Here is a 144,179-nt window from a genome sequence, read left to right on the forward strand (position 1 = left end):
CCTTGGAGGCAGGCGATACAGGGTGTGTCAAAAAGGGCCACTAGAAGCAAACAAGAGACCTGTGATTCACAAATCCGAAGGCTCGCTCCATGGCTGCTTACTCATCTGTTAAAAACAGAGTGATCTGGAAAGTTTGTATGGAAGGCCTTTTGACAGAGCCCTGCTGCTCTGTCAGTGCAGCACATGCTCTAGGCACTGGCATCCCCTATTGCCTTCCAGGTCATTGGGTAGCCGCAGAGGGGAGTCTGCCCCAAGCCCCATGACAAGCAACTGATTCGCAGCTGGATCCGTAACAAGGTATCATAGCAAATGAGTCGGTAAAACATCACTGAACTGAGGAGCGTGACAAATTGCCATGATATCATTTGTAATTCCTAATGTGAGTTGTGGAGGAAGGCAGTTCAGTAACGATGGACTCCTCATCATCTGCTGTCGCCATTAAACTGAGATTACTATTAATGCGAGAAGGCAAGGAATAAATAGTCGCGGCATCATGATTTTACAGGTTGTAGGTGTTGAGAGCGTGACATGGGTTGTTTGTGACATGTTGCCTGCTTTAAATTTGGGTTGGGCTCTTCATTATAAATGAACAGTGATAATGTCACAAATTGCTGCTACCTTGAGTTAGGTCTTCACCGCAGTGTAGCGCAGCACTGTTTTGGCACTTTTCAGAACCTCCAAACCTCAAAAACAAAAAAGGGAAACCCCAGATTTTGTAACTTTTTAAAAAAGTTTTTCTTTTTTCTTTTGATCGGGAAACCATTTTAGTGTCACTCTCACTTTCAGAGAATATATTAATGCCACTCTATACTTTCAGCATTATCAAATTTTACTAGTCACTGATTGTTTATGTGTCATTGGTTTAATTACATTTATTTATTTATTTATTTATTTTTTATAAAAAAAAAATGAATCCTTAAATGACATCAGGATTTTTTTTTAAAGATTAAATTTTATGTCATCACATACTGATTCAAGAGAACATGCAAACCAATTTAAGGTAATTTATGATGATTCATTTATACTTTATGTACAATATTATAGTACAATTAGAAAGCAAATTTGGGTTAATTTTATATTGACTTCTAACTACTTTATCATTTGAAATTAAATAAACTTTGAAAAACAGCACATGCTTTTGCACTTCAAATATGGTACATGCTAAATTCTCACTGATTCTTTTCATTTTTCGAGTGGTTAAAATGTTTGTCTGCACATTAACATGTCCTAAATACTTGTGCTTATGACTGATAAATTATTTTATTTGTGAAACCCTTTGCATTTGCATTTATATTTTAATATCACCCATGAAATATCCCAACATATATATTTATTCTCATATATTTTGCTTATATAGTTTCTGTTTGTGTCAAAGAAACTTAGAATTTAGAAAAAAAGCTTCTTGAAAATCACAATGCATATCCTAGGTCTAAATGTCACGGTTTCATACCAAATCCGGTGACATTTCTGTGATGGGATATACCCCTGGGTGAACAATGCCAACACTGGCAGAGCATTGATGGCACTCACATGAAAGCTTTGTGATTTGCATTTGGGGTCATAAAAGACATACTTAAAAACATACTTTAAAATTTGTAGTACTTTTTTGTTATATCACTAGCCTGTTCTGCATGGAACTGTTATACGTGTTACACATTTGCAGGTACATTTAATAAAAATAAATAGCTAGAATTCGCTGTATAATGTTGAATCTAAAATGGACACAAATGACTTGCTTACTTGAAATGACTGCATCAGATTGTGACTTTCCATCCATGCATTTTGTCATCCATGTTTCGTTCTGTAATCTTCAGCTTCAGAGTTGGCACAATATCAAAATTTTCAATGAACAGACATCCAAGACACCAAACCCTGCTGATTCATTGTCCATTCGTGAAGAGAACAAAGACGGTCAAACGCTGCTGTATGCATTCATGTCTATCCTTACATCAAATCATAACGTTCAGATGCTTTCAATAGCCATCAAGCATGTTCCCATGATATACAACATATAGCATCAAGCAATGCTGGTGCTTTATCAGTTTTAGTATGTATAATGATTGGTCCAATTATGATTTGTCATGAGCGACTTTCATCAGACCGCACAGGCCCCCTTTTTGGGACAGCCGAACTCTGGCTTCTTTCGGAGGCTCTGTGGTTCCTACGGGAGACCAGAATAGAAGTCGTGGATCTCGCTGTGATCCAAAGAAAGTGTGCCAAATGCTATCAAAACTGGATTAACAGACGACAATTGAGTTTGATGAAAGGCATTGAGGAAGAAAAAGGGAGTTTCTAAGTAACCCGTGAAAGGAATTCCAATCTATATGCAATATGTTGGAAGTGAGTTTCCATTCTACACCTGTTATGTTGGGATAATATTGTTGCAGACTATTATTTATGATAATATACATCTTCTGTTTATGTCTATGTGGTGTATTGCATAACTTGGGTTAGGAATGAGTATAATTGATTCAATTGAGCATTAAAATGTATCATTGATACCATAAGAACAGTTATCAGTTCTTAAATGAGATTTTTTTTTTTAAGTGAAGAGCATTTTAATTATCAAAAGGAAAAGAAAAATTATGAAGAATGTTTTATGAACTGGAAAGTTTCCCCTTTAAACATGGAACATTCTGTGATAATGGTAAAAAACTGAGGTACAGTACTTTTCAAAACACTTTAACCCTTTGACTGCCCCTCTACCAAACGGATGACCATGTTTTTTCTGTTTTAAATAATGAATTCATTTAAAGAATGACTGTTTTAAATAATGTTTACACACACAGCATTGTTGGATTACAAAAAAAAAAAAAAAAAAAAAGAAAAAAACAAACGTCCTGTTGCACTATTACACTTGATTTTGGTTTTATGGAAAAAAAAACAACAACAACAAAACATGCTAAATGAGAATCTGAAATATTTTATGGCATACTTCAAAAAATAAAGATTATTTAGTACTCAAAAATGTTTTATTTTGAAAATTTGTAAAAAATAAATTGGTCTTACACTTCATATTTTCTGATCTTTCATAGTATATGTATTAATTCTATTACTTTTACTATAAACGGACATATCAACCATTTGTTAGAGGCTGATATTCTGGAAAAAATGCAAAGTGTTGGAAAAAATTGCATTGAGTGTGTTAACTAGTGAGTTAAGAAATGCAATCCATTTTTTTTTCTTGGTGGGGTAGTAAAAGAGTTAAGAACTAATCCTATTAACTTTTAATATGCAAACATGCAAACATAACTTTAAAAAGATACTCCCCAGTGAAAACTTTCATACCTTTGTTTCGGAGAGTGAACCATAAAAGCAAGTCAAAATGTAAAACTTTACACATTCTTAAAAATAAAGGTTTCAAAAGACGTTTTATATGCTTTTTATGCTATGCTTTAGATAGAAGAAAGATTTTTGGTTCCCAGAACAACCTTACAGTCATTGATTCTTATAAGAACCATTTATTTATTAGAACCGTCTACTATTAGCCAGTTATTTGAAGATTTTAGTGATCCAATAACATTTTAAAGATTTATGTAAAAGGTTTATGGAACCATTTAAGAGTTCATTGGATTTATGTAATACAAAGAGACAATTTATGTTATTAAGCCAAATTTTTTAAGACCCTTTTGTATATTTTCAAGGATTTACATGGAACAATGGATTTTGATACAGATCTTTTTTAAATGGTGTATATCACCCTTAATAAAAGTTTTAAAATGCATTTTCATAGTTTACAGGGACCAGTCCTTGAACAATATTCTTAGTGTAAAGAATTGTGTATTGTCTAAAAACATTTTTCCAGTAAAAGGAACCTTTTGTACAGGGTAGCAAAAAAAAAACTTAATTGTTAATGTATCTACCAGTACACAAAGGAGTAGGAAGTAACACAGCCTGACATGGGTTCCCTACTTGATTTATATTCTATTGCTGATGAATGTGCCATAGTTGTTTTTTTTCCTTTGTTTTTTTGGCTCTTACAGAGTTCCTCTCCTTCAAGCAATGCTGTGCACCAGCACCGCGTAGCCAGAGAAAGGGTTTTTGAAACCTGACATTTCCTCAGAGTCCCCTGCTGACTTAATCATGGCAAATATTGCGTGTCATTTGTTTGCCACGCATGGACCTGGCTGATGGTAGTAGTAGTAATTCACCACCGCTGTGCGCCGGTTCCTGGAGTGCACTCCAGTGATGGTGTCGTGCACGTCAGCGCATAGACATGACAACCAGGATCATCACCAAACTGAGACCATGCTTGGAACAGTGTACTGCTTCACTAACTCACTATACACTGTATGCTGTGTTTAAATAAAACACTGAAATAGTATGTGTGCAGTCATTTTAAATGTTTTATACACATTATTTGTGCATTTAATTCAGTGTATGGCATATTTAAAATATTTTATATAATATAAATATGTGGAATCCCCAAAAAGAAAGGTTCTTTAACAGCATTCATGGTTTAGTGAAGACCATTTAAAACCAAAAAAGCTTTTAATCTACAAAATGTACTTTGTAGCAGAAAAAGTTCTATAGATTATAAAAAAATTTTCACTTTATAAAATTGGGTCTTTTCTTGGGGTCTTTTTAGCACCTTTACTTGTTGGTATCTTTGTGTTATAGCCTACAGTATTTGGTTACATGATCGTCTCCTTATCATATCAAGGTTGTGCCACAGTGTAATGAAAGGTCTTACCACATTGCATTGTTGTTGTGAGTCAGTCATCCTACAAAGTTTATTATTTTTTTTTTGTTTATTTTTACCAAAGTTTATTTCTGAAGATTTTGATGTAAATTGCTCCTATGACCACCAAACTGAAGATCTGTCTCACCTTTTTTGGGATTGTAAGTATACCAAATTATTCTTTGAAAAATATATTAGGGATATTTAGTGGTATATTTCCTGATGTTATGTTAAAAATATTATTTTATTATATTTTCTTACTATATTTTTGGCCAAATATTTTATACACAAGTGTAAATTTTGTAAGCGTAAACCTTTCTTTCAGATTTTTCTTGAAGATCTAAATCTTTATATGTCTTTGATTTCTGAATCTACGAACAAGAAAGCTGTAAAAACTGAATCTGTTTAAAAGATACATTTCTTTTTTGCTCCCTGGCATGTAATGTGATATAATGTAATGTAAATGTTTCATTTTGTTATAATAATAATTATTAAAAAAAGAAATTGTGAGTCAGTCCAGAGGGGAAAGGGCAAGAATTCCACTAATTTGTTTAATTGCGTTAGACAAACAATAGACAGGCACTTTTTTTCAGTGAAGCTAGAATATGACAGTTTCTCTGTAACACCTTGCCTTTCTCCAAACACAACGCTCAGTTTTTATAGACTATAATCATCATTATTACAGTATCAAGAGCAGTAATCGACAATGATTATAATATTCTTCATAATACTGTAGCCCTTGCTGATAATGTGTGTTTTATATGTTTAATGTTTGTGCCAGTTGTTAACGTTATTCTGGCTGCTTGAAGTAATTCGTTTGATGAAACAATTATGTAAAAAAAAAAAAACAGTTAGGTAATTAATAAGGTATATAATGGTCCTTACAAATGTAAATGCATTCGATTTCAGTGGGACAATTATTGCTGTTTTGTATAACAGTTAATTTCACACATTGTGTGGTATGCATGATAATTGACAGTTTAAATGTGACAAATAAAATATAAATTATTTATTAGACATTAAAATATGTCTATTTTGAGTATTTCCCTGCCTCTAATGCATTTGTCTGCGACTTTAAACCAGAGAGAGGCGGTTCTTTTTAAGGCTCTTTGGCCAATCAAATGTCTATATTTTTAGACATAGCGACGCCTGCAGCCAATAGAAAGAGCTCATGTGAGGAAGCCGAAGACATGGCGCTGCGCATAGGACGTGCTGCTTACAGAAGACAATCTGTGCTGTAAGTTTAAACCTGCTTGAGGCTTTCACTCCTCTTATATTCTTATATAGTTAATGACACTGATCGCTTTAAAAGTGCATTAGTAATGGGACTCGTATAAAGAGACGATGAGAATTAAGCGTGACAATGACAAAGAAACTGTTGACATTGTCATACATGTTTGGTTGACTTTTATTTACAATAACAATCAACCATATGCACGTCTGTTTGTTTATGCTGAGTTGCTTCTGTTTTACATAACGTCTGTTAAGCCTATTGTGGATGTTAACTATGCCCAATGGGTCGTTTGCTGATGTTTTATCAGATATGTCAAGGTTGATGATAAAGTTCAAGTTGGACTTTCAAAATATCTGTTTCCTAATCAGGAACGTAATGAAAGGTGTCATCCCGAATAAAACACATTTTGAGTATTATCCCGTTATCCCAAATCCTGTGTATTGTATTGAGTTTAAGTGTTTATGCGAGAAGAAAAAGACTGTACGGTTTTGAATTGCTTGGTGTGTTGATGCACCTGTTGTTTGCTGCACATTACCACGTTTAATTTATGACAGCTTAACTAACCAGCAAATGAATAAAGGCATGAGCTAGTAATGTAATTGATTTCAGTAAAAATGACATTAAGTTTGTTGTAATTTTCATTCAAACAGTTTGAAGTTTCTTTAGTCTGAAGAGAATATAAAAATTTGAGTATTGAAAGTGGAATAAGAAAGTGTGTTATTACTACATTGCTTTAAAGCATTGTTAATATTTATATTTAGTAAGGTTCGATTAAATTGATCAAAAGTGACAGTAAAGGTGTTGATTGTGTTTAATGTTTCAGTTTGCATACTGTTTTACTAAATCAAAGTTTTTACTGTTACAAATATAAAAAAAATTATAGTAACCTTAAATTTTAATAAGTATCTATTTCTATATGTATAGAGAATATTTATATTTAGGTCAGAATATTTAATTTTTAGATAAATGTGGCGCAGTGGGTAGCATGATCGCCTCACAGCAAGAAGATCGCTGGTTCGAGCCCTGGCTGGGTCTGTTGGCATTTCTGTGTGAAGTTTCCATGTTCTCCCTGTGTTCGCATGGGTTTCCTCCAGGTGCTCCCCCACATTCCAAAGACATGCGCTATAGGTGAATTGAATAAGCTAAGTTGGTCGTAGTGTATGTGTGTGAATGCAAGAGTGTATGGGTTTCCCAGTCTTGGGTTGCGGCTGGAAGGGCATTCGCTGTGTAAAGCGTGCGGGTCATTTCACTGTGGTGATTAATAAAAAGACTAAACCGAATAGAAAATGAATGAATGAATGTAAACGTTACACTGAATGGAAAATTATTGAAATCATATATTGACATAACACAAATATTAAGTATAATTTTCTTGCATTTTTTGTTCAGACGCCTAAATGAGACATCTAATTTTTGACAAATAGGTGACACATTTATTAGTTCTAAATTATTAAAAACTATAAATGTAAATCTATAAATGTAAAATATATTTTTTACATTCTTTTATATCTACAACAGTATATACATCAAACCTTTTTAAATTGTCCCGTTAAATCTGAGTATAATAGCATTTTTTATGGTATTTTATAAAAGATTTTATTTTTTATTGTAAATTATTTTCAATATACAGTGCTCAGCGTAATTGAGTACACCCCATTTTGAAAATGAATATTTTGATCCATTTCTCAGTGAATATAGGCAATGTATTTTGGTGCATTTAAACAAAACCAATTTATTAAACATATATATTTATTAAAATAATATTTTAGTCACCAAACATATTTAGGGCATCATGGTGGTGCAGTAGGTAGCACAATCACCTCACAACAAGGAAGTTCGAGCCTCGGCTGGGTCAGTTGGCATTTCTGTGTGGAGTTTGCATGTTTTCACCGTGTTCGTGTGGGTTTCTTCCGGGTGCTCTGGTTTCCCCCACAAGTCCAAAGACATGCGGTACAGGTGAATTTTGTAAGCTAAACCGTCCGTAGTTTATGAGTGTGAATGAGTGTGTATGGATGTTTCCCAGTGGTGGGTTGCAGCTAGAAGGGCATCCGCTGTGTATAATATATGCTGGATAAATTGGCGGTTCATTCCGCTGTGGCGACCCCTGGGATAATAAGGGAACTAAGACAAAAAGAAAATGAATGAATGAACATCAACAAAAATCAGTCCAAGGCACTCCAAAAATGTGGAAAATTTAAATAGCCTTTATTCACATGGCTAATCTTTAAAAAAAAACTATGCGTTTTGGCAAGGAACTGCCTTCATCGGGGTGACCGTAATCAGGTAGTTTCTTTTGAGTACTACGGTCACATGACCCATTTGACTTTCTCAACACTCAAATAATATAACAAACAAGGTCAACTATCATCATTAATTCAGCATTGATAGAGGGGGGCATATGCGCATATATGCATACATGGACGTACACATGCAAAAAAAAAAAAATAGAACAAATAAGCAAATATGTTCCGATAAATGCGCTAAAACATGACATGTACATATATATATACACCAATATGAACACCAATATATACATGTGCACATACAGTGCATATACATACATATTCAGCAATATGAAATGAAAATCTGTAAAACATCTATAGAGAAACTGTTTTGCAAAAAATAAGAAAAATCCAATTCGCCATTTAAACCTGGAAATCTAGTTGGGATACAGGCAAAACTTTCCTGAGATGGGGGTCATTCATCAAGATATTCCAATTATTTTTTACAATTCTCTTGATTATATTTGCCTCTATACTGTCTTGTGTGACAAAATAAACAGAACTTTCTGACTGATTCGATTTAGGTCTTTCTATTAACAGGTCATCTCTGCTGCTATTTTTTGCTTTATTATAATATTCATAAATTACTCTGTTTTTATAGCCATGTTGTTTAAATCTGTGAATCATATCTTGTGATTTAATTTAAACAACTTTATTCTATATATTTTTTTTTTATACATGCATGTTGCATGTATACGTCTGTGTATGTATATATGCGTATATATGTCCCCCTCTATCAATGCTGAATCAATGATGATAGTTGACCTTGTTTGTTATATTATTTGAGTGTTGTTGAGATATTTAAATGAGTCATGTGACCGTAGTACTCAAAAGAAACTTTAGACGCACCTGATTACTGTTACTCTAATGAAGGCAGTTCTTTGCCGAAACGTGTGTTTTTTTTTTTTAAAAGATTAGGATTAAAGGCTTTTTAAATTTTCCACATTTTTCGAGTGCCTTGAACTGATTTTTGTTGTGTTTTGATGAATCCCTTACCCAAAGAGCACCGACAATTATTTGAGCTACCCCTGAGTGCTTTTTGTTTGTTTTTGAATTAATGAATGAACATATTTAGAAATTGAAAGATAATACAATTAAATTCAAGCAAAATATTGCCAAAAAAATACAAAAATTACAAGCTATAATATTTCAACTAAATTTTTTACATTTTTTTGCCTCTTGATTTTTCCTCTTTTTTTTTTTATTTTTTTTTTATTTTTTTTTTTTTTTTTATTTGTATTTAATATTTTTCTATAACCTAAATTTGGGTCTACTAGTTTTTGGACTGTTATTTTGTTAGATAAGCTCCAGATTTGGCTTCAAGTACTGACTAAACTTGTATAAGAGCAACTCCAAGCAAATGTCAGCCTTGCCATTAAAAAAAAAACCCGAAACCCTTACTAAGTTTCTTGTGTAGGCTTGTATTTTATAGGACTGTAAAAATACTCAAAAATGTCTCTGGTAAATCAAATATAATTGTTTGAGAACATTGACAAAGTCACACAAGTGGTAATTTCACAGCCGTCACATCCATAACAGCCTTACAAAAATGTTAAATAAATTGAAATCAATAATTTTTGTTCTATAGAGAGCAACTCTTCTCATTTTGATTATCATTTTTTTAGGGCAGGGGGGTGCAGTTTAATTGACAGAATTTCTACAAAGTATGTTGTATACTGTAAACTTGCAGGCTTTTTTGGTCGCATCCATAATGCATGCTTTTTGTCCTCATTTAAAGTATAAAAATGTTTACAGATTGATATTTTTCTCATCCCATAACTCTGTGGTTGGTAGTTTTTGAAATATAAACAGCAATAGTGCAATACGCTGAAGTTGTGAGGGGTGAACTTACATATGCTGAGCACTGTGTGAATAACGTCCGTTTTAACTAAAACATTTGAAAATGTGTTTTTGTTACATTTTTAACAGCATCCTTTTGGTTTTGATGGAGTGTGTGAACATGATTTCTACGTGAATGCATGTTCATTAGACATGAATAAATGACTATAAAACAACGTAAAATTTAGCATGCTTAATGATATAAAAATGTATGATAAGCGTGTCTTTTGCAAAGGTACTTTCAAATGACCTATCAAAATCACTAAAGCAAATTAGTACAGTACATGTACATGGTACATCTGTGTCTAATTCCTCTCGAGAGACTTTAATGAGGGACTTCAAACAGTTTAAATGTCAATTACAAAGAAGGCATGGTTTTAAGGTCTCGGTAATCTGTCCATATTGGGCATTGGTCATCAGGACATGGTGCCAGGTGGCTGTAACTCATAGCAGATGAATTTCCAGAGGCGCTCTACTGATGGCCTAGCTAATGTACAGTGTGAACTGTGACTGTCACGCCAGGGTTTGTCATATTTGCAGTTGCTATGTGAACATGCGGTACATCCTATGACAGCTTCGGTGCCTGAGGTCATCCAGGAGGATGTGTTTAACTCTGTTAATTAAACAAGCAGTTCATGTTTGTTTTTCCTTCAAGACAAATCCATTTGTTCTGCTTCTCTAAAGGAATGCATTTTTCACACATTAGCTGTTACATTAGTTTGCCAAGGCACATGTGTAGAGTAACTGCTTTATCATCAGCTTTCTATTTGTTTAATAAGCTGATGCAAGTATTTTTTTTTGTACACACGTTTTCACAAAAGCCACAAAGCAAACTGAGTTGGCTTGGAAGGGAATTTGAACACATGGCTAACGACACAGGCTGGACTCTATTCGGAAGGCCGCAAGCAGAATGTCTGTGTGTGTGAGCATGTTTTATAGAGAGCTGAGAGCCACTGGCTTGGAAGCAGACTGGGATATGTCACAAACACCCTCATGTCAAAGATTCAACAGCATCCCAGAGGAAACATGGATTGACGCTATGAACTCGACAAGTGATGAAAGTAGCCTAGAGCTTGTCAATTATACTTCCCTGGCCTGGACCCTATAAGTTAATGGGCACCTTCCCCTGTCGAGGCCTGCCAAGGCTTTATAGTGCTGGTTATAAAACCATGAAGTGTAATGTGCTACTATAACTTTTTCAATTAAGAGCAACTGTGCAAATGCTCTTGGAAGTAATGAAAAGTGATTTGAGTAGGGGGGTTTGTTGGGCATAACTATAAGGTGGCTTACTAGATGCTTACATTTATGAGATGCTTAGAGATTAACTTCTTACCAGGGTCCATTCCTGATTGTCCTTTGCTTATATTTATCTGTCCAATTAGAAAGATGCTAAATACTGTTCTGCACAATCCTATTCCATAAATTTAATTGTTTATATCATTTGCTTTTAAAAAGACTAAATAAAATATATATCTACAGTTGAAGTCAGAATTATTAGCCCCCCCTTTGAATTTTGTTTTTTTTTTATATATTTCCCAAATTATGTTTAAAAATATCTAGTTTTGAAAAATATCTAGTAAAATATTATTTACTGTCATCATGGCAAAGATAAAATAAATCAGTTATTAGAAATGAGTTATTAAAACTATTATGTTTAGAAATGTTTTTAAAAAAACTGGCAACACTTTAAAAAAACTTCACACTATGAATCTTTTATTAAGCATTAGCATCTAGTGAATTCATTATTTGTTAAGCATTACCTCTAGATTAATAAACGCTAATAAGCAGTTTATAACTGAAGCTACAAATGCTGTATTCCTAACCTATGACCACATTTATAATGTGCTTAATAACTGTACTTTCATAATTTGTGATTGGCTGATTTTTCATTACTAAATAAAGTCTTACATTGTTTACAAACCATTAGTATTTGAGAGTAATTCGAGGTTTTTAAGATCATTTAGAATGAGTTAGTAAATTATTAATAAACTATCGAAATTAAAGTTTATATATCACATTATTCAGGCATATAGAAATGGTTGCTGTATGTTAATAAATGCTTTATAAATTCAGCTTAATGCAGTTTTGTGACCTAATCTAAAGTGAGGACTATTTATGCTTTATAAATCTCTTATAAAAGACAATTAAAGGCTTGGTATAAAATGAACAATAATCTTTGCAATCTTATCTAAAAAGTAAAATTACTGTAAGGTTTAAACATTGCTGAATAACAGGAGTGTCAAAATACAACATAAAATAGGATAAAACAACAATGTAATAATTTAAAAATATAATAGGATGCAATTTTTAAGGTGTACAGTAATTTTATTTTAAATAAGGTTACAAATATTTATTTTTATTTAATACAGTTTGCATGTGTGTATTTTCAGATTAAAAGAAATGAATAATGTTGTGTATGTTATTTTTTTCCTGTTTAGAATTTAACCAAGCCTTTAATTGTCATTTATAAGGGATTTATAAAGCATAACTAGTCCTCACTTTAGATTAGGTCACAAAACTGGATGAAGTTAACTTATTAAAGCATTTATTAACATACAGATTAACTATTATTATATGCCTGAATAATAAGATTTACTAAGTCACTCTGAATGATCTTTAAAAACCACTAACTATGCTTAAATAACTGTTTTGTAAGTAATGCAATACTTAATTTAGTAATGAAAAGTAAATCATTAACAAAGTATGAAAGTACAATTATTAAGCACATTATAAATGTGGTTATAAGTCAAGAATACAGCATTTGTAGCTGCAGTTATAAACTGCTTACTAACATTTATTAATGTAGAGTTAATGCTTAACAGATAATGAATTCACTATTCACTATTTGCTAATGCTTAATAGTTTATAGTGTGTAATTATAATAAAGTGCTACCAAAAAAATCTTCTCTCCGTTAAACAGAAATTGGGGGGAATAAACAGGTTATAAACAGGATATAAACAGGGGGATAATAATTCAGAGGGGCTAATAATTCTGACTTCAACTGTATGTTCTGGGTTTGAATTTTATATCTACTGCATTTACAGTTCATGAAAGGGATAAATTAGGTTTGTTGTTTCCTGTTCTAATATTCTTTGTGTATGTGTGTGTGTGGAAGGACTGTGACATTTCCGAACAAAGTCAACAGGACAGGACGGATCATTTTAAATGTTCAAAGCCGCTGGTTCCCCTCATCTGGTGCCTTTTAGTGTAGGTGCAGCCTTTGGCATCCCATAGAAAAATAAATGAGTGCTGAGTAAATAGTGATGTGTTGACAACTCATTTCCACATTTATTGGTGCCAGTAACAGAAGCAGAGGTGTGTGGCCTTAATCCAATTATGAAAGAGAACCTGAGCCTCACTGTAACCAAATTCTTGCAGAATATGGATGAAAACCAAGGAACCGAAAAATTGGCAAACTTGCTGGCCAAGTGGGATCAAAGAATGTCATTTTAGTGTGTTGTTGTTTTAGTGTGAAATAAGTAAGCTGTATTCATTGTCGCTCCCTTGTGATAAGTGTGAGATTGTGAATTAAGCTTGCTGTTCGTCTATGCTCTTCGTTTTATCAAAAGAACTATCAGAAATATCAGTTTGCGTCCATCTTATTCACGAATTTCAGATCAATATGTCAGTATGTTGGTCTGTTACCTGTTGTTGATCCCCCTCCCCTAAATTGGGCCTTTTGAAATTTGTTACAGAGCATTAACTTAACACATGTTCTGGGGGGAAAACAAAGGGGAGGTAACAGGATTGAGAGCCAGCTGAGTAAACTGAATGTTAGAGGGATGGCAGTTCGGAGCGTTCTTGTCCCGGAGGTAACTGAGAAGGTCCATACGGCCAACAGATGGAGATTTGTGCTCCAAGTCCCCACCGACCCAAACAAGTGCCTCTGCTCTTGCATTAAAAGCTTTGATCAACGGAGGGTCTCGGCCAGAGAGCGGCTCCTCAGATAGTCTGTGGACTCGCATCTGTATAAACATGGCCTTTCAGGAATGTGTGAACAATGCAACAATAGAATCTTGTTCTTGAGCCAGACCCCTGGACTCGTGCGGTTCACCGATCGAGCTCGTGCTCAGATTGAATGAACAGTTTTGGGAATATTCACTGTTTTTAGACATAACAGTGATGGGATGTTGAAACTTTGCCTTTGATTCACACGAGTTTGAATGTGAGAGTGGCAAGAATATTATGAGAAACCGTAGAGACAGATAGCTAAAATTGAAATTGGTTTTTGTTTTGTTATGCTTTGAATAATTGTTTTACAATGGATTGTTCTGGTTCTTGTTTCTGGTTGAGTTTTGTTTAAACCCTTTAAATTAAGCTGACAAATATACACCCGAGACCTGTTATATACTGTATTCCTGTTATTTTACTGTATACGTATTAAGCCCAGTAGTGTGCAATATGACAATATGTATCGTATGGACAAAAAGTTTATTGTTTGGTTTTATGCTTTGTCATTTATGTCATGGTGAAGCAAAATACACTCTTTATGGTAATATGTTTTTCATAATGTATATGAGTAAAATATTACACATCATTACAGGGATGCAGGCAGAAACATAAATAACCATATTATGAGAAAGTTGCAATCTTGAAAGTACATTTTTTGCATTTTGTTCAGTATGCCGAGCTTGTTAACATTCATTTTTTTAAGGTATTTTATATTTCATTAAAATGTATTATATACTTCTACATTCTTAATCAAACATTTACTTCAAAGTTCATATTGATTGACTTTATGAATAATTTTTTTAGTAAATACTTTAAAATGTAAAAGGAAATGACAATTTCCATGTGATCAATGTATATAAACTACAGAAAATTGTACTGCATCGTGATATGTATTTTTATCAACATATAAGGCGACTTGTATCGTGATATGAGATTTTTGTATTAAAACCAAGTACAGTTTTATACGTATGCAGAGGTCCATGTACAGTGAACCTCATGCAGATGTTTTTACCATAACAGTATTTGCTTACTGTACTAAGATTTTTTTCTGGTTCAAAATGAGGCAGAAGTGGCATTATCTAGATCATTATACTAAAGCAGAAACATATAAATGAATAATTTGGTGATTGAGGAAAATGACAATATTTACAGTATAATTTATAATATTTACATTTACAGTAATCTTATATTCTATGATCAAAAAAAAGATGCAACATTTACGCAACTAATTCAATAAACTTAAAGTACTCTGATACAAGTACATCTGATCTTCCGAAGACAGCAAGGGTCCTGAAATGTTCAAAGCACAATAAAGTATCAAGAGCATTGTCAAAACGTGTCATCTGTGCTTCAACCATAAATTTAAGCCATGAAAATACGTTTGTGCACAAATTAAAACAAAAATATTGACTTCATTCAACAGTTTTTCCTCTCTTCAGCATCAGTTAAAGATTTGAGAAAACTGTTATGCTATGAATGCAAATCTTGGGTAAACATCAGCACCATGGATGGACGTGTATATAGTGCACAGTGCTCTCATGAACATGCACCCTGATGCTGTGTAGTATAACATTTAATGATTTAACTTCAAGAAGCATCTTATTCAAACACTTTTTTTATACATTAAATGGATACTTGACCCAAGAATAAACTTCAAATCAAACCAAATGTATGCTATACTGAGTGAAAAGCACAAAATACGACATACTTACCAAAGAAAGAATACATTTATTACATTCTGCACATGAATAGACAATAAATATGTAAGATATATATATATATATATATATATATATATATATATATATATATATATATATATATATATATACATACATACATACACACACACACACACACACACACACACACACACACACACACACACACACACACACACACACACACACACACACACACACACAAGGAGACAAATAGTGTGCAAGATAAGGATTTTACATGAAACACATTTAATATATGTACACACACACACACACGCACACATAATTAGACTGTTGATACATGATTGATTTAAGCAGCATTGATTCGTTAAGTGAAATTTCAGTTAAGGTGCAGTGCAAGCTACATTGTGGTGGTATAAATGTAGTGAAGGGTATGGGAAGAGTTAACTTTGTGAAGTGTCAACTGTTCATCATTCTGACAGTCTTGTTCAAAACCTTTTTAGTTTCTTCTTCAATAGACACGTTTTGAACAATGCTGCTTTTTAGGACACATTGGTACTCAATTTTTTTCCCTACTATGGAAGTCTATAGGTCCCTGCAACCAACATTCTTCAAAATATCTTCTTTTAAGTTCAACAGAAGAAATAAAATCGTAAAGGTTTAAAACCACACGAGGGAGAGTAAATGATGAGGCAATTTTCATTTCGGGTGAACTACACCTTTAATGTGTTTGTTCTCTTTTAGATCTGTTATGACGAATGATGAACTTAGAATAGTTTTAGTGAAAGGCTGTTTTGAGACTTGCGAGGTGTGTGACTAAAGGAGACTGATTTTGAGAAGGCGTTTATTGAGAAAGCACTGAGTCACTGCTTGCATCAGATGAACTGGCTGCAGTGTGAGGTGTGTGTGTGTGTGTGTGTGTGTGTGTGTGTGTGTGTGTGTGTGCGTGGGTTGGCTGGTATGATCTCCTGCCACAGCATCTGCCACGCTCAGTTCATCATACTGCAGGCAGAGCTCGAGAGAGACACCTGGACTGGCCAGACTCTACTGAGAAAGACACACTGCGCCAAGATCAGCCATAATCAACATGCATTTTCTGTCTTATGCATCATAATTATTCACTTTAGTGCTGAGTTTACAGCAGGCAGCTGAAGGAATGTTTGTAGTGGATTTGGATGCTTTGGTTTGTGGCAGCAGTTCTCTGTCTGTCCCCATGGTGTCAGTGTTTGCAGTGTTTGATTATTGCCCTTTAGTTACACACCAGGTAGGCAGCGCAGGCCCTGCAAGTCAATGCAAATTTCAGGTTGGCATGTTATTGACAAGTGTACGCTTGTGGTACTCTGTATCTTATTTGTGGTTAGAAAATACAGTGTTATATCATATACAAAGTTTGATGTTGTTGTTGTGTATGAATTAATATATTGTTTTATATTCTAAATTATTTTAAGCAATAGTTTTTATAAATTCTGTAGCAAGAAAAATTTTTGCAATACTAATAGTTATAGTTTTTATAATACATGGCAATAAAATTATAATAAGTTAAAGTAGAATTATTGTTGATTTGAATAAAATGCTATTTAAAGTTAAATCAACATTACATGGACGTTTATTATGAATTTATATGCAAGACATTATTGGCAACAATTAGAGCCTAATTTTATAATATGTAGCAGTGGTGCTATCTTAGAAATCTTATACAGCAGTTGTGTTAGGAGTTCTTATAATATTTCTTGTTTGAAAGAAATACTGTACATTTGGAAATTTTATATTATTGCTTTAATAAAGAATTAATATTTAAAGAATTAATAATTAAAAAAAAATTATATATATACACACACACACGTACAGTTGAAGTCAGAATTATTAGCCCCCCTGTTTATTTTTTCCACAATTTCTGTTTAACGGGGAGAAGATTCTTTTTTTCTCTTGAAACACATTTCTAAACATAATAATTTTAACAACTCATTTCTAATAACTGATTTATTTGATCTTTGCCATCATGACAGTAAATAATATTTGACTAGATATTTTTTGACACTTCTATACAGCTTAAAGTGACATTTAGGCAGGTTAGAATAATTGGGCAAGTTATTGTATATTGATGGTTTGTTCTGTAGGGCTAATAATTTTGACCTTAAAATGATTTGTAAAAAAATAAAAGCTGCTTTTATTCTATACGAAATGAAGCAAATAAGACTTTCTCCAGAAGAAAAAAATATTATCAGACATACTGTGAAAATTTCCTTGATCTGTTAACCATTATTTGAGAAATATTTAAAAAAAGAAAAAAAAAAAAACTCAAAGGGGGCTAATAATTCTGACTTCAACTGTATATAGTAATAACATTTGCATTGTACTATGTGCATAATCAAATGAATAGCATTTATATTTAATAAATTGTGTAATAGTAATATGTCTTTATTATTATGTATAAAACGTTTAAAAAATAGTAATCGTAATGATTTCCATGTGTTGGGTTGCAGCTAAGAGCATCCACTGCGTAAAACATATGCTGGATAAGTTGACGGTTCATTCCGCTGTGGCATCCCCTGATTAATAAAGGGACTAAGCCCAAAGAGAAAATGAATGAATAATCATAATAGATCAATGAAAATCGGTGAAAAAAATCTGTTTTGTTGTTCTGAATCTGTTTATGGCTCTATTTGAAATATATTATAAGGTCTAGTTTAAGTCTAACACATATAAATTCCAGTATGTACAACCATAAGCCTATACTTTTCCTTCAAATATATATTCCAAATATTTGGGTAAGTGCATGTGCCTGCCTACTATCTACCACCTCCCCACCTCCTAAATCACTAGAGGCTGCTAATTTTATGTAGAAACACGAATCCTAAGTTCTAATTTAAAGGCCAGAGCAAACAGCACTTACAGTGAAATTAGTCTCCGGCGATGAAACATGCAATGAAATCATATCCATCCCTTTTTAATGACCGAATGAAATATTAAAAGAACATAAGCAATAAGAGGAGAAATAATAATAGGAGCAGATTTCCCATGGTGCAGCACATGGAAATGGGGAGATCGGAGCCCTGAGGTTCATCCAGGCTCCTTCTCTCTGTCTGTGAGGCTCCAGCAAGCCAGAAAACCTTCCACCGTTTCTCATTAGCTTTGGAAATGAGCACGTCGTGGTTCAGGCTACGCAGCAGGAGGTTCGAGCCGTGCCTTTGCCAGTGTGTGGAAGATAGGTGGCGCTACGAATCCTGGATTTTTCTGCTCCTATAATATGGCTTGGATATTAGAATAGTGTCTGTAGCTTATTTACAACCTGGGCAAGCTGTATACTCTCACAGCGCTTCAAAGTGCTTTGGACTTTTAAAACACCAATTGTAGTTTCTATAAATGCTTTAGTAATTCTCATATTGGTTTAAGGCTTTTTTCCCACTGTGCTAGAATAAACTTTTGCAATCCCAAATTGAACGTTTGGCTCGTGTTGGTATGGGAGTATATTTATGGATTTAAATGAGTGATTTAACGTTAATTTTATAGTAACTGTTAAATGTCAAATAATAGGCTTTTAATGCTCTGGATTTGTGAACAAAGCTGCTTTTTGGGATTTGCTATTTTTTTCCTTGGGTAATCATGTCTATTTAACACTGTTTTATCATACGAAAGTAACACAGCTGTTGTCAGACTCACTAAAATGCTGTTCTGCCAAAATGTAAATTAAAACATGCGCAGTGTTGTTTAATGAGAAACTAATATTCATTAAAATGTCTGTTTATTAAAGAAAAACATAGTGTATAAAAAAAGAGCAATGCCATTCATATATATTAAACAATCATATAAAAGCACTCTTATTAAAGTTTTCCTGCCAGTTTCAATTTACAGATTAGTACTTTTTTGCTGAATGGAATACTGTCTCTCCGATTAGATTTTCGAGGTTTGGCTGAACTTGATTTTTTTTTTTCAGGTATTCACACGTCTGTGGGATTTGGAGAGAGTTAATCATTTTTTTTCTGCTTTCGGCAGACATGTGTTAGGAGCACAACGAACCTGAAAAACCGACTAATTATGGATATCACCCCTGCAATGATAACGCCTTGCTTCCTCTTTCCTATTGCTAGTCGTTCACTCATGCTTTTTGAGTCTTTTGGCTTCACCTTTAGGCTAACATGGAATTTGTTCCAGTGTCAGCAACTGTGCATGTATTTAGTACAGAAAATGTGTAACAGCTTGAAATGTGCAAAATTATGTATTTTGTAAAAGTGGATAGTCAGCAGATTTCTTAAATAGCTAGTTCATCACACATAAAAATAGGAGTGTGTTGGATATTCTTTGTTTAATTTGTCACACATGAATCCATTAGGTTAAAACTATTAGTTATTACTTGGTTATTATTAGGTATTACTTCAACATCATGAAAAGAAGTTATTTTAAAGTAACTTAATTAAGTAGCCTCAAAATAATTTATACAATTTCTTAACATGATTAATTTGATTAATTCAATATTTCTGTATCATTTTTTTGTATCACAAAAATATTATATATATATATGTGTATATGTATATATATGTGTGTATGTATATATATATATATATATATATATATATATATATATATATATATATATATGTATATATGTATATATATATGTATATGTATATATATGTATATATATATATATATATATGTATATATATATATATATGTATATATATATATATATATATATATATATATATATATATATATATATATATATATATATATATATATATATATATATATATATATATATATATATATATATATATTAGGGATGGGGCACTTTGGTCATCTAACAACCAGCCAAACCAATTATTTCTGTTCACTAGCTTACTGGACTTTCTCATATAAACCATTGGACCTATTATAAAGATAATGGCTACTACTTAGCCCAATGGACAGTAAGCCAAGCATCAAAACCCATCTCTAGAGCCCTGCAAAAGATCCTTGGACTCTGAAAGCTTTTTTTGAATTGATATTATAGCTACAGTTTACTTCACCCTGACCCCCGCTGCCCTTCCGGATGCTCTCTAGATAGAACGCTCGCTCCCAAAAATTTCAATTCATGTATCCTGACCCCTTCCCAGAGGGGTGAACTTGTCCTACCTTTGGAGGTGGGAGCACGCAGGCAAGCAAGACTGTTTACTTACGCCTCTTATTGGGGAGCGTGATGGGCGCCTGTTCACATCACTGGGAATAAGGGCCTGCGCTGCGCTACTAGTGCTGCAGCTCATTAGAACAAGGCCAAGATCCTGCCACAAACAGGAACTGGACCGATCCAAAAAGCATCCTCCCCCTCAGCCCTCATCACACTCAAGAGAAAAATCTGTCCTTGTAGGATGCTTCTGTCCGCATCACTGACCCCCTTAAGATGCTAGTTTCCAGGCTCAGCTGCCTTTGCTTCGGTTACAGTTAGTGCCTCCTGAGTACACGCAATATTTGTTTGGTTAGTTTTTGTTTGTTTATTGTTTCCAGATGGCAGCCCTCAACTTTGCCTGCGTGGCTTTCAAGTTCCCAGCGAGCATTTTATAGTCTTGGCTGGAGTGCTTATCCTGTTTCCTAGACCCCGCTTTATGATGGCACTTTTTTTTTTTACCTTGAAGCTGGGAACAACTGTCAAAAGCTGTCTGCACTTCTCTACTGTGAAAAGGTGCAGTGTAGCTTTGTTGTGACGCCACAAGGTTTGCCCTAAGTTTAAGGGTCACTTGTGAAGGTAGTGTCCCATTCTCCGCAATTTAGTTCCGTATTGGGAATCGGCCAGATCCCTTTGTTTGTGGAGATGCAATGAAATGTGGTCCTTTTGTTGTGAGAAGGACTGATGAGGCTGGAAACCTTTTCCCATGGCTGGATCTGGGCATGGTTAAAGCCACGTCACTCATTTACAGGAATACAGGAGGTCAGACTCTGCTGTAAACTGGGGGATGACTCGCTCATCAGATGTGGTTAAAATCAGGGGGCCTTACTCAGATTCTCCTTAAATCTGGGTTTAAAACAAGTTAAATTTAGTCAACATCATTTATGGCATAAGGATAATTGGCATACAATGTCATTTAAAAAATCTAATCATGGATTATTTCCTTCAGATGTGTCTGGACAAGTTTTGTGATTTCCACATTATATCATGTTGTACACACTTTAGAAGAGTTTTTACAGTGTGGGAGTTTTTCACCACACTGTAAAAATGCTGGGTTCTACACAATTGATTTGGCATAACAAGAAGGAATTAAGCTAACTTGTTAGTTTTTACTAATTTAAGTGGATTGAACATAAAACAATTACATTGTCCCAAAAAAACAGCGTTTCGGCTCATTTTAAGTCAGTAGTTTGAACAAACAGCAAGTGTAATTTTTTGAGAGCAAGAAAGGACATCAGAATTTCATATATTCAAAGGCTTATCGGTTATCTGTCTTAAAACCGCCTTAATTTTCTGCTATACCATTGCTATGATCTATGTAAGATTTTTTTTTTACTTAGGTTTTTATTTTTAGGACAACAGTATCTCCAGCAGACAAGATATCCAAAATGCCATTTTAAATTGTGATGAAATCTGGGTTTTTTTAAACTAGAGAAGACCGCAACAGTCAGTGATTCATTTGAATTTTTTCGCCTGACATGTTTACTGCTCCAAAATATTTTAAAAGTTTCTCAAAATAAAATATATTGTGTTCAAACGGGAAAAAAGTTTTTGTTTTTTACCCAGACATTTAAAAACATATTATAGAGCAGTAAACAATAATATAAAACCACGAACCGTAATGTTTTTATCCAAGGTTATCATACCGTCAGAATCTTATACCGCCCGTGCCTAATTGGTACATCCCTAATAAAAATAATTACAACATGAAAGCAAACGTCAAGGTCACATTGTAGAACTTGTAGAACTCAACTTAAAAATTAAATATAAAGCTTTTTTAAAATACTTACATTATTCTGTAAAAGTTTTAAGTCTATAAAGCTGTTTAAAAAAAAACTTGGTAACACTTTATTTTGATGGTCCATTTGAGTATTAGTAGACTGTCTGCTTAATGTCTGTTAATACTGCTGATAAACAGACAATTAACTGACTATAAAAAACTTTGCAAGAACATTTCAACTTACACTAACCCTAACCCCAACCTAACAGTCTACATATAATCTAATGAGAATTAGTTGGCATGTAGATGCAATGTAACTTATATTTAACAAACGTCAAAACATCAATTTATTTAAACATCAAAATAGAGTGTGACCAAGAACTTTCACAATTGTTCTAAGGTTTTAGTTAGTTCATCTTTTTTTCACACTCATATTATACTTTTAGCGATTGTGCAATTAAATCATTTTCAAAAAGGTACCATTCGTTCCACTTGAAGTGTCTCACTCTATCCCAGATTTTTGCTTTAAAAAGAGAAGAAATATAAGTAGAATGGACAAATTGGGTGTATTTATTTTTGTGGTATGAGCTTAATGCCACGAATGCTGCTAATTGAGCTTAACCATCAAGATTTCTTTTAGTCTTCATTGGCACTGAGTGACTGGTTACTCTTGCATGCCAGTCTGGGTTAATCAAATCTCCATAGTAAGCAGCCTGCTTTCTCGCAACCGCATGTTTACGTCGCTAAAACGACTGGAGACCTGTTTCCCGTTGCACACAGCTGGTGTCAGCACGGAGGTGTCATGGTAACGGTGCAATGACTGTGTCAGGCAGGGCTTAGCTCATGTCAGTCTTAATCACGGGATCATCGTGTTGTTAAGGTGCTGAGAAAGCTGCGATACAGTATCGCGTGTGGCACTGTAACACAGTCTGGCCTGAGGCTGACCCCTGGGATGAGGTGTGACCATGACGTATAAGCTTTGTTTTTTCTTCAGACCTTGTTCTCAGTTTAATCTTTTCCCTAACCATTTGGTGGCGTAGGTCGAGAAGAGGACAGGAACTGTTGGCTGCACTTTTTTTGAACCGTGTTATCATGTCATACGTTGCTTTAAATAGCAGGGAAGCCTGATGCATTTAAGGTGTTTAGGAAAGGACATTAAAGCACAAACAGGTTGTCAATGGGAACGCAACGGTGTTGTTCACTAATAGCTTTTTAAGTAGCGCTCACAGTACACTGTAGTTAATGTACACTAACTCTTTGATTAGTGCCTGTTGATGAAATGCTGTTCATTATGCTAACCAGTTTCTGGCACACAAGGGTGTGATGCAGGAAGTCCTTGACAAGTGGACTGTTTTTTTTAACAAAGGTTGAACTCTAAATATGAGTGTTTACATCATTCAAGGGCAAAACACCTTATATTTAGAAGGTTAGTATGAAGCTACATTTGTCCCAAAATGTTTTTGCTCATAATTTTTGTGCTTGCAATGAGTACTGTAAGTAAGTAATGTGTATTTATATAGTGTATAGCATATTTATCATGTATGGCCATATACCCAAAGCGCTTCACAATCATGAGGGGGGGGGGGGGGGTATGCTCTCTCCACACCACCACCAGTGTGCAGCATCCACTTGGATGATGCAACAGCAGCCACAGGACAACTGAGCCAGTGAGCTCACCACACACCAGCTATAGGGGGAGTGGAGAGACCGTGATAAAGCCAATTCAGTGGATGGGGATGATTAGGAGGCCATGATCTGTAAGGACAGATGGAGGGTATTTGGTGAGAATACCGGAGTTACACCCGTATTCTTTACGAGAAGTGCCATGGGATTTTTAACTTCCACAGAGAGTCAGGACCTCGGTTTAGCATCTCAATCGAAAGATGGCACCCACTCACAGTATAGTGTCCCCTTCATTTTATTGGGGCATTAGAACCAACACATCCGCAGGTTGAGCACCCCCTGCTGGCCTCACTAACACCACTTTCAACAGCAACCTAGTTTTCCCATGTGGTCTCCCATCCAGTCCTACTTAGCTTCAGTGAGTAACTTAGGGCACACTCACACTATGCTATCTGAACTGTGCCCAGGCCCGTTTCCCGGATAGTTTGTAGAAGTGTGAGTGCGCTGATTCGGGCTCAGGCACGTTTCAGTTGGCCAGCCCTGGCCGGTTGGAAGAGGTGTGCCAGAGCGCGGTACACTTGTAGTGTGAGTGCAAAGTGCGCCTGAGCCCGAAACTGAAAACGAGACGTGACATTCATGGGGCTGTTTCATATGTATTAATTAATCATTCTTACTGTTCAATGAACGCAAACTGCCGTAGATTATTAAAGATGCAAACCCCTCACTCCATGTCAGCTGCATCTTTAGCAAACCTCCTAATTCCAGCAGCACGAGAACTTTAGGATCGTTTATAAGCCTCAAAAGTGGCTGATCTCTTCGGCAAAATATTTGACTGCGTGTCACTGCATATCAAATGGCTAAAATTATATAACAATATACCGAAATCTCCACTGTACTGAGCGAGAGTGCTTTAAACTGACCAGAGCATCATCAATGACGTAAGTGTGCCCAGGCCCGAATGCAATGTGAGTGCCGGCCGTCGGGGAGACGGGAGGGGGACAAGCGTACATAGGGTGAGTAGTATTAACAAGTCTTAGGCTGCAGTGTAATATGGCTATGACCATATGGCTTGACATCAGTTGGAAAAGAAATCCAAAGTTTGTTAAAAAACTATATATATTTCGTTAGATAATGTTTTGCAGTACATATGGAACATACATTTTGAAGTCTTCATGGGTGAAGATGAAGATAGCTGTCATATTTGTAGGGGGCAATTGTGAATATCACATAATATATCCGTCAATCAACACCTGTATGTGATTTTTGTCACACTTTTTTTTTATCTGTAGTACCCCTTATGGGATCCATATGTGGTATACCCGATTGTCATCGTTACAGATCAGGACTTTAGATGTCAAATTTCATTTTTATTTTTGCGTGGGGGAAGAAATACATAAATCCATTATGTTATAAATGTTTCAAATTCTCAGATTTTTCACCTCTTGAACAGTGTGCTTGGGGCTCAGACATATTTAACTCTGTGACTTGAGCGATGTGTCTTGGTGAAGGTTTAATTGTTACACGGAACATAGGGGTTCGTTTGGGAACTAGAAGTAGATCAAACAGCCCTTTCAAACGCTTTGCTTCTGAACTAATTATCACCTAATAGCTGATGTGCCAACAAACAACTAGGCTAATTATTCTCTGATTTTTGCTTCCGTGAGAGCACAAAGTGAATTATTTTAACACCTTTGTAAATGTCCCCAGTAGAGCATTCTTTATCAGAATTTGCCCCAGCTGCTAAATGCGCTAACAGGTGAAGGTGTTTTTGTATATTTTTGACAGTTTTGTTTAATTTAAAACCTTTTTTTTCCAAATCTGTAACTTGTTTTATTTGTAGCTAAGAGATTCTGACACAATATCTTTGTTTGTGGTTACTTCCAAACAAAGAAAATTGCCTTGTGAATTTGCCCATGGCATTTTTTTATGCTCATGTTTGAAAGGGTTGAAGGGGAATGGTTTGTTTTGCTGAAAAGGTCTTCTAAACGGTTTAACCTTCCCGAATGGCCCAACAAACAGATAGGCTGAAATTGGTGGTGGCACGGCCGGCCTTTTAAAAAAAGCAAAGCCCTTTTATTTGTCTGATCCGAGTGGATTTGTATTCAGTCGACACGAAGGGCCATGATTATGAAGACGTGTGAATTACAGACCAGGTCATTTGAAAGTGACGACCTGGGAATGGCACCAAAGCCTTTAGAGGAACAGCCTTTTGAGGCATTTTCCCTTTAATTCCGGTGCTGGCTTGTCCCCACAAACCCCCCTTTGTCCAGTTGGCACGGCTTTGATCTGTCCGTTTGACAATGAGCCCATCATAAGATTGCAAATTAAGGCAACTGGACACTAAATATGAAATGGAGCAAAACATTTGGGGGTCTTTCTTGTGTTTGGAATGGACTGTTTGTGCTCACAATTACTGGAAAAAACCTGTTGCGGCATCTCTTTTTGATTCTGCTGAATTTCTGGTTCTCCTTTTGTTTCGGTTTTTGCAACTGGCATTAGATATACATCTCATCCTGCTGTAACTTAGGCCATCTCTCATACACATTGCCATGCCTTTTAGACCCGACTGCAGCCATGCGCTACTTCCTACAGGCCTTTGTTTACCCTCCTGGGCCCCAGCTGTTGGGATAGGTGATAGCCGTGCTCCGCGCCCCGAGGCCGCCCAAAAACCTGAGTCTGTGCACTGTTGCACCCCAAAACCTAAATAGGCGCATTAGACACAGCACATTAAGGGGCTGCTGGTGTGGCGGTGGGTGCTTGTCCCAGAGGCCCTTGTCTCTCTCCTCCTTCACACCTCGCCCCCATTTCTCTGTCTGGACAGATCAGGGGCCACGACACTGCAAAAGCTCAACCCAGGCCTTTGTATTTCGTCCCCCCATTCTCCCACCTCCATTCACACAGTAGCTTCCTGATTTAGATATATCTCCACCAGTGTGAACGGGTGCCCATTGTTCGCTTCTTTTTCTTGTTACACCATGTTTGATCTACAATAATGTCAACCTAGTGTGGTAGTGATGCCGTTTTCATGTCCCATTTAACTCTTCCTTCCCTGTTAGACACAGCACTTGGAGTATAGGCTTTGAAAATACCCAGAATTCCAGAAAAGTCAAATGTAGCCCAGCACCTTTATTTGGTGCAAAGTGAACATGGGCTCATCTTAACTTGAAAATGTGTTTTATATTAATAATTGATGCTACATTTGTGGAAGAACATTGAAGCGTACCCAAAATAAAAGGTCCACTGCAAAACTATAATAAAATGGTATAAAAGGACAAATTTGTGTACAAAATACAAATATAATCACTAATAAAGAGCGGACAGGCTTTTATTGAGATAATAAAAAAATAAAGGGCAGAGGAAAACTAACATGGAGATAAAAACACACTGCCCAGTTTATACTTACTGACAATTTTCTCCTCTGTAATGAAGTGTATTTCCCTGTGGCTTGTGTTGAGTGCTCTGATTTTGTGCAGATTCTGATTGGTGTCATAGCTGAGAGAGCGCGAAAGATTGGATCAATAACGTGGGCCTGGGATCAGAAAATGAGGAAACCTGTTCCCAAAATAATGAAAGCAATGATGGTGTCTCTCCACTCGTAATGAACTTTACTACGAGCGTACTTGAGCATGACTTTGTCTCAGAGCAATGCAAATGGAATTGCCCCCTGATGGTTGGAATGCACCCAGCTGGCCTTTAAAAGGTGATAATTGGAAAATACAGGATACAGCCGTGGTCAGAAAAGGGACTTCTTGTTCGACTGCTTTAACCACTGCATCTTTGATAAACGCTACGACGAGCTTGCTTTGAGCAAGGTTTTTACATAATCCTCTTTTTTTCGTTGGCAGGTCACATTTTAGGTAATGTTAACTGAAATAAAACTTTCAATTTTTGCTTCATTTTGTTCTGTTCCTAATATAGAAATACAACAAAACCAAACAAATGCCGTTCATTTGTATTTTTCCATGCGGGTAAAGTTTGAGAACTGAAAACTTTTTAGTTTTGATGTGTCACATAATTAACAATTATAAATAGAACAAAAAAACTCAATGCATGCGTTTTCTTTCATCGTAGGTGATTTTTATATTGTTGTCTGTGGGAGAAAAAAATAAAATCACAATCACAATTGGATTAATTTATATAGGTTCAACTCTAAGTATCCAGTAATATTTTTTCCCAGGCTTATGTAGCTCACACAGATGAAGGTAAAGTGGGGCATAGAAAGGGTAAAAACATGCCCTTGACTCGCCTCCCCTCCTTTCCTCTAGCTTTATTGTAGTCCTACAGCAGTGCATAAAGCTAGACAGCATTCCTCTACATCCACGGAAGGAAGTCATGAGGCCTGGGATTTTGGAAAGCTTCTGTCCCTTACAAGTCTAAATTAAAACCAGTTTGCTGCTCCTCCTTCAACCCTGGTTAAGGAGGCGCAGACGGACTTCATTAGAGTCACTCAGTTGTAAGGGCTCAGTTATAATCGTGCACTGACTCGAGCGGCGAATACTGTTTAAGTTTGATTTGCGTATTTAACGTCAGTCGTGCTTATTTTTGGAGTCTGTTCAAAGCACAAACAAGAAGATAAATGTTATCAATTGACACCATGCTTAAGTGAGCTGTTTTGAAAATGCCAGCATTATCCAAGCAAAATAGCATGTGTTTGGTGCCATCCTGCCTGACCCGGGTGTCAGTCTGCTGAAGTTTCCATCATTAGCACACCGGTATGCCGCCTGAACAGGAAAGTGTCCGAAATATCACATGGAACGCTTTCAAATAGTTTCCTCTGAGTCACGAGCCATGCTGTTGGCAGCTATGTTAGCTTGAGGTGAAAAAGCTGGACTCCAGTTCAAGAAAAAGATGCTCTGGCAAAATCACCCCTGCCAATGTTCATTTATTAACTCCATTCTATTCCCAGGACACTGTTCTTTCTCAGCTTGTGTACCTGCTCTGAAAGTGTGATTTGTTTTTTCCATGTTGATGTGTATCAGGTGGTGAAAATGTTGTCCAGGTGGAGCAGGAAAGGAAGGGTGGTGGTTGGATGCGGCCCACAGCCAAACACAACAGCTTCCATTCGTCCCTTTCCACCACCACCTCCCTCCCCTCCCTCTATCGCACAGATTATCCAGACTTTACTCGGGGAGATGTGAAAATTAATTTTGCTGAGCTTATCAGCAAATGAACTGACTGCCAGGGATGAGGGGTAATAAACAATTTTATTAAAAAGCAACTGTTTAAATTAACTATTAATTTTTTCCAAACGAGTAGCTGGTCAGCTTGAATGAGAAACCCTAGGCATTTAATTTGTTATTAAGGTATAATATAAGCTACTATCAACCCATTCTTTAGAAAGGATAGTCAGGAAAATAACTACTAACAAAATATATCAACTGCAGTAAAGACCAATTATTATTATTTCATTTTTTTTTTTTTTTACATGTTGTCACAGAGTAGCTTTCAGCTATTTATAAAGTCGAAACCATCAATTATTATTTATTTTCAGTGAAAGTTGTGATGATTAGGTAGGGCTGAGTTGATAAAACGGTATCGATGTTTATCGACTGAACAGCGTTGTGGTATGAAGTGCTGTGGCTGGTGATCGTGCACCTTGGAAGGAATGACAATAAGCCTAGGGTTATTTCCAATCGAGGCGCATGGCTTAGCGCGATGCACTCATTTTCCAGGTGCTCCTAGTTGAAAACATTTCTGAATACCGCGTGCACACCGCTATTCATGTAAGTAGAACTAACCAATCTGCTCACACTTTGCATGCAGTATACACATTACGGTAATAATGGCAGACTCAGACAAACACAGAGCACCCAAACACTGCAGTGCTTTTTCATTCTTTTTATAAATACAAATTAGTATTGGAACCGCAGCAATGGTTTGTCCGTTTGTCATCCTCTGAGAAAACGGTTGATGGTCGCCTAGTTATAAGAGATGCCAGAGGAGCATGAACACAAAGCACATTGAAAATGGTAAAGGAAACAGAATCCACACACTCGTGCTTTTTACATGCTTTTAGCACATGTGAACGGGCTCCGGTTGGGTTTCGCCACCTCAGGTCAGAATAACAACACACATGAAAATGAGTGCCGTGAAAAGCAGCAGTGAGGAGATTGTAAATGAAAAAGGATGTCGCCAGAGTGGCTTTTTGGTTTCTTTTCTTGTTCATCCCAGCCACTAGCACCCTTTCTGAAATAGTTTTTTTTAGCATGTGGTAATTATTGGATTATCACAGTGTCAAAGAAAAGATCCGTTGTTGCTTTTTTAATTTATAACTTAACCAAAACAACCTCATAAATACTGCTACTTGGACTGACTTTTGGTATTTTGGTATGTTGGACTTTTGCCGTTCTTTTAGTAATTTATTAGTATTTTGTCACAAAAATACTATTTAATAATGATTAGCTTGTTTGTAGCATACTGTGTGTAAGCTTAAGGACATGTTTATTGTAGCCTAACCATTACCACATGTATATTGTTAATAGGGCTGCATGACATTGGAAAAATCTAACATTGCAATATTTTTTATTCCGCAATATATATTACAATATGAATACAATCTCGCTAGATGAGTTGAAAAACTATCACAGGCCTCAAAAAACACTTAAATGATAAATTATTATCCAGACTCAAGATTGCGTATTCTCACAATGTGACTACTGCGAATAATCACATTGAGATAAGAATGCTGAAACGATATATCGTGCAACCCTAATTGTTAATGTTAAATTTTGGACTAAAATGCAAATAATGAGTGCCGTGACAAGCAGTAGTAAAGAGATTGTAAGTAAAAAAGGATGTCGCCAGAGTGGCTTTTTGATTTCTTTTCTTGTGCATCCTAGCCACTAGCAGCCTATCTGAAAGATTTTTTTAGCATGGGGTAATGTAGGCATTTACTTCACAATTTGTAGTGTTGCAGTATGTATATAAATGCAATCTCACAATATAAAATCTTTAAAGAATGTATAATTTTAGATTGATTGAGATGATTCTGGAGTGCATAAAAATAATAAACAATCTACAAGTAAAGAGAAATTTAATCCAGAAAAATATTTAAATTAAATAAACAGCTTTTTGTTGTTTTTGAGGAGTCAAATTGTATTCAGGTATACAGTAATTGAATTATCAATTGTAAAATAATATTGCATAGTCTTCGTTTTATAAACAATTAAATTAATTTAATGCATTTTATTAAGTTACAATTTCTTATGCCTGAGTGCTTTTAAAACACCCATACATTCACAGGCCTCAAAAAACACTTCAATCAAAATGATGAATTATTATCCAGACTCAACATTGCGCATACTCGTGATGTAACTATTGCGAATAATCACATTGACATAACAATGCTGAAACGATATATTGTGCAGCCCTAATTGTTCATGTTATGTTTTGGAATACAAACGCGAAAATGTGTGCCGTGACAAGCAATTGTAAATAAAAAAGGATGTCGCCATAGAGTGGCTTTTTGGTTTCTCTTCTTGTGCGTCCCAGCCACTAGCACCCAATCTGAAAGATGTTTTAGCATAGGGTAATGTAGGCATTTAACTTCACAATTTATAATGTTGCAGTATGTATATGAATACAATCGCACAAGATGAGTTGAAAAACTATTTGGAAAGAATTTATCATTTTAGATTGATTGGAATGACTCTGGAGTGCATAAAATATAATAAACAATCTACAAGTATAGAGAAATTCAATTAAGAATAATATCTAAATTAAACAGCTTTTTATTGTTTTTTTGAGAAGTCAAAGTGTATTCAGGTATGCGGTAATTGAATTATCAATCGTAAAATAATACTGCATAGTTTTCGTTTTATAAAAAAATCAATAGAATTAATAATTTTTTGTTTATTTATTTATTTATTTTTTATTACAATTTCTTATGCCTGAGTGTTTTTAAAAGTCTCATACAGTCACAGGCCTCAAAAAAAAAACACTTGAATAATAATAAATTATTATCCAGACTCAACATTGCGTATACTCGTGATGTGACTATTGCGAATAATCACATTGAGATAACAATGCTGAAACGATATATTGTGCAGGCCTAATTGTTCATGTTAAGTTTTGGACTTGTTAATGTTGCATAATAATGGACCATAATTGAGTGAAACAAACTCAGTGGATGGCACTCCACTTAGCTGTTTGGTGTTAGCACTAATCTGTTGACCATCTCTTTAAAAAGAGTTGTTTGACTGTATGCCTTTCTCCTTAGGATGAAGGCTGGTTTATCCCCTCTACCCCCTTTGCTTAAACACTGATGTAGGCCTTCTGGATTTACTGCCGCGTTTCCACAGATGCTGTGAAGTTTGCCGTCTGCAAAGTCGAGGCGCCTGCTCTGCCATTTGCATCCACCTGGCAGTTTAGTAAATTCATTAGCCAGAGGCAAGAAAACAAACATGCTGCCCTTTCCACCCTCCCACCTCCACTCTGCCTTTCCAAGTTCGCTCTTTTTATTCCCCGCTGTCCTCCGCTCTGCATTTGTATTCCAAATTCCATTGGATTCTGTATGTTAATACTGTATTCAGTGCTTTGGAATGTTGGATTATAGCCGTAGCCTTCAGTCATGTTTCCACTGTCCCGGCTAATTAAACGAAACCCGGTATTTACTTTCGACAAACGCACAGCAGCATGTCTGTTTAGCATTTTGAGCAGAAATTTCATATAGGGAATGCATTTAAATGAGCTCTCAGCTTTGACAAGTTACGATATTTGAAAGGAACGTTCCCAGAGCTGTCTGACGTCATATGTTTAGCATACCGTTCAGGCTGCAAGTCTGAGCGATTCCACAGAGGGAAACGCTCAATTCCTGACCCCACATTTGCCACCATATATCACAGTCCTGAGTAGTACATGCTTCGCTTCCCCTCCTGTGCGGTGCTGGGTGAAAGTGTGGCTGCGATAAACATTGGTTATCTGAATTTGCTTTCCATAGTGCTAGTGGTTAGCCTGGGTGAATATGTTTATGTGGTTTACTAGATCCCAGAGCCTTAAATCATTATGTAAATTAGTTTTCAGCTGTGTATTATGACTACAGACCACAATTCAGGCTCAGTAAACTCGTTTAGAATGAGAGAGCCTAAAGTCAAGACCTCGTTATTTCACCCACTTGAGATGGACCATAAGGACTAAAGCCTGTTATTTGAGCAAATTCTTAACTAGAATATGGTTGGATTTTAATTACTGTCCTCACAAGGTCTTGTGTGTGAGTGAAGGTGGGCGTCCTCGGTGGATTTGGTCACTGTGTTGTGGAGCAGGAGTGGGCTGGGCTTCAGGAAACTCCCTGTAGTGTCAGAAGCAATCGGGTCTAAGCCAGAATTAATTAAAGGATCTGGACTGGGCCGAAGGGAGGGGGTGGCTAGGGGGGTGTTCAGTCTCATTGGCTTCTGGGACACACACACACACACACACACACACACACACACACACACGCACAGAGATAGACCAATAAAGCTTCAAAAATGAATATTTCTTATATAATTTAACATTTTATATTAAAACTTAGTTTGTTAAATGTAGCTTATCAAATTTCATTCCACCACTTCATCCGTAGATCTTCCTTTTTATTTTATCAAAATGCTATTAGACACATTTGCGCTGGTACCTTGCCTGATACAGAGCTCTAGCTAAACGTCAGTCATGCGTGCGGCATTTGAATGGCTGTCCTGTTGATATTAGCTGTTTAGATGCTATTAGTGCAGGTCTGGTGGAAACATTCATGCCTGAGAGAGTCTGAATCCTGCTTAAATGTCTAATAGTGCTGTAAATGCACACGGTTCATGACAGGTTTCACTGACCCAGGGTCAGCGAGAGTGTCACAGTTTCTTTGTTAACTAATGGCAGTGCCCGTTTCTGTGTCTTTTCTGAGTTCAGGGTGTTTTAGAGGAGAGGGGGACACCCGCGAAAGAGGCACCTCTTATTTGTTCAATGTCTAACCACCATCCAAGCATGCGTGAGTTTATGAGGGCAATTTGTGCGCTGAGACGTGTGTGAACATTTTATCTCCTTTTACATTCTGTAAATGAATCGATAATTGTATATTTGTTTTCTTTATTTGTCAGTCAGCCTTGGTAAGTGAGCTTTTCCAAAATCATCATGATTTGCAGAGTTTAACAGCACATACAGGTGATGCCACAGAAACTCAGTGCCAGAAGCTGCAGTGCCAGCTTCTACCACTTGAGGGCGAGGTAAACTAATCAGGCTTGTGTTCTGTAGTTTTAGTGGAATTGTTTGGGATTAGATGGAATTGCAAGTGTAAACACAGTACTAGGGATTGCTAATTGCCTAATGTTGAACCAGTAAGCACAGAAAGCAACACTGATGTCAGTTTTTTCTCTCTTCTGTGGAAAATGTGGGTAATTATTTCCATTTAACAGTTATCAAACTTGTTTTATAAACCTGAAATTTAATTTTTATTTAACACTTTCACATATTTTTTTTATTAAACACAATGTTAAATTGAAGTAATTGCTTATATGCTGCATATGGAGCAGAACATGTATCAAATATTATTAGTAGCTATTGTGGATTATCCCTGAATTTTCATTTTCTAGATTATTACATGATCTCTGTTTGCTGGACTTTCCCAATTATACAATGAGGTAGTTAATAGATTTCACCAAAATGAGCAAAATGTCAAATTTAAATGAACAAAAAATAAATAAAAAATCAAGATACTATGAAAATAAAGCATGCAGCATTATGTTTACATATGTTTGTTGCGTTAGATTTTTTTTTTTAACACTTAATGGATGCTATGCTTATTGACTAAATTCTGCAGTCTTACAAATGTTCACTTTTAAGGGCTGAAACGATGCCAATAAGAGATTCAAGTTACAGTCTGTGGCAAATAATGTGAGTTTTTGCAGAACTTGCAATTAGGTAACATCATGGAACGATGTGTTTGGTCAGTAAAGCCAGCATTATTTATTATTATTTAATTTTTTCTCATTTGCTTTGGTACATTTCTCAGATCAGAATTGAAATTTGCAAAACAGTAAGTGAATTTGTCAGAACAACACATACAAATAGCAAAAACAAAAGGGTTTCCTGCAAAAGCCAGTCTCTTGCTCAAAATCCTTAGTTTATCTCTCAAAACTAAATTTCTGTACCAACGAACAAGTCAGTGCCAACAGAATGACAAGTCCTTGTGTCATTGTGTGTGGGTAAGAGAGTCAAATTACTTAGTCATGTTGTCAATATAACAGTGTACTCTGGAGGAGTGTGCTGGTGTAAACTATGGCAATATTATTTTGACTGTTTGTTCTGTAGTTTGTTGACAGATCATGTCATTGTGATATGAAAAGGAAAAGACAGCACTACATAGCACAAAGACAAAACAAATGTAGAAATGGGAACATGGGACAACCTCATTTTAGACCTTCATTAGAAAAAGTCAAGATTTACCTGGGAGAAATGTACTAATTGTAGACAGATTTGGAAATAAAAGTCTAACCGAAATGTATATGTATGAAATGAAAAATGCTTTGGCAAAATATATAACAACTTGTTCAACCATTTTGCATGTTAATACTTATGCCATGAACAAACGATTAAATGTTGTGGGGGGTGAGAACATTTGCAACTTATTCAAAGTAATGAGAAACTGCTTTTTTGATGTGCACAACTGACACCATGATCTGAAAACTGAACGGGTAGTTTTGGGAATTAGTTTTGAGAAATGTAGCAAAGTGACTGAGAAAAAGCTGTAATAAGCATTAATTATAATTATTACAGTGTTGAGAAATAATTGATTTTATTTTGTGTCATCATTGCAGTAAAGTAATTTTCATCAAAGTTTCATTTGAAATCCTAATTTAAAAATGACTATTAATGGTTATAGTTTATTGTTTAGATTAAATGCAGTAATTGGCAGAATTAAGTTATTTGATATGAAAGATAGCAAATATGGTAATAAGGAAATTATTATTTTTTTTTAAATACTTCTAAATTTATAAGCATTTCTGACCCTGGTGTGAACAAAAGCCAGATGTCTATCATTTTGACAAGCTGGAGGCTTTTGGACAGATGGGTAGGTCTTACCTGTGCCTTTCTGTGTCTATGTGCTCTCTCTATTTCTTCTCTGTTCAGTTGTTCTGTTCAAAGAGACACATGGGCTGCCTTCATATCCACAAAGCTGGAGACAGAGTCTCTCTGACCCGTATCCTCCCTGTGCTGGGCCTCAGCCACCTGTGGTGCAGCTACACCATCCATCTTTCCTCTACACATACACACACTCACACACACATGCTGCTATGGGCCATGCCCTGCGATTGTTGTGTAAGCATCTTGACGTCTTAATGTTAAATGAAAAGTTAAAGAAATAGTGACTCTAAAATAAAACATTCTGTCATTATTTACTCATCTTCGTGTTATTTTAAACCTGTTTGACGTTCTGTTTTTAAAACAAATAAAGAGGTATCTTCACACTGCTTTTGTCCTTTCAGTGAACTTGCACATTGTGTGAGATATTCAGAAAGTACAAGACAGATCCAGTAAAGTAGATCATGCAACTTGTGCGCTATATTTTAAATATTGGTAGGCCATACAATATGTTTGTGTGGCAGTTACACTACATTTTATCTCTTAAAAAGGATGACGCTCCAAAACCCTTTTGCACATGTTGTAGCGTCAAGGTTATGGATATTTTTCTAGATAGAATAGAAAGATTTTTTTTATAGATAGAAAAAAACGACAATAATCAGAAGATTTGCAATATGGATTACATTTATGGTGTTTATATGATGCTTTATGTCTTTTTAGAAGCTTGACACTCTACTTTCCTGATTTTTATTTATTTTTTATTTGAAGAGAACACTGAACATTCCATTGACAATAATATTTCTTCTAACAGGTTTTTAGTTCAATGTTTTTTGTCACCATTAAGGGCTTTCATTGCACAATTGTTTAACATACACTTGATAATTAATTTTTTATTTGAAATATAAGGAGTGGTTAAAATTTGGAACAACGTAAAACTAATTATTTTAGAGTATTCTACTGCAGTCACATTATGTTCGTCTGGTGTCGATGTGTGTACAAAGGGTGTAGATTGTTTAGGCAGTCAGATGGCAAGTGTTACGCCGTGTTTAAGAGCCAATCTCTGGCGCCGGCGTGCTCATCCCTGCAGGTTGCAGTCCGCTGGGCTTTAGTCAGGTAGGCCCTCCATAGAGAGATGACTACAAAGGGCTCAGATCTGTCCATATGGCGGAGGGACAGAGCGAGCCGTGCTTTTGAGGTGCTTTGGAGTGCAGCCAGAAGAGTTGAGCGTGGTGTGGAGACGGCAGGGCCTGTCGAGAGTAGAGGTATGACAAAGCAACGCCTGTCTGGGGCTGAGTGAATGTGTGTGTGTGTGTGTGTGTGTGTGTGTGTGTGTGTGTGTGTGTGTGTGTGTGTGTGTGTGAGTGTGTGCTTCCTTTGACATGACATATAGGTTAGATTGGTTGAGCCACCTGTGTGTGGGTGCAGGCTAGACTGCGTGGGTGCATGGTTGTATGCTTAATTGCACACCTACATTTTCAAAATGTGTGCTAGATTAGTAAACCGACATATTAATTAAGACTTATACATGTAGTGTAACTCATCTTGGACATTTTGAACTACAGACATGATTGATACTTAGCCATTTAAACCAACTTAAATGTCTTTGTATTCTTTCATGTTCAAGTTGTACAAAGGAAGGTACTTCTAATCTCTTTACAGAATCTCTTGTCTACACAAGCTTCCATTGCCACAGTAGCTTGTAAACATTCACATCTGTTCCATTTATGCAGCTTTTCTTTGATTAACTTCTGAATTGATGCCTCTAGGAAATGGTTGCCATTTTATGGACTTCATTTTTAGTTCATCTTCATATACAAAGTATGTGCAGTTACAAAAACTAAAATTGCCAGTGCACATACGGTATATGCACTCTCAAAAAATTAAATGCATGTATGTGCATTTAACCTGCACAAACCTGTACAAATTATGCATGGTTACAAAACCCAGCAGTCCACATGCACATACTCCTCTGATTATATTGTGGACATTGAACCTCAACATGCATACTAATTAAAGTTTACAGTACTTTTGGCTTTAGCCTAGTTTGTGGTCATGGTGAAGTGCATTCACATTATGTTTTATGTAAAAATGTTGCTTAATTTTGAAAATAATACTGTAGATATCCATTGAAGGAGGGGTTTAGAGTGAACAAAGTCTAAAACGTTTTGAGTTTGTCCACTTTTAATGAAACATTTTATCGTATTACTTTGTTTTGGTGAGCTTTCATACAACTCATCCCACTGTATTCATACTATGCTGCATTGAAACAAAGTGTTTAAATGTTACTATGCCCTAGCTCACCACTCGGGGTTGGTCACTGAAGATGCGTATTAATACCAGGTGTACAAATGGCCTGTCAGGGTGAGATGAGGTTTTTGAAGTAATCAAAAACAATCCTGGAAATCCTACACGGCATTTATAACCCGTAGCAAATATGTAGATATATCCCAGCAACTACTGACAGCATCTTTGAATTATGGTGGTAAGGCTGATTCTCACATTTTCTAAGAAAATCTTTTAGAAATGTCCCTTTTCAAAGTATTTTTTTTCCTTTCAAAGTCATTTCTGTCATCTAATGTCTTTTGTAGTTCATTTGAGTGTGTGGGAGTGAGTGAAAATGTCAGGGATGCAGAGCTACTGGCAGCGACTCGTCAATCTTAGCACTGCTGTTTAAAACAAACACTAATCAGTCAGCCTGCTCAACCTGTGACAGTCTCTCTCTCTCTGTCCCTCCCTGTGTTTTAAAGAGACAGTCACACTGATCTCTTGTTCCTCCTCTCTCTTTCTCCATCCTCACTCACTGCTGTGTCTCGAACAATCCCAACCACACTGCTCAAATCACACTGTTTACCAAACAATTACTGCATTTGATTGTCTCAGGCAAACGTAGACTCTTTAGAAGTACTCATATTTGGCTCGCCCCCTCCAATTATTTTCTCATTTTATCTGCATTCATTTTGCTAATCATTTTGTTGTCATTGTATTATATATTAATGTTATGTATTACTGCTAATGAATGAAGCTACGAAGCGAGAAAATGACAGAAGGAAGGAAAAATGAATGAAAGGCTCAGGAAGCCAAGAACGAATTAATCAAATAAGGAAAGAACAATTCAGTCAATTATTTAATCAATCAAAGCTGTTGTAATAATAAAAAACAGACCTACACACTTAGCAAAATTACAATTTCATTTCTACCCTAGATTGGTTTATTTGGGCCAAATTTCACAAAAGATGTTTAGTAGTGTTCAGCTTAGAAATACTTTAAACAAAGGTGTCAGAAAAATTAAGAGATATGTTCTTACATGTTATTGTAAACCTCCACATAGAAGTGTCACATAGATTCAGCAAAAGAGCTCATTTTGCAGGAAAATTAACAGTAAGCTTTTTTTGTTGTTGTTTTTGTTCTCCCAAAAAGTATTAGGGGTTAGATCATCACAAAATGAGCAACTTATTCTCATTTCTGTAACAGCACATATTGATGCTCAGTCAGGACCCCTTCACATTGCTTTGTGACGCTCTGGGTTCCCCTTCCGCATCAATTTTTGAAATTTTAAACATACTTCCATAAATATTTTGGAGCACCTAACCCCTAAACCTACCCACTTCTTAACACCATAAGTAAGCAGCAGGCCAATAGAAGTCACATGTAATTATGGAGTATTTATTGCAACAACAACAAAAAAAAAACAACCATATAAAAGCAGTGTAAACAATTCTTGTTGCATTCCAAGTCCTCTGAAGCCATACAATTTCGTATGTGAAGAACAGAATAATTCATGAGGTTTTAATTGTTGTAAACAATCCAGCTCCCAGTCGCTGATATACTCAGATTCAAAAAGAGACTCCAGAATTTAAGCATGATGTGAAAGCCAATAGCATTTGACATTCAAAGTTGACAAAAGACGCTTTTCTCTGCAGCAATATTTCAATTTGTGATGTGCAACTTCTGAGCTACAGTACTTGGGAAATGAAGACATCAGCATATCGACCCCAAAAGTTTCTAAACCTTAAGGTTAAAGCTACAGAGGACTCTGCGTGCTGTAAAATAACACCAGAGGGTTACCCTGAGCATCAGAGTGACATGTATGAGTCCTGATCGAGCATAGATATATGATGAATCAGGAGTTAGATTGTGTTGAAATAAGAGGTCAAAAATGAAACCCATCATATCGTTAAAACCTGAAAGAATTTCATACATTTTTAGGAATACAAATAAAGCTTTTTTTTTTGGTAGATTTTTGTCCTTCGATTTAAAGTCATATTTGATAGATTTCTGTCACTTTATTTAATGTCTAATCATCCAAAACTCAAAAAAATATTGAGATAAACGTCAAAAAAGTAAATCTGTGTGAATCAAGTGTAAGATCAAAGAAAACCAATCACTTTATAAGATAAGTGGTGTTAATTTAGGTTAATTGATCAATGAGAATAAACAAAAGCTTAACCACATGCTTGACAAGCCAGAAAAAGCTTTATTGGTTCTGGAAGACAATCTAAGGTACTGCATAATATATAGATTGACCTCATTAGTTGAACCTCATCAAGCAAGTATGCTAATATTGTATTAACTCATCTTATAAAGAAATATGTTTTATGTGGCAATAATACATTTTGCTACAATAATTCTTTCCCCCGGCACACCTCACCAAGCACCAATCAGAAATGCTCAGGCCAACACCTCGCAGCCCCTGCTGTCAGGTTAGTGAAAGGCTTAGGTCTATTTGCATGAAATAAATAAAACCGATTGCTCATCAAGTGTGCTGCAGTGGCAAAAGGTTTCTACTCCCAGATGCAGTCTCCATCTGTGCCTCGACTACACAGTTCTGTCACATTACCTGAATAATTTCATTTAGGCAGTACTTTTATTAACCTCGCGGTTTTCTTTTTGTCCCTCAATCTCTCTATCACTCTTTTCCTCTGTGGTTGTCCCACTGTGAGTACATTTTTATCTTAACATTGGGTGCCCCTGATCACTTCGGTTCAGAACTATGCGAGGGGATGTAGACTAATTAATAACGTGTTGGATAATGACTGGTGAACATGCAAGGGGTTTCTCTTGCCGTTGTGGCTGATGAAAAGGATGAGGTTTATTACCGCTTACAGAAGAGGCTGACCCTCTCAACTTCTCCCTCTCCCTCTTTTTAGTCTTTTAAAACGCCCTGTCTGCCCTCTCTGTTGAGGGTTGAACTGAAGGGATGGTACATGCACCCAGACACACACACCCGCGCACACACGAGAACCCAGCGCCTCCACTGTGATTTAGAGTGCCTCAGATAATGAAGCCATATAAGCCTGTTATTTGCTGTTTTACAGCTTGTTTTATGAAGGTGAGCTGACAAGCACCGTCCATAATGGTTCCTGTCAGTTAAACTGACAGCATTACCAAGAGAAAAGAGCCCAAAGAAATTCAGCGCTCCAGAGAATAGCTGGCCTCTTTATGTGGGCTGCTCTCCTTTGATGGCCATCAGGCTGCAGGCTATCATTTTACATTTTACGTCGGCTGCTATTGTTGAGAGACCATTATTGCCACTGAACTCTGGTTAAATTCACACCTTGCCACTAATCAATTACAGCGTTGATCCATTAATCAGCTAAAGTGAAAGGGAAAGGAGAAGTCATGGGTTAAAAAAGGGCTCCCTTTGGTTGTGTGGGGCAGAGCACTCCTTGATCAACAGCAACTTTGCCTGGGAATGCAAGTTAGATGCTTTCTGTCATTAGCAAGGATAAAATGGTAGATCTTATTTTAATTTATCCCAAGCATAAGTGATGGGATGATTAATTTTGTAGTTACTGGTGCATGATATGAGCTAGTTAAGGATATGAATATGAATATACCTCTAATCATGACTAAATATAAATGTAACCATGCATCCGGTCAAGCCAGGCAACAATACATTCCTTCGATTTTTGGTTCTCTTTGGTTTATTTTAATATTGATTCGTTTCTCTCTCTATTTTTTGAAGTCTTTGAAGTGTGATTCCTTCCTCAGATTTACAATGGTTACTTTTATGTTGTTTATAAAAGGCATACGTTACTGTCTAACTTAAAATGGGTAGTTCACACATATTTTGTCATTTACTGACTTTCATGTCATTACAAATCTTTCATGACTTTTCTTTGAAAACAAACAAACATTTTTTTGTTTGTCAACGCGATAAAAATCACTGGGTTCCAGGATTATATTTAAACAGACATTTTTTCAGCATAATTTTGTGTGCGTTTCACAGAAGAAAGCATACAGGTTTGGAGTGACTTGAGTGTAGGTAAATTGTGACAGTATATTAAAATTTAGGTAAACTACCCTTTTAGAATGGATGTTTTTTTTTAATAAGTTTCCGATAGTGCAGTTATATTTGCATATCTTAAGTTCTAAGGACAGGCACGCGCAGAACATTTCAAACCCTGCTATGCATATCTCAAAATCCATTCTTTCTGTATGCATATCAGCATTAATCTTTCAGGCTTGGGCTGTGCGTTGGAGCATGCAAATGATCTGGTGCGAAGGGGAGGCGGCCATCGTTTGGAGAGATTTTATAAAAACATGTCAAACAAATCACTCCCCCCACTCCTCCTCGCCGGCTTGTGCTCAGATGCTCTCAGTCTTGGAGGTGACACGATATAACTGTAAATGAATCCCTGCCACCCATTAAAATGGACAACGCACGCTGGTTCTGGTAAAAGAATCTTTTCTGTTCCAACAAAGTGTCGGGAATAAGCAGGGGAAATGTTAGTGGAGGGCATGATAATTATAGATGGGACTTATTTATTTATGTCTTGAGTCACTAGGGCCTTTTTATCAGGACAAGATGAAGGCAATCTGCTCTTTAAGAGTCATCCACATGTTGAATGGGTGAGTGGGTGGGGATGAATGTTTCTCCGGGGGTTAAAAGCTAATTGTGTTGATGCATAAAGAGGTACTTCAAAAGTCCTGGAAAAGAACAGAGAGGAGCATCAGAAATAGTGGCGCTGTGACAGAGCTCTCACTCTGGGAATGCATCATGGATTCACCTTTTAAAGTGCCGAAAGAGACAGGAGCAACTTTCTCCCTGTTTTTCTATCATTTCTTCCTGTATATTCCCATCTTTCTCTAAACAAACAAGATCCCCTGACTATTGTTGTTGTGTGCTTTTTTCTGGCTACACTTTGCTGTCAGTCTGGTATTTTTTTTTTTACTTGGTCATGCTTCTCCCCTTCTGGGCACTCTGGCCTCTCAGCCATCCAGCAGTTCCTTGTGGGTTTTTTGTAAAGTCGGGAGGGAAGCACCTCTTGTGTAAATTTTTCGGTTCTTCAATGTGTCACTTGGCCATGAGTGCCATTGTCTGAGGCTTCTTTTCTCCATGCTCCTCTGCCGCAACGAGTTGTGTCTTTCCCTCATGATCAGCACTTTTGTTGCCTTTGTTTCTGGCTGTACCTCAGAAGTCCATCTTCCCTTTTATGTCCCTCCCATTCAAGCCGAAGGGAACAGTTGTGCTCTGTTGTGGAGATGTTCCACTGGATTTTCACCAGTGGGGTTTCCTTTCAAACCCTTCAAAGTGCTACAATGGAGCTCCAAAGGCCTGAATGGCTATTGCCGAGTGCACACTCTTAGTAGGATCCCTTATTTTGTTTTCCTGGAGTCAATAAAAATGCTAAGTTAAAAGCTAACCCCGTTGCCCTCCCCACACCCATTGCTTGCTCCCTCCTTTTGAAGGAGCCTTCTCAATTATTTGTAAAGAAAAATTAATGGGAACATTTTCAGTGTTGATCCTGCTGCGGAAGAGAATTGAATTAAGCGGCTGGTTTCACACATTGGCGTGAGTTGAAACTTTAGTCTTTATGCTGTTATTAGTGCACACACCTGCAGAAGTTCTTTTGGTACAGATAACTTTCAACAACAGGTCAGCGTTTATTTTACACTTGTGTGTGAATTGGATATAGATGTTCCTCATGCTAAAGTCGGACAGTCAAGAGTCTTTGGTCCAGGAAACAAAAACACTCTGATGCTTGACAGATGAGCTGTCTGTAGTCTGAGCCTTTGTGTTAAGAAGAATTAGAGCTTAGAGTTTGCGCTTTGTCAGCCATTGTGTGTGTGCAGCTTTGCGAAAGAGAGAGAACCCTTTTCCACAAGGATTACAGGTAGACGCGTAGGCCAGTGCATATAACTGCTATGACTTCACCCTCATTGTGAAGATTAGGGCGTAAAATCCACTCTAATGACACAGCGGCAAGGGGAACGATGGAGGAGCCGAGAACATGCAACTTCTGGGATACTGTTGCCAGGGTCACCAACCAACAGCTGATCCTGTTATGAGAGGATCAGATGTGTCAGTTCGCTTGGAATGGGAGGGAGGAATGTAAGAGGTAGAAAGAAGCAAGAAAGTCTCACTTTGTTCTTCTCTGACTTTCGTCAGTGCCCCATGGTTAATTTGGCCACATATTTTAACACTGGCACCTTGTGTCTTCCAACTGGAAAACAAGGCTGATCCCATGCTGAGAAGCAGCTTTTATTGGGATTGTTTTAGCCTGGTGCCAGGAGGCGGGAGGGCAAAACAAGGCCCGGAAATGGGATAAATATTGATGACTGCTTGACCATTTAGTTCTCCACCATCTTTCTGAAATTTCATGTTTATGCATCACAGCATTGATTTATTTTTTTTCAAAACCTTCTGTTACATCCACTCCCTCCCAACCCATTCCTAAATTTAATTTAAAAACCCAAACACGACAGCTCCTGGAAATAGTTTGCATATTAAAAAGATGCTGATTATCGCAGGGTAGAAACACAAATCTTTAATTTTGTGCATTTTAGACACAGCTACTGCTGTTGCTGCCAGACGCTGGAAATAATTGTGAAATCTGCATATTGAAAGAGCTGCAGTTGACAGTGCTTATATGAGATGGGGAAGGGGGGGTTAAATTGGACAACATATTTATCCATGGTGCCGTGTCCAGGGCTGTTTATAAATACATGAAACACAGGAGCTCAAAGGCTGAAATTCGATACTTTTGAAGACAGACAAAACAGAAAAGAAATCCTTGTTTATTTTGTCTGGACTGGCTGTGTTTTTTACAGTGTTGTCTAAAAGACCATTTTATTTTTGTTGCCACCTTTTGATTTCACAGCCCATTTAAAGTGAGGTTTTGCTGAAGAATTGGCCTATTGGTTGTTCTGTCAGCACAAGTTAAGATGAAATGTTGCTCTTTTTGTTTTATCATAAAATGCAGATACGAGTTGCATCATAGGACTGGCACACTTATTATTTAAAATGTCACCATTATGTTTTAGCCAAAGTGAACACAGTGGGCGGTTAAACGAGAGCATTCTTAGTTTGTGTGTCTAGCTTACAGTATCATTAGGAGAAATATAATAGCTACTTATGTCGATGTTAAAGTTGTACAGTAAATCTTCACGTCACGTCTCCTGGAAAGTTGGCATTTTGAAAGTGATGGTATACGACCCCATGTATTCTCAGACCTCCTATTTAGGTTCTAATCTCATGTTTATAAGAGGAAAAAAGAACATAAGTGATTAAGAAAGAACATACAGCAAATGTTAATGATCAACATTTCTTTTTCAGACACAACAGTACAGTTTGGTAGGACAGTAATGGAGCTACAGCTAATCAAAATCAGTGTCCAGAGGTTTCTGTATTCACTCTTGGTCCTCTTATATAGGGAAGCCAGACTTACATTTAATGAGGACCAGGCCTGTCTAGAAGCATATAAAAGGAGAAAACCTCAGAACTCTCACCAGTAAATCCACTAACTGTTAAGCTAACCACCCTGTTATCATAGTCTTTCAAGTTCAGAAAAATGAGCAGTGCAGAAATTGTTGTCCACATCAGGGCTTGGCAAACTTATAAAACATATATCATAGTTTAATGACAGAGAAAAATGCTGGACAGATGTAACAATAAAATGGTCCAGATTGCGTATCTCGGAAGCGCTGTATGGATCTGGTTGAGAAGGTTGGCCCTCTCCAAATGGTTCCAGAGCTGCCATATAGTGCCATAATAACATTTATTGCTCGTTTTTATTGCCCATGGTCTGTGTTTCTTTTTATGTGAATTATTGTATGCTTAATATTGGCCACTTGAGTTACTATTATGCTTATTAATTTCAGGGTTTTCTTAGCTAAGTGCGGATCCAAATGAGAAGTGGGCAAATCATGTAATCAAATAAATCACTGGGAGATAAGCTCATTTTCCTGCAGTGACTTTTGTGAACCAATGACTGTATTGAAAGTTGGTATAAAAATCTCATTAGCCATTGTTAAACAGGATTCTGGTTGGTTTATAATGTGAGAGTGGTGTGCCACAAAGTTTTATGACTTTCATGGCTAAGTAAGCCAACATTGCAAGCTACTGCATAAGCTAATACTAATTACTTTTGCAGTGTTTCAGTATTGCGGTGTCAGTGTGATCTGTTATAACCTATGTGAAAACCTTGCGTTAACAGCCATTTAATTAAAAAAGTTAATAAGGATCAGATGTGATTTAGTTGAGTCGATTGTGCTTCTGAGTGTCTCTGGATTATTTTTTTTTATTTTATTTTTTTTTGGGCTGGTCTCTTTAAATCACATCCTCCACCTGAAAATTAAAGTCCCAAGTCAGATTGAATTGTAATAGTCTAGAACAGCTCACTGGGGTGTTCACAGACATTTTCAACCTGTCACTTAACCTAGCAACTGTGCCAACATGCTTTAAAACCACCTCTATTGTGCCGGTGCCCAAACACTCCAGCCCAACATGCCTGAATGACTACCGCCCTGTAGCACTCACACCCATCATCATGAAGTGCTTCGAGCGGTTGGTCCTGGCACATCTGAAAGACTCTCTGCCATCCACACTGGACCCACATCAGTTTGCCTACCGTGGCAACAGGAGCACAGAAGATGCCGTCTCCATAGCACTGCACTCTGTCCTCACACACCTGGACAATAAAAACACTTATGCACGAATGCTGTTTGTTGACTTCAGCTCAGCATTCAACACTGTCATACCCTCTAAGCTACTGATCAAACTCAGAGACCTGGATATCGACACGTCTCTCTGCAACTGGGTTATGGACTTTCTGACTAACAGACCTCAGAATGTTAGATCAGGCCACATCTGCTCCACCACCGTCACACTCAACACTGGTGTACCACAGGGCTGCGTGCTGAGCCCCTTCCTCTACTCCCTTTTTACCATCGACTGTAGGCCTGTGAACAGATCCAACACCATCATCAAATTTGCAGATGACACCACAGTGATTGGTCTAATCAGCAATAATGATGAGACTGCCTACAGGGAGGAGATACAGCATCTGGCCACTTGGTGCACCGACAATAATCTGCTCCTTAACACCAATAAGACCAAGGAGCTCATTGTGGACTTCAGGAAGGGACGAACAGGCTCGCATGATCCCATCCACATTAATGGGATGGCCGTTGAGCCTGTCTCATCCTTCAAGTTCCTGGGGACCCACATCTCAAAGGACCTTTCCTGGACCACCAACACCTCCAGCCTGGTCAAGAAGGCTCATCAGCGCCTATTCTTCTTGAGGCAACTTAAGAAGAACCAGCTTTCATCAGCCGTCCTGGTGAACTTCTACCGCTGCACAATAGAAAGCATCCTGACCAACTGCGTCACAGTCTGGTATGGAAGCTGCTCTGTTGCTGAGCGCAAGGAACTGCAGCGGGTGGTGAAAACTGCCCAACGCATCACAGGGACTACACTGCCAGCCATTGAGGACATCCAGAAGAAACACTGTCTGCGCCGAGCACGCAGTATTCTTAAGGACACCTCTCACCCTGCTCACAGACTGTTCTCTCTCCTGCCTTCCGGCAGGCGCTTCAGGCTCCCCCGGACAAAAACCAGCAGACTGAGGAACAGCTTTTTCCCCAGAGCTGTCTCCCTTTTGAACTCTGCCCCTCACTGACTCTTTTGCCCCCCCAATACACCCCCCACACTCCTCTAACTTATACTCCTCACAATCACTGCACTATTTAACATTTGCACATTTAAAGTTTGCACATATTCATTGCACTGATTCATTTACTTGAACTGTACATACCCACAGCACATGGACATTTGTAATTTGTAATTATGTTTATCTATCTGCCACTCCTGATCATTAATAGTATCCTGTACATATATTCATTTATGCAAATCTCTGTTTATAGCTAATACAACCTGTATATAATGTTGATAGTACATCCATCTGTAAATATCACCATAGTTTTTCTATAACTGCACTTTATAACTTATACCTGTATCCCGCACTTGCTGCTATTGCACTGCTGGTTAGACCTAAACTGCATTTCGTTGCCTTGTACTTGTACATGTGTAATGACAATAAAGTTGAATCTAATCTAATCTAGTCTGTGCTGAATAAAGACTCCTAAAAATGGAATGGATTTGAAACGTGCTAAGTGGACTTTGAACCACTGAATCTAATTTAATAGTGTTTTCGATTACACCCAGTTTGTATTGTATTTGTGCATGAGAATTTGTTTTTGTTTGTCTTTTTTGCAACTGTAATTTGCATAATTTTAATACATATTGCAGAGCAATATAATAAAAAAAACTTAAAGCAAAAATTACTAAGTGTAAAAAGATTCCTAAAGATTACCCAAAAATTTTTTTGTAATGACTCTCTAATCTCGCAATTCGATTAAATATTTTTTATTTTTTTTTTCAAAAATTGAGAGCAAAATTAGATTAATTAGCTGTTGTCGCTGGTTCGAGCCTTGGCTGGGTCAGTTGGCGTTTCTGTGTGGAGTTTGCGTGTTCACGTGGGTTTCCTACAGGTGCTCCAGTTTCCCCCACAGTCCAAAGACATGCGGTATAGGTGAATTAAATAAACTAAATCGGCTGTAGTGTATGTGTGTGAATGTGAGAGTGTGTGGGTGTTTCTCAGTACTGGGTTGCAGCTGGAAGAGCATCCGCTGTGTAAAACATATGCTAGATAAGTTGGCGATTCATCCCACAGTGGCAACCCCTGATGAATAAAGAGACTAAACCGAAGGAGTTTTGAAGAATTAAAGCTAAACGGAATGATCTGACTTTAGTTTTGTGAAACTATTGACCTACAATGAACAGCAATAATGTAATGTATACCAGTTTACTGCTGTAAACAAAGCAGAACTCCACTTATGAACTTCTGAAGCTGCAACCGTTTTTTTTTTCGGGATGCAGTTACTAAAGAAACAGAATGCTAATTGAGAAAACAGTAGGCGTGGCTTGTTTTTCTGCTGCAAGCTGATTGGATGTAGTGAAGTAGGCGTTTCATTCAGAAAGATCGGGAAATGGGTTTTAGAAGAGTTATTACGACCTAACAGACTCCTCCTGTCTCCTCCATTTCTGTTCACCACAAAACTGGCAATGTGATCTAACAAAATCATATGGTTAGTTTTGATTTCATTTGTTCTTTAAGTGGCAGATTAGCAGAAAATACAAAATTAAATGGTTTAGAAAAACTTATCTTAAAACACCCTGTTCCGATCAGATTTATTCATTTAAGCTAAATGGATTTTCAGTTGGTTCATTGTTACATCCTTTTTTCTTGAGTATGCCAAAATTGTTTAAAGTAAATTGACACTTTATCATTTATGCTTAACAAAAGTCAGACAAGTTTAGAAACTCATTAGGTTGACTAAACAATCAAAGGTTTTATTTTTGTTTGAACATTCTTATATTTACTGATGCCCATGGAAAATTGTGATAAATCTGAGGTCTTGTAAAGTGAAACAAATAATCTGTGTAACAAACGGGACAATATTTACATAAATGTTAACTTGTATTTACAACCTTCTTTCTGATCACATTTCTGATGAAGTATGAGAATGGCATGGGAATCTGTCAGTCTTCTGGGATTGTGGATACAAATGTAATCTTTAGAATGGGAGCCAGGGAGCGATGCGCTTTGTCCACCACCAGGGGCTTGGGAAACCGCTCCTTCCTGAATACTTTAAACAGAGTTCTTCAATAAATGCGGTTGGACGCGTGCCCTCAGAAAAATCGCTCAAGAAGGAACAACGTGAGAATAATTGGCATTCCTGAGCACTCAAAGTCATTGAGTTTCATTTTGATTTGTTCGTTGTCTTTGGTCAAAGCTGCGCATGCAGATTCCAAAGAAGTGACGCAGGCATCTACATCAGTTAATGATTCCTTGACATCTTTCAGTTTTTTCCTCCTGGGTTTCCAGCGACGCTTTCACAGCTGAAATTGACGTTTTTAGCTTGGAAAGAATCTCCACTCTGAGCGCTGTGACCTCTGATCTAACGCCTCCCGAGAAGCTTGCGAATGTCATCTCCCTGTGTCAAAGCCGCCATTACACGTTATTCTCCTTAGTTATTTCAGTGTTCTTTTTTGTATTACCTCTTGGCATATTAGGTTATAAGCACTTTCACAATGGCTTATTAGTCTTGTACAAAATTTCAGATGCGCTTAATGCGTATAGAGAGCTCCGATTAATCAAAATGATTGAAAGTAATATTCAGAGCAGAAACTTGCGACTTCTTACTCCGCCATCTTACCAGAAGTCCGATACAAATGTAATCTGACTTTATGTAGGTTGCAGCATTCAGCATAAGAAACAGTACAGCACGTGCACCATCCAACTCATGGGAACTGACTTGTTTGCTTGTATTTATTAAATCGGTATCATTCGTTGTGGTCTTAAAAAGGTCTTAGTCTTAAATTTGACTTGATGAATCCTGTAGAAACCCTGTTAATTAGAAAGCTCACTCTACACAGCCTGATTTTTGTTTCCTTTTCCCATGGATTAAGAGTATTATTTTATTAAATAATTTTTAGTTTCTTGCATAGACTTATGATTTGCTTCATAAGACATTTATTTTCAGGAGCAACACATATTAATTGTATTAAATGATAGCCATTGACTTGCGTGAATGAATTACATGAAGTATGAAATACAAAGGACCACAGTCTCAGCAAAAAATTTTGTTTAATGTTCTACAGAAGCAAAAAAAAGGTCACCTACTTCTTGGATGGCCTAAGGGTGGATAAATTAACTGCAGACTTTCATCTTATGTTAACTATTAAATTATACATACTGTTAAATGAATAAGAGTGTGAGGTACACAATAATGTTTAAATATTGTTTTTTCCGTCACCATGATAAATGGTTTATTTTGTCAGTATGAAATCTTTTATTAGAAGCTTGATTATTGTTTATGTATTAATTTGACCATGACATGGACGTGTGCGTGTCTACAGCACACGAACGCGCAGCCAGCATCCTCCCCTGCTGCACACACATCATCACGCTCTCTCGCGTGAGAGGCCAGACGCCTGCTTTTTAAAACGCCACCCTCGGAGAACAGCAAAAAACCCTTCCTGAATTTACCGACTTGTCTTTCGTTCCTCTATCTCCTTCAAACATAAAAGAGAGAGTAACAACTAAACAAAGCAAACTCCTCTTTTTCCCCCGTGGCAGCTAGGTTGCAGCAAAGTGAAACCCCTACTGTGTTTAAAAAGGCATAAAGGGAGAGTAGCGCTGAATGGCGTTTCTCTATTAGACCTCTTGTACCTCCGTCAAGCGATCTGCTCGGGCTCCCTTTCTCTCTCTGATAAAGATCCATCAAGGAAAGCCCTCGCTTCCCCCATGGAGTTTTTCTTAATTTTTTTCCTTGCTCCTTTATGAAATCTATTCTTTAATTACGAGTGCCATCATTTTGTAAGCCTCCTACTTACACGATAATTTATTTCTTTTTCAAGTGCCCACTTAAAATGGCTTTTTAACATTTTCACCCTGCAGCAGTATGCATTGAATGTAGAAGATTTAATTTGGATCCTCCCTCCCCCTTTCGCTCTACCCGTTTACTTCGCCAGCCCCCTGCAAACGTACATGCATAATGCCCTCTACCTCCCTTGCGATTGTTCTATCCAATTTCGCTGTTTGTATTCTTTATCGCCAATCCGGGCACTGTAAGGTTTGAGGGTCTTGAGTAATAGCAAGTTCCTCCCCTCGCTCTCTGTCCACATTGAGAGTGGTTTTGCATATCTCCGCCTCCACCTTCCCCTTGTTGAGCTACTGCCACTGAACAAATCCGAACACTATAGTGTTGGGAATCCCTGCCGAGACTCTATGTACTTAGGCCCACAAAGTGCTTGCAGCCATAACTACCTGAATTGCTTTTAATTGCCTGGTATAGCTGCATCATCTCAGTCGAGAATATGCTTGCTAGGTTCTTGAGGGCAATTGTAAGCGTGAAGGATTGGATTAAGTGGCTATTGAAGTGACTTTAGCTTCTTTTGACAACAAAGACTAAGAGAATACTTCACCCTTTTACTCCCCCTTAAAACACACTGCTACCCCCCTTCTTTTTGTCAGGCCGGAAAGGAATACAGTCAACTAATACCGTCCCTTCATGTGCAATCGCAAGGAACCGACAGGCGAAGACTGTTCCCTGCTGTAATTAGTTGTATGTGATACCAATTATTTGGCGCATTTATTAACGCTAATTGTTTGAACACCCCGACATAGCGAAAAAACAATTAAAACGTGTCTGAGCCATAACAGTGGTTATTAGTGTGTGATAAAATGTGTTTGAAGGAAATTAAGCCATAAACGCGCACCTCTATTAGCCTTGACGCTGGGGAACAGAAAGCTGACAGATTCTAGAAGTCATTTACCAGACAGATTTGTGGACTTGTTTTAGTGCTGGGGTATGTAATCTCTCCCAAGTCTCTTTCACATCATACTGGCTTGGCCCTAAATAGATTTATTCAGCTGTGCTTGCTAAGCCATTGTGAATTAGCATTAGAGAAGAAGCGTTTGCTCTGATGTTGTCAGAGATAACAGCCTCAGGTCAGCAGTGCTTATCCATTAGAGGACTGAAAGGAAAACAAACCTTGTTTCATTAGTTTGTAAAGATTTGGAAGGGAAATTGAAGTTCAGGCTAAGTACTTGAGATTAGCTAGAGATTTGGTACATGTGTGAAGGCATAAAGAGAGATCAGCAAACAAGTGGATAACTACAAAAGGAACATTTTACACAAGTTGCAATTTTTAAATGTAGTGTAACACATTCTTAGATATGTTGAATTGGTTTTGTATTGTTTTAAAGTATTAGTTTTAACATTTTTCTAATACTGAAGACATTTCTGAAATCATAAAATGAAAATTGGTCATAAAAATGTCATGTTTTCAGATGCCTTTTCTTTAAGACAGGTTTTCTGCCCTAAATCAGTATTTTTGGTTGACTTTTTGAAGACGTATTATCAAACATTTATGGAATAAAACTAATACTTAATATAATTTATTCATGAATATTATTATTTTAATTAGACCTTTGTTCTTTTAATTATAATGAATTGTTTTATTGAATGTCATTGACCCTTAATGAAAAATCTATAGTAAAAAGCTTGTATTTTCTCAGGGGGATAAGTCGTGTGCTTTTGTCTGCGGTTCCTGGGTGTCAGTCTAGCCAGCGTTCCCACCATGCTTCTGGCACCACTCTGAAATACATACCACGCCGTGCCGTGTTGTACGTTCCAGGCAACGATGAGAGAAAACTCCAAAAACTGGCTTCATTGGATGTGGACTGCGCCGTTCTCGACTGCGAGGATGGAGTCGCCCTCAACAAGAAGGTACCAACCTTTATTCTTCATCCAACACCTGACTCTGTGAGACATAATCACAAAATCCCCATCAATTAAAGCTCTCTTTTAGCCAGGTGCTGATCTTTAATCACTCCAAAGAAAGCTACCTAAATGCAATGCTTAAAACAAGCACATTTCCGTCCCATTATGTGCCAATAAAGGCAAAAATGCCCCCCTATCACATTCACTTGAAACAAGGTGCCCACTTCACACTGAGCAAACAGCAGGACTTCAGCAGATGCTGCAGGTTAAAAGCATTCTCGACCCGCCCACACAGCCAGCCAATTGGCCCTGTTTACCTCTCCATGAAATCGTGATTGGAGCAGGAGCTAAAAGGAGAACTGGTGGAAAGGAATCAGCTAACAAAGGTTTTTAAGTCATGTTAATAAAGATGATTGATATAGCCAGAGGCTATTCCTGCTTGAGTGGGAAAAAGTTTGACAGACAGCCCAAACAGTGACCCCTGAAATAAAGGTGATGGATCCCAATGTTTTCCAACACCCACTAATTTCTTTATCACAGCTAAGTGGGGGAAAAGATTTAAAGAAAGTATCTACTAATGCTGGACATGTTTTGTGCTGTTTCAAAGACTTGGTCACACTTGGGACATCTTTGACAGTATTTTAAGCTTGTTCACTTTTGTAATTTGCTTGTTTTTATCCAAAGTGAAAAAATAACATATTCCTGGTTCACATAGCATTCACTGTGTTATGTTTAGAGCAACGAGGAGAAATATCAGTTATGCTTGAGCATTTTTTTTTGTTTGTTTGTGGACAACTCTTGTTTTGTGATTTTAAGCAGACAGTCTACTAATACTCAAATGGACCATCAAAATAAAGCTTTACCATTACTTTGATTTTGTTTTTGTTTTGAGACCTTGTTCATATTTAGAACACAAACACATTTCTTCCGGTTTGAGGAAAATTTTTGAATCTGCGTCACGCTGATTAGTTAAATTCAATTCACCTTTATTTGTATAGCGCTTATACAATGTAGATTGTGTCAAAGCAGCTTTACATAAAAGATCATAGTAAATTGGAACAGTGTAGTTCAGTTTGTAGTGTTTAAGTTCAGTTCAGTTTAGCTCAGTTCAGTGTGGTTTAAAAATCACTACTGAGAGTCCAAACACTGAAGAGCAAATCCAACGATGCGCAGCTCTACAGATTCCGAACCATGCAAGCCAGTGGCAACAGCGGAGAGGGAAAAAAAACTTCACTAATTGGCGAAAGTGAAGAAAAAAAACCTTGAGAGAAACCAGACTCAGTTAGGCACGGCAATTTTAATTTCTCCGCTGGACAAACGTCTTGTGCAGAGCTGCAGTCTCAGCGGCGGAGGCTGGAAGCTGGCCTCAGCGAAGACTCGTCTGTCCCTGAGCGTCACAGAAATCAGTCTCATATTCCTCTCCTCCATGACCACCACAGTAGCTGCTCGGGATACGGCCCGGTCCAGGATATGGAAACCTTGGGATCAGGATTAGATCCTTGTGTGATATTCCAGCTTGGATGTCTGTAATGACCAGTAGATTGTGACGTCTTTCAGCATTCAGCATTAATTCATAAGAAAGACTTGGTTAAAACCAATTAGCGCGCTGTACTGTGAATGAGGAGCAACTTCATTAATATGCATGATAGTTTCGAAGACCGTTTTTACCTGTTACAGTGTTCAGATGGCAGAGAGACGCCACGTTGTGTTGCCAAAACAAGTGAAAGAACAAGAGTTGCTTGGAGACACAGGTCGTCATTGTTTTGTTTATAGATGTGCTGCAACGAAGGTTTTGTTTTCATTTCCCACTATGAGAGTGCAGCTGGACTAAGATGTGGACTACAGTGCACACGGCAGAAATGCGTTTGTAAGGAACTTTTTGAGAGCTTTTCACATCTGGAAATGGTAAAATCTGGATTCTCCTTTTAAAAAAGACGCTGCTCCAGTTGGTGTTGATTGTCCTGTCCTGTTACCTACCGAGTGCATCCAAGTTGCTGAGAATTGCTGAGGTTTTTTTTTTTTTCTTTCATTCACCGGGCGGTATCAAACATTCCATTAAAACTACACTCTTCCAGCAGTTCCTTGCATCCAATATCTCGTTTGTCACAGGGAGCATGCTAGAAATGTTCCTGAATGAAAGTGAAAGTGCCAAATGTAAAGTTGACAAAATAATAATTTGGCAAATAATTCGATTACTGATGTCCATGTAAACACAGTCACTGTCTTTCTTCCCTGCGTCTGTGTGTTTGTTTTCCTTCTGTGAAAATCAGCGCGTGCCCAAACAGAAACTTTTATGCAAAACCTTCCCTCTTTCCTTTCCCCGACACTCCCACTTAAACAGAGCTAGACACACCCACTTTCCTGACTTTTTCCAAACTAGTTCAAATTCCAGAAAAGGAGCTTAAACATTGTAATAACATTCCATGTAACTAGAGTGGTTTAGCATATGAAGGTCCAAGATCCAAAAATTCTGTTCCAATGACTTCTCTTTCTTCCAGCTTCATCAGGGTGTGGATTTACTATGGGCAATACAATGTATTAGAGTAGTACTAGAGTTAGCGCTTTGTTTACATGCGTGAATGTGTGTCTCAAAAGCAATGTAAGAAAAAAAAATTTGTGATTTCCTGAAATAAACTTCGTATTTTGGGATAATCCAGCACAGCTCTTTGATAATGAGCTGAACTCTCCTTCCTCAATACAGTATTGGATGAACACAATATGAAGCCTATTCCTCTTTCTTTTTCTTCTATAGAGAAAAGAGAAGAACAAAGCATCACTGCTTGAACTGACTCAGAAATGTTATGCATTTTTTTGTAATAGATTCATTAATAGGCATCAGACTCAGAGTGCAAGATTTGTGTACGTGACGACGTATATGTCGAATATGAATATGAAAAAAAGCAAACGAAAATTTCGGACTTCAGTGTGCAAAGACCTTAAAGGTGCAGTAGGTCAGTGGTTCTCAAACTGGGGGTCGCGACTCCTGCGGGGGCCGCAGAGTAATTTCAAGGGGTCGCGAGAGTGATTTTAAACATTGTGTAATTTTCAGTGATTTATAATAAATATTTTTCAGTATTACAAGTGAAAGCTAATATTTTCAGATTTTTTTAAAGATATTACTGATAAATTCATAAAGTATTTAGGACACATTCAGGCAGAATGCATCTTTGTACTTGAAACGCAGCGCTCAGGAACAGTTTAAAACTTGTCATGTCAACTTGCCGCAGTAAACAAAGCCAAGTGGTGCTCAAAGCCCGCAACGCTTGCCCCGCCTTCGCGCTCTTCTTATTGGCTCACTGCTCCAAGAACTGAACACGAATGAATTGGCTAAAATCAGCTGTCAATCACTCAGTCAACGCCTCTTGTCTTCCGATGACAGGAGCTACAACCGCGAAAATGTGAAGCACTGAAGATGAGAGAATGAAAACAACACTGACTGATTTTGTCTTAGAAACACCTAAAGCTACAAATAATGGCACATCTGATTACTGATCATGTGGTGAATGTTAATCCACCATCTACACTTTTTGAAAAGTGGATAAGACTTCCATTGGCTTCAAGTCTGCATTGAAAATAACAAAAGCATTCATTGTAACGTCTGTGCGCCTACATTTTTAAAGATAGGAGCACCAGTACTACCAAGCAAAAATGTTAATTCCGAGCCCTGTAGTGTATAGTAAATATAGTTACAATATTGTGAACAGCTTAAAAAAGGTTTTTTTATCGTTTGTATATGCTTTGGTAGTGGGGGGTCGCGAGTTCTTGACGATCTTACATTGGGGGTCGCTGGTATAAAAGTTTGAGAACCACTGCAGTAGGTGATCGTCTTCAGAAACATTTTTTTTGTTGTTTTGGTTGAAAGTCTCTTCACATTCCAGTAGTACTGATTAAAGTACATGATCTAAATTTATTTTTGTGTATTTTTATATTCTAGGTAAGGCATAAGACTAAAAAATGTTCATCCAATTAAAATAGTGTCTTGCCGACATCTCCCATAATTCTGATACGTAGCTCAAACTGTCTGTCAGCAAATGCAGATTTGAGCTACTGCGCACCTGTTTGTACGCAGCTCAGCTGTTTGTGCGTATTCATGAGAGAGAGAGAGAGAGAGAGAGAGAGAGAGAGAGAGTGTGTGGCAAAAACATGCTGAATCAAAACTTCTTAAAATCCTAAATCAATATTGGAGTAACTTTTGCATGCTGGAGGAAGGACGACACCGTGGCTGAAGTATTTCTCTTAGACAGGTAATTTTATGTTTTAAAACTGTTTCTTGTCACGCAGAGCTGATGTAGATTGGGTTGTTATGAATGGGTTATTTGTGTCAAAGCAGCTTCACATAGAAAATCATAGTAAATTGAAACAGTGTCAGTTCAGTTTTCAGTGTTTAAGTTCAGTTTAGCTCAGTTCAGTGTGGTCTGAAGAATAATTACTACTGAGAGTCCAAACACTGAAGAGCAAATGCATCGATGCGCAGCTCTACAGATCCCGAACTATGCAAGCCAGTGGTGACAGTGGCGAGGAGCAAACTTCACCAATTGGCAAAAGTGAAGGATTAAAAAACCTTGAGAGAAACCAGGCTCAAATGGCTACGACCATTTCTCCTCTGGCCAAACGTCTTGTGCAGAGCTGCAGTCTAGGCACTGGACCTCAGCGAAGACTTGTCTGTCCCTGGAGCATCACAGGAATCTCATGCTCTCCACTCCTCCATGACCACCACAGCAGCTGCTAAGGATACGGCCTGGTCTAGGATTATGGAAACCTTGGGATCGTGTTGTCGCTGGTCTTGGATCAAATCAGTGGCGCTGCATAGTCTGAGGGCCTCGGGATGAGTATCCCCAGGTGTAAATAGAGAATAAAGAGTATAATTATCATAGCTGCAGTTCCAAGTGTTTATAAACGTGATGCAAAAACATGCGTGGGGCGCATTCATGTATCATACCGCTAAGTGATGCACTGAGTGTATGCTTTACTAAAAAGATAGGTCTTTGATCTAGTTTTGAATCGGGAGAGTGTGTTTGAGCCTCAGACATTATCAGTAAGGCTATTTCAGAGTTTAGGAGCCATAAATTAGAAGGCTCGACCTCCTTTACTCGACTTTGCTATTCTAGGTACTACCAGAAGCCCTACGTTTTGAGATCTTAAAGAGTGGGTTGGATTGTAGCGAGACAGAAGGTTGGTTAGATAAACAGGAGCTAGATTATTTTAAGCTTTTATAGGTAAGAAGCAATATTTTAAAATCAATACGAAACTTAAAAGGCAGCCAGTGTAAGGAGGATAAAATTGGAGTGATATGATAATATTTTCTAGATCTGGTAAGAACTCTGGCAGCTGCATTTTGTACTAGCTGAAGTTTGTTAATAGAGGATGCTGGGCAGCCAGCAAACAGAGCATTACAGTAATCCAGCGTAGAAGTCATAAAAACATGGACTAGCTTTTTTGCATCTGAGATGGATAGCATACTTCGCAACTTAGCGATATTTCTCAGATGAAAGAAAGCAGTTTTTGTGACATGGGATATATGATTTTCAAAAGTTAAATTGCCGTCTAATATGACACCCAGATCTTTTATAGTAGAGCTAACGCTAACTTTGAATCCCTCTAATTGCAGGTCGAGTTGTGATCTGCTGTGTACAAGATTTAGGCCCAATAAGTAATAATTCTGTTTTGTCTGAGTTTAAGAGAAGAAAATTGTTGGTCATCCAGTCTTTAACATCTTTAATACATTCAGTTAGCTTAGACAGTTCAGACATCTCATCAGGTTTAGTTGAAATATATAATTGAGTATCATCTACATAGCAGTGAAAGCTGATCCCATGTCTTCTAATAATGTCTCCCAGGGGTAGCATGTATATTGTAAACAGCAAAGGGCCTAAAACTGATCCTTGAGGCACCCCGTATTTTACTGGGCTGACTTGTGAAAGCTGCCTATTAATATTCACAAACTGGTAACGGTCAGCTAAGTATGACTTAAACCATTGTAGAGCCTGTCCCTGGACACCTGTAGAATTGAAGCGGTCTATGAGGATATTGTGGTGGATGGTGTCAAATGCGGCATTAAGATAGAGTAAAACTAATAGCGAGATGCACCCTTGGTCAGCAGCTAAGAGTAAATCGTTGGTTATTTTCACTAATGCGGTTTCTGTACTGTGATGAGCCCTGAAAACTCACTGAAACACTTCAAAAACATTGTTTGTCTGCAGATAGGACCATAATTGGGCAGAAACAACTTTTTCTAGTGTTTTAAACATAAATGAAAGATTTGAAATAGGCCTATAATTAGCTAGGTTGCTGGGGTCCAGTTGTGGTTTCTTGATAATAGGCTTAATAACAGCTAGCTTGTAAGGATTTGGAACATGGCCTAAAGACAAAGAAGTGTTGATAACATTAAGAAGAGGTTCTCCTTTAACAGGTAGCAATTCTTTCAGTAATTTTGTTGGAATTGGATCCAACATACACGTAGCCAGTTTAGAACTATTTATAATTTTATCAAGCTCTTCTTTTTCTATGATTTTGAAGCACTGTAGGTTATTTTGAATTGGTGGAATGTTTGCTGGATCTGAAGTATAAGGCGGTACAGAAAATTTTAACATCTTCTGTTTTCTGTCTAAAGCCTTCTAATTTATCACTGAGAAAAGTCATGAAGTCATCACTACTATTTTGTGGTGGGACATTTTGTTCCAAAGATTTTTGTTAATTTAGCAATGGTGCTAAATAAAAATCTAGGATTGTTATGATTATTTTCTATCAGTTTGTGGAGGTGCTCAGCCCTGGCAGATTTTAGAGCCTATAGCTGGACTGTCTTTTTACACAATTCTAAAGAACTCTAAATTAGTTTTTTCCATTTACGTTCCAGGGCATGGGTTGCTATTTTGAGAGCGCGAGTATGACTATCGTACCATGTTGTAGTTTTTTTCTTTCTAGCCTTTTTTTTAATTTGATGGGTGCCACAGTATTTAGTGTGCTAGTAAAGATGGCATCCATACTGCTGGTTACTTCATCAAGGTCATTTGCGTTTGTGGGTGCATTTCGAAATAGAGAAAGTTCAGGTAAGTTATTTGTGAATTCATCTTTGGTGGAGGGAACGATAGTTCTACCAGGGCGGTATATCGGTACAGATCTGCTTATTTTAGGTAAACACAGCTTATATTTCCAGATTCAAAAAGCTGTCTGGTAAAAAATGTTTTCTAACAAACATATTTTTGTCATGTGTTAGCATGCCACTGTAATCCAACTGCTTGGGTCCCCATGTGTGCTGTGCCCTCGTCACTGGGAAATTGAAACAAAACTTTTGTTTCGGCACGTTTAAAGACCGAACACAGATGACCCATGTCTCCAAACAATTCTTCTCCTACTTGTTTGAAATACTTTTGGCAACACAACGTGGCGTCTCTCTGAACACTGTGAAAGGTAAAAAGTCTTCGAAGCTATATCATGTTTATTAATGAAGTTGCATCTCATTCACAATAGAGCATGCTGATTGGTTCGAACCTAGTTTTTCTCATGAATTAATGATCAGATGTGCTGAAAACTCAATGACGTCACTTAGTACTGGCCAGTACAGACAATCTCCACAGGGAAATTTACACAATGATCCCATCGCCGTGGCGTTGCTTCAAATTTTAGTTTTAAACCGGAAGAGCGAATTTGCTCAAAACAATGCAAAAACAACCAATTTTCACTTTTTAGTGAAATATATGTGTCCTTATAGTGTTTTTAACAACGTGGGACATATATAGATGTCTGTCATCATCTCAAAAAAATTTTTGCTGTTTTGTGACCCTTTAAGGCTGGCTTATGCTTCATTTACACTAGCAACGACTTTGCAGCTGCCTTTTGCTGCAAACACAGGTCTGTGGAGGTCTACAGCACGGAGAATACAACCAGCCTCTGAGCGAACTGAGAAGATCACGTGAGCTCTACTGGTGCTCCTATTGGCTGTTGCTCAAGAAAGTCGCTCTTCGTTTGCATAAAGTTTAAGGATTTTCACCTTTGTCACATCGCTCAACATGCCCGCCTGGTTGCCAATGGTAGCTGTTGTACGCATAGACGGAGGTCACCGGAAATTGCTCACTCTACATTTAAATGAATGGTTGCTTGTCACTTTGCTGCTTTGCCGCTGCTTTGTCACTCATAGTGTGAATGAGGCTGTAGAGTGAGCAGCATGCAAGTGGTGTATTGCCCGTAGAAAACAAACAAAAAAAACATTGATAAACAGTATTTTTTACCAGGTCATTTTGGCACACAATGGAGTTCTTGGAGCTTTGTATGATTGCAGATGATCGATGGAAGTCATATGACATTATTTGACAATGTTTTTGGTTACTTTTCTAAAATTTTCCATAGATTGTGACCATTGCTGTCTTTGAAGATAAGGACGCTCTCAGATTTCATATAAAGTGTCTTAATTTGTGTTCTGTAGATGAGGAAAGCTCTCAAGGCACTGAAACTACATAAAGATGATTAGCTATTTACATAATTAGCATTTTTGGGTGAACTAACCCTTTAAGGTTCTGATGGCAGCCTTTACATTCATTTATATGAACTGCACAAACATAGCAATCAGTACAGAGTTGGTTTTATTCAAATCAGACCTCACTAGTGTGAACGCAGTCTAAGTGTCATAACTGTGATCATAACATGTCATTGTGTTTGCACAAGACCATGTCCGTTATCAAAGGTAACTTTGTTTTAAAATGAGGAGTACAAAAAATTAAATTGTTGAACCAAAATTCATTCTTTCTGGGGGGCTCTGGCCTGATAGGATTATTTTTTCCAGGAATATTAATGCTAGATGATCTGAGAGAGGAGAAAATGGCATTAAAGAAGGGTCTCAGGTCTTCTCTCTGAGCTAAGCAGGTTCCTTTTTGCTAGCTCATGTTCCTGTCAGGGCTGATAGAATTAACACTCTCTGTAGTCTTCTAGATAAAAATGCTAATAACTCACACTGGAAAATAACAATGTACTTCTCGAAGAGCCTGAAATATAATCCCATTGCTTCTCGGCTTTTTGATGGTATAAATCTGTCAAGGCTACAAGCACTTACAATCCTTCGTACAAGATGCAGTCAATTTTAAAGACCATATGTTAGCTTTAAAGAGCCTGGCATGGTACAGGGAAAGCTGTGATCCATTATTTATTTGCTAGCACACAACTGCGTAATGTAAAAATGAGTTATTAACTCAATAATAAAACACACTTCTCTCCTCGGCACCCGCTCTTTCACTTCCCACACTCTCAGCTGTTTTCCCCATCCTGGCAATTGGAAATCCATGGGGGTTTGTGTATACCTATAGGTAGATGTTTTATTTCCCTGCACCACTAAATAATACTCCTGCAGATCGGTTACTCTTGTATGGGTCAGTGCATAGAACGCTAAAGGAAAGTGTCACATGATATACATTCACAGATCTTTTTCAAACAATATTATACTGTGGCATTATTCAAAATTATCAGTTTACTATGATTAATTAAAATCATGTTGGCTGGAAAATATTAATATTAAATATATGAGTGTATGAATGTAGCATATGGGTAGCCACTTGGTCACAGCACTAAGCAAAATATTTTCAGTGAAAGTTTTGGTGGTGGAATAATTGCTTATTTTTTTATGAACTAGTTACATATATGGTATTCTTTCATCCAATGGCAGCTGAGTTCCTTTATGATTACGCTGGGAGGAGAGTTTAGTTCCAAGCCATATTGACCTAGGAAATAGCAACTTTGAATTTTCCATCACTCTTCGTACAGAATGTAACTACACAAATTTAAGCTTTAAATAGGACAATTATTGCAAGTCTTGGGTCGTTTTTGAGTGAGATGTTAATGGTCTGATTTGATTTAATGATCTATACTAAGCCAAGCTAAAAGTGTTCCAGCCAGACCAGAGATCAGCTGAATGGACTCAAAAATGGTAAAACTGCAAGCAAAACTTGCACCACATGTGTATTCTCATTGAATGAGAGAGCCATGCGTGTACTGTATTTGTTTGACATTTTCCATATTTATTCGTAAGTTTCAGTTTCACTTTAAAAAAATATTAGGCTCGACATTTCTAAATACAGTGCTCAGCATATATAAGTACATCCTTCACAAATCTCTCTTTTAAATTCATATTTTTAATAGGAAGCTATACAATATTATATTTGTGCATATACATTAGATTAGTCAGGACTGAAGCCAAATCTGGAGCTTATCCAACAAAATAACTTACAATAACAGTCCAAAAACTAGTAGACCCAAATTTCTATGTTATACAAAAATATTAAATACAAATTTAAAAAGGGGAAAATCAAGAAAAGCAAAAAAAAGAGAAAAATTTTGTTGAAATTTTGTAGGTTGCAGTTTATTGCAAAACAATATTTTGCTTGAATCTTTTAATTTCTGAATATGTTTTGTGACTAAAATATTATCTGAATAGATATATATTTAATAAATCTGTTTTGTTTAAATGCACCAAAATACATTGCCTATATTCACTGAGAAATGGATAAAAATATTCATTTTCAAAATTTGGTGTAAATCATGCCGAGCACTGCAGATACGATATATACACATTTAAGCCCAAAATTGTTCATACCACTGGCAAATACTCAATTATGCTGAGCACGGTATGGCTAGTGAATATAGCGCTGTAATTTCTGTTTATAAATAGGATTTAGTTTCAATCCAAGTGATGTGATGCAACAGAAGTGTGCTCTCTATGTCTTACCTTACCTTGCTGGCAAGAAACACTGGTAATATGTGCATCATTTTACTTTCTTTGCTGTTGACATTTAACTGAACTACATAATTTCCATTGACGTCTGTAACAATCTCTGCGCCACTGCTTGCTCAATCCACTCCACTCGCTTCACTCGTTCACGGCAGCTATACAGGCATAAATATTGAATTTTTGTCTGATATCTTATTTAAATTAGATAGATTTACAGACATGCTATGTCTCTGATATCTCCATTTTTATTCTTCCCTTATTCAGTTTTCCTTGTTACTTTGTGTGTATACACGCTGTAGGATATCAGTTCTTGGTATTTGAACATTTTAATGACTAAGAGAACATGACCACAGTATTGGACCTGATTCTTCCACTAGTAGCCATATCGATGCATGAAGCAAAGTTTCTCTTGATTAAAGACAAAGACAACTAGTTCTGGGTCTGTAAATGAGCAAAGACATTCCAAATTATGTACAAAATTGATTTATGATGGAAATGGTGATTTATGTGGCTTTACCAAAGTTTGTGAATCTAATAGTCACATGCTCTTTTAAATACTTTTGATTGGTTAAGCATTTGTAAAGTTCACAGGCAAACATTAAAGGATGACTAATGGGAATGATAGACTTTTATAGTGTGATCATTACACACCTAGGTCACTACACTTTATTGTTGTGCTTCTCCCTTATGGCGAGACCAGTACTGATTTTTAGCCAATCCTGGCGCCGTGTGACAGACGGTTCGGGCTGCCCAGTGACTGCTAACTGCCACTCAGGACTTGGGCACACTCACACACTTAGTATGTAAAAATATCTTTGCTTACTGATAGGGAGGGGTTGGAAGTTGCCCTTTTCTCCTTCCAGCAGGGGCTGATGGCTACACCTGTCTTTTTTTCGCTCCGGGGGCGAGTTTGTTTATTTGTGTGTTTTGTGGCAGAGATGCCCTATAGACTGCCGCTCAGTTTGGGGCATTCCACTCAACGGCTCCTCTCCCCCCTCTCCTTCCCTGCCCGCCTCCCCTTTCTCTCTGTGGCAGCCTCGCTCCGCACTGCCCCCCTCCCAGCTCCAATCCCTGGAAGTTTGGAACTAATGAACTGACTGCTGAGCTGCCGCCACGGAGCTTGGTCCCAAACTATACTGTACTTCACACTCGATTTATTCTCCAGATGGCAAGACTACGCAGCCCTGCCGGGAGGGGCCACCTCTTCCACTGAAGTGTGAAAGTGGACGGATGTTGTTTTCGGATCCTCTGTGATCAGCTCCGAGCTCCCTCAAACCACCCGGCACCGTATGTAGAGAATAAATCCCCCTGCTAACGGGCACACTCGAGCTGTGATGGTTGTCTGTATGTTTGTGTATGTGTGTGTGTGTGTCCTTGTTGCTTTTTTTGAGGTGCAGTGTCACTGGCATCGGCACCTTGTGTTATCTGATGCGCTCACCTGCGGGTGGCGGTGGCTGATGCTTGGAATCATGACAGTTATCCCTGCTCTCTTTTTTTTTTTTAGCTTTCTCTCCCTCTGATTTGTATCCCTGTTGTTCTTACTCTCTCACTATTTCTTTACATTCCTTCCCCTTTTCTCCTTTAGTTAGCAGGACAAGTGCAAAATGTCTTGCAACAGGTTTGCTGGTTCGGCCCAGTCTAATGGAGATGTTTTTGCTTTTGAGCAAAGATTTTTACATTTTTGAAAGTCCAGGACAGTACAGGAAATATATATATATATATATATATATATATATATATATATATATATATATATATATATATATATATATATATATATATATATATATATATATATATATATATATATATATATATATATATATATATATATATATATATATATATATATATATATATATATATATTTATTCATATATTTATTCATATATTTATTTATATATTTATTAAATAAATACATAAATAAATAAATATATATATATATATATAAGTTCAAAATAACCAGATGTTTTATTGCTGAATGAATGATTAAGCTTAATATCACACTTACTAAATTTGATATATTAAAATTGAAAATACTTATTTTAAATTGTTATAATATGCTATTGATATCTTCTGAAATATTTCAAATATTCAATTTTTCTTTATATTTGATTAAATAAATAGAGACTTGATGAGCATAAGGGACTTTTGTGTTATATTGTGAGCCCCAAGGCTTGTGTGTTGTGCTGTTTGGTCTGTTCTTTGTCAGCCCTGGTGGTGGCAGTAGAAAAAATGGTTTGAGGAAAAGAAAATTATTACATGGCCTATATTTTTTTATATATGCCATCTGTATTTTATAAGCAGGGCCACACAGAATCTGTGAACTTTGCAGAAATAGCAAAAACAGAAAACAAACAAAAAAAAACAGCAAAGCAGCAGTGGAGATAAAATAAAAAAAAAACTTTCTTTACATTCAAAATTCAGTTAAAAAAACTTGTTAGGTAAAAAATGCTAACTATTACTTTACAGATTGTATTGTATGTATATTATCTAAACATCTGCACTTTATTCAGTAGTAATACTGAAATTAATATAAAAACTAAATACACACACACATATATATATATTTATTTATTTATTTATTTATTTATTTATTTATTTATTTATATTTACACAAGTAAATATTTAATTCAATGAGGGGACTACAGTGATGACGTGGGTAGCACAATCTTCTCACAGCAAGAAGGTTGCTGGTTCGAGCCCCAGCTGGGTCAGTTGGCGTTTCTGTGTGGAGTTTGCATGTTCTCCCCGTGTTCGCGTGAGTTTCCTCCAGGTGTTCCGGTTTCCCCCACAAGTCCAAAAACATGTGATATAGGTGTATAATGTCAGCTAAAATTGTCTGTAGTGTATGAGTGTGTATGGATGTTTCCCAGTGATTGGTTGCAGCTGGAAGGGCATCCTCTGGTAAAAAAGCAGTTCATTCTGCTGTGGCGACCCCAGATTAATAAAGGGACTAAGCCGCAAAGAAAAGGAAGGAATGAATTCAATGATGGCTTCGAAAATCACAGATTTGCTGGCACAGACTCTGTGTGGACCTATTATAAGTCCTCTATAACTGTAATTTCCTGCTGTATAACTCCATTCATGTTGCTTTGTGAGAACATTTCTGTTATCTTTTAATCTCATGTACATTCACTAGTACAGTACACATCATCTGTTTGTCAGGTCTGACTCAATACACTATTGTAGTCTTGGATTTCAGTTTGAGCTTATTTAAAAGTGTAATACTTTGGCTTCCTGTCAACATTTCCAATTTAACATAATCTATGCAGCCGACTGTTATCTGATATAGAAGCTTAAAATGCGATTCTGCTATTTTGAAGTCATCTCCGATTTCTTCTGCCACACTCTCACTGGGTCGGTTCAAAGAAGAAACGCCACAATGCATTTCAGCAGCATAGTGATGTGTAGTGTCAGTGAAGTCCACATTACAAATACAGCAAAATAATAAGATTTAGCCCTCCTCATTTCTGCTAGGAGGTTGTAGTAGAAATCTGTCTTGGTGGTTATGAGTGACTTTTGATGTTAGAGAATTGGACAAAGGCTGGGTGTCAAAGAAATGGTCCAATAATTACAATTTTTTTTTCAGGTCATACTAAACCTGACTGTTGAGTTCTGTTCTACTTTTGGATGCAAAAAGAGATGTACAACAAAATGGCTACAAATTTGCTTTGCAAATTGCAACATTTCTTTTAACGAAATCCTTCTCCTGTTAACCCAAACAGTGCAGTGTGAACAATTGCACTTTTACAATGTTACAGCTAGAAGATGAGCAACCAACAACTGATACTGTGCTTTATATTCACATACCCACTGCATATAAACAGTGTTTGAGGGGATAAGTAAATAATTTTATAGTCATAAATATAAATATACAGTTAAAGTCAGAATTATTAGCCCCCCCTGTTTATTTTTGCCCCAATTTCTGTTTAACGGAGAGAAGATTTTTTCAACACATTTCTAAACATAATAGTTTTAATAACTCATTTCTAATAACTGATTTATTTTATCTTTGTTATGATGACAGTAATTAATATTTGACTAGATATTTTTCAAGACACTTCTATACAGCTTAAAGTGACATTTAAAGGCTTAACTAGGTTAATTAGGTTAACTAGGTAGGTTAGGGTAATTAGGCAAGTTATTCTATAACGATGATTTGTTCTCTAGACTATCGGAAAAAAATAGCTTAAAGGGGCTAATAATTTTGACCTTAAAATGGTTAATAAAAAATGTAAAACTGCTTTTATTCTAGCCAAAATAAAACAAATAAGACTTTCTCCAGAAGAAAAAATATTATCAGACATACTGTGAAATTGTTCTGTTCAATATCATTTGGGAAATATTTAAAAAAATAAAAAATTCAAAGTGGGGCTAATAATTCTTTCTTCAACTACATGTGTCTATTCAAACTGTGACAAGAAACCTGTCAGTTAAAGTGAATAATAGAAGGTTTGATTCTTACCTTGATAGCAGTCAGTAATATATAATATAATAACATACAAAACTGAAGCTTTTATGTAAAAAAAAAAGTAATATACTCTGTTCTGAAAATTTGCACTACATTTTCTCACAACGCAAACATTTTACAAAAACATGCTGCTTTTTCTCACAACACAACGAAAATGGTTCAAGGACACCCTAAAACCCAGCTATGTAGGTTATGGTTACTAAGGCAAATAAATACTAAAGAGACACGAATCAGGATATTAAAATAAACAAACAAAAAACTCACCTTCAAATATCACCGACAACTTCACTGAGCAATAGACATGGCACAGCGGCATTCGTCATGTTTTTGGGTCCCCTTGAAGCATTTCCGTTGTGTTCCGATGTTTTTTGTGTTTGTTTGAAAACAAATTTCGTAAAATGTTTGTATTGTGTGAAAACGCAGTTTTTTTTTTAATGTGAGAGGATTTGCAGCATGTGTGCTGTCAAACTGATGAAGATCTTTTCTCAATTTGCTGACATTTTTTTGTATATTGCAGCACATTAAGCTCTCTCAGCCATCGTAGAAAGTACATGGCATTTAGGACCCGTCTAGCTCAGAATGATAAAAAATAACCCTAAAGTTGAATACACATGACTCAGGAATGTAATAATCAATGAGCATGTTTATATATACACCAGTACATTGATAACTCGAAAAAAATCAGCTTATTAAAATAACGTGTTGTCCCAGTTGACATGCAGTCCAATAACCAGCAAAAGCGTAATAACAAATCGGTTTATTTTTCCATAGTGATGTCAAAACACAATCATTTAAAAAAACTCCAAAGCCAAAGTGTATTGCAACATATCAGTGATAAATGCACGCCTCATGTTTACATGCCCATGTTCATCGTCGACTTATTAAACATAATTACGTTAAGGAAGTGTATGTAAACACACACATTGTGCCACATTTATATATGTACATTTTAGCATGAGATTTTAAAGCCAGAGGAAGATTTTCACTAACAAAATGTTATTACATTTTTATTCAATTTTTATTTTAGATTTCAACAGGTTGAGACCCCATGCACTTTTTCATTTGGCAATTAGATTCTGCTATTTAAAAAAAGACTATGTGCAGGCATGAAATGGAATGAGGTAGGATGATGAATGATACAAAATGCTCAACTCTGGATCAACTATTCCTTTAAGAACAGAGGGTTCCCATCATACAGTGCAGCAGAGGAACGCACCAGAGGAAAAGAGGGCGTTCTTCAGCCAAGAGAAACAAACTGTGATCTGAGGCGTTTTCCCTGAAAATGGATCCCCCAGCATTACTGAACTCCAATAGCATGGGCCAGAAACTGCCTGCCAGTCAACCCTGTGGCATGTGTTCATCATAGAAGCTGTGTCTGCTATGTAGTCATACTAGGGTAAAGTTGATTGAGCAGTCAGTGAAGTAGGGTGGTCTGTTCACTTGGAACTGAACAATTGAGAGAGATGACGATGATTGAGGGAAGACACTGAAAGATTTCTTCAACCATCACAGTTCTGACATCATCTTTGCTTTTTTATGCTAATTAAATATTATGACTCTATAGATTGGACATCTGTAGTTGTTTTTGTAAGATTTGGTGTGTGAAATATGAGGTCTAAAAAGCTTTTTCTAGCATATTTTTTTTCTAGTACATGTGCGAGCTGCACATTTAGAAAAGCTGTTCTGATGGTGAAATTTAATTTAAAGTGCACTGTATGTACACTCACCAGCCACTTTATTAGGTACACCTTACTAGTACCGGGTTGGACCCACTTTTGTGTTCAAAACTGCCGTAATCCTTCATGGCATAGAGTCAACAAGTACTGGAAATATTCCTCAGAGATTTTGGTCCATATTAACATGATAGCATCTCACAGTTGCTGCAGATTTGTCAGCTGCACATCCATGATACAAATGTCCTGCTGGATTGAGTTCTGGTGACTGTATACGCCATTTGAGTACAGTGAACTCATTGTCATGTTCAAGAAACCAGTCTGAGATGATTCCTGGTTTATGACGTGGTGCATTATCATGCTGGAAGTAGCCATCTGAAGATGGGTACACTGTGGTCATAAAGGGATGGGCATGGTCATCAACAATACTCCGGTAGGCTGTGGCATTGACATGATGCTTAATTGATACTAATGGGCAGAAAGTGTGCCAAGAAAATATCCCCCACACCATAACACCACCACCACCACCAGCCTGAACCGTTGATACCAGGCAGGATGGATCCATGCCTTCATGTCGTTGATGCCAAATTCTGACCCTACCATCCGAATGATGCAGCAGAAATAGAGATTCATCAGACCAGGCAACGTTTTTCCAATTTTTTTATTGTCCAATTTTGGTGAGCCTGTGTTTATTGTAGCCTCAGTTTCCTGTTCTTAGCTGACAGCAGTGGCACCCGGTGTGAACTTCTGCTGCTGTAGCCCATCCGCCTCAAGGTTAGACATGTTGTGTGTTCAGAGATGCTCTTCTGCATACCTTAGTTAAAGCGAGTGGTTATTTGAGTTACTGTTGCCTTTCTATCAGCTTGAACCAGTCTGGCCATTCTCCTCTGACCTCTGGCATCAACAAGGCATTTGCGCCCACAGAACTGCCACTCACTGAAAATAATTTCTTTTTCAGACCATTCTCTGTAAACCCTAGAGATGGTTGTGCGTGAATATCCCAGTAGATCAGCAGTTTCTGAAATACTCAGACCAGCCCATCTGTTACCATGCCACGTTCAAAATCACTTAAATCACCTTTCGTCCCCATTCTGATGCTCGGTTTGAACTGCAGCAGATCGTCTTGATCATGTCTACATATCTAAATGCATTGACTTGCTGCCAGGTGATTGGCTGATTAGACATTTGAGTTAACAAGCAGTTGGAGAGGTGTACCTAATAAAGTGGCTGGTGAGAGTAAATCGCACCGAGATTTCATTTTTTATTTTTATAATGTTCTTGCTTTACCCAGTGATGGGTTGCAGCTGGAAGGGCATCCGCTGCGTAAAACATATGCTGGATGAGTTGCTGGTTCATTCCGCTGTGGCGACCCCAGATTAATAAAGAGACTAAGCCGAAAAGAAAACGAATGAATGAATAAATGTTCTTGCTGTTCTTTGGCATATAGTGAAAGAAAACCGTGATCGAGGACCTTCAAATTAAAAAAAGTTAAATAAGAAACAAAAACGCATTTAGTTTTTTTTCTGTGTAAGAAAGAGACTATAATTCATTTTCACAAGATCCAATTTTCAAAACAGTAACATAGGAGTGAATATGCACAAGTGCAAATGAGAAGTGAGGGCTGCAGAGGGTAAATCCTGACTGGTTTCAATGTTCATGATGTGTAAATACAGATGACAGGCATCTGTCTTCTGTGAATCCTGAGGAAGGAACCAGAGAGTAGTCCATAATAAGCCACTGTATCTTTATATATCCAGCTACAGTATGATGATCTGTCTTCGCTCTGTCACCAGGGGAAAGGATGCATGCCAGACATATCTGCTGCATTAAATGCAACCAGACGCTGGTCTCAGTTACACACATCAGACGTAGTGCATAAGTCAAGAGATACGTGTGAAGAGTTTGCTGTGCATTAGTGATATCTATTTTGATCTGGGGAGGATTTCTCTGTCACCCAGTAATATGAATGTTTATGAGAGGTGTTTAGGTCTGGCTGATGATGTGGTATGGGCTTTTGCAGGATGAATGAATAAATGTGCTCTGATCCGAATAACAACACATGACTGGACATGAGCTCCTTTATGAACTTGATTGAACAAGATTACAGACTATAAATCAATTAGTAATTTTATGTAGAATATTTTGTATATCCATGTAATACATTTATATTTTGATATATATTATGATGTAATAATATTCTGATGATATATTTTTTCTGTAATAAACATTCTCCTTTGCTTTAGATGGCACAGTTGAAAGATGACTTTGTTATAAAGCTCCAGCTCTGGCAGCAGGTGTGAACAACTTTAATGGACAGAAAATTGGAAGTCAGTTACTGCTAACACCCCTTGACCCCATGTACTCGAAGTAATGCCACTTTTTAAAAATACAGCCTTTGCTGTTAGAAGTGTCTAGCAGGATAATCTGCTCTCTGGTTCTTCCAGCTGGCCATTGCAAAAAAGTGAGTGGAAAGCACCTTCATGTAAGGGCTTATACATTACATGGCCAGGCAGATCAAGATGGGTTAATGTTTTTAAAATGAACCCAAGTTAAGCCACATTGTTCATGAGTAGCAAACAGTCATTTACAGGTGCTTAGTATAAGAATAAGATAAGCATGGCACGCATAAGATTAGATAAACATGGCATCCTTTACATGATTCATTTAATTACTAGGTGAATGTGATGAGTTAAAAAAAATCTGATATAATAGGCATGTAAATTAATGTCAATGTGTGCAGATTTTGCAATATCATTTGAAAATAACTCAGAATAACACTGTTAAAAAAATCTGTTAATTTTCCATATTTTGTCCTTCACATGTGTTTTCTGTTTATTTACGGATTGCTTTATGAGAACTTGATCGCTGTTCTGTCGACTTTTTCAACTCTACAGTTTAACAAAGTGACATTTATTCACATTTTAGTAGTTTGAAATAATATAATGTTCAGGCCCATAGCCAGCCTGGTGAAAGGGGTGGTTCTTTTTTCTTAAAAAGTGGACGTTTTTGCAGTTATTCACCTGATTTTTCTATTTAATTGAGTTTTAAATATTTTACATTTTAGTGACATTTTAAGCTCTATTTTTGCTGGCTTAGCTTGTCGGATGGTCATCATAACCACGTTTTGATGTACCAAAAATATTTCCTAAAAATTTAGAATGAATAAATATGAGAACAATAAATATTTTGTTAAAAACAAATGCATCACGTTATGTATCATTAGAAAAAACGATAGGAATCTGTTAAAGTTTTTAAATAAAAACAAGCCTATTGTCATTTAAATGTCATTAATTTAAATAACAAATTTGCCAGCACATTCAAATTTCCTCAGTCACGCTGAAGCGACAGTTTATTCCAATTGGTCTTAAAACCTTCTTTGAAGGGTTATTTTCACAATTTATTATGGCGTAACCATAGACTAAAAGATATGGACATAGTATCAGTGACGTCACCCATAGTTTTCTAAACAGCGCAAAAAAAGCTACAAGTGGGTGTGACCAACCGGCGCCATTTTGTTCGCACGTCATCGCTCCAACCAGGGGTAGCTAAATAAGGACAAAGAGGTGGAGCATGAGCAGAGCTAAAGATGCCTGCTAGCATTTTGCTTACACTGGCTTTTCTTTTCTTTAAAATTTTCTTCAATCGTTGTCCAAGTTTTTGTTCAAGTGTTTGACTCCAAGAAACCTTAAATATATTTATTTTCCTTGATTGGTTCAGGCTGGGTGCGTCTGGCCTAGCTCCTCTGTCCGGGTAATGTCAAGTAATTTGCGACAAATGCAGAAAGGTGACGTGACACTCTCCACAAAGCGAAACATATCACGTCTTTTCCGCACACAATTTCGTTATTTCCAATGTAAGAATATCTCACCGAGTAGAAAACATCTCACGCTGTAGTGGTGAGAGTTGTGCGTGGCTTTCAGTGCAATGTAAACAAAAGTTATGTTCGATGAATTATTACAAACTATTAAAATGATTATGTATGTATGAACGCAGATGGTAACAATAGTTCATGTAAATACTTACCTAATATAAAGCTAAAATTTACATTAGACAGGATAACCATGAAGCCAAGATTATTCTTCAGACTATAATCATACAACCAAAATATATAATTGTTGCATCCATAATTATACCGTTCCAAACATAACATATGAATGTCTTAATGTAGAAGAAGCCTACTTAAGCAATGCACTGCTTTTGTTGTGCTTCAAAATACAACATTTGAATGTTTGTAAAAAAAAAAAAAAGCCACATTGTACAATGCAGTGATGTTATGTTGTTTCAAAATACAATATATTAACATTTTAATGTGGAAAAATACAACGTGGGTGTCTTAGGGAGCAGAAAGACTGCATATGGGCTCTTATATGCTGTTGTGTCATAACTCATATTGCAAGTCATATCTCTCCGGCCCCTCATTTGGGATGCTTTTCATGAACTGGCCCCATGACAAACTAATTGAATACCCCTGCCATAGAGAAAAGCAGACGGCAAAATGGGATAATGCAAGTTTGGAAAATCCTGGTTGGAGAAAGATGAGTTTAAACAGCGGCTGAAGCCTGTCGCTGAAAACAACTGCATAATTTATTTTCAAGGTTTGTTTCTTCCGAGCTTATCTGAGTTCTGTTGCATGGTTGTGCTCCATTGATTTATTTAACTACAACTGTTTATTAACAACTGTTTATTAAGTTAAAGGTTTGTTACTGATTAGAACTTGAAGGGGTGATGAGGTCTTAAAATATTCTGAGAGGGTCTTTAAAAAGTCTTAAAAAGGTATGAAATCCAGGCATAACACTGTATGACATTTCAAATGGCTGTTCTGTAACCTACAGCTAATCAATCTGTCAGATTCTGGAGTGCATTACAGGTCTAAAGAAAATGATAAATGATAAATCATCTTAAATAACATAAAACAAATACATTTATAGATATGATATACAAGTATATAATTTTACTCACCTGGGAAATGGAGGCCACGTAAATAGTTTGTTACCCCAATAAAGTGCACACAGCATGCCATATTATCTGATAATTGTAAGAAATAAAAGCAACTGACTGCGTAAAGCCACATAAAACATAACAAAAATACGATGTATATGCCGAGCTTGTATCATCCTATTAGCTGAGGTGAAGTGACGCGACCAGCAATACCTAGCTGTCACTCAAGTGTCCCCGCCATTAATTATGCAAACTGAATATAAACGAAACGGGTAAGTTATAAAATAATTCACCCCCTCACAGTTGTCATGAAAGGTAATATTAGCTATAGGAACCAAAATTGTTCTTGTACCAGGCTGTAAACACCTTTTTTTCTGCTGTAAAACCATTTTAACAGTGGGGTCAATAGAAATTTGCTTTCTTATGGAGCCAGGGCTAGAGGAATTTTGTTGAATTGCAGTTTCAGTTACTTCTGTATTAGCTTCTTGAGGAAGAGCAGGAGGTTGCCACTTGGGCATAACGGTAAATAGGACAAATGAGCTCATGTATGAGACAAATTCTGGACCTTTGTCAGTGAGAGGTGATTCTTTCGAACCATCCGAACCCATGCTGTGGGAAAAGAAAAAGAAATTAGTCTCTAAAATAACAGAAACTGGCAGTTTATTAAAAGGTTTTTGCACTGTAATATATAACACAAACCCAGAAAATATAGCACTTTAAACTATTAAGAATGTTAATGGAAGTTACTTTTTCAAAATGTATAAGGTTAAAACTTGTTGGAAGAAAGATCAAGGTCCCATAATGCAATTCAAAAGCAAAAATAAATGGGGAAAAATAAAAAATGAAAACATTAATCACAAAATACAGAAAACATTTTTTGATTGATGGATATTTATTTACAGTGTAGAATTACATGTAGGATTACCTTCACCATTTCTTTTTCTTATTTTTTTCTCCCAAAATTCAAGATATGGTTAAGGTATTGATTTAGCAAATTGAAATGATTGCATGTTTCAGTTTTTTATCATTTTGTTGTATTTTCTGCATTTATTTTTTGATTATTGACTATTATTTATAAGATTGATTGGTGTAAAAAATGAATGTAATATAATATTCATGCAAAGTAAAATTAAAATAAAACTGCACTTGATATAAGTTTGAACCCATGAAGTAATTTTTATTTTAATTTAAAACAACTAGAAAATTCTGTGCGATCACAACCAGTTTAGAAGCATTTTTTTTTTTTTTTTTTTGCAGTTCTGTTAAGCGGTTTGTTTATCTCAGAATTGCTACCTATAAAACTTTGTTACAGTATAAAACCCTGGGAAAAACTGAGCTCTTTCATTTCCCTAGAGTCACCGAAATCCTTCTGTTCCCACTCTCATAACAGGCTTAGTTGTTTTTTCCTTCAGCACTTCCGAGATTCTCACATGCAGCAGGCATCACAGGGCTACACAGTTGGCACATTGTTAAGCATTATTTGTTTAAGTTGAAGTTTTCGCTGTTACAGCTATCAAATATGTAGATCGTGTTGCTCAAAGGCAGGTTGTGATGACAGAGATTTCAATTACCTTGCAAGCAGAAGTAAATAGCTCTCATGAACAGTAAGCATCCATAGTTAGCTGTGAATGGCAGATGTTGCATGTGGCCTGAGGTCCCATCTGAACACTCTGTTACCGTAACCCCTCTATCATCTTGGTGCCGGGGCGCCCAGTGCAGCCCAACATATCGCAAAACGCTGAGTTTTGAAGAAAAGAGTGCATTTTGTGTCTCTTTCATTGTCAAATTACAGCCGTCTGTTTTGATTGGCAGAGGCAGTCGGTAAAATGTGAGCTGCCTGAGCATCGATCTGAAGGCGTAACAGATCATTCTTCAGCCTCACAGTTTGAAGAGAAGTGGCGGTTTTTGAGCAGTGAGCCTGAAGGGACTGGCTTCCCTCTCATGCGGAACCGGACAAATGCGGAATCAGATGCAGGATCTGTTAGTCATTCATCTGGAATAGATCTCCAGATGCCCAGTGCGTCACCTGTCAGACCTTGTCCAAGAGACATTATTTGCTTATATTACACATCTAGGGAATCAAAGTCACCCACCCCTCACATACTGTAGTTACAGCTCTCTTTTGAAATAGTGGTTTCAAGAAGAAAATCTAGAAAAATCTAATTAAAGAAAGAGAAATGTTAAATGGGAGCTCACGTTTATTACTTTTCCCCATTTTGCACTGGATATTCAAGATGTGCAGTTTCAGGACAAAAATAATTTAGTGTTTCATAGTGTTTTCATTATGTGTGATTTACACTCACCGGCCACTTTATTAGGTACACCTGTCCAACTGATCGTTAACTCAAATTTCTAATCAGCCAATCACCTGGCAGCAACTCAATGACATTAGGCTTGTAGACATGGTCAAGACAATCTGCTGCAGTTCAACCGGAGCATCAGAATGGAGAAGTAAGGTGATTTAAGTGACTTTGAATGTGGCATGGTTGTTGGTGCCAGACGAGCTGGTCTGAGTTTTTCAGAAACCGCTAATCTAGTGGCATTTTTCACGCACAACCATCTCTAGGGTTTACTGAGAATGGTCTGAAAAATAGAAAATATCCAGTGATTGGCAGTTCTGAGGGCACAAATGCCTTGTTGATGCCAGAGGTCAGAGCGGAATGTCCAGACTGGTTTAAGATGATAGAAAGGCAACTGTAACTCAAATAACCACATTCAAGGTATACAGAAGAGCATCTCTGAATGCACTAAACGTCGAACCTTGAGGCAAATGGGCTACAGCAGCAGAAGATCAATTGAGCATCATGTCAATGCCAAAGCCTACTGGAGTATTATTGCTGACCATGTCCATCTCTTTATGACCACAGTTTACCCATCTTCTGTTGGCTACTTCCAGCAGGATAACGCACCATGTCATAAAGCGTGAATCATCTCAGACGGATTTCTTGAACATGACAATGAGTTCACTGTACTTAAATAGCCTCCTCAGTCACCAGAACTGAATACAATTTAGCACCTTTGGGATGTGGTGGAACGGGAGATTCGCATCATGAATCACCAAAGTCTCTGAGGAATATTTCCAGTACCATGTTGAATCTATGCCACAAAGGATTAAGGTAGTTCTGAAGGCAAAAGTGGGTCCAAACCCATACTAGTAAGGTGTACCTAATTAAGTGGCCGGTGAGTATAGCTGAACAGATCAGCAGTAGATGAAGGATACATATTCCTGTTTCAATCTGTCTCTTGTCCACTTTTTACTGCTTCCTAATCTTTCTTTTTATCTTTCTATCTAATATGGCAAAATAAGCTTGTTCATTTTATTTATGAACCTGAAAGCATTTGGGGGGTTAGAATCTGGACTGGTTGCAGTTCAGCAGTTCGACCAAATACATTTATACTATATAGTTTACACTATGAAAATTTGCGCTATAGACCATTTCAATGTGCCGATGTAAATGGCCCATGGACATTTACTGCTTGTTGGCAAACTATGTCATAACTATAACAAGAAGCAATTGAATTATATCTCAATGTCAAAACAGCTCCCATTACATTATTTATGAACATGTGGACCTTTTTGGATTCTTTGAAGCAATGGAAATTTAAAATGTAAGACAGGGAATGCATTAGGACCATTGTTATCGTTTACTTCTCTCAACATGGTCTGTAAAATCAATCAGATCAATTTCTTATTTTGGCTGCCTCTGAAAGTGGTCAAAAGTGGACAAAATGTTACCATTTTGAACATTAAACACCATTTATACTTGTATTAAGCATGGTCGTATCAAAAAAAGGCAACTTAATACCAGGTGTTAACAGAGCTTTTAATAAAAATGAAAAAATATAAATAATTCATTATACATTTCACATCACACAAACCACACGTTTTTCAGACGTTTTTATTAGGCATTGAATTATCCAAACACAGATCTATTTCTTGTCGTATTGCACAGTTGGAATCCAAATTCTCTACAAATGCGAAGAATCTGGCATTTTTAAAATAAGAAGTCAGCATCTAGCAACTTTAAAGTCTGCTCTTTGTTTTGAGTGTTTTGCGGACGTGCTGTCATGATACCGTGTTAAGCTTTAATGATGGGCTTGATGGAAGGAATCAAAGATCCCTCAAACCTGCAATTCTCCTGGTCACTCTGTGGGATGCTGGGTGATTGGGGAAGGTTTTTTTGAAGCAACTGGTAGGACGGGCTTCCATTAATGTAAAATATTTCAGTTTTCAAAGTACTTTTATTCCAGCTCGGAATGGCTGGGTCCCCTCAGGAGCCTGAGATCTTCTTGAGAATGTTCTTTCTGTCAGTTTTCTGATAGAGGAGATGAGTTAGCGAGCCCTTGCCACTGATAGAAATTCAAATGTTTTGCTGTCGGGAATATCACTTCAAAGCAAAATGTGCTGATAAAAAGCAGAGAATCGTGTGGCATGAAAGTTTGATATAGCCTTACACAATTCAGCAGTTATTTCAGACTGATTTCTAGCTAAGCTTGTGTCTTTTGACTTGATATAGGTGCTTTTTTGATGTTGATTTGTTACTTAAAGCCTCATGTTTTTGTTCAAGAGTGAACGTGATACCAGCCATATAAAGCTCAGTGGTTTGACAGAGTCTAAGACACTGGATCAGTGTTGGATTATACTGGAGGATTCAAACTGGATCCACCATGGAACAGCTTTACGAAGGCTGAGTTATGGCTTCGTAAATCCGTCAGGCCCTCCTAATATTACCGCTGTGGTCTCCAAATATATTATAGGATTTAAGCATACACATGACTTCCTATTGAAGATCCTTCTGTGTACAGTTTGCTGTTCAGTAAACTGTAAGTTGAGGAGCACAATGTTAGTTTAGACGCGAGTGTCTAGACTGCGAGTTAGTTTTAAAGTGTTTTGTTAGTATATCTGCAAGGCTTCAGATATCATATAGAAGACTTTACAGCTTGTGGTTTGTACACGCATTCATTAAAATGGTTGACGTTGTTATTTTATGCAGATCGCCTGTGATTTATGGTCCAAACTAGTAGTAGTAGTAGTAGTAGTAATAGTAGTGTTATTATGGTTGTGTTATATACAAAAATAAATAATTTTAAAATAAATAAATTTCATCCAAAAATAATGTGTGAAATTTAGCCCATAATAAATTAAAAGCAAATTTAAATTATCTTTATTTATATAGCGCTTTTACGATGTAGATTGTGTCAAAGTAGCTTCACTTAGATGAAGAAATTCCAGATATTCAGGCAGAAAGGAGAGTAGTGTAGAATGCTTTTGTAATTCTAGTAAATTGAAACTTCTTCAGATAATATTTAATATTAATGTCACTGTTGAAGTTCAGTTCAGTTTAGTCAGCTCAATGTATTGCAAATGTCACTGTTGAAGGCCGATCCACTGAAGTGAAACTCCACTGAAACAGACAGGGTAACATGAGTGTAGATGCCATTCAAATTACAGTGTTTTACTGGGAGGTGTTTCTCAATCTGGTTACAGGTTAATGCAGCCTAAAAATCCTTTAGAGGATTTGGATTTCAAAGTTTCAAATAGGTTTAAGGTGTATGCTAATGCAAAGAGATGTGTCTTTAGTCTAGTTTTAAACTGACAGAGTGTGTCTACCTTCTGAACTGTACTAAGAAGTCTATTGCAGGCTACAATTTAGGCACCAGATATGAGAATGATTTACTGCCTACAGTCGATTTTGATATTCTAGGATTTATAAATTATATAGAATTAATTGAGCATTGAGGGGCTGTAATGCAGAAGGCTATTCGGGGCTTTGGTGGTAGTCAATAAGATTTTAAAATGTATCTGATGTTTAATAGCAGAGTATAGTATTAAAAGTTGATAAATCAATTATAAGAAAATTAAGGCCTTTAAAAGTTATTAAAAAGTCTTAATCACATTTTTTCGAGGTCTTAAATTTTGTTCAAGCGTTGTCCAAAGTGTCTGACTCCAAAAAAAGCATAATTATATATTTAATTTCCAGCGTGCTCGATCCACGCAATTGATTCGGGCCATGGCATGTCAGGCCAAGCTCCTCTGTTTGGGTAATGCCACATAATTTGCGACAAACGCGTTCAGGTAATGCGACACTCTCCACATGTAGCGAAACCATAGAGTGAAACAGACGGCAAAATGGTAAAATGTAAGTTTGCGTACTCCTGGTTGGAGAAAGACGAGTTTAAACAGTGGCTGAAGCACTGAAAACAGCCGCATAATTTATTCTTTCAAGCTTTGTTTCTTGCGAGCTTATCTGACTTCTGTTGCATGGTTTTGCTCCATTGATTTATTTAACTACAACTGTTTATTAACAACTGTTTATGAAGTTAAAGGTTTGTTACTGATTAGAACTCGAAGTGGCGATGAGGTCTTAAAATACAGCGAGAAGGTCTTTACAAAGTCTTAAAAAGATATTGAAATTACTTTTAGGGTTTCTGCGTATACCCTGAATAGGGAGCCAAAGCAATGCTGACAGAGCCGGACTAATATGATCATATTTCTTAGTTCTAGAAAGTGTTTAGCAGCTGCATCTTGAATCAGCTGAAGTTTGTTAGATAATTTTGTGACTTTTTAGAAATGATCATGTTATATCTGATATATATATATATGATCATGGATATATAGAGTTGACATAACACTGGGTGTTAAAATTAAGATATTGTCAAATGATAACATATAATGTAAACTGTAAGTGACCAAGAGATGAGCCTTGTGAAATCCCACAGTGTAGTTTTGATCTGTATGATGCCTCTGCATTAACTGATACAAACTGGTAAATTCAGTTTAAGTTAAATCAATCTAGAAGAATATTATGATCAATAGTATCAAATGTAATACTGAGGTCCATCAACACTAACAGAAAATAGTTAGTTTGCTAGTTAGTATCTTATTCTTGGATGATTATTTTTGCACTAAAATTATTTATTTAAAAAAAAGTCTATTTTATATAATAGGTATAAATGATATAAAAATACATTTTGAATAATAAGTATAAACTTAATCATATTCAATTAAAACTATAACCTGTTAATGTTAGCCCAGAACACACATTCATGTTTATTTGTCAATTCCTTTTTTCATCATCTCTCATCATCTAATGTGAATGTCATGCATTTAGGCCATTATGTGGGCATTTTGGTCTAGGTTGAAGTTCAACAGTCACTGGTTAGCAATAACCCTAGATGTGGCTCTTTGTGTGGATGGTGTGAAGATGACTTTGGCTGAGGAGTTTCTTATTCAAGCTGCATTAACCCCTGAGCCTCTTGGCCTTTCTCATCCATCCTCTGATCTAACTTGACAACTCCTGAGCTACTGTTTCCTCCTCCTGCTTAACTGAGACCACATTTCCCTTCACATGGACTGTCGTATTCAGACCAATGGAAACCTCATCTTTGGGCCCTTTCCCTCCCATCTACATTCAGTCTTCTTGAGCTGCATCTGGTTTGAATCTCCTGGCGTGTGCTGCTGTGTCACAGTTTAGCCCTGAAACTTGGCTTTAACGTTGATTCTTCCTCCCTCCACTTCCTCTGGTCATGTGTTTGTGTGGAAGCAATGTTGTGCAGGGCTTTTCACTTTATGGCCTTTGCTGGATCTGTAGGCTGATCCCTCTCGCTAGATGTTTCTCCGCACCGTAATCCCAGGCGCCAACCAGCATTTCCCCTGTAAATTCACATAACCTCCGCTCGTCCAAACTCATGCATCTTTATCTTTTTACAAGTGCACCGATGGCCAGTTCAAACGGATATGGCCCATGTTGAGTTTTTATTGGTTGTAGCTTTCCATACTTGGCATAACATTTACACCAATTTATCAGATAAACACAAATCATTGACCAAAAGCAAATGCTAAACTCTCACACCTGTTTTTGCTTTTTTTTTTGCATTTTTGATCATATTCATCGGCCTTGTCTTTTCATTGAAATAGAGAGTCCAGATTGTGTAACAAAATAATTCAGATTTTTCTTTTACAATCTCAATGTGTTTTTTTTTTTATCACTGAATGCTGCATAAGCATGTATGTCACCCTTTCATTTAGTGCTATAGCCACCTGATTTGGCTGTGTTTTTGCATGTTTGGTGATATACAACAGCCTTGTCATTTTTTTAAACAAAGAGAGTCCAGATTGTGTAACAGAATGATTCTGATTTATTTATTTACTTATTTATTTATTTTTATTTATTTTACGTTTATTTATAGATTTTTTAAAAATATTTTTACTTATTTATTTTATTATTTGTTTATTTTATTACTTTATTATTTATTTATTTATTTTATTTTATTATTTATTTATTTATTTATTTACTTTTATTTATTTATTTTTATATATTTACTTATTTATTTTATTTTATTTTATTTTATTATTTGTTTATTTTATTACTTTATTATTTATTTATTAAATTTCATTTATTTTTATTTATTTAATTATTTATTTAATTTTATCTATCTTTAATTTTTTTTCTTTCTTCATTTTGTTTTTAAAGGATGCAGCTCGAGGAACCATCCCAAAGATGCTGGCAGAGCTGGATCTGGGACGTACGGAGAAGTGTGTACGGGTGAACTCTGTGTCCAGTGGCCTGGCTGAAGCCGACATGGAGGTTATTCTGCAGTCGGAGGTTCTGCCCACAGCTCTCATGCTGCCAAAGTTGGAGGACACAGGAGAGGTGCAGTGGGTGAGTGAAGGAATTATGACAGTTCACCTGAAAATTTACTTTTTGTAATTTTTTGTGCTTTTTTTTTCAGAAGCTATTCATTGAACATAAATGCATCCACATATAGTGGAGGTTTCATGAAATAATAAAAAGAAGTGCTTAATACTTATGCACTTAATGCTAACCCCAGTAAAAAAAACTATTCAAACTAAACAAAATAACTAAGCAAACTGTTCGAATAAAACATGAATTTGTTTTAACATCACAAACAGATTTGGTAAATGGTATCTGAATGTTGTCATATTTCAGAAAGCTTCTATTAAGGTTGTCTGTGTTAATGTTTGCTAAATGTGTTACTGCAACTGAACATCCTCCTCTGATATGGAAAAAAGAGAGATTTTATTTATCAAACATAGAGTCTGACATTAACTAAAACAATAGAAGCTACAAGTGACAAGGTGCACTTATAATTCATTTTTATGTGAACAAATAATCTAGATGTGATATTTATACTTAAATTCTCATTCAGTGGGACATGAAATGAATTTTAACCACATTCAAGATAATGCCAAAAGAGCCACTCTGTACTGCAATGTCAATGAGTCATGCAAAGAAATATATATATATATATATAGAGAGAGAGAGAGAGAGAGAGAGAGAGAGAGAGAGAGAGAGAGAGAGAGTGTAATCTGAACACTCAACAGGCCAGACTTACAGTGGAAGTCAGAATTATTAGCCCTCTTTGAATTTTTTTCATTTTTTTTCAAACATTTGCCCAAATGATGTTCAACAGAGCAAAGACATTTGCACAGTAAGTCTGATAATATTTTTTTCTTCTGAAGAAAGTCTTATTTGTTTTATTTTCGGCTAGAATAAAAGCAGTTTTTAATTTAGAACCATTTTAAGATAAAAATTACTAGCCCCTTTAAGCTATATATTTTTTTCAAGTCTACAGAACAAACCATCGTTATACAATAACTTGCCTAATTACCCTAACCTTTCTAGTTAACCTAATTAACCTAGTTATACATTTAAATGTAACTTTACGCTGTATAAAAGTGTCTTGAAAAATATCTAGTCAAATATTATTTACTGTCATCATGGCATAGATAAAATAAATTAGTTATTAGAAAATGAGTTATTAAAACTATTACGTTTAGGAAAGTGTTGAAAAAATCTTCTCTCCGTTAAACAGAAATTGGGGAAAAAATAAACAAAGGCTGTAATAATTCAGGGGGGCTAATAATTCTGTCTTCAACTGTATATAGTCTACACTCTCAAATATACTGTGTTATAGTAGCATATTTTGTATCCTAATTTTAATGAGTTAAAGAGCGGGTTCAAACAAACCCACTTCACTTTGATCAGGTGCTTTCTAAACTGTTGCTTTCTCATTGCTGTCATTTTGGTGCTTTATTGAGAGGAAAGCATGCAACATGTGTTTCATTTTCATCTAAACGTCATTCTGAGCAGGATCTAGGTGTTTGTTATCAGTAAAATGCTACAGAAAATGAAGGGATTTAACTACAAAAATGAATAAACAGAAAAATAATTTTACTGTGAGTATATCAGATCATTGAATCACACATACTTTCTTGTAGTTCCTGTAAAGTGGAAAACTGCTACATTTTATTAATATTTACTGTATTTCTTACTAAGCAAGTGCAGCCTTGGTGCTCAATACATTTTTTTTCAAAAGTGTTACAAAATGCAACTCCATAACTTATGCACATTTTTCCATATAAAATATTTTCAGTACATTTAGCAAACGCTGGATTCTACTCTGAAGACTCATATGTTTCCATATGATTGTGGTTAGATTACAGTTAATGTGACATTCATGATAATTCTATCCCACAAATTGAAGACTATACCCTGTTTAATGTGAAAAATGAGAATCTAAAAATACCTCTGATGTGCTCTCGCATTTTCCATCTTTTGTAAAGAACACAACACCCTTCTGAACTTGCAGGGTAAGATGAGACCACAGGTCTTTTCAAAGCAATAATAACAATCTTTTCTATTAGTCTGTACAGAGGACTTGATCCCGGGGAGAACTGAGGCTGTATATCTTGGCAGCAGCTCAAGAAAACCATGACATTATGAAACTAGCTTCACAAGGCAGATGTCACAAAATACTTCTTTGCTCTGGAAACACAGGGCCTCAATAAACCTACCATGATGTTGGCAATTTAAGGCAGAAGTGTTGATGTACATTTTAGCTACTCATAAATCACATTATTATAAAGATGGTTTTGTCAGTAAGTCTGTGACTAGAATTTAGATTGATGCAAAGATTCCAGACATAAGACATAGACTTCCAGACATAGACTAAAAGCCACAAATGCTGCTTTTTTCCTGATTACCCCTCTGTGTGTGTGTGTGTGTGTGTGTTAAAGGAGGTGTTGTGGATTCTTGTAGACGTCTGTTCGTCCATCAAAGCAGAGTTTCCTCTGCCGGTCGGCCCCAGGAGGCCCCTGGTGGCCCCCAGTTGCAGCCAATACACCAGCCCCCAAATCCCTCCAGCTCATTTCCCCCAACCAGCCAACCCAGCCCAAATCTGCAGTATTCAGCTACTCTGCGTGACCACTGAAAAGACCTGAAAGAAGCCACAATGTCTTAACTAGGTAGATGAAGGGAGGGAGGGAGGCTGAGAGATGCAGGGGCCCCTGGTCTGTCGCTCACAGTTAGTTTAGGCTAGAAGCAGGAAGTTTTTAACTAGTGGTTTTAATTAGTGCTCGTATATTTCCTGGGCCATTCAATGTTTCTTCCCTTGTTAATTGCTGACAGGTGTGCATTTCTCTCTTTCTCTCTCTCTCTCTCTCTCTCTCTCTCTCTCTCTCTCTCTCTCTCTCTCTCTCTCTCTCTCTCTCTCTCTCTCTCTCTCTCTCTCTCTCTCTCTCTCTCTCTCTCTTTCTCTCTCTCTCTCTCTCTCTCTCTCTCTCTCTATCTCTCTTCAAATAAACAGAATTGGCCCCAAGGAAAATTATAGAAATATAAAAATGAAATGATAAAAATATATAGATATAGACTTTAATATAAATATAATATAGACATAAATATAGACAGTTTTGATAAATTTCCAATAATGTTTGTGTCTTTTTTTGTTATATATAATATATACGGCAGTGGTTACCTATGGCTTGACCAAAAATATGTGGCTCTCCAGCTGTCTGCCTTTAATAATATGTCACTAGAAATCAGTTTCCTATTGAAAATACAATTACAATTCCCTACTATTTCCTTGTATGTTTTACAGCATAATAAATAAGAACTCAGTTTACAATTAGGGATGTCCAGATCCGATCACATGATTAGAAATTGGGCCCGATCACGTGGTTTCAGTCTTGATCGGAATCGGACATTACCTCCCGATCAGGACTCAAATATATATGCATGTTATGCGGTGGCACAGAGTTAGACCCCTTGACTTCACACAAAAACAGCAACATGTGTGGCATGACATCACTTTGCCGGCATTTAACCCAATAGCATCTCTGCAACAAAGTAGAACACGGAAGCAGCTTAAAGTGGAAATCGTGAGTATGTCTTCAGTCTGGAGGTATTATAAAGTTGATGATGACAACATTGCCATAGAAAACTGTGAGATATGCAAACTTGGGATTGCTTGCCGGGTATTTTAAATTGAGGTGCTATTTGTTTTTATGTTAGATTTTTTTTTTTATATTTACTGTTGCACTAAATTCCAAAAGTGAAGAATTTATGTTATTTATTACTTGATTGTTCAAGCTACCTCACAGAAATGCTCTGTTTGTTAACAGAGTTGTTGAATCTTAAAATAAGGGGAATTAAATAAATATAAGGATCATCCTGGATCTGCTTCTTCGCTCATCTTTATTACTTTTTCATGTATTATAGAAGGATCGGATCAGGTTTTAGTATCGATAGATACTCAAAATCAAATAACTTGGGCTCGAGGACAAACAAACCTGATCAGGACATCCCTATTTACAATTAAAGGACGTTTTGATCAATATGTGTTTGTGGCGCTGTGGACTTATACTTGAGCCGGTATAAGTTTCTGACGGTATCATAACCTTGGATAAAAATATCACGGTTTTACTGTGTTGTGATTACTACTCTAAAATAAGTTCTTTTTAAATGTCTTAGAAAAAAAACTATTTCCCCCATTGAACACTATATATTTTATTTTAGGAAACATTTATAATATTTCGGAACAGTAAACATGTCTGGCTAAATAATTAAAATAATTAAATGACATCTGCGGTTTTAACACCTTGATCTTTCCAAACTACGGTAAACCTCGAAACTAGTCACTATCCCGTGGCTGCTGTGGATAAGCTTGAACACATGCAATACCAATAAAGGGCAAACAACTATGGCAACCACACAGACATAAATTCAAACAACATTCACAAAAATAGAAAAAAAAGTATAAATTGTCCTTCGTTCATATACTTGGTAAATATGTGATGCTTCATATTTGTTTATTTTTGAGTTGTGCATGAAAAAAAAACTGAAATGGCTCTTTACTAAAAAAAAAAAAAAAAGGTTGGCGACCACTATGGGGTATATTCACAGCTAGTGTTTTTAGCCACCGATAAACCTCAGATGAAAGGTTCATGCAACCATTTTAAATTTTGTAAGGTTGATTTTGTAGCATTGATATTGTAATATAATTAAAAAGTAATGAGTTAAATAGACTTAAGCATTCATTTAGTTTCTCAGGAATAAAACAAGATGAAAGACGTTTATATGCAAGCGCTGTCAAAAACTATAGAATACACAAGACATGGCACTTGTATAGTTTTAAATGGGGAAAAGTGTAACGGTCAATGTGGCGAATGAAGCCCCGCTTACTAGTACAGTAGCCAATCAGCAATTACTATAGACTGACTTTCTCTGAGGGAAAAGCTCGGAGCAGACGTGTGTTTTCACGACAGTTTGGTGGTCAACAAACACACTGGAATCTTTGCGAATACTTGCCTTACAGACATAAAAAATATATCCACATAAAGCTTGAAGTCTGTACTTTTAAATGAACCAAGTGCACTTAAAAACAAAAGTGTTTTGGTTTTGTAATCTGTATAAAACGAACGTGAGGTACAGTCAGTACTGTCAAACACACATCACATGACAGTACCTTCTCAAACACCCAAAAACTTGTAAATAAAGAGTCTCTGTCATTTCTGAAGGAGATTTGCCACTAAAACCAAGTTGTGAATTACTACAGAAGAGCATCGCGATCAGATGATCATTATCCAGAGGATGATAATGTGTAGAATGGCCATAAGTGAGCTTGGTGTTGTGTCTTCATTGCTTTTAAGTGTGAATGCGCATTAGTTTGGACAACCTGAAAATATGCTGATTTAGTTTGATTCGGACGTTTAGAACGAAACTTATGAGACAGTTGATGTTTATTTTTATTGGTGATTCCAAATATGTAATGTAATCATAAGCTTGGCAAACAGTTTTGCAGAATTTGATGTTTCCCCATTCAGACAGAATGCCCAAGCAGACTGCCCAAGAGGCGTTTCAAAGATGGCCACCGAGTGAAATGACTTATCTTAAAGGGACTTTGGTGCTGTCAGGATCAGCAGACGAGTGCTGAAACTTTATTGGAAATACTATGGTAAAATAAATGTCCTTTTTTTAAAGAAATGGCGCAGAACAGTGGAATTTAATGCAGTGCTTTTTGTTCACTCTGGGACTCGCTTTATATGGTTAATATTAGGCAGTGAAGCTTTTTAATGAAGCCAGATCTTAAATGCAGCAATTTTGTAATGGCATGACAGTTCACCAGAAGCTTACTGAAAAAGAAAAGTCCTTTTGCATATATCCCATTATTTCACTGAATAACAGTTTTGATGGCGTCTTTAAATTATGTATAATAATTGTCAAAAAATGTATAATAGTTTGTTTGTTTTTTGGCTTTTTATCATTTTTTTTCACTGGACAAATTCACAATCTAATTTTCAATAAATATATAGAAGACTGAAGCTGTTTCACGCTTGTTTTTATGCAATTTTAACCCGTGTATCAAAGATAAAATGATGCACTTTATTTTTCAAACCTTACTGTCATTGTTGCATGGCATTAATTCCAAAAAGCTATTTTACCTCACAAATAACCCCATTTTCAGAGTTTTCTCAAAAGTAAATTCATCTGCCATTCAGCCTTTCACTACCCACTTAGTCACTCAAAAATCAATACAACCTCTACAGATACTGCATGTCAGATTGAATAATACAGTGTGTGAATGCGGTATAAAAAAAACTGCACACATATGTGGTGGGGGTTAGAACATGCTCTCCACATGCTTTGCACACGGTCGAGCTCATAGCCGCAGCAGGATACGGGAGATTGTGAGCAGAGAGGAAGTCATGTAGCACTGACCTGACATGGGCCCACTGCTTTGAAAGTGGCGTGAGACAAACATGAAAGGAGTGGGTGTTTCGCTCTTCTTCTTTCTCTTCTTTTTGCTATCTTTCACAGCTCTGATTATTGGACAGTTTAGAAACGTTTTCTTACTTGATTTTCGAGAGCCAAAATTGACGAGAGTTTCTGTATGTGTACAGTAGTCAATGTCATTTTTGTTGCTGCAGTATATTTGTGAAATGTAGTTACTGGCAAAAACTGTTTGTGTAGAAACAATGTATCCCATTTGTAGGTTGATACCCCTGTAAAGGTTATTCTGTGCCCCTATTGGTCTGTTTTTTGGGGGGCATCATAACATCAACCAATAGCAGGAGTTTGAGGGAGGACTTCCTGTTTGTCCATCCAATAGAAACAAATTTCCTCATTTCTCAGTGAGTATAGGCAATGTATTTTGGTGCATTTAAACAAATCAGATTTATTAAACATATATTTATTAAAATAAAATTTTAGTCACGAAACATATTTAGAAACTTAAAGATAATACAATTAAATTTAAGCAAAATTTCAACAAAATTAAAAAAAATAAAATTTTTTGGTTCTTTTTTTCCCTCTTTTTTCAAAATTTGTATTTAATATTTTTCTATAACATGCATTTGGGTGTACTAAAATTATTTAAAATGTTAGATAAGCTTCAGATTTGGCTTCAGTACTGACTAATCTAATGTATATGCACTAATATAATATTGTATACCTTCCTATTAAAAATAGGAACTTTAAAAGATCGATTTGTGAGGGGTGTACTTATATATGCTAAGCACTGTACATATGTATAATGTATATAAATATACATTATATGAATAATAAAGGGGGCGACGCAGTGGCACAGTAGGTAGTGCTGTCGCCTCACAGCAAGAAGGTTGCTGGTTCTGGCCTCGGCTGGGTCAGTTGGCGTTTCTGTGTGGAGTTTGCACGTTCTCCCTGCGTTCGCGTGGGTTTCCTCCAGGTGCTCCGGTTTCCCCCACAGTCCAAAGACATGCGGTACAGGTGAATTGGGTAGACTAATTTGTCCGTAGTGTATGTGTGTGTGAATAAGTGTGTATGGGTTTCCTAGTAATGGGTTGCAGCTGGAAGGGCATCCGCTGCATAAAACAAATGCTGGATAAGTTGGCGGTTCATTCCGCTGTGGTGACCGCAGATTAATAAAGGTACTAAGGCGAAAAGAAAATTAATAAATGAATGAATAATAAAGGCTCTTGATGAATTGATGCCAACAAAGAACCTTTATTTTTAACAGTGTGCAAATATTTATGTTTATTTATTTATTTATTTATTTCTAAATCAGTAAATTATATCAATGTTTACGACAGTCAGTTACAAATTAAACGGCAAACTGAATCTTGTTGCCATTTACCAGATTTGTTATTTTTTTTTAAAATGTGGTTTTTAGCCCATTTATAATATTGCATTTTACACTGGTATGAAGAATAAACTGCTTGTCATAATGGAGCTTTTTATTAGGGCGCGGTGATAAAATTGGTATCGATATTCATTGACCAAAACCATTGTCAAAATCGATTTTAAAAAAAAAGGGATGTAGCTTTAGTATGAAGCGCTATATAGCTTTATTAAAATGTGGCTGCTTGCACAAACCGCGTGCATTTTTCAGCCACACCTAGTTGAAAACATCTGAACTTTTCCGAATGCCGTGAGCATGTCGCGATTCATGCAAGTAGAACTTACCAATCTGGTTCACACTTTCTATAGAATATACACATTTCAGTAATAATGGTAGACTTATTACCTCAGACAAACATAGCGCACCCAAACACTGCAGTGTTGTTTACTTTTTTCCATAAACTTGCATCGGCGCTGCAGCAATGGTTTGTTCATTTGTCATACTTTGAGAAAATGCTTAATGGTCGCCTAGTTAAGAGAGACGCCAGAGGAGCGCGAGCGCAAAGTCCATTGTAAATGGTCAAGGAATCTATGTGCGTGCGCTTGTCACTTCTGGTCAGAATAACAACACATGCGAAAATGAGTGCCGTATAGCAGCAGTGGAGAGATTGTAAATAAAAAATAAATTAAGGATGTCGCCCGAGTGGCTTTTTGGTTTCTTTTCCTGCGCATCCCAGCCACTAGCTCCCCATCTGAAAGATTTTTAGCATAAGGGGTAATATAGTCATTCAACTTCACAATTTGTAATGTTGCAATATGTATTTGAATAATGATGGGTAGTTACTTTACTTGAAGGCTCAGATTTGATTATTATAATTTGTGTTGTTGACAAAGTTCGAGTTTTACTGTATCATTATTATTGACACCTTACAGATGTTGATCTACCTTTACAATTGCACACACTTTGTAACATTTTATTTGTCAAGTTTAAGAGTCTCTATAACATTGTTTATTTTATTATAAAGAGGTCAGATATTTAGTTTTTAATATTTTTATTTTTGAATATTAAAACTATTTTGTCTTAGTAATTTTGGTAAATTAAAATAAAGTGGTCAAATAAAAAAAATCTAAAAATTTTTAATATTCCTAAATGTATTGTTAAAAATATTCAATAATTATCAATATCGAATGATATGAAACATGATATCGTGATAATTGTTTTTGAAATATCGCCCAGTCCTACTTTTTATGGCCAAGCTGAGCACTATTTTCCAATTATTTGCTGTATATAGTTTTTTTAAACTAAAATAATCACCATTAAATATCTCTTCTTTTTTTTTTCCTGTGTGTGTGCGTCTGTGCGTGTGATGAGCAGTCAGTGAGTGTCTAATCCAGCACACAACACAAAGTCGTAGCACTACAAGCCTGATTATCTCTCTCTCCTCCTTCTCCTCTTCTTATCCCGGCGGCCGACCCTAAATCCCTCTGTTGTTTATTTTCTTCCCCCTTTTTCACGTAGATGAGCAGAGGAACCTCCAGACTGATTTGTAGCTAAAAGATGGACTTACTTGTTTCCTTTTGTGTGAAAATCTTCTCCTCTCCCTTTCTATCCTCTCTCTCTGTGCTTGTTTGACTGACAAGGCTTATTGGACTATAACAGGCGTAACTCTCCCCCCCTCCTCCTTTTGTCCGCAGACAATTCTCCCACAGATTCGGAGCCGTGCGCATTCTTTGGCCGCCACACTACTGAGTCCTGAAAGGAACCAGCTCGAGTCCCGTCCCTCCCCGTCCGCTCCTAATTCTCCCCCTCCACCACACCACCACCACACGGTGAAATGAGCACTTCAGCAGGCCGGAAACATTTAATCTGGCCCTCTTTTGAAGAGAATTAATTGAAACTTATCCACTTGCCGCCTTTTTCGCTCTAGCGGCTGCCTCGCCCTGAAATCTCTGCCTCGTTCCCATCCGGATCATGCTGAATGGGGCCGCAGTAGCACTTGTTGACTGAAGAGTGGGTTTTAGCAAGTGGTCTACTGCATAGCGAGCAGAAAGGCTTGTCACCTGAGAGTGGTATTAACATTCACACAAGTGTGGTTCAATGGCGAGAACCCCTCCAGACTGTGTAAATATGGAAAGGGCCCAAAGCTTAAGGACACCTGTAATTTCTTGTCCATTTGACGGAGGGCTACACAAATGCTTAATTTCACCACTGAGTGGCTATTATTTCAAGCAAAAATATCAGGCCGTCAGAGAGGGCAGTGTGGCATCTGATAAAAGAGACGGTGAGGAAATGGAAGGGCCGCCAAACAAGCCCTTCCCTCTCCCTCCCTTTTCTCGGTTCGAGGGGAATATTATGCTAAGCCGTTGGCGTTTTTATGTTGCCATAGCAGCATTACTCCTGCAGGGTTGTGACCTCAGATGATTACAGTACAAAGCTTATTGGGTCTTGAAAACCCCTTTGAAGATGAAAAGTCTTTGATGGTTTATATTTATGCAAATCTCTCAGATATGATTTATCCTACTGAGATTGAATGGGGAGATGATTAAAATTCCCCCATTAGAAAAAATCCCTCAATGAAGGCATATTCTTTGAGCTAATAAAACAAGTGTGTGTGGGATATTTTAGTCTTTATTTGGAAAACTAGCCTTGACGTACCTGAGGTTATTTTAATCTGCTGTCCCCGATGTGTGAAAGAGAGACAGAACGGGGGGACAGGGAATTACACTTTTCTGCTTTGAGTTTTTTTTTTCCCCTCTTCCCTTCCCTCCTCCCCCTCCTTTTATTTTTTGTACAGGCTTTAAAAGAAAATATCTGACAGAGGGAGCTTTTGTGTGTTTCCAGATGATAGATTTTGGAATTTGGGCAACCCCACTGGCAGTCCACGGCTAGCTGTGAACTGGTCTGTTGGAAAAAATCGGAATGCTTTGGTCTTCAAAGCACCAAACTTCATTTTAAAGCCTTCTTAGGTAAGCTCAAATATTAGCGGGAAAATGAATGGCGCGGAGAAGTGTCGTATCACACGTCGCAAGTCTCACGAGTCTGTCCGCCAGGGGAAGCCAAGGCTCTGCATAAAACTGAAATGAAATGCGCTCCCAGACAGCTCAAATCTCATCCCTTCTCTTTTCATATTCAGCGCTCTTTTCTTTGTAAATTCAGACAGGAACCTGTAGTATATCTCGAGGGCCCCTGTGAAACAGGAGTTGTCCAAAGACTGTGTGAATCCTGTCAACTTTTTGAAGCAGCGTTACTTTCTTCTTCTTCTTCATTCTCTTGAATCAGAAGTTTTGAAATTTAATTAGGCATGGCTTTTGAGTAATACGGTGCGATTAAATGCAATTTAAAGTCTTGTTTTTGACTGTCTGTGTCTCCTTTTCAGTTTGTTGACAGGTTTCAGCTGTACTTAAAAGGCAGAGAGCTTGAGGAACCCATCCGTTTGGTCACCTTTGTGGAAACTGCTGTGGGTCTGCTGAATTTTAAGGTAAATAATAACTTATATTTATAATTGTGAAATATAGAAATGCTCCCTTCAAGAAGAGAAAAAGAACAACGATGACCAAAGTCATGTGTTTTTTGCTTGCATATAAAATATGCAGCTCCTTTTTTCTTTTGATTATTTTTCTTCCCCCTCCCCCAAACCCTCTGTTGTGCTGGCTAGACGGAATCCCAGAGCCAAGACAGGGAAATATTGCAGAGTCACAGCAAGAAGTGAAATTAATTTGGAACCCGACAAAAGCATTCAAGAAATTCCATCTGCTCCGTGCCTGACACGGTCATATCACATTCCAGACTGTCTCTCACTAGTAGTGCTTCTAGGGTTAGTCGCAGTCTTGGACCATCTTCACAGATTTCTAGATTTCTCCTTCCGCAGGGACAAAAGACGGGCCATTAATTGTATGCATGCATGCATGTGTGTGTCTTTTATAATATCTGAAACAATTCCATTTCTAAACACCACATCAAGAACAGAGGCATGGACAGCGATTAAGGGAGTTTGAGGAAAATTAGAGTCGTCTGACTGGGTGGCTCTATTGAATGCCAAAGTACACATACTCTCTCACACACACACACACACATATTTGCACAGCCCTTTTATTTTCTCTTTCTCTTGAAGGCAGTGTGTGAAGCACTTCGAGATCTTGGGCCAAAGGCAGGTTTTCATCATGACGGAGTTGTCTTCGGGTCAGATGACTTCTGTGCCAGTATAGGTCTGCTTTCTTTGCATTTCACTATTTATTTCTGCACGTTTTTTTTATTCTGTACTACAAATATTGTTCAAAGATTTAGTTTCATTAGTTGATATGCTTGTGCATTCTTTCAATAATGTTCTTCATAATTTTATAATGTTATTCTTGATCTTTTATTTTAACTTATAGGAGCCACACGCACTAAAGATGCTAAAGAACTCCTGTATGCCCGGCAGAAAGTGGTGGTCACCACCAAAGCGTTCGGCCTCCAGGCGATCGACCTTGTTTACATTGACTATAAGGATGTGGAAGGACTGAGACAGCAGGCCAGAGAGGGCGCACTCATGGGCTTCACCGGTACGCTGACTGCTTATACATATCACTGTTTACTTCTGTTTACATACTGTGTGGCATCATTTCTGGCTCATACCTATTTATGTCTTAGGTGATTTATATATATATACAGTTGAAGTCAGAATTATTAGCCCCCCTGAATTATTAGCCCCCCTGTTTATTTTTCCCCCAATTTCTGTTTAACGGAGAGATGATTTTCTCAACACATTTCTAAACATAATAGTTTTAATAACTCATTTCTGATAACTGATTTATTTGATCTTTGCCATGATGACAGTAAATAATATTTGACTAGATATTTTTCAAGATACTTTTATACAGCTTAGTGACATTTAAAGGCATAACTAGGTTAATTAGGTTGACTAGGCAGGTTAGGGTAATTAGGCAAGTTATTGTATTATGATGGTTTGTTCTGTAGACGGTCGAAAAATATAGCTTAAAGGGGCTAATAATTTTGACCTTAAAAGGGCTCATAAAAAATTTAAACCTGCTTTTATTCTAGCCAAAATAAATCAAATAAGACTTTCCCCAGAAGAAAAAAATATTATCCGACATACTGTGAAAATTTCCTTGCTCCGTTAAACATCATTTGAGATATATTTAAAAAAAAAAAAATTCAAAGGGGGGGCTAATAATTCTGACTTCAACTGTATATAATGGTGTTTCTCAGCACTGAGAATCAGTGCTGGGTTGCAGCTAGAACGTGTACTCCCTTGTGTAAAACAATTGCCAGAGTAATTGGCGGTTCATTCCCCTGTAGTGACCATTGATAAAGCAAGGAATAAGCTGAAAGAAAGTGAGTGAGTAAAAGTATACTGTATCAACTAGGTAAAGATTTATGATCCACGAGCAACAGAAATAATAAAATAACAGTGACTGGCTGAATGTTCTGGTTTTAAAGGAATATATCAGGTTTAATAATAAGTGTTAATCAACATTTTAACACCGAATCGATTGACAGAGCAGAATTTAAGCTTAACCTACAAAGATATGTGATGTATAGTAATTATTATTTTGCGCACAATTTTGCTGGTTACCCCACACCCCCAACCCCCCTTACGCCAAATATTGTGGCATTTTATTTTATAATTCAGTTTTCCGTCACTCTATATGTGATTTTTATTTATATTTTTATAATGTCTTCTTACATGCATACAACTTAGTACAACTTGTGTTTGTTAGAGTACGCTCTTTATTTTTGTTTGTGTGTGTCCATTTTTGGTGAGTGTGTTTATGGGAGATAGACGTATGTTCGCATCTCAGTGCTATGTGGGTTTGTAGCCAGGCAACGTCTGAGTGTGTGTGTGTGTGTGGAGTCCTGGTGAGCGGGTAACTGGCCACGGGAGGCCAGACACAGCCCTCCTCTGAGTCTTCGCTAATGAATATGTAATTGCTGTTTGCAGAATACACACTGTTCTGCCTGCACATCTCTGTATACAACAGCACTGCCATTCCTCCAGAACACTGCACTTCTCTACTGAACATCACTTGTTTTTATTCCTCATACCATTGCATCAAATCCGATCACAAATTATTAATTTTAGGACAAATATCATCACTTAATAATTCAAGATGGATGGATTATAGTTTTTATTTATAGTTGCGTTTAGTTTTATGTTGTTTGGCTTTTTAGTTTGTGTTATTTTTATTATTTTTGTTGATGTCTGTGTAGTTTTTAAATACATTTTATTTCAGTTTTTCTTTTTAGTTTTTGTTGTTTATTTAGTTTAATATTTAATATTTATTCAAAAAAAAATATGACGATGTTTTTGGAAACTAGATACAATTAAAGTTTTTCATTTAATTGAATAAAAAAACATCTAAACGCTAAAGGAATAAATATAAATGTTAGCATTCATTTTATTTCAGTTACCAAAAAAATGTTACTATTATAATTTGTAGTTTTAGTTAATTGTTATTCCATTACACAAATTTCTAATTACTCAATTTAAAGTAAGGTGCTTTTTAGGGACAACTTGGGGACAAAAAAATTCAATAAATTATTGTGTGTTAAGTGTTTCTCTGGAGCATTAACAACTATTTTATTTTTAAATTCATGATAACACAACTATACTATCTTCAAAAATACTTTGTATTATCATTAATGCAGTCATAAAACATTAATATCAGATCACCTTCAAATCGTTAGGCTTTCATAATTCCTGATGCTTCTTTCCCTTAAAATGTTTTTGAGAATGTGGAAAACATAGTAAGTTCCAATAGTAAGCATTGTGTTTAAGAAGAAACTACCATTACAAAACACAAATAGCATGACCCAAGACTTATTTTCTATTTATCCTTATTCTATGGTTGGTATGGGGGTGCCAGTGCGAGGTTGTTTTTTTTTTTTTTTTTTTTTTTTTCCCCCATCAGTCAGCCTGCGGGTTGATGGTGGCATGTATCTGCCATCCGCCGGCGCTCTGTTCAGCAGCCTGTCATTAGGCAGGTGGGGTCGGGTTTGATGACTCTCTTCTGCCTCTCGTGCGAGTCTGAATTGGAGCGGCTCCTGGTTTCGCCTGCGCTGAGCTCACCGTCGCTGTTTGCCACTGCTAGTCTGAGGTCTCTGTGTGAGGAGGCCTGCAGAAACACTGTTTACTCTTTACACCCTCAGTGTGAAGTGTGTGTGTGTGTGTGTGTGTGTGTGTGTGTCTGCAGGCTATTGAAACTGCATGCAGATAAATGTAGTGTAGTTTTCTTTGCATTAGATTTTGTGCGTGGGTATGGTAGGGGTATCAGAATGGTCTTTATTAATTTAATGGTTTGTTGAAATCTTAATTTTTAAAAAATATTTATTTTAGGAAATTGTAGATTTATAGCATTTTAATAATTGAATCAGAAAATGTATAATGAGCTTGTGGAAATTTGTATTATAGTTAACTTAACTCATCAAACTAAAATATTCTTTGTTCATTGGAATTAAATTATTTATTTATTTCAGTTTGGCTATTTACAGTGAGCTTGTTATTATATGTTGTTGTTGTTAACGAAAAACATAAAACTAAAATAGTTTTGTTAACTAAAATTAGACTATTTTGCTGTTTAATTTAATTTAGAAAACGTAATATTTATGCTTTTTTAAAATTTTAAATGAAAAAAAATGAGAAATAAGAAAATATCTTTCAGTGATCTACAAATTGTCATATAGTTCATTCAAATTAAATTTGTTTTGGTCATTAAATATTATTGAATTTTGACCATTCATTTATTTTAATATAATAAATTTGATATTTCTGTTCACGAGGTATATATTTTTAAGATTTTTTTTGGTAACACTTAGTAGTTTAATAATAGTAACTTAGTAATAATAGTCCGTTAATGTATTTATTATCATGAACAAACCATGAGTAATACATTTATTATGGTATTTATTCATGTTTGTTAATGTTAGTTAATGTTAGTTAAGGTAAAAAAAATGTTAGTTCATGTTAGTTCGTGTTAACTTAGGGTGCATTAACTGATGTTAACAAACTTTAGATTTTAATAATGCGTTAGTTAATGTTGAACTATGATTAATAAATGCTTTATAAGATTTTTTTATAATTAGTTAATGTTTGTGTAGTTAATGTTAATATAGTTATTTTGTTTTATTTTATTTTCAATTAATGTAAAACAATAAAAGTATTTTTGTAAGCTGAAGTTCAAGTTAACTGAAATGGAAATGTTTTTCTTTTTTTAGTTTAACCAGATTAAAATTAAAAAACATATAAAAATTATTTATATATATATATATATATATATATATATATATATATATGTATGTGTGTGTGTGTAAATAAAAATATAAAAAATTACAAATCACAAAAAAATTAACAAACCATACATCAGGCTTTTTATTTACCATGAAAAACATATTTTAAACATATCCTTATAAACAATAGTAGGACAAAATACTCTCATTTTTACATCTTATTAACCAGCAGACAAACAATCAAATCTAGTACAAAACAGAATGACCAAAAAGTTACAAAATAATGAGTCCTACCATACATTTCATCTTCTCCTTTTGTCCACATTGTGTCTAAACATTAATTCCCCTGAATTCTCCACCTGTGAATTGACTTTTGCTTATTATACCTGATGTGAAATCATTAAATCACAACTAAACTGATGTTTTTTGAGCTTATTGTTGTGGTTGGCCTTCTGAAATGAAAGATAAAATGGTTTTCTAACACATTAACTTTGCGATCAAATTATTTATTTTATTCACTATTTCTGTCGATTTTGTTTCATTTTGAGTGAGATTTTGAGAATCATCTCTAACCGTGGCTACTAACACTTTGCTAAATGGTAACGAGCCAACCAGACATAACCAAACCAGATGGCACCCTGTGATTGGCCAAACGGCTTTGGGGAGCGTTAATGATGCACTGCAACTTACCAATACCATCACAGCATAAGGACTGACCACACCCCCTTTGCTCACCCTGTCACTATCTGGCTCAGAACGCACAGCTCCTGAACAGGTGGCAGTCTGGGGAAGGGGCATATTTTGTTGATGTGAGGGAACGACCCCCTGCCAGCCTTTTCTGGGATGGGCGTCACAAACATGGACCTTGAGCCTCAGCTTTAGGGTGTTGATCCAACAGGCCGTCTCCTCCAGAACAGCAGAGGGACAGTAGATGCACACACAAACACACACACACCCACACTGGTGAGTCTTCTGTCTCCAACACTGTTGGCGCAGTAAGAAAGCACAGTTACCAGGCTGCTTTGCTTTATTTACATTGAAGCTGTCATTGGTTAACCTGATGCCTCATTCGCTCTCAGCTGCATCATCAGAGTTGGTGGTTTCTTGCAGTGTATTTGGCTTTGGCGATGTGTAAACAATGCGGAAAGTGGCACCTGTGCTGTGTGTTAACATATGACTGGCATTACGCTGCAATATGTAACATTGTGTGCTAAATTATGTGGGAAGTCAATGGGTAACACATGGCAGAGAGGGGTTAACTGGGGTAAGACCCACAGATGGAACTAATGCTTTTCTCATGTATTGAACTCTGCGGCTGTCAGCTAAGATGATCTTAAACAGAACATAACTGATTTCTCTATAAATCTCATGATATTTTAAAATGGTGATTTTTATTTTTTTTTTTTCCTTTTTTCTTTTTCTTTTTTTAATAGATGGATGTCATTTTTGAGAGTAACCTTTGTGCACCCACCATGCTGCAACACTGACATTTTTGGAGGGCTAAATTTTAAAGAATTAAATTTAGTAATGTTCAACTTGTTTGCTTAAATTTAGCCAATATACAACCACTTACCTTAAAAAATTAAATCCATTTAATGAAGTTAATCATTTTTTTTCAGTGGAGAGGTAAAAGAAATGTAATTTGAGCATAGAACCTCTATTGTTAGGGAAGGTTTTAAAATCACATGTAATAATGATGCTTAGAATAATGTAATCAAAATATTCAAATATGTATATATATAACTAAAACTTTTGTTATATTTGTCATACTTAATTGAGTAATGCAGTAAAATAAATTTTTTCTTTCATTCATCATTTTAATATGTACTTGTTTTAGTTTAAGTTACGTTTAGTTTAAATCAACCTAACTAAAATTAAATGGATAAAATTTGTATTAGTAATGGCAAAGTTGCAATAGTAAATATTATTATTATTATTATTATTATTATTATTATTATTATTATTATTATTATTATTATTATTATTTATATTATATTATTATGAAGTGTTGTTATTATTATTATTATTATTATTATTATTATTATTATTATTATTATTATTATTATTTATATATTATATTATTATGAAGTGTTGTTATTATTATTATTATTATTATTATTATTATTATTTATATATTATATTATTATGAAGTGTTATTATTATTATTATTATTATTATTATTATTATTATTTATATATTATATTATTATTATGTATTATTATTATTATTATTATTATTATTATTATTATTATTTATATATTATATTATTATGAAGTGTTATTATTATTATTATTATTATTATTGTTATTATTTATATTATATTATTATGAAGTGTTGTTGTTGTTGTTGTTGTTGTTGTTGTTGTTATTATTATTATTATTGATATATTATATTATTATGATGTAATATTATGATGTATTATTATTATTATTATTATTATTATTATTATTATTATTATTATTATTATTATTATTATTATTATTATTATTATTTGTGTATTAAAGCACTCAGCATAATTGAGTAAACCCCATTTTGAAAATTTATATTTTTATCCATTTCTCAGTAAATATAGGCAATGTATTTTGGTGCCTTTAAAAAATTTGAAATTGAAAAATAATAATATTAAATTCAAGCAAAATATTGCAAAAAAAATTACAACCAACAAAATTCCAACAATTTATTTTATTTATTTATTTTTATATATATATATATTTTGCTTTTCTTTATTTTTCCTCTTCTTTTAAATTTGTATTTAATATTTTTCTATAACATATAAATTTGGGTGTACTAGTTTTATCGTAAGTTATTTTGTTAGCTAAACTCCAGATTTGGCTTCAGTGCTGGCTAATCTAATGTATATGCACAAATATAATATTGTATAGCTTCCTATGAAAAATATGATTTTAAAAGAGAGATTTTTGAGGGGTGTACTTATATATGCTGAACACTGGATATATTATTATGATGTATATTATTTATTATCATTTATGTATTTTTACTCATTTGTATGTATATGTTGTTGTTGTTATAAAATATTTAACTTTAACTTATTTTAATCAAGCTAAAACAACTGAAATTAAAGTTAGTAGTAAAGTAAAGGAGCAAAATGGTGAGGATGGGTAAAATATTCATAACATTAGGTTTTAAACTATAAATAAGATGGACGGATGGATGATGGATTAAAAAACCTGTGAGATGAAGCTTTCTTTTTAATCAGATGATCTTGAAGCTTTTGTTTGTAGAGACTGATACAGCAAGTGCATGGATTTCTCACGTCACATTATAGATTATTATGATCATATTTAATTTTTTTCACCCCAGATATAAGTTGTTGCTGTTCATGACATGACATCTATGTGTATGTGTGTGTGTGTGTTGAGGTGACGGTGACTGTGTGTGTGACTCTCTCAGAGGCCTGTAATAAAAGCAGCAAGTGAAGTCTCCCAGAGGCTGCCTCAGATTGGAGTGTAACTAAGCGTGCAGCAAAGTTTCAGAGTTCAGCGGGGCACGGGGCGAAAATCGGGATGACACCCATAATTCATAGCATCCTCTGTCCCTGCTGTGTCCCTTAAATTCATTCTTGGTCAGGGAGCTGTACTGGAGAAAGAGGAGCAAGTACCCTCCGATGCCTTTGCTTCTGCTGAGCCAAAGCCCTTTACATGTGGAGGAATAATCCTAGATGATGCTTTATTTCTGTTTTAATAATATCACCACTTACTTAAGTGTTAGCAGTGCATTAAATATTAAAAAATAAAGGTATTTTTTATCTTGTAAACAATGGTTTGTATAAAAATCACAAGACCAAAAGTAAAAATGTGATACTAGTAAAAATACAATCAAATACTACCACTTTTTATTATTGGGTTGTATATGGTTGAAATATAAAGTCTATTTGAATTATTTTTAATATTTTATTTCTAATATGAAGTTTATGGCTTTTAAAAATATTAATTGAATGATTGATTGCTTCGTTCTCTTCTAATTCATCTTATTTAGATCTTGTTGCCATCAGAGTAGTTTTTTTCGCAATGGAATCCCTTAATTCATCATTTATTTGCTGTTTATTGAATTTTTTTTTTTATTAATTTTGTTTTTGTTGTTGCTTTTGCTTCTTCTAGGAAAGCAGGTGATTCACCCAAACCAAATCAAGGCTGTTCAAGAAGAATTTGCCCCAAGTCCCGAGCGAATTAAGTGGGCCACGGAGCTGATCGCTGCCTTCGAGGAGCACCAGAAGTTGGGAAAGGTGTGCATTCATTCACTCCTGCATTTCCACACAGAGATATTTTCAGACTGATACAGCATCAAGACATCCTCCATGACGCATTGTAGCTTTTGTCTGAGAAAATCAAACGAGGTGTTGAATATTATAGTTCCTAATTTAGTGCATCATTGAGTCCTGCGTTTTCTGCTCGGTAGGGCTGCGCGTGTCTGAGATGTGCTAGTAATGTACAATCTGCCAGTAATTCTTCCGCTAAGGATGGCCTGGGGCTGCGTCAGCGACACTTTCCCCGATCGACTCTGTGCTCACAAACTGAGATTCCGGGACACAGTTGCTCCATTTATTTTGATTTTATTCTAGATTTTTTTTCTTCTGTGCCCTCTTCAATCTCCTAGCAGATTTGTTACAGAAAATGTTGGCAAAATACCCACCTGAGGTTTCACTGCTTCTCAGCACATCATTCTAAAACACTCCACCTGTATTATGTTACATTTAGTATGCAGATTCTTTTTATGCAATTTTAATTATTAAAGTATTTGACATGCACAGGGAAGATTTTCAATGCAAATTTTATAGCTTTTGGTAAAATTTCAGTTTTAATTGATTCATTTAATTAATTTTTATAGATTTAAATTATTTATTTAGTTTTATTTTGTATTTTTTAATTCATAAACAATTCAATAAAGCAGGCTTAACCTGAATATGTAGATTTTATAGATAGATGTAGATTATGCAGATTAATTTAATTTTAATTGAATTATGGTTCGATTTTTACATATTTGAAATACTACTTAACCTTGTGTTTGTCAATTTTCTCATTTAGCAAGGTCTATACTAAACGTTTTGACACTCTGTGTTGTGAAATAATAAAGTAGTATGTGTTTGTGATCTTCACAGATCGCTTTGGCTGGTTGGTTTAATGGTTAATTCTGCTTTGGTTTAGTTTTTTTTAATTACTTATTTATTTTTTACCTTTATGCAGTCTGTTGGTGATTGTATCCTAAGTAATTTCATACATAATGTCAAACATTTTTTTCAGTTCATCAAAATGGTAATTTGGTGGATGTTTGGTATTGATCTTATGCTAAAGGTTTGCAGTTCTTTGATACATCTTGAATCCAGTGTGGGTCAAGTTTGACCCACAGCATAAAAATACCTAAATTTTGAACATAAACAAGATATATATAACTGTTCTTTTTTTTCTTTGCTTCTTACTTGGGTTTCTCTTGGGAATTAATGAAAACCCATCCTATCCCTCTTTGTAGTGTCATATGCATTGCAGTAAAGCAGTATAGAAGGATATGTTCTTCTAGACGATTTCTGCCTTTATTCTTATTCAACCAGTCTTCTGTTCTCTTCTCCTCAGGGGGCTTTCACCTTTCATGGCAGTATGATTGACATGCCATCTCTGAAGCAGGCTCAGAACATTGTCACGATGGCTTCAACTGTTCAGGGAAAGTGAGCCAAACCTGAGCTCCTCAGACATCAAAATCTGCACCATGCTGGCCGTGCCGTGCACTTTACGTCAAGAGCCAAAACCATCTATGCGTTGTCTAACTAGCAACAGAAATGATGTGCTATGGGATATATTTTGCGTAGATTTCAGATTAGTTGATTGATTGTTTAAATTTCTGGTTCATTCATTATCATTTCACACATTATTTTGTGTGTGTGTGTCTTCGTATGCATGTGTGATGCCGCCCCCTGCATCTCTGATGTCAGGGCAGGCGATTGGCCGTGGTAAAGGTTGAGCTTGCCTAGCGAAAGGCCAAACAAACAGAGCTGCCCTGCCGTTGAGCTTCCATTCAGCCTAAAGGCTCCTCCAGGCCCCGGCACATCAAAGTGCCCTTTGCCAAGAAGCCGCCGCAAATTTGCTAAAACCAACATTGAGAGAATGAGCCCGTGAGCCTGTTCTAAATTGTAGGCCTTTGTTTCAGGGGACTTAACAAGCCAGTTTATTCTTCAAGACAAGGCTGAATGTGTCTGCAGCCTGGCGTAAGCTCTGCATGGTGTGCCACACGCTCTCTTGCAAACACGTACACAAAGGGCCCTGCGAGGGCTCCCTCTATGTAAATATCAGCATTTACCAGGGCTTTGTTACCCGGTCAGTGGTTCCCATCTCTCCATCCAGCTTCGAAGTGGTCGTGAACATGGCCAAGCACTCAAAAGCCGAGCTGCCGTTGTCCATTTCACCAGTGTTCCTCACACACACTTTGTCAAGAATACTTCTTTTGAAATAAAAACTCCAGGATGTCATTCCTAGTGAATGACCATCTATTCACCCTCGAGGGCGTTGTTGTTGTTGTTTTTTTATGTTGTGTTTGTCATGAATACGTCCTACAGTACACAGTGTTCCCCAAGCTGATGGGATATTTTGGCAGAGGCGTCTGGGATGGATTTGTCTGGGATGGGGGTTGGGGGAATGGTTGATGGTTCAGTTGGTCACTATGGTAATAAAGGCCTCTGTAAGAAGCGAGAGTGAATATGGCGTGATCAATAGTGTCTGTAGCAAGTGACTCGGGCTGAGCTTCATGCCAGTTTTGGGACACAGACAGAGAGAGGGAAGCTGTGAGCGACAGTAAGCTGACGGCCTGGCACTCGGCCCACACCTCTCCAGCGTCACCCCTCACCCACCCTCTCTGTGCTCTTTGCCTTTTGCATTCATTTAGTTTTCTTTTTCTTTGGAATTGTCATTTTGGATTCATGTCAGACAAGCACTCTTTGCATTAAGTGCTCTTTAAGCATGTCTTGAAAACTCTCAATCACAGACTGAAGACCATAAGATCAATAGGTCACAATGCAATTCATCCAGCCAGTCTAGTTGTTTAGATAGATAGATAGATAGATAGATAGATAGACAGATAGATAGATAGACAGATAGACAGATAGACAGATAGATAGATAGATAGATAGATAGATAGATAGATAGATAGATAGATAGATAGATAGATAGATAGATAGATAGATTTGAACTTGAATTACATTGAACTGATTTGAACATCAAGTTGAATCTTGAAAATTGTGTTCCTCATGTTATAATGGTTTAATTACATTCTAAGCGTCGTGTAATCAAATATCCCTTCCAGACATCACTCTTTAGGTCCCAATTGTATTCAGTCATATGGGCACTGTTAAAACTTTATTTAAAATGTCTTCAAAAAGTAAATTGCAGAGTTTTTTTTTTTTTTTTTTTTTTGTCCAATCGTCCCTTTAATAGATTGACCTCTGAATTTTGGTGACTTAGGCCTTTAGAAACCCTGTGTGATTGGATATTTTATTGTTGATTGATACAAAACAATCTTTTTTAACTGCCCTCGCTGCTGGTTTTTATGGTGTCTTTATTGTCTTTACTATTTTCAGTCATTTTTGTAAAGTGAAATTTCTTTGAGCTATGGAATTAATTGTGATCTGTGTGCCAAAGGCACCATTAATTGCATTAATTATCATGAAACTGATATGTGTAGCCAGTAGATTCAGGATATAAAGGATTTGCGGACTCTGCTCCATAGATCAGCAATTGCTACTTCCTCCCACTTCTTTGTCATTTTTCATGACATTTCTATTAAGTTGACATAATCTTTTCAGCTCACAAGGCGGAATTATTTAAATACATTTACTAGTATTCCCAAAGAGAGTACAAAACAATTAACACGAATAGGACCTTACCTAATCTTGACAGCACTCAATTAGGCTTGAAACACAGTCCTGATGGTTATGTGCTGAGATTGCTCTCATAAATTATCTGATACCAACCCAGCAGAGAAAATGCATGTATGCAAAGTGCTTTCAGAGGAAAATTAAAAGGAAACGTTTTACATATTTTTCATTAATCTCAATGGGACCCGTGTGGCAGGGAGGATTTTGCTCGCCTAATTTCTCGCCGAGGGATCTCCCAATAATGACTTCATTCTTTTTACTAGACAATATATGACAAACTCATTTCAACAAAGATAATTCCCCTGCAATAAAACGAATCGTTTACAACAAGAGCAGGCAGGAACCATTTTAGAAATAATGTGTAATTGAAATGAAATTGAATTTATTGGCAGTGGGGGTAATGAGTGGAAACTGAACTCGACAAATGTTGTAAAATGTCTGGTGGTTTTTATTTTATTTATTTATTTATTCTTACGTCTGGGATAATGTGACTTTTGAATTTGCTGGAATAGCGTTACCACAGAATAACTTGTATACTATTGTGGAAAATAAGTGCGACACGAATTTGATGGGGCGAATACATTTTGTAGGCTAATTTATGCCTTAAGCTGTTTTGAGGAAGTATTAACAAAACACTAAAATACAAATTGTTATTGCATTTGGGGATATTAACTTAGTGAGTACTTCTCTTTATTAGCCTACCTTATCGATGATTATAAAAATGGTAGTAAATTTAATATTGTGCTGGAATATACTGTTAACCAACAGACATCCACGATTTGTGTTTTTGTTGTCTTTTAATTTAATCGCATTTAACCAGCCGTATTTTCAAGTTCTAAATTTGCGTGCAGTTATTATTACTGCTTAATAGAAACACGTTAAAGGCTTATATTATTTATTGCCCTACCTCCTCGCTTCTGATATATCTTTTGCAACGTATTAAAATGTGGGTTATTAATTTATGTTTTAAATGTTCTACGTCTTTATGAACCAGTCAGACAGACCTCTTATTTTATTCCTAACGCACACCTTGATGTCACACGAATCCAATGTGAGTTTTTTTATTGCAAAAACTACGCTATGTATTGCCTCCATATTTTGATGCATTAATCATGCACTTCTCTGTATAAGCTGTTAAAAAGCTTCGGCTCATGTGTGGTATTAAAAGCTTAATGTTTTGTCAGAATCCTGAATGTGTACTTGAGTGAAGGATAGTTCTCTGTGAATAACCGGAGACTTTGAGCTGACTCTTTATTTGAAATGGAGACAGATCAAAGGACAAACCCCAGTAAACCTCCTCCGGTCTTTGTCTGCGGTTGCCATGGCTTCGAGTCGAGGGGCCACGTAAATCAGACTCGTTACAGTGCGACAAAAAGTCTCCAAAACTTTTGGGGGGCTTATGTTAACTCGTGCAACTTTATTAAATAAAGTTAATGTTTAAAATGCAATGTCAAAAAGTTTATATGTGCGGAGATGTCAGTCTTTATTAATTTATTTAATCACATGTAATGCATATTATTGTTCACGTTGTTATTGTGTGTATATTAATAATAATAATAAAAATAAACGTATAACTTTTTTAAAGAGTTTTTCCGTAACTGCAATTTGTAACAAATTTTTAGTAGCTTATTGTTTTTAATAACATCTCCATCCTCATGCCAATAGAGAAATATGAGCAGATGTAATTTCCACCTCACCGTTAGCACAGTCTTAGGAACAGCCCATGGGTGGATTCCCCAATTACAGCCCCCCTTCAAATTGACTTTTCCTTCTGTTGTGACAAAATGGTGCAATTGCCGCGTAGCCTCCAGGATAATCAGAGTATCATGGTTTTATGTATATTATGGCGGCTGGCTCATTATCACACAACTGCTCATGAATTAGAGAGAAATTAAAACAATTCCGCTGTATCTTTCATGGACGCGATAAAACAGATACGCTTTTGAGTAGCTGGTGAGCTTGCTGTGTGACTTGACTGCTTGGCGCAGCTTGTACCATCTCACCCACTGGCTTTCTGATGAAAGAAGAACAGAACTTTAAGAAGTGTGCCGCCGGATGCTGTCAAAATTGGGGGCAGGAAGAGAATGGCTGTTCATAAAGGCGACATTTATTGCTTCTTGGCTGTTAGGACTTTTGCAGTTGAACCCCCCTAGAACTGTGCAGATGCATCCAGGCAGAGCAGTCGAGAGAAATATATGATCCTGTAATCCGCTGCCCGCTCATTTCTGCATTTGCTCCTACTTCGAATGAGTAACAGGTGCACTGGGAAGAATTAAAGTCGATGCACATCACTGAGAACCTTAGACCTTGAGAAAATTTACAGAGATCAACAACACATCAGAGGTATTCTGCAAAAACAGGTCGCATATGAAGCTGATATTACGAATGTCTTATAAATACATTTAGATTAGTTTAAAATAAAAAAGATATCTTAAAAGTAAATAGATATGTATAGTTTTACGTTCATGCTGCTGTTAACACCCTTTTTTCTGGTTTTTAGGGTGTCAGTAAAGCCACCGTTGTCGCTTCAGGCCACTGAAATCCAAATATTTAATTTCAGGTTTATATATTTCGAGGCATCTATGCTTTTGACGTCTATATGTTGAGCATAGACTCAACCACCTACACAGGCTTACATCTCCAACTCACTTAATTATCAGGTATTGGGAGCGCGCGAGCTGCAGGTTTATCACCTTTTCTTGACACTGCTTCCCTGTGAGAAGTCTTACCGTGTTCACCTTGTGTATGGCATTAAACAAGCCGTAAGAAACCCAACCTTTACATTTTTCTAAAAATAGTTTCTTTCTTTATGTGAAGCGGGAAAACAGACGCAAATCGTTTGAGAACGGAAATGTTTTCTTATTTCAAGTCAAATAATTAAAGAAACAGCGTAAAGTTGCTTTGATTTTAATTCCGTCAAATTCCGTAGAGTTAGACAAATTATACTATACATGGCAAACTTACAGAGACAAAATTTGATGGAGTAAAAAGCTTCACCACATTAGATTATGCACTATAAATACGGGGAGGAGTAAAATGAGTCCGATGGGACATTTAAACATGATCTGTGTTTAGTGTGCACTCGCTAAATTATAAAATTAATGTGACATTAAGTATGCTACAATTTTGTAAATGTTTGGTCTTTTGAAAATATTGAAAATATAATTGCTTGGAAATGTTTTAGTAATTGTATTGTGTTTATAAAATAATGATTTACAGTGACTTTTGTTAGCAACACTTTCAGCGCGTGCCTGTGTTTGCACAGTCAAGCTCTTAATTGTAGTTTATGACATCATCTCTGCTAATCCAATTAAACATGTTTGTCGTATAGACCCAGAACTTTCTGAAGAGTGAATACCGCTGGTTAAAGACCTGCCAGCCGACGACTTTTTGGCTTTGAATTAGATAAATGCATTTAGCTTATTGATTGAACTTGTTTGGGATGGGAAGTTAAATAATATTCTATTGAATTAAGCAAATGCGTTTTTTTTTATTTTGTTTTGTGTTCATTTTACAACAAAAACTTAGTTTAAACATTTTACCATAAACTGATTTTGAATGACTTACTGAAATTGTAGTGATCGAATTTTAGATAATATCCTCATGTGAAATTTTAGTGATTGTCTAATGATAAAAAACAGCCTTGCAAATGTTTGGCGATGTTAATTTTGATTTTACAAAAGAAACGCGTAAGGGATATTTCTACACTGAAGAAAGCAAAAACTTTCTCAACATTTTATATGTAATTAAAAGTTCGAGAGGAACCTGTTTGAAGAGAAAAAATCGACTGCAAGATTAAGAATATACATATCGGTTTGTTTAAATTCTTTGCATACAGACGTTTTTAATTAAATCACTACTTTTTAAAGAATGTTTCTAAATTAACAAAAAAATGTGTTAACCTGTAATTTGCCGAGTAAATAAAAACGTGTATCCTTGATATCTTAGTGTGGAAATTAAATTCGATTATAAGAATATGTACTTCTTTCCGATTGAGTGTTTGAAATACCGAATTGTTACTTTCAAGCTTTGTTTAATCAAGGAGACACGGCTTTACTTTGTATAATCAGGGTTTAATAATAAGTTCGGCGCGAAATATGAGAGTTTTTACATGTAGATTTTTACATCACTTGCATGTTTTACCATGCAATTTATCAGCGTCTAAGATTAAAAAAAAACATTAATTAAATCGTTTAGAGTGTGAGCGAATTTATTATTATGATTAAAGCTGTTTGTCTGAAATAACAGTAAATAAATTCTTGACATCAGTGAATTTAATCCAACCAACATGTCAAGAACTGTAAAGTGAGACAATGCTTGTGAATCATTTTATCACACCCGTTTCACCTTTTCTCTGCGCAATATGACAACCACATCGCTTATTCAAGTTGAATTGTGAAATTTTAATTCAGCTTTCCCCATAAATGCCATTGACCATTTCATACAAGCAATTTATTGCCTTGACATTTATATCTGTAGCCTCCAGAAACCTTTTATGGCAATAATTCCGCACCACAATATTTAAATATTTGTTAAATCAATTTCTGTCTCCATAACCGCAGTGTCCACGGAGCACCTTAAGCATAAAATAACATGATAAAAAGAAACCACGTGGGGGGATAAAAATTAATAAAACCTCACAGCTGAAAGCCCAGTAAGCAGAAATGGCAGCTTTATTTGAATACAGACAGCATAAACACTTCAAATTATTACTCGAAGCAGATTTAAACAAACAAACAAACTCTGACACTAAAAAGCATCTCAAGTCAAACTAAGTGCTGTCATATACTCCCAACAAACACAAAAACAGTGACGTTTCAAGTAGGGAATGTATTTTTATCACATTTGCGGTTGAGCTGTCAGATCGGGTTGGTGAAGGCGTGTGGAAGCACTGATGCTCAGGTAAGGAGCCTCTCTTCTCTGAAGCACAGCACAGCTCACTGCTCCAGGAGCCAAAGTAATGAGGGTTCCGCTGGGGGCCGCCTGGTTGGAGAGGTGGCTTAACCCATGCCTCGTCGAGGCAGGGGCCCGGGCTCTGCTTTTTCAATCGTAGCCCCTCACCGAGCACGCGGCCCGCGACCAACATTTTGACAATGCCGGTGATGAGCACGAGGTGATGAAAGGAGGTTGTACGAGAGGGCCATTCTGCTTTTTGGCATCAGAACTCTCTTCATATGAGAGGGAAAAGAATAGTGCGTTCATATTAGAGGTGATTTTCACATGTATGAAGCCAGAGCTACAATTTGAAATCGATAAAATGGCATCTTGTAGGAGAAACCGGGGGCAATTAACAAACTCATTTCCTTTAAACAAGAAACATGATTTAATTAATAACTAAATATCTTTGCGATCTCAATGAATTATTTTGTTAATGTTTATCTTTTATAATTTCATCAAAGTTTGATTAAAGACTGTTCTTGACTCAGCCGATTAATATACAAATAATATCTAGTTACCAGTTTTCCTTCTGAAAAAAATGGAAATTGCTTTTTCAGTGCATAAGATGTCTGACATCTAAAAGAAATTGAACTATATGGGGAACAAACTCAGTCAAGTAATTAATTTGATCTTGTCTTTTATTACAGATACAGTTGATTATTATAATATTGCCTCAAAAAACTTACAATGGAGGTATATCTAACATGTATGTCTTTTTCCATTTAATTTGATATTATATTCGTGTCCTTTATATCAATTAATTAGTCTACCAAATAGTGGCATCTTCTATAAAATGATTACTGGTATATTTTATGTAATCTTTAAGTTGTGAAGGAAAGTAAATTGTAAACAATTAGAGCTGCCCTTATAATCTTCCCAAAATAATTAATTTATAAAACATTCGGTCACAAACCATCACATTTTATTATTAGATTCTTCTAATATTATTTATGCAAATGATTGTACAGTTTAAACAATTAAACAATTTGCTTTTGACTCATCTCTCACTCCAAGAATTGTGATCATCTTTATAATCAAATCGAATGTTTCCCTTGAGTTGCTGGATATTGTCATTTCAGTGGGATTTCTCCAAACCAGACAATTAATACAACTGTAAAGAGAATTCGGCTTGTGTCACCAAGATGAATTTGCCCAGTTATTTTAGCAAGATATGCTGTCATTTAGCATTGAAGATGTCAAGAAAGGGCCAAAGGTTGGCGTCCCCCAAGACATGTGCCTAATTATATAATTTGTCTTGTGAGTGGGACAGAGCACTGTAAGGTCTCCACTGGGATCAGTTCTTCAGCAGCCCGAGCCTATCATCATTTTCATCAACCCTCATTTATGTAAGGGCACAGCGAGAGAGTTCATTTATCTCTTCTTTCATCCACAGGAACTGGACATGGCATGAAGACATTCAGCGGCCTACGTGATTCAGATTTCACATCAGATCTGAGAGGGTTTCTATGAGGAAATGTAAGCCATAAAAAGCAGAATAGTGGGCAAAAGTGAAAACTGCCATATACAGTGCTCAGCATAATTGAACACACCCCATTTTGAAGATGAATATTTTTTTATCAATTTCTCAGTGAATATAGGCAATGTATATTAGTGCATTTAAACAAAACAGATTTATTAAACATATATATTTATTAAAGTTATATATTAGTTACCAAACATATTTAGAAATTGAAAGATAATACAATTTAATTGAAGCAAAATATTGCACACAAAAAAAACTTCAAAATTTCAACTAAATAATTCAATTTTTTGCTTCTCTTGATTTTTTTTCTCTTTTTTAATTTGCATTTAATATTTTTCTATAATATAAATTTGGCTGTAATAGTTTTTGGACTATTATCGTAAGTTATTTTGTTAGATAAGCTTCAGATTTGGCTTTAGTACTGACTAATCTAATGTATAAGCACAAATATAATGTTGTATAGCTTCATATTAAAAATTTGAATTTAAAAGAGAGATTTTTGAGGGGTGTACTTATATAAGCTGAGCACTGTATGTTCTTTATTCCAACATGTTGGTGTTATGTTTATGTAGAGTGTATTGCATAGTAATATTGCATAGTAACATAAACAGGGTTTACAGGGGTTTCATCAAGTCAAATTTAAGACTTTTAAAACCTTTTAAGACCATAATGAATGAAATTTCAGACTTACACACGGCTAAACGCTAAGGATTGTTTTCCAATTGCCCAATTAAAACATAAAAAAACATAAAAAATAGATGTTACTGTAAGAAGATAATAAAACCATATTGGTAAATAAAGTTAATAAATAGTCTTTTGTTAAAACTTTTACTGAGATGGAGTGTTAGTGATTACACGGATGTTAGCCCGATTGAGTAGCTTTACATGAACATTTTAAACTTTTTAACACCCTGCAGATACCCTGATATATAGTTTAATTTGTGATGACACAAAGAAACATGATTACTGAGAAGGGTCGCCAGTCTATTACAACAAAGATTAAATATATATATATATATATATAATATATATATATATATATATATATATATATATATATATATATATATATATATATATATATCAATAATCAAAATGAAAAAAAATTGAATAACTGGTTATATTGTTGTCACTCTATATTGTATTTTGTTTTTAAAGGCATAGTTTGTACAAAAAAAAAAAAGAAAGAAAATTTACTCACTATTTCTCACCCTTAAGTGGTTCCATGAGTTTATTTCATCTGTTAAACCCAAAGGAAGATATTTTGAATGCTGAAATTCTGAAAGTCATTGGTTACACCAGATGTCACCAAACTTGTTCCTGGAGGGCCGGTGTCCTGCAGATTTTAGCTCCAACCCTAATCAAACACACCTGAACAAGCTAATCAAGGTCTTACTAGTTATACTTGAAACATCCAGGCAGGTGTGTTGAGGCAAGTTGGAGCTAAACCCTGCAGGGACACCGGCCCTCCAGGACCGAGATTGGTGACCCCTGGGTTACACGTTTCCAACTTCCTTCAAAATATCTTCTACAGAACAAACCAACTTATAAAGGAACATTGAAACAAGTAAAGGGTAATCAAAGGATTACATAATTGTTCATTTTTGGGTGAACTATTTCATATATACAAACCTCACATGTACGCATCTATCAGGCACTTTAAAAATGATGCATAAAACATCTGATCCAACAATAATACCCCACCATATGGCTTAGATAACTGAAAATATCCATAACACACTACACTGGCTTCATCATAGTACTGTGCCTCTGATGTTTAACTAAGCGTCCCCACTGTACAGCCGTATTCATGTCGACACTATAGTGAGCCAAATTGCTTATCAAGGTTGGACATATGCATGTGGCCTATGCTTATTCCAGGATGCGCAAACACAGCACTGTAAGACTGCAGACTATGCAGCTCAGATTCACGCCTGCTGAGGGGGAAAGGAAGCATTGCATTCTGTAGATATGGCCTGTGAGCACGCCTAGCGTACCTTCACAAAATGTCACAGCAGTTATGAAAGCAAGTCATTATCAACTCAGGGGGACCCTTGACACTGGTCTATGAGAGATAGTTCCAGTAGTTCAAAGCCATGTCTAATGGCCATTCCAAGGTCAGCTTGAAACAGAGAATGTGGCTTGTGATGTTTAAGAACATCTAGCCACCCTTGTGAAGGCAACAGGGGGTTTGGGTGGCCAGTGAATCCAGGAGGTTTTAGGTGAGCCTGTGTTTATTAAGCACTGGGTGCATGCTTAATGTAGGAGATCGTAATATGGAATTCATAGAAGCAGACTGGATTTTTGAGGGCTTTGACTCTTCTTCTCTTACACTTGAGAGTTGTATATTTGTACTCTCTTTTCTCACTGAGATGATCCAGCACTGTGGTTGTCCAGCTGTGCAGGATGATTTCCTCTCACTGAATGTTGACCTTTTCCTCTATGAAAGATGCTGTATTCAGAGGCACGACTCTGATGTGCTGCTCATGGTAGTTCGTCAGATGTGGAATGGATCAGCATCTACAGGATGTAAAATCAAAATGGGAAGCCAATGGTGTAAGGATTGTTCGATGAATGCACATAGTTTGTGCATTAACATATTGCTCTTTTTTTCCATAAAGAATATCTATGATTATATATGAAGCTGCTTTTAAACTATGAATGTATTGTTGTTTTTGACTCATGATAATGTACTACTTTAACAGACCAGTAAAGGACAGATAACAGTTTTAAACTTATTATAAAAACTTATAATACATTTGATGCTACTATTAATGGCAGATCTACAGAACGGACAATAAACAAGTTATCTCTTAAATTTTTTCCAGAAATATATTTAGTAATAAAATGTATTTTTTATAGCCATTGAAACTGTATAACATAAATGTATTCATACGAATATTTGCTTCTTCTTTATGTAAAATGAAATCTTTAGAGACGTAATTACTCATAAAATAATATACTAACTTTTTGCATTATGGAAAAAGGGTCTCAATTTACTTACATGGTGTTGTAGCTTTTCTAAACAAATCCACTGTCCCCATTCAAGAAAGCTAATCTTTTATCTAAAATATTTACATTCTTTCATAAGATAATCCCCATCCTGCAAACGCTTGAACATTTGCCACATGGATGGAGTGATTTTCTATTGGAAGTTCAGACCTGCGTTTAGGGCCATTTAAACAGGACCTGTCAAATACAAGGCAAGCAGAGAAGTGGTATTGGTCCATGTGCAGCATAGGCTGAATGGACCAGGTGTAGAGCTCTGGCTCTTGGTCATGTCCGTGGACGACCTTGCTCTCATCACCAAGTGCCTTGGAAAGCCTCCCAATCCTGGGGATCCATATTTGGACCAGCACCAAGTTTGGAGGCCCACAGATGTTGTGGAGAGGCCAAATATTATGACAGTTGTCTCATGCAGACAGGCGCGATGATTCATATGTGTTAGCGATGAAAGGCTTCATCTCTCTGGTGCATATGCTGAGATTTACAGTACATTCATATTTTACCTTAATGTTGTAAGAGTTTACATTTGATATGTCATTGATAAGGCCACTGCATTGAATAATATATTAGTCTTTTTTTACAAAACCCAAATTAGCATGATTACTAATTAACAAGGTAATATAAATTATATAAACTTAGAAATTATATAAAATTATATTATGTACACACACACAAAAGTTGTATCCACATATTGCTCACTATTCATGTGCATTTTAAACAGATTTTAGCACTTGATATCACACTGTAAAAATTATATGAACCGTTATGACAGCATATATTTTTAGGTCATTGTAACATATTAAACTAAGTTAATCATGCTCTAACTTAATTTAAAAGTTATGCAAGCAGTTTTAAGTCAGTTTAACATAATATAAGTTCAGTGGACTCATTGGGTTAATTAGATTTAGTTTAAAAATCAAATCAAATATCAAAAGCCAGGATTTTTTACAGTGCAGGGATCTTTCTACTGGTTGATATTTAATTACTACAATGTTTGTTACTACCTTTCTCTTAAATTGACGGACACTTTATGTTCCTGGTCATACTGGACAGGCATAATTCACTAATTCAAAATATATTTAATAATAATTAATTAATAATTAATAATAATAATTAGTTATTCAAACCTATTACTATATTTGCTTCAATAATTCTCTAAAATGAACGGATCCTATACATTGTCTAGTCATACGATCACCAAGCATAGTTCACTAATTCGAAATATCTGTCAATGTTTTATTATTTGTAGGAAACATTTAATTTAACCGAGGGCAGTGAACATCAATTCAACTGCAGTCCCTTTAAAACTTTTCTGAATTAACAAACATTATTGCGTTGATAAACTGATAAGATAAAGCGCCACAATCAATCTCTACGGCTAAAAAAAATATTCAAAGCTGATTCCTCGCATTTACTAATTTAAATAACAAATAAACAATTTATTTGAGCTGAATTTAAACAAACAAACTAGGTTAAACATTACTAAATTAAAATTTATTTGTTTAAATTTAACACATATAAATTGTTAGCAACAATTTTGCATAAATCATTGTTTTCAGTGTATTTTCGTATGTTTGCAAGCCGAACGCTTAAACTTTTTATGATGTTTGCTAATGACATATCTATAAATATGTTATTAAAGAATCTTTTGAGAGATAAGCACAAACAAATTCTGATCTGCTCGTGGAGTAATTGATTTAATGAAGTTCCTATGAAACTATTAAAAGCGAGTGGAGGTCAGGCGAGCGGCACCCCTGAGCGCTCATTGTCAGATGTTTAACTCAAGCAATCTTTTGGGAAAGACATCGGGCTAATAGGTGAACTCACAGCTGTCTGAGTCGAGCTCGAGCTTTCAGAGCAAATAGCAAACAACTACTCACCCGGCCTCTAACTTGATGGGACGGCGAACTTTCTCAACAGCCTCATCTTTACACGCATGCACGAAGGACAAGCACGACGCCTATCAATAAGTGCGCTAAGCGACTGTTAGTCACAACGATAAAAGCATGCAGCAGCCTTTTTTTCTGAGTTGAGCTCATAAAAATGTACTCACGTTGCACTGTATAAACACCCCATGTGTTTTCGCCCATGCGTCAAAGTTTTCTTGTCCGTGTTTCAGAGGTCTGTCTCGGAGTGCAGGGAGGAAACATGCAGCCCTGCAGCTGCAACTGGATTGTGTTTTCTCACTTATTCTGGAAACTTAAGATAGTAGGCAGGTAGGGTGCTTGGAAGAGTTTGGCAGTGTGCCTGGAGAATGAGTATATGTGCCCAGTTTTCTCGCTCTTCAAAGCATACTGTGGTAAAACACTCAAAGGATGTTTATAATGCTTCGCATACTTCAAGTTATTATTTTGAAAGTGTCTTTTCTTTTTTCTTTTGTCCAGAGACTTTTTAAAGAGCAAAACATTTAATACTAGACTAGACTTAATCTTGTAATTTAAAGACACGATTAAATACATGTATTACCAGTCACATAATTTTACCAATAAAATATAACCTTCTGTTATTATGTTAAAATCAAGTATATCATTAAACTATCAATCACAATATTGTATAATGATTTAAACAGCAAATGTATTTATCTGCTAGTCTTTTTATTAATAAGTATAATTTGATCCGTTCTTAGGCGTTCTTGACAAGTGTGCAGTTTTATTTAATAGTACTTGCTTAGAGTTTGACTGAATAGACGATAATTCACAACCACATTATATTTGTGTCATTTAATATTTTGTGTAGCCTAAATGCCATTCGCTCCCTAGACGCTCAAACGCCATGGCAAATATTTCATTAGTGCCGTAATTTACCTCTGAGACTTTGCAAGCTCTGCAAGATGAAATCTGGCAGTGAGTCGAGCATATGCGCGACGTTCAAACAGATAAAGTGTGAAGTGCGTTTTGGAGAAATTATGGCAAAGTTGAATGTATTCTTCTCATCGCAAGAGCTCTGGTGCTTTACTTAGAACAGGGTGCACAATGACTTGGGTACTTTGAACCCTCGTCAAACGCATAATGAGAAGCTGACGGTGTGAAATCTGACTAGACTGTAGTAAACAGCCTCCTCTGATGTGATCATTCTGTCCAATAAAGGCAAAATGGGAGAGAACTCGCTGCGTTTTCACACTGACTTCTGCTTTGTCTTTTGAAAAGTGGCGTCTGAGAGTCTGACTCTTGGAGTTACTGATTTGCAGGCTGCATGTTAAGGTAGACCATGTAAGTGATTTCCACGGGCATTGCACCAAAGGAGAACAAATCGCTGACAAAGGGGGTAGCTTTTCGATTCAATAGCGTCGTTAGGACGACCGAAAAGTATTCCTCAGATAATAAGTTCTACTTCAAAGCGTCTCCCATTCAGCTGTGACTGCTGCAGCTTTTATAAAGTCCCCCCTTTTCAGTCCGAGGGGACTATCTCTTTGGTTATTTTTCACTGTGTTTATTTTGCACTATTCAAAGGGCACTTGTTTTAAATAAAATAGAAGATCATTCTTTCCTTGAGCAAATAATAGTTCGGGGACAAAAGATGGGCAGAGCGCGCGCTTATTTCCGAATTAAATGTGAATACGAGCGAGAGATTTCAAAGATTTGGGAACAAAAATATGAGCGATTCCGTTGAAGAGCGAATTGACTGCTCTAACGTAGCATGAAACTAAAGGTCAGTGCGACTGTATCTTAATAGAGTGTTTCCAATTGAAGTGGCCTTTTTTTTCCAGTGCCCGGCAAACACACGTGCGCTTTATAAAGTGCCCTTGAACTTCTCACTATTTACGGGGCGTTTCACTGACACAAAGATTTACAATTCCAAACGACGCACCAACTTGCAACCTTTATTCCAAAGACTACCGAGATTCTTTATTGTAATTAAAAGTCACAAGGTTTAAGTAAAGTCTTTTTAGAACTTCTTGATACACTTTCACATTTTTTTTACCCATCGAATTACTCACAGAATTACTCAATACGTCTATATGTCAATTTCAGCAATACAAAGTGTCGAATGCCCTGATTTAAAAAGATTAAAAAAAAACGGTTCGTGGGAGAGGTTTCTGCTTTGATGGTTGACCATTTAGCCGCAGTTAGTAGTTTTTCTACCATAAATATTCAAATGGGACCCATAGAAATCCTAACGCACCGTGCAGTCTTCCGTTCTGATGTGGGGCTCTTTGAAGTGGTGCAGGACTTGCGCTGGTCAGTTCTGAGTCTATAGTCTGGGACAGGGGGCACTTTGGAAGTGTGACTGTGTGTTTTAATGAAGGAAAGAAGACAAGGCACTTTGTTTTATATTCTCCATACAACTTTCTTTTCATTGTCAGCCAGCTTTATGTCTTATATTCCCATGACTGATTCATGTATTGATGGCTTTGTGCTATTCCGCTTTTCATAACGTTTACTATTAGTTAGGTGATGGATCCCTTTTGGGAAGATATAAATGGATATGGAATATTTCCATGCTGTAAGAAAAATCTGGGGAAAACGTCTAGAAAGTGTGTATTGTTAAAACATTTCTGTTTTGTTAGCTTGTCTGGCACTTTTTACATAAGCTTCTTGTCGCAAACATTGCATTTTAAATAAGATACGGACACTGGTCAATGAATGAATCGATGCCTTTTACTGAAAAGACCATATTTACACGTCCTGCCTTTTATTCAAGTTTTCCATATATCTATACACAAACATCACATTTCTTCACGACCTTCTTACTTTTTTCCATCAACACCATCATGCACCTCAACAAAAAACTACACGGTTCATGCCAACGATTCTTCACATTATACAGCCTATTCAAGTAAGACCTTTTTTACAGAACACGATAAAAAGCATCACTTCTTTTCACCAAAATTATATTATTCTTTGGTGTATCTGTACTTCCAGACCAACATTAATACCAGCAAATAAATTACAATGTACAAAACTCGTTGAGACGCTACGAAAACATTCACAAGCATCAATACCATATAATATTTACACATCAGTCAGAGATAGGCCTGTCAACGATACATTATTTAGGGTCTCAGTGGACATATTTCGTACTCCTTAATCAGAGATACAATGATTTGCATAAAATATAAGTTTAAATATTTTAAATATCACAAAAACCGTCCTGACCACAGTTATTGTATAAACTTTAACAAAAAATCCACCCATTAATTTTTGACACTGACAATATACAAGTTAAAACTCAAAATTATTGTCACAGCAATTTTTGCCCCTCAGACATTTTAACGTGTAAAATGATTCTATAAAAAGGTTTCAGTGCAACAAAGGGGTATGTATTATTAAAAACTGACCTAAACATGACTGATAAATCTTTTCATCTCATGATATTTGATGACAAGTCAGGTAAAATCTTAAAAAATGGGCAAGTCGGTTTTACAGCAAGTTGCAACTGATAATGGATGTGAATGTTATATGGAACATATATTGCATCAATGCTCTGAGCATGTTTTAAGGGCAAACTGGGGGGGCAAAACTTTTCACCCACTGACATCCATAGGTGTTCCACTTCTACGAACTGACTTTTTTTATGTAGACCATTCAAATTGAATATATTCCTTGCTGTACACATCAGAGCATTGCCCTTGGATCTGTGTGTCTGAAAGAGTCCTCGTCGTCGGATTCCGACGTTGGCACATCACTGGAGGGGGTGTGTAGATTGTTTGGTCCAGCACTCCCTTGGCACACGTACCATTCGTTTAGGTTGGTCACCTGAGGCGAAAGGTTCGACGAACGGTTCCTGTGGGGATCTAGGTTTGGTGAAAGGGCATCACCGATCGTTGTAGACGAGGGATGGTAAGAAGAGCCGGTGTTGGCGGAAGGGGGCGGAGGAGACTTGCAGTGAAACCTTCATGTGTTTGCGCAGAGAGCTCGGGTGTGTGTACGACTTGTCACAGCCCCTCACTTTACAGAAGTAAGGCTTATCGCTCGTGTGGACGTGCGAGTGCTTCTTCCTGTCACTGCTGTTGGCGAATTTCCTGTCACAGCCATCAAACTCGCATTTGAACGGCTTCTCACCTGTCAAATGCACAAAAAGATAGCATTTAGATATTGAAATCAGACAAACGTCTCTTCATCAATTTTACAACATTTTTACAAAAAAGATAGGCCTAGAAACTAATGGAGGTTTCATTCTCATTAAGCATATGAATGGTGCCATTTTGAAAATTACAACATCACTGTAACCTCAGAGTACTTATTTTGTGCTATTACATATTGAATGTTCAGAAACACCACATAACGTATGCAACCACTTCGTAAATGCTATTTTCTCTGACTGAACCGTGCCAAAATATTATTAAGATGTCTTTTTAATGTTTTTGCTGAATGTGCAGAGTCTTGAATTACTCGGCCCGCCATATGTATCAGATTGCCTGGAGTAAAAAACTGACCCGCCTTTACAATATATCTAAACAGTATATTGCCATAACTCTACACGTTGTACTAATGCTATGTTGCTATATAGAGTCTTACTACAATAAAACATAACTTTTTACACGTTTAATTTGCTGAGTGAAGACGAACAGTAGGCTACTATAAACGTACTCTGGATGTGTTTGACACGCTAGCCTAGATATTTAGGTCGCAATTTACGTCAGCACGTGTTGAGAGCATAGCGTGACAGTAAAAGGTAGTTCAAGACCCTAAACAAAACCTGCAACTTTTTAACTACTGACAATAATAAATTACCGGTTTAAACGGTTCACGTGTGTTTATTTGTAATGGCTGGGTGGAGGTATTTACATTAAAAACACAATGTTCTAGTTAAATATGCACATCACCCATGCAGAGGCCTTCCTCGCTCTGCAAAGATGCCAAAATGGTTTGGTAAATCAAAATGCCCCATGGCTGGCATATTCTCTGTATTTACATTAGTATGGATTTATTCACACACTGTTCCCAGTGGCTTTAAGAGACAAACACGTGCCGCAAACTCTGCCATTACTTCGTGTCTAGTTCACCTGTATTCCATGCCTTCTGTTTACACACGTTGAACTAAAATAAACTGTTGCTGAATTTTTGCATGTCAACCGATATAAAATCGCATGCATCAAATATACTGCTGAAAAATAAAAGCAACAACTTAAGCAACAAAATGTAACTCCAAGTTTTCCCTATATACATGCAGCCTAACATAAAAACACTGACTGCTCATAACAGCAAAGTGTCATCATTTACGTACTAGCAACATTATGCACATGATGCACATTATGCATGACGCTGAGCAACACCAAGGCATACTTTTTGCACTGTAAACAAACAATCCAATAACCGTCCTTCTCTTTGAAGTTGGATATTTGTGCACGAGGCGGGGCAGTGTTTCTGTTCCCCCAATAAATGCTACATTTCAAGAAAATTCGATTATATGTCAAGGAGAGAAACGCGTTCAATAACAGGCGCCTATAAACACGATTAAAGTTTTTCCAAAGAATTTTCACTAACCTGTATGCGTCCTCTTGTGAATCTTGAGATTTTCCGAGCGCGCGAATACTTTGCCACAACCGGGAAAAGGACACGGGAACGGCTTCTCACCAGTGTGCACGCGAATGTGATTGATCAGTTTGTACTTGGCTTTAAACGCTTTTCCCTCGCGCGGACACTCTTCCCAGAAGCAGACGTGAGTGCTCTGCTCCGGTCCGCCAACGTGCTCCACCGTGACATGGTTGACAAGCTCATGCATGGTGCTGAAAGTTTTCGAGCAGGGCTTCTTGGCAGTCTGTTCCTGATCTATCCACTTGCAGATGAGCTCCTGCTTGATGGGCTGCCGCATGTATCGCAAAAACGCCCCCGTGGCTCCGTGAGGAGCCGTGGCGAGGTTCACATTTAAGTTCATGGAGTTGTAGCTGTGCAGAGAAGAAGATCCATAGTGCTCGGGCCTGTGGCCGAAGTGCTCTGGCCTGCCGTAGATGTCCCCCGGTAGACCCAGGCGCATCTGCCCGTTGAGGGCATGGTGGTGGTGGTGGGCACCTGGGGCCGCTTGCTCGTGCAGTCCAGAGAAAAGTGGATGGGCACCACCTTCCGCGTGCCCATAAGCACCTGTTGGGGAAATGAACATGCCATGGTGATGAGGGGAGGAGGCGGAACTATGCTGGTCGCCAAGTGCATGCATAGCAGAGGCTGAGAGCTCTCTCCTGAGGATGAAGTCCCTGCTGGTGGTGTAGCCTGTGTGGGGGTGAGCCACGGGGAAACCAACTGTGGTCTGAGAAGACGTGAAAGATGCCGCGGTCTGGGCTTCGGGATGGCTTTGAACAGGCTGAGAGGGACTAAGTTTGAGAGCATTGGTCTGTGCCATGTGCTCGGGTCCAAATGGAGTGAGAGCCACTCCGGGGTCGTTGCCCATCTCCCCAGGGTGGAGGTGGGCATGGTGGGAGTGCGGGTGATGCCCCCCTATCCCCGGGAAGCCTGTCATATTCTGATGAGGAAGGGCTTGAGTCGATGCCAAATCCGCTAATCTTATCGCCGAATTCCTCTTGCTTAAAGGGGGCTCCATCACTACGCTGTCATGTCCACGCTCACCGCTATTGTTTTCGCCAACTACGGGCCTTCTGAAACCATTAAAATATATGTATATGGCCGTCTATAGAACTTCTTTTGTCCTGCCTCTAACTCTGCTTGCTCCTTTTCCCACTCTGTCCTCAAGCGATTGGCAGAACATACAACAGTTGGAGGACACAGTGGGGAATAGAGTTTAGAAATGGCACTGCGGGTATTGGACAGATTTCGGTGACTGGCAGTTAAGAGAACGAAGCGATTGGCTGTCTTTCAGCGCAGAGGCTCAGCGGGGTTCCGCCCCCTCACTCTCTTCATCACTGTTCACTCCAGAAAGTTGTGCTCACAAAGTTACAGGCAAATCTGTTTACCGAGACACACACACGTGGAAGGATGTTGTTTTTCTTTTTGCACAAAACAGTGACACTACACACGCGGAGCATATTGTGCAACACCCCCACACACCGTTCGAATTATATTTAGAAATGTAATTCAAATAAATACTGTCATTAAACACAACTCTGTTCGTGTATTTACAATGCAATTGTTTTTACAAAGCAAATGTTTTTACAAAGTAATACGTTTTGTTGACTAAGGATAAACAGGGCATAAAATGTATAATTTTTTTTTAAAAAGCACAAAATAAACACACAAGATAATTTGTTTATTGTTGGACTGTATACATGTAAAACTCACTTATTAAATATAAATTTACAATGACATAGTACTACATTACAAAAACGATTAAGTTTTGTGCTTTAATAAAAAAATAACAAAACAATTTAACACAAAACAAAAACGTTAAATTCTGTGCTCCCCTGTTCATCCTTGCCATAAAAATTCACCCATATCATAAAAAACATGTAAAAATTTAATACGTTTTTTGTGATTAAGAAGTATTTTGAACATTGTAGAGCTCCACTGGGCACTGTCAGACCCTAAAATGCCCTTTGACTGACACACGCACACACACGCACACACACGCGCACACACACACACACACATATATATACATATTTATATATCTTTACTTTTTTTGTTAAAGAAAAAAAAACGTTCAATAAACATTACTTTTTACTTTGTTTTGTCCCATACTTGTGCACGCTGTACATGTGTGGTGATGCACGTCTATGCTGTTTTAGAGTCCACTCAGCTGGAAGTGTATTCCATTGATTTAATGCGTCTTAATTCAAAGACATTCTAAAAAACGCTTTAGGGCAGTTTTACCAAATTCAAAATAATTATTTTATAAATTTAATTGCTAAAGGCAAATCATAAGCAAAAAAAGATCAGAAATAGCAGGCCATTTCTTTACACTAAATCATCTAAAAAAATTCTGCTTTCACCCCGTCTAACAGTACTAAATTTCAAAATCCAGAATGAGTTAAAAAGGTATGAACCTTTTAGTTGAACAAAGATATAATTCTCCACTCAGATTAATCAGTCCTTGAAAAATGTAATAATAACATTTTGATATTCCGCTAATAGATAAACTGTATATCTCATGAGTAACATAAGCTAGAGCTGCACCTGCACTATAACTGAAAGTGTCGTGATTTCCTGCAAAAGCCTGATCCTGCCTGTCAGCTTTGTCAAGGGTCTTAATTTAGGGTGAATGGAACTACAATATATGCCGGTTAATGTGTCAGAAGCGTAATTTAGATTTGCCAATTTAGATTTAGATTTGCGATATTTATCATTGAATTGCTTTGGACAATCTTACTTAAAAGTGTAATTAACATAAGTATTTAATTGCTTATATAGTTACAATAAAGCATACAGGTGTATGAACTTATAAGTGTAATAAAAGTCAATAATGAGAATGTCAAAAATTCTGAATTTATAAAATTAGTTGACACTTATTACGAATCGATGTAACGGAGGATGAAGGCAGCACTTGTCTTCTTGAAACCTTTGAACAGAGACGATTTCTTAAGTTCAAAGGGTAGCATATGTGGTTTCCACGGGTCGAAGGTCAAACACCCTTGAAATACCCAAGGTCAGTAAAAGTAAGCAACAATGCGTTACCATATTGATGATGTCAAAGTTAAAAGAAATTCCTTGTCGCATTGTCTAAGAGCATTATATATTAAGTGAAACCTATATTTCCTGTCAGTATAGAAGCATGATCGCTGACTTATAGTATTTGAAGATTAGTTGTGATTTTCACCGTTCAAATAACAGGAAAATTAAGGTTACTCAGTCACTGACGTATATGTATATTTGAAATAATTTTAAGTCGATTTTTCTTGTACTGCCCGAGTTAGCGTGTGTGTTTTAGTCTTTAATCTTTTCTAACTTTCCCCCCTCTTTTTTTTTTTTTTTTGCAACATGACAAAAGAAGAACAAAAACTGCGGCTGTGTGTTCCAGGCCGACTGCACTCTCGGTCTAATTTCTCTTTCTTCTTCTCCCTGCCCATTGAAAAGGGGAAAGGTTTTCGTGGTTTTCTGGAGAAATAAAGAACTTCTTAAAGAGGTCGGCAGACGTGACTTTGAACTTGGATCAGATCCTGTGTTTCCTGTGGAGAGGGTAGAAATAGTCTTGGAAGAATGGTACATAACGTTCAAACAGTATGGCTCTGAGCTGAGGAACACAGAATTCCCAAAGTTTTATACCTCGTCTGCTCTATTATTTACAGCTTTAAGCGTATAGAAGAGAGGAAAGACGGTGCGTTGGAACGGGACTTGGGACTTAGAGACAATGAAATTGTAAGTAAACTTTCTTTAACTAAATGTTTAAATTAAAACAAACTTCCTCTTAAGATTTTTCCTAGATCATAAATGGTCCCCGCAGTACATTGGCCTGAAATCCGGAAAGCGTATCCATGTTCACATATGCTTGGATAACCTCAGTTTGACGGTTTCGTTATTGTCAGATAGGCTACAGACAGGGTTATCTACAAAAGCAAGAAAAAGCTCGCATGCACACTAGTTCTACAACCACAACATGCCGCTGAACTTGATTTTAAACCATGCAGATTCCCTCATTTATTCAATTGGAAGGATTAGGCTCTCGTCAATGACGTCATTGTTTTTTTTCCCCTTTTTTTTAATTAAAGGTATGTCATATTGTGCTTGTTTGACACGGGGATACAAGATTCTAGGTAGATTTTGGTCTTGGATTCGCTATAATATGCAAAGACTGTGCTTTAGGTTTCTCTGTGTTTTAGAGCAGGTCACGGTGATATGTAGACACAGTTTAAGTCTGAAGATTTTGATAATTGCAATGTTGTAATTTAAGTTTTTTTTTCAAAATGTAACTTATAAGTTTTCTTTTGTAAAGAAAAGAATCTTGATACACTGCTAGAGTTGTATTAAAATATATAGCATAATTATAATTTTATTAACATTAATAAATGATTAAAAATTGCATAGAAAGATTGTTAATGCCAAATACCGAGAAATCCCTTGACTTGTCTTCTGACTTAAATATATTTTAGTAGTCTAATTTACATCTCAATAAACTAGTGTGACGTTTATTTACGAATGCACGTTTGCTTGTTTTTGATGTCAGTCAATAGCCTAAACACGATCACATGCTTTATTCAGATCCTGACATCCATACAAAACTACATACAAACTAATGTTTTGTTGATGTTGTTATTATTCAGCAAAATGTACTTCATACTTGTAGATTATGTTTAAATGCATCAAGCAAGGTTTGTGAGTTTATCCTGCCCTGACTGTTTGTTAGATTATGGCAAAGTAACTAATTAAGATGTGCCACGGACTGTTTATCAAAGGCATTTTAAAGCATTATCATTAAGCATTTCGCGAGGTTTTAAACACCCACCAAAAACTATGGATTACACTTACTTTTATGAGCCCGCGTGGCAACTTATTTACAGATTTTAAGCGGTTTTATTACGCGTGATTATTTTTGCTTTTCCTCTACCTATTCCCCGAAAAGGCTCTCCGAAAAGTAGGCGGTAATTGTCAGTGGAAGATGGCGATCAGCGATTAGTTGCCAAAGCAGTGCGTTCGATTGGAGGGGCATCTGGGATTGATGAGGAGAGGCGGCCAATGAGAGCGCGTCAAATGAATGACCGGGCTCCAGTTAAAGGGGGCGTAAGAGGAGGTAGTGCCAGTCCACTGAGAAAGAGGGACCCTCCGAGATAAACATAGACAAGCGAAAGAAATAAACATTCCAATTCGAGATGCTTCAAGAACAAGGAAGGCTCAGTAAGATATTGACTCGTATTTTCGTGTAATCCGCAAACAACGACATCGACTCAGTTTGAAAGGAAAAACGCAAAGGAATCTTTTCATTTTCGTTGCATTGGGGATTTTGAGTAACAAGTTATCCGCAAGAAAAATATAGTCTAACTTAATACGCAAAGCTTCGCCCTGTGAGCGGATCGAACTTCATCGCCTCATGTCGTGTTGTCAAACCTGGAAATTAATATTACCGTAGCGCATTCTATTTTATTTCATTTTCTTAAATGTTTTGTTGAAGCGCCGTGTATAGACTGTTTGAAAGAGAATTGGTTTTGCGCAACGAAAGCATGTTACTGGACGCAGGGCATCAGTTCCCTGGTTTGGGAGTGGGCACCTTTGCCAGACATCATCACTCCTCTAGTGAGATGCAGGACAGAGACTTGAGTTTAGCGCAAAACAGCTTCGTCGACTCGGCGCACATGGGCGCCTTCAAACTGAACCACGATCTCTCGCCCGGACAGAGTTCTGCATTCACGAGCCAAGCGCCCGGTTACCCCGCCGCGGCTCTGGGTGCGCACGCGGCTCATGTCACATCATATGCGAGTTCGCCGTTTAACTCCACGCGGGACTTTCTCTTTCGCAGCCGTGGATTCGGGGAATCATCACCGGCTGGAGGCCAGCACGCACTCTTCGGCCCCACAGCCGGCTCGCTCCATCATTCTCACACAGACAGCCAAGGCCACATTCTGTTCCCTGGCATCCACGAACAGCATGGATCTCACGGCTCCCCAAATGTGCTCAACGGTCAGATGCGACTTGGACTACCAGGGGAGGTTTTCGGGAGATCAGACCAGTACCACCAGGTCTCTAGCCCGAGAACCGATCCTTACTCGGCCGCCCAGCTCCACAACCAGTACGGCTCCATGAATATGAACATGGGGATGAATATGGCAGCGCATCACCATCACCCCGGTGCCTTCTTTCGCTACATGAGGCAGCAGTGCATTAAGCAAGAGCTCATCTGTAAGTGGATCGATCCTGAGCAGCTCAGCAACCCTAAGAAGAGTTGCAATAAAACTTTCAGCACCATGCACGAGCTGGTCACCCACGTCTCTGTCGAGCACGTTGGAGGACCCGAACAGAGCAACCATATCTGCTTTTGGGAAGAGTGTCCGCGGGAAAGCAAGCCCTTTAAAGCCAAATATAAACTGGTCAATCACATCCGCGTGCATACAGGAGAAAAACCCTTCCCATGCCCGTTCCCTGGATGTGGCAAAGTCTTTGCAAGATCAGAAAACCTTAAGATTCACAAGAGAACACACACAGGTAATTATATTTATTTTTGCTTGTGCTATTCTGAATAGCAATATGTTTTGGAGCTCGATTTTACCAGCCTCCAAAAATAGTATCTCAAATAGTGTTTCTTGCTAAACTAAGCTTATTATGCCAGGTTGATATATTTTTAGACTTTGAGAGCGCATACTTAGATCAACGTTTAAAGTAGATTTAGCTCTTTAAAAGCAGATACTTGTGAACACGTATTCAATTCGTGTAAGTGAACGCGGCTGGGAAGATTATGCATGGTCTTGTACGGAGTAAATGCGATGTTTTGCAACAATGTGGTGAATTATGTAAGAGACTGTCGAGGGTTTGTGGTTCATAAACTTTAAACGGGTCAAAGGCGACTCGAGGGCTCATCGCGTGCGCAGAGCAGCCGTAAATCTCTCCAACCGGTTTAATGTTTGCGTTGACCAATGCTCGAGCACTCGGGTGACTACGTCAGGATTTTGAAATTCTCTACAGTTTATTGTGTATGTTTCTGGAAAGATAGCGGGGTATTTTTTCTGTTGTTAAAATCAGAATCAATGTATTAATACACCTGAACAAGGACACTTATTCAGGTTATAGTTTTTTTTTTTTTTACAATGACTAGCTACTAAATGTAAACACTGCGTAGAAGTACACACATACGCATGCGCTTTCATACATAAGAATAACAAAATGAATACAGACTAGGCCTTTTTCCAACCTAATAAGGACGACATAAAAATAAGAATATATTTCCTACTTTAGGAATGGGCGATATGTGGGCCCATTGTTATTCTTTCGATTACACTGACAGTGTATGTGTTAGACAGGCCATTACCAGGGTTGCACATTTGAGCAATTTCCTCTTTAGAATACACGGAGGTATTGAGCCTTCTATTTGTCAAGGTGTTAATTGCATTTTGATTATTTCTAAGCAAATGGCTAAGTTAGTGGGGCTGACAAATTCTGAACGTTGCATATAGGAAATGGCGTTACTTGACCGTTCTCCCTTATTTGAATTTTGTTTTATTTATGCAGTTTGCTAAATAATCCAATTAATTGTAAAGTTTTTTTTTATCTTTTAATCATTCTAGATTTTATCTTTTTATGTTAACCTAACGTTTGTGGTTATATCTGTCGATGAGTTTATGTGACCCCCTGTGTCGTTTTAAAGCATAGCTGTGTGTTACGACTACGTGCACATGATAACCTCGCGTAATTTCATTTATGTTTGCTTGTAATGCGACAAAATCTATACGGGTTTTGTTTTTAGAACCACAATAAAACAACTGCATGTAAACAACGTTTTAAAACTATACATTGATACAATGTTTATTCAGTTGTAATATGTGCTATTTTTGTTGTGTGTTTTTGAAAAGGTGACGAAAACGTTATCCGCTAATCGTGTGAATGTTTATGATGTTTTCCTTCTCAGGTGAGAAACCATTTCAGTGTGAGTTTGAGGGATGTGATCGACGCTTTGCGAACAGCAGCGACCGAAAGAAGCATATGCACGTCCACACGTCAGACAAACCATATCTCTGCAAAATGTGTGATAAGTCCTACACTCACCCCAGCTCTCTTAGAAAGCATATGAAGGTAATTCCCCATATTCTTTTAAACCACAATGTGAGAAATACATAAAAAGTTTGCCATTAAAACTTTTAAATACCACTTAGTGAATTGACATAAGTAAAACAAGTAAAAAAAGAAGAATGCTTAATTACAAATTGTATAGACTATTGTATTATGAAATAGTAAGAAATGGCACGAGAGTTACTTTTGAACTAACTATTGATTTATCAGAATTACATCAACAGCAAGTTTTTTTACCAATACACACATTTTGAGAATCATTAATTAAAAAAACAAATTGTGCGTTTTAGGTACACGAGTCATCCCCACCTGCATCCGACTCGTCGCCAGCGGCAAGTTCTGGTTATGAGTCCTCAACACCCCCTGGTCTGGTGTCTCCCTCCACTGAGACCCAAAGCAACAACAATCTGTCGCCTTCCTCAGCGGTCCACAGTTCCAACAACCACAGCAGTTTATCGTCTAATTTCAGTGAATGGTATGTTTAAGACTGTGCCATCCCAGGAGGACCCGTTTGAGAAAAACAGGAGATCCATATACAGCTTGTACAGAACGAACGCTTGAATATTACGCGCTTGTCCAGCAGGATATAACATTCCCACATCGACAGAAGAAACGTGCGCAAACGCACCAAACATCTCTTTTTTGTACATACTACGCGCTCTCTTTCCCAATGGTTGTTATAGATTTTGTCGGTTTTTTGGTGTATAGATGTTCCTTCAATGGTAGCTATTTCTCTAACTGGACTTTTTAGTGCACATATTACCATAAAGTTGTATTATCATAATGAATATTGTGATCCCATTAAGGCAAACTGATTGTAAACTAAACAACTATTAACTGGAAAGAGTGCCAAAGTCAACATTTAACGAAGACAGACACAATATTTGCTTGTGAATGTATATCTTAGTTTGCTGGGCTTAACTTGTGATGTTTTGTGCTTTGCAAGTTTGAATTGTGAAATATATTTGGAAGATTGTGGGGCAAATTAATGTCGTGCCGTTAAATATCTGTAACTACACCCTTCTTTTTGTAAATATCGACTGCCATATTTATCCATTTGTAATTAAATTATGGTATTTACTTGCTACAGATGAAACAATATTTATAAAGAATGTTTCTTTACTATAAATATGTACAATAATGGGCTGAACAGGGGCATTTGTTTTGTTATATGTGTTTTTGTTCAAAGTTTGAGAAGTGTTTTCTCCATTATTGTGATAAAAAATTTACTGCATACAGATATAATAAAACGTGGTGCAAGTGTACAATCTTTACAACGCGTCGTGTTCATTCCATGCTATCTACTGTATTTGTTAGTGAACTTTGACAACTTTTAGGCCTTAATGTTTTTAACGCTAAATTATCTTTAAACCAAAAAGCTGGCAGTTGTCTCAAAGCATGATAAGCAGATAGCGCTAAATTATCTCTCCATTAACCATTCGGTGTTTCAAATTCAAATCTGTAGAACTGACTGAAATGTTTTAGCAATAAAAAAGTAGCAATATAGATGATTTTTTTTAGTTGCAGTGAGCAAAAACATGTAAACCGTAAACTAGAGGTTTATATCCTTATCATAAATAAGTTATTAATATAAATAGGCTACTTGCTTTACTAATAAAGTTAGATTTTTTTGTTTAACTTTGGATAATGCCGTAGCCCTTCCACGCTTAAATAAAGTTAAATAGAGTTTGAAATCAAGTGACCATGAACTTGAACTTGACTCTGGCACTCTTGTAAAGCTCTCGAAAAAAATTCCCGCAGAATTAGGAGCTGACTGTCAGTTTCTGCAACTTGCTCGCTTAATTGTAAGTCGGATTTTTATTTAATGTCTTTCATAAGCGCCCAGATACATAACAACATTCAGCTGAGAGCAAAAACGCGGAATAAAATAATTTTTCAAAAAGGCATTTGACATTGTGCCGGGACATAAATGAATATTGTCTCAGGCTATTTTCCTTTATGATGATATCACTGACAAGACGAAAAGTGCTATGAAAACAATCCTTCAGCATGAGTAATTAATAGAGTGGATGTACTTGAGAGCGATCGCGTCCGTGTTAGGCTACTATCTGTGTAAAGGCTCAAGTGCAACGCGTAAAACTATATAACGTGAAGGATCAGATTAATATTCATGTGGGTAAAGCCTGGGGGAAGGGATAGGATTTTAGGCGCTTTTTTCTATTGTTGACTGTAAAATCACCACCCGGTGCCAGTGTTTTAAGAAGGGCGCATGAACTTATTGTAAATATCCTGCATATTTAATTCAAGGAAAATACAACTTAAAACCACCCACAAGAAGCCAGTTGGACGATTCAGAAATCACCAGAACAATGATTATTATTAATGTGCAGTTGCCTGCGGGCTACCGGGTACTATCTTTTCTTACGTTTTCGGCTGTTGACAGAATCGCCCACTCGCTGGTCTGTGTTGGTTGTCGGCTGGATATAAATGTTCTCTGTTAAGGCATAGGCTTTGACATAGTTGTGTTTGTGTGTTGACCTGTTTAGGGGAGGAAGATGTGACCTGTAGGTAGAGTGAAAGGTCAGCGTCCTGCCGAGCTTGGATGGCGTTTCCTTCTCAGCGCATGCTGCTCTGATATTGATCCGTATAGAAAACCCTGCCCGTACAAAAGAAATACAGTTCAAAACTGTACATTTCACTTAAAAAAACTTTATTTTCTAAAACGTAATGTTGTTGACTTTTTTCCTATGCACAACTAAAAGTTATCAAAGCAGTCTTAGAATTTATAGGGCGTTTTAGCTGAAATTCAGGTAACACTGAAATGGAGATTTAACGCAACACAGACAGCATCTCAAATTATGCATATTATAACATTAATAATAATACTTTTCACATTTGGCACAGTTTTTCGTTGCGTGTATGATAAATGGACATTATGCTTCAAAAGTCTTTGTTTTTTTTCTTTGTTTTTGATTTATGACGCTGGTGAGTGCTGTCAACTCCCGCTTACCATTTAACAGACTTAACGGAGGAGGCCACCACAAACAAAACACAGGATAACAGGCCATGTTTATCGTAATTTGTACATGCATTTTAACCACATTGCATTTTTTGCTAAAATACATACGTTTAATTTAATATTTTTAATGTTCCAAAATGTTACTAATTACCAACGAATTGTTAACCAGGACCTGTAATTGCACCTAGACGGAGGAAATAACCTGACTTTCAATGACTATGGCAATGGCTGCCTATTTTCCAACCGATTTCATCTACACCTGCAGAAATATGCGCAGACATATATGCGCAGTCTCTTTTAGACACACACACACACACACCAACACACACACACACACACACACACACACACACACACACACACACACACACACACACACGCACGCAGTGGTCCCTCTGGTTTTCTCACACGCAGAATGCGACAGACAGATTAATAAAAAAGTCAACCATTATTTTATTGCTTTTCTTTTTGTTGTTATTAATTTGGAACTTTTATTGCCGAGAGGTCAATTTTGTAGCGATTGTTTTGGGATCACATTATTTCGGCTTATTGTAGGCTACCTCTGTCTAATTATTTTTTACTTGTTATTATGTAAAATTAATACAAATTGTGTATGTATACACACACACACACACACACACACACACACACACACACACACACACACACACACACACACACACACACACACATAGATAGATACATACATACATACATACATACATACACACACACGCACACACATACACACAAACGCGCGCGCACACGTTTTTGATTATTGTAAAAATTAAAAATTGTTCCAGGCGTTTGTACCAAAATTATTTTGTGTTACAGTTACACACGTAGACAAATAAACAATTTAGTCTTTTAGGACTGTGAAATTGCTAGGAATAACTTTTTATAAATATTATAATGTTGTAGATACCGTGCAAGCAGCTTTGCCAAAATGGCCAGATTGGGCGCATTGGATCTCAGATTAAATAAATAAATAATAATGCAAGATTGAAGTTTGAAATGAGTTTTATCACTAGTAACTATTATTGACGCAGATCACAGTTTTTATTGCCTCTTAAAAGCTGCCATCTTGTACTGAATCAAAGCTGGGCTTTTACAAACCTACTAATACACATTAAACCTTACGATTTGAATATTTAAGTTGTTCATTTGCAGTGTATTTTAGAAAGATATGAAAAGATATTCTGAAGAACACGTAGGCCTTTTAACACCGTAAACCCGTGTATCCTTATGTGACCTGCAGTAATCCCTCAGTGGACTCTAACTGATGCCCTCACAAAGATGCCCACTGCAACATATTTAACAGTGTATTTACTAATAATTTTAATTAAACATTGATGGAGTTTGGACCCTCTGAAAATGATGTAATTGAACATAACGAATTTACAGATAAACAAACGAATAATATTTCTTGGGCTCAAGTAAGACGAAAAAAAGAAAGCAAATCTTCAATTGGTGTCATATGAATTCCAAACTCCGAATAAAAATACTGAAAAATATTTGGCCGGAAAACAAAAATAAGACGGTTAAGAAATATAAAATGTTTCGATAATTAAATTTGACGTAATATGTGGAAAATGCGTATTAGGTCAATAATTTAAATATTTATGTCAGGGTAAATAAATGAACCTCCAAATAAATGCATTACAACTGATAATTTTCTACACATTGTATTTTCAGGGAATTGAGACCTCTTTGTCTATTGGATTCAAAAAACCTACGCGAGTAAATCACCCAATCCATTTGAAATCATAAAGCTAAAATTTATATACATGGTAAGTCCTAACAAACATCAATAAAGATTAAAATGAGTAAAACTCTGGCTTCGGAAAGACAGGGTTTCAGCGCTACAAATGCGCTCTATGTTGCACTCATTTGATGGACATTTGTCATGTTCATAGATAGATTGCAATTGTGCAATAGCTTGTTGTAACTGCTGTTTTGCAACATGTTACATGTGCATTTCAGCTCGAAATTAAGAAAAAAAGACACGCTGCAGAGGCGCTCATGTAGAAAAGATCACTCAAATCTCATTTAACAAAATGCCTTTATTAAAACATCATGTTACTTTTATAAAATTGAAAGATTTAATACATTTTACCAATATACATAAATTAATTTGGATGTCTATAAAATAATAAAAAAAACTGGCATTGTTTATAAACCCTACCACGCACACGAGGTTGATGATCATATTTAAGGCAATTATTTTAAGAGTAATTATTTTTTGTGTGTGTATGTATATATATATATATATATATATATATATATATATATATATATATATATATATATATATATATATATATATATATATATATATATTCTCAAAAACAAATAATTGCTTCACAATAACGAAAATGCATCAATGTCGACAAATTTCTGTTCTTTTTATCTCTGGTTAAGTGGAGAGGAAATATAGTTGAACAATCGTTTGTGGGTGATTTAAATGATGTTAATTTACTGACATTTTTCGCACAGGAAAAATGATTAGCGAAAATTTGCGTTTTGCTTGCGTTCTGTTAAATTGTGGGCTTTGAGAGACGACATTAGTGATTGATTTATATATAAACTATAAATGTTTATAACATTAAACAATTTATTTCTAATCTTTTCGCAATTTAACATCAAATATACATTTTAAACTTTTCATTGTAACCAGTATCCATTGTAAGTGGTCATATAGGTAATCTGAGAACATAAACTACACAGAAAAAGCTATGGGAAATAGTTTATTTACATTATATAAGTGTGGGCATATTGCTTTATGTTAAAATATGTCTTCTGTGCAATTCAAAACTAATACATTGTTTTAGGAGTACGAGCATCACACTGAATATAATTGCACTTGAAGCACAGCTCAGGCCTTTTCTTTTGTCCCTTCTCAATTTCCCTGCCTGTTTAGACCACCTCCTTTCTTATAGTATGTTTATGTGGAAGTCTATGTACAGTTGAGCTTCCTGTTACAGAACTAAGACTTTCATGTCTTAAGTGGTGGATGCAGACACGGCCTTTCTCAGACAAATGTATATAAGCTTACTTTGAGTGTGCAGGAATAGCTGTCACTTCTGGCCTATAGACACAAACAAAAAGCCTAATTCCTGGAGGAAACCCAAGCTGGCACCGCCTATTCAGGACAAACATGACCAAGCCATTGAAAACCTCCCCTGCTAAAGATTTTCCCTTTTATATATGATCGCATTGAAGAAGTGTTTCTCATGGAAGTAATTTTGATATTGTGAGTCACACAACTGTGAATTACAAAGAACAGGCATGCTATTGCAAATGCGTAAATATTACACTTATGCATTTGGCAGATGCTTTAATTTAAAGCAAACTTAATCACACTCACTCTAAAAATGCTAAATTTGTCAAACTTAACGTCTGAAAAATATGGACAAACCCAATTATTGGGTTAATGTTTCATTGTAAAAAATGGAACACAGGGGTTGGTTGGCTCTTTCATCCAAAGAAACAACATATTTTTTTTAGTGTTGATGTTGCTAAACTGCCATATGCTGCTATACTATGAGCTGCAGGAAGGCCAAATTAGTGTATTCTTATCCAAATATTTATCATTCTTTCGATATGAGCTAAAATGTTTTGCCAAATGTATTTTTTTTTAATATGCTAATATTCTGAGGTTAGGGTTTTAGGATCAAAAGGTTTTTAAAAATATATTCACAATATTGAGACAAATAATTGCAGTCATTATTTTATAAAAGATTACTAACAGAAAATACACCACTTATCAGTCGATTATTTGTTTTCTTTTTTCTGTAATACTTCATAGATGGTGGTAGGTGGATTTAGATGACACACTCCTACAGATGGATCTCAAATTTGGGTCACTAACTGAGGCCTAATGACTTAGCCAGTTACTCACTAAAACTTGGTTTAGAACATGCACTTTCAATCGTTCATCTCTGAAAACCTTGCGAAAAAAAGTGGAACTCCTGTTTTTGAAAGGTATTACTGGGCTGTGGCCTACTTTTTTATGCAGGCCCCTCCAGTTTAGGGAAATTTTCAATTTCCCTGCACATATAAACTTGGAGTCACACCTCCATGACTTTGATCTTCAAACACAGCAGTTCTCTGCCTGAGGGCAGCAGCAGGGTTAAAGATGCTCTCAGAGTTTGGATTTATAAGGACTTAATGACTTAATGGAACAGAACCCCTTACATTCTCTACCTTTATGCTGTATTTGTCATGGAAACTGGCATAAGGTTTGAAGTTACCTGTTTATTTCAGCATTTTGTCTCAGGCTTAAAGAGGGAAAGGACATTTGACACAACTGGCTGCTCTCACCAAATAAAAACCCACAATTTGGGACTTGTGGTGCTGCACATCGATGGATTTTCTCTTCAGTGTTTGTGTTTCCAGCAGTTAAATTTAAACCACCCTGAACTGAACTTTAACGCTGAAAACTGGACCGACACAATTTCAGTTTACTAGAACTTCTATGTTAAGCTGCTTGGACAAAATCTACATTGTAAAAGCGCTATAGAAATATAAACATGAACATCATCAAGCTTTAATATGTTAGCTACTAAAACACAAAGGCAAAGTATGCATTTTGTCAAAATTAATATGTCGTGGCGCTTAATTGAATCAGTTAATGTACATAGTCAGTCTTCTGAAAACGTACTTCCGATAAGCCATATCTGATACACCCCACGTCTCTCTCCTGCTGTTATTCTTGCGTCCAACAATACTTAGAGCAGGCAAACGCCATTCAGAAGAATTTGACAGAAATGAGTGTTGATGGCTCTTTTCAAAATATCAAGGAGCACGCAGATAGCCTCCTTACATCTTGCAGATAAGCTTGTTCCCAGCTGTCTCTTTCGTACTTTTCTCATTGAGCACCTTTGACTAAATCTTAAAAGCAAATGTGAAAAGCAAAACACCCCAGTGCTCCGAGGATTTGGTTTGATATTCCTGCGCATATCTAATATCTTACAAGTTTTTGACTTTGCCCACATCAAGAGTTTACAAGTGGCCCTCCACAGGTTATTAAAACACCAGGAATGGTTGAAGATGAACATCAAAACAGTAGCAGTCTGTGCGGAATGGATTCCTGTGCCGTAAGTTGTAGATCTGATCCTTTTTTTTTTTTATTTTCACTGTCTGGTCGTCACATGAGGAGGCCGTGTGCCTGTGGAGCTCTCTGAATACTACAAAAACATCTCTGTCTCATGCAAATATTAGTCCAATTTGATACCTTCTCTTCAAAACAATGCTCAAGGCACCGAGAGAGAAAGCATATCTCTGACTTATCGTCATTATGCTGCACTGACTGTTATTCTTTGAAGACTCTTCAATGGCGTTGCTCATATCCTCCATATTTATCAATGTATGTCTTACCCCATGAGGTGCATGTGCGATCGCTTCATCGATGTCATCAGCTCCAAGCTATTGGTTTTGAGCAGGTTGTTCATTGCTCAGGCTAGTGGGCTGGAAGAAGCTAATTTGATTGACTTTGAACGTCAAGTTTCCATGCTGGTGGTCCAGGGTCCCCTGACAGTCTTGACGATCATGGTCAGTGAGCTCATCAGCCGCTAGTCAGGTAGCACCTGACACATGTCAATGCCTAGAACAACAATGCACGCTAACATAAGCTAATGCCCAAAGTGATGGTGATTTGAATGAATGGAGCAGATTTAAATTTATGTGTGCAAATAAGTATCGTCGTGACAGTTCTGAACTTAACGATTCCCTTGCCACTTCAGAACAAATAAAGTCAATGTGCTTAGACTTGTTATTTGTAAAGAAAGTAAATGATGGTTCTGCTCACCAGAAAGAATATCATGTTCATAACAGCCAAATAAAGTTGCCCAGAAAAAACCCAGAAGACAATGTATCCAATTTACCTTTAAAAAAATTATTAAAATGATGTCCCATGCAACTTTCTATATATAATTGGGGGGGGGGGGGGGGGGGGGGGTAATTTAAAATGTTTTAATATAATGTTAACATATACATTTTATGTGAATTTGTGTTTTAAAATTTTACTGCAAATGCAGCCTGATCTCACGAGAAAACACAAGTATTTTACGTTTTGTCAGTTTTGTGGCTAATTCGTACGAGTTCAGTCGTACGAAATTATACGATTTTAAAAAGGAGCCGTGGCACCTAACCCCACCCCTAAACCCAACCGTCATTGGGGGATGAGCAAATCGTACTAAATTGTATGAATTAGATCATACGAATTCATACGAACTAGCTAAACGAACTAACTAAATCAAAAAGTTACGAATTGCCGTGAGATTGTGTTGGCTAATGTCACTTCCATAACGCTGCAATTGCTTATTACATTTATTTAACAAAAACAAAAAAAAACTTTCTTGGAGAAATGGGATCTAGTCTGGCCTGGGTCATTTCAGAACCATGATTCACAGCCATCTTTCTTTAATTTGCTTCATAACTGACTTATAAAAAATTATAGTCACAATAATTGAAATGTAAGTGATAAAATTATTTATTATAGTAGTATATAGTATTAAAAATCTATTGTTAAAAATAAAAGATAATAAAACAATAATTTAAATGTAAATTATAAAATGTAGCAAAAATATATTTAATAATATAATAACATTTATAAATTATATTGAATATTGATTAATGTTTGCAGCACGGTGGCTCAGTGGTTAGCACTGTCGCCTCACAGCAAGACTGTCCCTGGTTCGAGTACCGGCTGGGTCAGTTGGCATTTCTGTGTGGAGTTTGCATGTTTTCCCCATGTTCGTGTGGAGGCTCTGTTTTCCCCCACAGTCAAAAGTCAAGTGTCAACCCCTAATAAATAAGGGACTTAATATATGAATCAATTAATTGATTAATGTGTCATCATGAATGCAAAATGAATTTATTCCCAAAAAAAAACTATAGTAATCTAATGCTAAAACACTTAAAAAATGTCCCTGTAACTTCCACAAGTTAAGATACACAGAGGCTGCATTACACACTCACGTGATATTATTCCTCAACATATACACAGGTGTCATCTTAATACTCCCATTTTCTGCATGTCAGACACATGCGCTCCCTCTACTGACATACATTCTTTCACTACTCTCAGGCAGCCGCAGTGATAATGAGTATATTGATTTCTTGACAAATCACAAGTGGCAAAAACAATGAGAAACACCACGTATCCCCAAACTCCTGACAGTCATATTTATGTTGAAAAGGAAGCGATGGGCTCGCTCATCCTGACAGAGGTATTCTTATTTGAGGCGGCACATCTCATCATCACACAGGTGCTCGTGTGGCAGAAGATGGCTTCATAAACATGGAGAGCCAAACGCACTACTCTACAAATTGGTGTTGTGTAGTGACATCCCTCCAGTCTCTTGGCTGTCTGGTCTCTGGGATGCGGCCCTCAAAGGAGGTGTTGAAAAGTAAACAGCGCCTAGCTGGAAGGGAAACGAGTGCATTTACTTCCCACCTTGCGCATAGCTCGCATGGGAAGTCTGAGCGAAGACGATCCCCGGTGGGCTTGCAGAAGAACTGGGGGATTCCGCTGGGCCCCCATCCTTCTAGCACTCGACAAATAAATGGGAAACACTGTTGACAGCTGTTCACAATGATGCCGAAAAGAGGGAATTGCATTAAAAGAGTGGCACTCCTGACAGATATTGTCCTGTTGTCCCAAAAAAGCACATAAAACAAAGGGGAGGAAAGCTATTTGAAGGTGCAGCGAGCAACAAGCTGTGTTCCTAATGCTGAATTCTGCACCACATAAGTCCCTCCTCCCTGTCCACAAAGCACTGTGGTGGCACTTCACAAAATAAAACAAGCAAGCACATTTGGAGAGCACACTCTGTGCCAGGGGTTTGATAAGAGGGGACTAATTGCTGCAAACCGAAGAACAGTGCAGCTTGTCAGCATGGAGTATAGCTGGAGGTAGGGTCCATCCTGAGTCAGTACGCGTGCGTTAGTTATTCTGTATTTAATTGAAGGTCCTACGGTACACTGGGGTGAGGCTAAGGGGAATTATTAAGCTTTAACCAGGGGCCTTCTGGGAAAAGGGCCCTAATCAGGAAGCTGGAGAGCGAGTAGAGGCTGATGAGAATTATGACGATTATGACATGTTAGCACATGTCTGTAGGACAAGTGGACAGACGATGAGTTAATCAAGGGCTAGATTAAAT

At 36.7% G+C, this 144,179-nt stretch overlaps 3 protein-coding genes across 3 annotated transcripts; 2 read left to right on the forward strand and 1 right to left on the reverse strand.

Moving 5' to 3' along the window:
• Positions 1-5,853: 5,853 nt before the first annotated feature.
• Positions 5,854-106,702, forward strand: clybl (citrate lyase beta like). Its single transcript, XM_056465450.1, has 8 exons — positions 5,854-5,918; positions 53,571-53,781; positions 84,046-84,234; positions 95,346-95,447; positions 96,081-96,174; positions 96,343-96,510; positions 104,314-104,438; positions 105,781-106,702. The coding sequence occupies exons 1-8, from the start codon at positions 5,872-5,874 to the stop codon at positions 105,874-105,876; spliced, it is 1,032 nt and encodes a 343-aa protein (XP_056321425.1). The 5' UTR covers positions 5,854-5,871; the 3' UTR covers positions 105,877-106,702.
• Positions 106,703-122,078: 15,376 nt separating this feature from the next.
• Positions 122,079-126,295, reverse strand: zic5 (zic family member 5 (odd-paired homolog, Drosophila)). Its single transcript, XM_056465457.1, is given in 3 exon segments — positions 122,079-123,326; positions 123,328-123,500; positions 124,926-126,295. Coding segments are annotated over 3 exon segments (1,494 nt in total). The 5' UTR covers positions 125,974-126,295; the 3' UTR covers positions 122,079-123,053.
• Positions 126,296-129,804: 3,509 nt separating this feature from the next.
• zic2a (zic family member 2 (odd-paired homolog, Drosophila), a) lies at positions 129,805-134,298 on the forward strand. Its single transcript, XM_056465458.1, has 3 exons — positions 129,805-131,456; positions 132,874-133,037; positions 133,325-134,298. Exons 1-3 carry the CDS (start codon positions 130,478-130,480, stop codon positions 133,517-133,519), a joined length of 1,338 nt encoding a protein of 445 aa, XP_056321433.1. The 5' UTR covers positions 129,805-130,477; the 3' UTR covers positions 133,520-134,298.
• The last annotated feature ends 9,881 nt before the right edge of the window (positions 134,299-144,179 follow it).

Source organism: Danio aesculapii, chromosome 9, assembly GCF_903798145.1.
Source record: "Danio aesculapii chromosome 9, fDanAes4.1, whole genome shotgun sequence".
NCBI classification, from domain to species: Eukaryota; Metazoa; Chordata; class Actinopteri; order Cypriniformes; family Danionidae; genus Danio; species Danio aesculapii.

What these genes read in the sequence shown, in the direction of transcription:
- clybl (XM_056465450.1), top strand. Translation starts at nt 5,872, where the DNA reads ATGGCGCTGCGCATAGGACGTGCTGCTTACAGAAGACAATCTGTGCT. An exon ending in GAGTCGCCCTCAACAAGAAG is followed by an intron (nt 53,782 to 84,045) that starts GTACCAACCTTT and finishes TTGTTTTTAAAG; the next exon opens with GATGCAGCTCGAGGAACCAT. An exon ending in AGCACCAGAAGTTGGGAAAG is followed by an intron (nt 104,439 to 105,780) that starts GTGTGCATTCAT and finishes TCTTCTCCTCAG; the next exon opens with GGGGCTTTCACCTTTCATGG.
- zic2a (XM_056465458.1), top strand. Translation starts at nt 130,478, where the DNA reads ATGTTACTGGACGCAGGGCATCAGTTCCCTGGTTTGGGAGTGGGCACC. An exon ending in TCACAAGAGAACACACACAG is followed by an intron (nt 131,457 to 132,873) that starts GTAATTATATTT and finishes TTTCCTTCTCAG; the next exon opens with GTGAGAAACCATTTCAGTGT. An exon ending in CTCTTAGAAAGCATATGAAG is followed by an intron (nt 133,038 to 133,324) that starts GTAATTCCCCAT and finishes TGTGCGTTTTAG; the next exon opens with GTACACGAGTCATCCCCACC.